Below are 101,045 nucleotides of genomic sequence, written 5' to 3'. Positions count from 1 at the left end.
CAAGGTGAGGGTTACAGCCCCTAATACATAAGGGAAGGGCCAGGCGAAGGAAGAAGTCCCTTCCCTCCTCAAGTGCGTGTCTCTCCTCAAGGAGGGGAAGACAGAACAAGACGAGGTCAGGGTACAGCTCCCAAACAGTAAACACTTGAAGGAGAAGAAAACAACCTGAAACCAGCAGCCTTGCTGGAGCCTCTGCCAAAAGGCATCAGCGAGGCCCCAGCCAGGCAGAGCAGGGACGATTTAAATGGGAGAAGGCGCCCAGGGAGGGCCGGCTCACCCGAGTCTGGGTAGATTTCCTTCAGCGGGTAGATCACCTGATAAAACAAAACCGCACGGGCCTAAGATGAGGGCCCGTGAGAGGGGGGTGCTGTACACAGCCTATCCTCCCCCGGCAACAGCCTCAGCAACTGCCAGGGGCCAGGCGCCTCTCCACCTGAGGATGGGGAGCGACACCCACGCCAAGGGCCAGCGGGGGAGTCTGGGGCAGCAGACAGCGGGGCAGGGTCACTGCAACCTTCAGATGTGTGTCTGAGGGGAAAGAGTCTGTGAGCCTCCGAAGGCCACGGCCTCCAGAATCCAGCATGGCGGTCAACAAATGTATGTGATATTTGGTTTTGGCCCCCACAGACTAACCTGCCCCCAGGAGCTGCTCTAACTACGGGGGCCCAATCCTCAGGGAGGAATAAAGCATTCTTAGAACCAGGGAGTTCCTGGGCAGGAGCCGTTCAATGCCCCACCTTCTGCCCTATAACTTTCTAGAGCTGAGACCTGTCACACTGCCAGAAGTCTCCATTAGGGTGGAGGTAGGAGTGGCCCCAGGCTGACCTGTTCCCGAAGGGTCCCGTCAGTGAAGAATGGCTTTTGTGGCAGGAACAGCACCCCATGGGGTCCGAAGTCCGTCAGCATCTGCACCGAGCCTGCAGAACCCACAGAAACCTCCACTCTGAGATCTCCCAGAGAAAGTAACTGTCTCTCATTTCCTTTCCCTAACAAAAAGGCCTGGATTTCGGGGTGCCTGGGTGGCTCAGTTGTTAAGCATCTGTCTTCAGCTCAGGTCACGGTCCCAGGGTCCTGGGATCGAGCCCCACATCAGGCTCCCTGCTCAGCGAGAAGCCTGCTTCTCCCTCTCCTACTCCCCCTGCTTGTGTTCCCTCTCTTCCTGTCTCTGTCAAATAAATAAAATCTTTAAAAAAAAAAAAAAAAAGGCCTAGAGGTCTATACACACGCAGCGCACACATACACCTGCATCCCACCAGGCCAAGGCTGGCTCTCACCCCTTGTGCTTGCCCAGAGGCCGCCGAGAACCCGGAGCAAGGAGGTCTTGCCCGTGCCCGTGTTGCCCGTGATGAGCAGGCTCTGCCCCTCGGAGATCTTCAGGCTCAGATCCTTGATTAAGGGCTTGTTAGAGGCCGGGGCGCAGATGGAGACCCGCTCAAGGAGGAAAGCTGTGTCCGCTGGCTCTGCGACTGGCCACTCCGGGGCCCTGCGGTCAGAAGACAAGGGGAGAGAAGTAGTCAGTCCTGCAGAGGGCAGGGTCTTCTCCTTGAGGGGGGGGCTTCACCTCTGGACAGAGGAGTTGTTATGGGCTAAACTGTGTTCTCAAAATCACGGGCTGAAGTCTCAACCCCCAGTACCCCAGAACATAACTGCAGCTGAAGAGAAGGTATTAAACAAATGATTACGTTAAAGTGAGGCCATCAGGGTAGGGCTCTAATCCAATATGCTGACGGCCTTCTAAGAAGAGACACACCAGGCATGCTCGTGCAGAGAAAGTGCCAGAAAAGGACACAGCGGAAAGACAGGAGAGAGGCCTCAGGAGAAACCAACCCAACCAGCACCTTGATCTTGGACTTGCAGCATCCAGAACTGTGAGAAAATAAATGTCTTGTGTGAGCCACCCAGCTTGGGGAATCTTGCTACGGCAGCCCGGGCACACGAACACAGAAGGAGGGCTGAGGGCGCCTAGTCTGTGCCAGGCTGCACAAAGCCCCGTCGCGACTGCTCTTAATCCGCTTTAACACCCATGGATCACAAACAACATCCCCACTTGGCAGATGAAGAAACCAAGTCAGGCGGCTAAGTAACTCACTCGGGGTCACGGAGCTGAAACTCTAGCTTTAACCCTGGGGGGTTTGCACAGCGCGTGTGACCAGTGGCTACGACAGGACGGGCGTGGTGGTCGTAAAGGGACCTGGAGTTTGGCTCTGCACAGACGCCCCTCTCCCCCGGAGAACAGCACCTCCGGTGTCACTGCGCCACCTCCTCAGCCCCAGGCTCACAGCCGCAGGAAGGCTGAATTCTAAACGGGGGCAAGAGTTCAGACTTTAGTCCCTCAGAAGGCAGTTGCGTGTAGGCCCTGGAACTCGGGCTGTTTCCGTTTTTTAAAGCTCACTTGGTGGCCACTGTCCAAACACTTTCCATGGACTGTGACAGTTATGCCTCACAATCACCTGAGAGGAAGGTTCCATTACTGTTCCCCTCACAGAGATGAAGAAACTGAGACACAGAACAGCTGAGTAATTAGTGAGCAAGAAAGTGAGGACATGAAACAACCTTCAGTGCCCAGGAAGGTCAGAAACCTCACAATGCATCAAGGAGGCACAAGTAGAGGGGCGCCTGGGTGGCTCAGTCAGTTGAGCGTCTGCCTTCGGCTCGGGTCATGATCTCAGGGTCCTGGGATTGAGCCCCCCATCGGGCTCCCTGCTCACCAAGCCTGCTTCTCCCTCTGCCTCTGCCACTCCCCTCCACTCATGTTCTCTCTCTATATATATCAAATAAATAAATAAATACAATCTCAAAAAAAAAAAAAAAAAAAAAAAAAGAAAGGAGACACAAGATACATGTGGAGGTGAGCGAGGCCTGGGGAACAGAGAACAGGCAGGCCCGGAGGAAAGGGGCAGGCGGCAGGGCTCAGTGGGAGGGAGACCACTCAGATTTCTGTTTTGTCATCTCGTGCCCAGGCAGGAGCGTGCACCGGGCTTCCCGCAGCTGGAGGAAGGCGTAAATGACCACAACAGATGCCAGAACAGCCCCACTGCCTGCAGACACCACAGCGTGACTGTCACCACACAGACACGCCTGGCAAGGGCTCCGCCGCCCGGCCAGGGAAGGGCAGGACTTCAGGCCGAAGCCAAGCTGGGCACACGCACCATGGCACCGCCCTGCCCGCCTGGCGCCCACCTGTCTGTGTCCCACTCGCTCTCGTCCGGGATCTCGCCAGCCCGCGACCTCAGGGACATGTCCAGCAGGGTCTCCTGAAGCTCCCCGATCCTGGACAAGTGAAAACCCGAGGTGGGTCTGGGGGCCCAGGGGAATGCGGTCTTCCTTCCCTCACATCCTCTGGCACATGGCCTTTCTGTCCCTTCTCTCATTCAGCTCTTCCTCCCAGGGGCGCCCGCTCTGCTCAGGACGCAGCCTCACCTGTGTGTGTAACCAGCCACATCGGAGAGCGTGCTGGAGAGGTCGATGAGCCCGCTGAAGCAGCTGATGAGGTAAATGCACACGAAGGCGTTCTGCACAGCACAGCGAGCCATGAGCGCCGGCCTGGACGCCGAGGCCCCGGGCGCTGGGCAGAGGGGACGGCGTGAGGGGTGCCCGGGAGGGAGCCTCACCTTGCTGACCAGAGTGCTGAGCTCGGTGGGGCTCAGGTCTCCGTAGACCCCACTGAAAATAGGGATGGCGATCACAACGTAACTCAGGATGCTGCCCAGATAGTCGAAGGTGTTGACGCCGACTGCAGGCGACAGAAACACCGAGGTTAGAGACCCGGGAACCACTTATGCACTCTGAGGGAAGACGCCACCAGACGGGACCAAGCTAGTCCCTGGGGCCTCGTTCTCCCGAGGACACTCCTGGCAAAGGCAGTGGCTCCCCGTGGTTAATCCCTTCATGCCAGCAAACTGCTTAGTGCAGAGAGAAAGCGGGGGAAGGGAAGGCTATCCCGTTCCTGGGGTTCCTGCCTCCCCGGGCTCTGTCCACCTACTGTACAGCCAGAGCTCCTTGGACATCAGCTCCCGCTGGGTCTGAAGGAGTCTCTGCAGCCTGCGGTCTGTCCTCATGTGCTCCACATGCCCAGCCCTGACGAGGAAGGCTGGGATGTCGATGGGGCCCGCAAAGCCTCATCCAGGCTCAGGGGGACCCTCCGGCCCTCACCACACTCTCCTCTGGGGACCAAGCCCATCCAAGTGGTCTTCATCTCAGACCCTTTCTGCCACGAGCCTCCATTCACTGCTTTACTTCCTCAGCACAGTATTGTCTGGGGAAAGAACATGAACTCTAGACTGGGCAGGCCCGGCTCAAACCCTGGCTCTGGCCAACTGCCAGCTGGGTGACACTGATTAGTGCCTTAAGCCTCGGAGTCTCAGTGTCTTGTTCTGTAAAATGGGGCTGATCATACCTACAAAATAAGTTAGAGAATTTCTTTTTTTAAGATTTTATTTATTTATTTGACAGAGATCACAAGTAGGCAGGGAGGAGGAAGCAGGCTCCCTGCTGAGCAGAGAGCCCGATGCGGGGCTCGATCCCAGGACCCTGGGATCATGACCTGAGCTGAAGGCAGAGGCTTTAACCCACTGAACCACCCAGGTGCCCCAGTTAGAGAATTTCTAAGTAGAAAGTTCCAGACAGAAGAGGGGCCCTTAGTAAGTAACAGCTGTTGTTACTCAGCAGCTACACCCGGTGCAGTTGCTCGGTGGCAGGCTCTGTGCTGGTTAGCCAGTGAGATAAACAAAGGGATGAAACAGTTCCTGTCCCTGAGCTACCAGGTTGGGGGACAGGCAGAAGCACTGCATTCTGTACCTGGCACCTGGAAAATGCCAGAGGGACAGAGAAGCCACAGAAGAACCCATCTGGACTCCAAGAGTCAACCTGCTTTCCCCAGAGCCCAGAACTTCATGAGAGGCTGCAAAAATCCAAAAGCACAGCCCCAGCCCTACGGCCACACAACCAAAGCCCACCTCAGAGTCCTAGTATGCTTGGCGCCCCCAAGTGGCGGCAGCTGCAAACTGCAGCAAAGACAGACCAGGGCAAAGGTCCCAGGGCTATTAGCTCCAGGTGATCCAACAGCCGCTTCCACTCTGGGGCCTAACGATGACTCCAGAGGCCTCACAGAAGGCAGGGCCCTGGGACCTACCCTGACACCCTGAGGGAAGGAATGAGATTTCACAAGGCTGCTGTTAGATTAGATACTTCGTTCTGCTCGGGGCGCCTGGGTGGCTCAGTGGGTTAAAGCCTCTGCTTTCGGCTCAGGTCATGATCCCAGGGTCCTGGGATCGAGCCCCGCATCGGGCTCCCTGCTCCACAGAGGAGCCTGCTTTCCTTCCTCTCTCTCTGCCTGCCTCTCTGCCTACTTGTGATCTTTGTCTGTCAAATAAATTAAAAAAAAAAAAAAAAAAAAAAAGAATTATTATAGATACTTCGTTCTGCTTGGACAGTGTTAGTGGGGAGCGAGTCTCCTGATCTCCTGAGGCCTCCTTTCCCTCCCATCCTGCAGAGACAAAGGAGCAGTCTTTGAGACTCTGACTGGCCATCAGGCACTGGCAGAAAGCCGTTTTACAGAAGGAAAAGTGAGGCAGAGGCAATGCCTTATAGTCATCACCAAGACAGGAAGCATTCACTCGTTTCATTCTTGGAACAAATTTACGCCCCCTCCTGGGCCACTAGAAGGAACAAGCAGCTTCAGAAGCAAATCCCTGGATCTAAGGATGAGGCAGACAAGGACAGGGAGAGACACGGGGTGGGGGTCACAGCCAAGTGCAAGGATGCTCAGCCCCACGGCTCTGGGACGGTGGGAGGGCCGGACAACGGGTCCTTCCTTTCCTGTCATCTCCACTATCAGCTCCGATGCGGCAGAAGGAAAGCCGACTCACCTGAAAAAGGCAGCAGGCTCAGCGTTCACCCGGATCTGCATGTGCTTGAACCTGGGCAGGCCAAAGGGAAACGTGTGCTGGTGACGGGCAGTGCTGGCCCCTCTCCTTTAGGAGGCCTGGACCACGACCTCCAGACCTGACTCCACCTCGAAAAGGCCCAGCCCTTCCCCGAGCTGTCGCAGGGCTGGAATCCCAGGGCCTGGGTGGGGTGGCAGGAGCTGTGCAGACAGGGGAACGCCTCACCTCCCCCGAGGACAGGTGCATTCCTGCCCACACCACCTCCTCCCAGGGCCCAACCTGAAGCAGGAGGCCAACAAGCACAGCGCAGGCGCTGGATCTATTGGCTGAGCCATGACAGGGAGATTGAAACAGAAGCACAGGAGAAGGCCAAGGGACGATAATGGCCAACCAGACACAGTTCTATCTCACCTAGAATCTCAGTAATGCTCCTCACAATCCCCTCTGTGGACAGTAGTACAACCCCCATTTTAAAGACGGGAAAACTAAAGTTAGTGAGGTTCAAGACCTCACCCAAGAGCACATGCCTAGCGATGAGCGCGGGCTGGGATTCGAATGAGGCAATTTTACTCCAGACCCCCATTCCTTAACCATGATGCTCAACCCAGAAACCTCAAGCAAGGGGAACATACCTAAAATCCCCCTCCAGCTTCTCCTGCTGCACCAGCTGTGCCACGATGGGCCCCATCAACATTTTGTTCACCAGGGTTCCCAGGATGAAATACCCGAAGATGCTCACAGGCCCGAGCCAGCCCGTGCTGGAAGGCAGAGAGGGGAGCGTGGGGGTGTCACACACGGTCGCAGGCCTCAGCCCTGATTCCTGTTCACTTTCAAGCAGTCCTCGTCCAATTTCAGGCAGCAGTCCTGTGGGACCTCTGCTCCTGTATGGGGGCAGCTGGCACCTGGTCTAGGTTGTCAGGGTCCCAGAACCCCTGTGACACTGAAATGCCCCATGTCCAAAGGGAGGGGAGCGGCCTGAGCACAGGACAGAGGAAGCCTTCCTGGGCTGCAGGTGGGAGGAAGAGAGACCAGCCTCTTCTGGACCCTGACCTGGGGGAGGGGAGTGGGTGGGTGAGGGACCTGGGGCCGGGTGCAGGGGAGAAACATCTGGCCGGGGTGGTGCAGGGGCGAGGGGAGAGGCTTCACCTTTGGAAGCACTGGTAGGTGTAGTAGATGAGAGTGAAGGGGGAGATGAGGAGCTTGCTCGCCATGCTGCTGAGCTGCCGGCAGAAGCGTTCCACGTCCTGGCTGATGCGCTGGTCCCTGCACACAACACAGAGCAACTGGACCGGCAGCGGGGCGGGGGGCGGCGAGAGCGGAGAGGTTACCTCTTACTCTGACCTTGCCTTTCGGTGCTGTTAGCTACGACCCCAGGGGGAGATGGACTCAGACAAGCACTGGTTTTCCTACAGGCACTAAGGCCTTCAGGAGCTTTAAACAACCCTTAAGAGTTGTTTCTTGGGGCACCTCAGTTTACCCTCAGGAAAAGTAGCAAATGAAAGGGCCAGTACCCAGGGGTCCCAAGCCTGTTCTGAGTAGCACCCGAGAAAGACCGGAGTTAAAGAGCAGAGTTTCTGGATGAGCAGGAAAGCCGTCCCTCTCTCCAGCTCCTCCCAATCTCTTCTGCGAGCCTGGGTCTGCCCCCGGTTTAGCTATCTGGCTGCAGAAGCTTCATAGGGGTTGAGTCATGGAGGAGCCCAGAAGAGAAAGATAAGAGGCAACAGGAATCCCCAGCATCTTTGCGGCAAAGCTCAGCTTAAGCTGACGAAAGGTCACGCCAGGCAAAAAAGGGCCTAGGGGTGGTGAGTGGAGAGGGAATGTCTGTGAGGAGAGACTCCCTTGTGTCCCACTGCACCACGGCACCACAGGGGCCACACTGACTCCCATTTCCAATGAGAGTCATGACCTTGGACAAGTCATTTGCATTTTCTGGCCCTTGGTTTCCTCGCCTGTAAAACACCCAGCGCTGACTGACACTGGGACACTCGCCACATGCCAGGCGCTGCGCAGGTGCACTGCGTGAATATCCTTTGAGGTATTCTTGAGATAGGAACCATCATCCCCATTTTCCAGAAAGGGAAACTGAGGCTCCATGAACGGAGGCCTATCAACCGGGAGGTGAAAGAATGAAGGTCTGAGTCTTACACTGAGCCCAGGGCAGCAATAATTTTGTACTGCTGCAAATCCAAGGGCTGGTTTGCTAGCAAGGACACTTTCTTTGGAGAGAAACCCGCAGCAGAGGTTGGGAAGCGCAGGATATAAAATGGACAAAAGGGAGCCGTCCTATCTTTTAATTCCCTATTCTCAGCCCTGCAGCTGCTCGGGGGTGCCTCCATCCGGCTGTAGGCCCCTTGAGATCATCCCCTATGGTGCTTATCAACATTTGCGGAGACCTGGGGATGATCTCAAGGGGCCTGTGGCAGGAACTCTCCAGGGCCGAACCAGACCCACAGAACCCTGCGGAGGGCCCGGAGGCCGGAGAGGGGCGCCTACGGGTTATCGACGTCATCCCGCAGCACGTTGAGGGTGTAGTACACGCGGCCTCGGAAGTAGAAGCGGTGAAGGTGCTCGGTGAGGTCCTTCCTCCAGCTCACATACAGCAGGTTGCAGGTGAACTGGTCAAAGCTCTTCAGCTGCGCAGTGGGGGAAGCGAGAGGAAGTGAGAGAGCAGGAGGGACGGCTTCTGCTCGTCTCAGCGAGGAGCCCGGGGCTCGCTAAGAGAGCATCTGCCGGCTGGCCCCGGCCCATCCCGATTAGTCTCTGTCCACTCAGCACTTCTGTCGTGTTAAAGTGTCAAGTCAGGGGATTCTCCCCTCCCCCCTCCGGCCCATGCTCTTTCCTTCACCAAGCACAGGCCTCTGGCCCCTTTCTATTGTACGGTCTCATCCTGAGAGCCAGTGAGCTTCTGGAAATTGGGGATGATATCTTTTGTTTTTTTTTTTTAAAGATTTTATTTATTTATTTGACAGACAGAGATCACAAGTAGGCAGAGAGGCAGGCGGGGCAGGGGGCAGGCTCTCGCCAAGCAGTGAGCCCGATGCAGGACTCGATCCCAGGACCCTGAGATCATGACCTGAGCCGAAGGCAGAGGCTTAACCCACTGAGCCACCCAGGCGCTCCGGGGATGATATCTTCTATGCCATCTATGTTCTCACTTTTCTTTTCCCCAAAACTTGGAAGGGAGCTCTGTATACTTAGGGGTTCACTGCCAGAAGACCCAGCCAGACTGTCTAAGTGTGATGAGAAGGGGCTTCCCCAAGAAAACGGGCAGCACAGGCAGACAGAGCATCAGGCTCGAGTCCAAGCGGAGACCTGACTCCTCGTTCAGCACTGATGAAGCGCCTACATGCTAAGTCTGAGGCAATGACAATGAGCTCAGCCTAGCAAGGAAACAATTACAGGGTGTGAGGAGTGTTACAGCAGAGGCTAACTCCAAGTATTAGCGAAGCAGAGAAGAGGGCAGGTGGAGGAGCCCGGGAGAACGTGAAGGAGGACTGGAAGGAGGTGACGACAGCAGAACCTGGACAAGTGAGCAGGCATTAACCGCGTGAATGAGGGTGGGGACGGAGGCCATGTTGCAGGAAAGCAGCGGGTGCCGAGGCTGGGAGGTATGACACAGCGCCAGGCTGAACCACGGCCTCGGCCCCATGGAGAAGCAATAGCCCCCTGGCTGCTGATCCTAGTTTTCAAATGCTCAGAGTTCCCTGAAGCAAGAATAATGGGACTGGAAGGGACAAGGTCATTTCTGCTAAATGCTGACCAGAACGTCATGGCCTAGTCCTGGGAGCTTGAAACATCCCAGGAATTGGGCCCAACAGCAAGATCAATGCTCTGCACAGGGTTTTGACCTTTAGTTCCCAGAAAGGGAGGGAACACACCCCACAGCCTGCTTCCTGCTTCCTGGTGGCTAAGTCCGAGTCGGCATCGTGCTCATGCTAGGTTGGAGAGGAAGACAAACGCAGGGAGAAGACCTTACCATGGAGTTGAGAACGATGAGCACCACAGCCAGGAAGGTCAGGCTCTTAAACCCATCCAAGTCTTTGTTTCCCAGGACCCCATAGTACTGACTGGGGATCAAGCCGACCTGGTAGATCACCAGTTGTTCTGGGGTGGGGAGAGGGGTTCGAAGTCAGTGACGAAGGGGGAGAAAACGAAGAGAGAGGCTTCCCCTTGAGTCCTCGCCTTATCAACTCCCCAGAAAGAAGGGATCCCAAACCAGGGCTGCCCTACCCTGATAGCCTGGGCTCGCTCACTCACTCAGTAGGGTGACGCACAACAGGGTCAGGAACATCAAGGCATTCTGTGATGACCAGGAGGGAAACAAAACCTTCTGTATTTGTAGGAACCGCTGGAGAAACTGCAGATCTAACCTGGGCCTGAAGAAGAGATGCGGGAGAAGCTGAGTGAGCCCTATGAGGGCAGTGAAGCCTTAGAGAGCAGTTAGCAGGTTGACCTACATCATTCTGGGGAGGGATCCAGCCCGTGCAGGATGCATGGCCTCCCGATGCTGAAGGCGGTAGGCCTGGAACAGACCCGGGAGAGAAGGGAATTTCTCTAAGCTGGTAAATGCTGTAAACGGTCATTTACCAAAAATCGACAGCAAAGAAGCATAGTTAATGAAGAAACTTTAGCCACATCCTCTTTATGGTCACAAATAGGACGAGAAAGCCCATCAAGGATTTTAAGGTCCTGGCTGAATCAATAAAGCAAGAAAAATAAATGAGGTAAAAGAATTAAAAGGGGAGAGATTAAATTGTCTTTATTTGCAGATAATGTGATCATTTACACAGCGAACAGCAGATCAATAGACAAATGATGGGAATAAAAGGAGTTCAGCCAGATATAAGGTTAACATAACAAATATCAATAGTGTTCTATATCAACAATAACCAACTTGAAAATACAAAGAAAATAAGATGATTAAAACAATGGTAAAATATCCAGGAATTAACTTTTAAAAATAATTTGCAAGACATTTTTTTAAGTAGGCCCCCACACCCACCATGGAGCCCAACGTGGGGCTTGAGCTCACAATCCTGAGATCAAGGGCCAGAGGCTTAACCCACTGAGCCAACTGGGTGCCCCACATTTTTTTTTAAGATTTTACTTTTAGGGGCCTTGGATGGCTAAGTCAGCTAAGCCTCCAACTCTTGATTTCAGCTCAGGTCATGAGATCCATCGATCTATCTATATATTTAGTATATGTATATTTTAAAGGTTTTATGTATTTATGAGAGAGAGTGAAAGAACAAGTGAGGGGATGGGCAGAGGGAGAGGCAGACTCCTCGTGCCCAGCAGGGGGCCTGACACAGGCTCTCTCCACCCATGATGCGGTTCGAACTCACAACCCCGAGATCCAGAGTTGCTAGCTCTACTGACTAAGCCAGCCAGTCGGCCCAGGATAACACATTTTAGAAGAAAAACAAAAGTTCTATTATAAGATGCAAAAGAAGACCTAAAAAGACAGAGCTGGCATGACTTAACATTATAAAGACCTCATTTCTAACAAAAATAGTCTATAAGAAAAAAGCAGAGCTTCTCTGAGGAACTTTATATGAAAATATAAAGTCCCATGAGTAGCTGAGGGCAACTGTAAAGAATGGGAAAGGAGGAATCGGAAACACAAACCCTCCATTAGTAAGACAAATCAGGGGCGCCTGGTGGCTCAGTCGGTTGGGCATCCAACTCTTGATTTCAGCTCAGGTCGTGACCTCAGGGTCATGAGACTGAATCCATTGTCAGGCTCCGTGCTGAGCATGGAGCCTGCTTAAGATTCTCTCTCGCCCTTTCCCTCTGCTCCCCACCTCATGTGTGCGCACATGCCCTTCTCTCTCTTTCTCTCCCCCCCAAAAAAGATAAATCATATTGCAGAGCTGTGGTTTAAATACAGAAACAAAAAGACCAAATGGAACAGAGACCAAAAGAAAAAACAGACCTATGTTTACATGGGCACATGAAAGAGGTTATATCACAAGATAGGTGACAGTAATAAGAATAGTTGTCAATACTTATTAAGCACATACTATGTGCCCAGTACTGTTCAACATGTGTTTTACATGTTTTAATTCATTTGGCTGTCACAACCCTAAGAGATGGAGACTATATCCTATTTTATGGATAAGGAACTGAAGCAAAAGAGGTTAAGTAACTTGCCCTGTCACCCACCTTGTAAGTGGGAGCCTCAGGGTTTGGACAAAGGCAGCCTAGCTCCAAGGATCTGAGCTCTTAATGATGCTTCACAGGCTCTCCAATTTTTAATTATTAGTTCATTAGTTTTTGGTTGAAAATGGTGAAGGAAAATTACCTCAAATCACTTAGAAAGATAAAATTTTAAAAACCCAAATGGATTAAAAATCTAAGTGTGAAATTCTATTTAGTTAATAGAAGGAAATGCAGGGGCGCCTGGGTGGCTCAGTGGGTTAAGCCTCTGCCTTTGGCTCAGGTCATGATCTCAGGATCCTGGGATCGAGCCCCGCATCGGGCTCTCTGCTCGGCAGGGAGCCTGCTTCCCTCTCTGTCTCTCTGCCTGCCTCTCTGCCTACTTGTGATCTCACTCTGTCAAATAAATAAATAAAATCTTTAAAATCTAGGGCATATGAAGAATTCCTGCAAGTCAGGAAGACAGGAAATCCACGGAGAGTGGTAAAAGAATACAAACAGGTAATTCAGAAAAGGGGAAACCCAAATGCTTAATACATGAAAACACAACGGGATGCTATCTTACAACTCATCAGACTGATAAAACAGCAGAAAACCGAACAATACCAAACATTCCTGGGATGTGGGGAAGCCAGAACCTTTATGCAATGCTGTTGGGAAGTATAAACTCAAGATGACCTTTCCAGAAAACAATTCCGCAGAATTAGGTACGACCTAGCATCCTACCTTGGGGTGGATAATCCAGAAAAATATTACTCATATTCACAAGGAGACAAGCGCCAGCATATTTGTGGTGGTTAAAAACTGGAAGCAACCTCAGTGTCCATCACTAGGGGAATGTATAAGTAAGTGCGATCCAAAGTACATAGGGTAGTACCAAGCAGCCCTCAGAAACAGAAACTAGATTACTACTGAATGCATGCTCTCAAAAACACAACGTTGAGTAATAAGGTTTTTTGTTTTTTTTTTTTAAATCACAGCATACTATCACTTATAGGTATTCAAAACCCACAATCTATCTTTCAAGGTAACAGACACGCAAACTTATGTAAACTGGGCTGTACACTCGTGGGAGTCTGAGAACGGGGGAGCAACGGGTTGAGAATAAGGAACGAAGAGAGGAAGACAATGATGTAGAGCACAAGAGGGGCCCTGCGCTGGATCACAGCGTGCCAAATGAGGACGATTAACTCAATTCTGTGCACTTGGAGGTTCTCCGGGGGGGATGGAAAAGCCACTTCCAAGGGAGAGGATCCCACAGCCAGAGTGCTGGGGGCGGCCTCGGGTCGCGCGGGAGGCTGGGCGCCCCTTCCCGAGCTCCTCTTTTCGCGGGGGCGGGGGCTCTTCAAGCCACACACCCCCAGGGAAGGCACCCAGGGACCCGGCTCGCCTCCCCAGCCGCCCTGCTCACCTGGCGCCAGCCCCGGTCGCCGTTCCCGGGACCGCCATGGGACAACTTCCACCCTCCTCCGGAGGACCGCTGCCCCGGACTCCGCTGCGGGAAGAGTCCAAAGAGCACTGGGTTGGCCGAAGAGGGGCGGGCCCACGACGACCACAGAGACGGGCGGCTAGAGAGGAAGGCGCCGGTCTACGAAGCCACTCCCGGAAGCGACCCACCCCTCGAAAAGAACCAGAGAGTGCTGAGTGTTACATTCTGTCGACCCTGCGCCTACAGCGCCCACTGCTGGATCGAGGAGGTTTCCTTTTTGACAAGAACAGCGGAGAAAAATGGGATTATTTTAGGACAAGTATTTCAGATGCGGAATGTAGATGTTTTATACATTCTCCCACAGAAGCCACCGTGATCTTTTACCAACATAAATCAGGCTTCCGGATTGCAGGTAGAATAAAGTCCAAATGTTTCCATGGCATAAGTGATGGCGCCTTTCCCTTAAATTTTCATGGAGTGGCCATTGTTTCCGTCTCAGGGTCTTTGCAAGTGCAGTAGTCTTGGCCGGGAGCTCTTCCATGGATGGCTTGTTCTCAAAATTAGTTCCAGTGTCACCTGGTCGCCCAACCTAGAAGATGCCATCCGGCCCGCATCATTCCCGATTGTATTACACTTTGTTTAAAAATAATCTGCACCCAGCGTGAAGCTCGAACTCAGGACCCCAAGATCAAGAGTTGCATGCTGGGGCACCTGGGTGCCTCGTTCGGTTAAGTGTCTGCCTTCGGCCCAGGTTATTATCCCAGGGCCCTGGGATGGAGTCTAGCATCTGGCTCCCTGCTCATCTGGGAGTTGCTTCTCCCTCTCCCTCTGTCCTCCCCCCTGCTCACGCGCCCTGGTGCTCTCCCTGTCTCAAATAAATAAATAAAATCTTAAAAAAGAAAAGAAAAGAAAAAAAAAAAAAAAAGAGTTGCATGCTCTACCAACCGAGCCAGCCAGGTGTCCCACTTTTATTTTCTCCATGATAATTATCACTGTCTGAATACATCTTGTTTCCTTGCGTATTGTTTGTCTTCCCCTCTGAGAATAAAATTTGAGCAGGGACTCTCTGTCTTGCTCATAGCTGTATTCCCAGTACCTAGAACACTGCAGTATTTCGTAAGTGCTTAGTAAATATTTGTTAAATGTTGGAGAATGCAATGCTTATCATCTGATTACTGTGCCCAAAGGGAGATGGGAAATAATTCGGAGAACAAGCAGCTTGCGAGAAATACCATGTGATTTCACTCATATGTGTAATTTAAGAAACAAAACAAAAGAGCAAAGAAAAAAAAAAGAGAGAGGCAAACCAAGAAACAGGTTCTTAACAATAGAGAACAAACTGATGGTTACTAGAGGGGAGGTGGGTGGGGGTTTGGGTTAAACAGGTGATGGGGATTGATTAAGGTGTGCACTTATCTGTCTGATGAGCAGTAGGTGATGTAGGGAATTGTTGAATCACTGTATTGTACACCTGAAACTAGTATAACACTGTAAACAGGGATGCCTGAGTGACTCAGTTGATTAAGCATCTGCCTTCTGCTCGGGTCATGATCCCAGAGTTATGGGATGGAGTTCCATATCAGGCTCCCTGCCCATCAGGGAGCCTGCTTCTCCCTCTGCCTGCCTTTCCTTGTGCTTGTGCTTGCTCTCTCTCTCCAACAAACAAATAAAATCTTTTAAAGAAAAATAACATTGTAAATAAACGCACACAAAGAAAGAAATCAAGCAGCATGTTCCCTCCCGGGCCCTAAGTTTGAATCTGGATGTACCTCTTTGCCTTCCTTTGATCCTTTTTTTTTTTTTTAAGATTTTATTTATTTAATTGACAGAGATCACAAGTAGGCAGAGAGGCAGGCAGAGAGGAAGGGAAGCAGGCTCCCTGCTGAGCAGAGAGCGCGATGCGGAGCTCAATCCCAGGACCCTGAGATCATGACCTGAGCCGAACCCACTGACCTAACCCACTGAGCCACCCAGGCACCCCTTTTTTAAAAGATTTTAAAAATTTATTTGAGAGAGAGAGCACAAGCAGGGGGCAGGGAGAAGGAGAAGCAGACTCCCCACTGAGCAAGGAGCCTGATGTAGTGCTCAGTCCCACGACCCTGGGATCATGACTTGGGCCAAAGGCAGAGGCTTAACTGACTGAGCCACCCAGGCGCCCCTCTTCCTTCAATTCTTATTAAGTGTCAACTATATGCCAAACACCGAACAAGACAGATGTATCACCTGTCTTCATGGAGCTACCCTCTAGCTGGGAAGGCCAACCTGTTGACAATTACAGTTGTCTTCATGAAGACAAAGGTACCTACATCAAGTTTTCACAACCATGACAGCATTGACTTTTGGGGCCTGATAATTCTTTGTTGGGGACTCGAGTAGGGAGGCTATTGTGTATTGTAGGATACCGAGTGGAATCCCCAGCTTCCATCCACTGGCTTCCAGCAGCACTCTCCCCGATCCAGCTGTGCAACCACTAATGTCTCCGGACATTGCCAAATATCCCTTGGTGGGTGGGTGTGGGGAGGAACAAATTCCCAGCGTTGCCCAGCCCCCACATTTTGAGAACCCCTGCCCCAGAGCCTCAGTGGGTGCCATCCAACTCAGGATGGGGGAGGGGAGTCCAAACTGTGCAGGAGATAACTGAACATTTCTCAGCGATGGCATGAGCTTAACTTACTCCCAAGTGTGACTTCCAGAGTATGTCTTTGTCACTCTGCAAATCAAATAAACATGTCAGGATGCAATCTCTGAAAAATTAATAAGTCAACCAAAATATTAAGGCAAGCAACCTCACCTGGCTAGGGCAATTCCGGTTTCCAGCTCTTGCCACCTTTTACACTCAGAAGTGTCTTGCTTTTTGGGACGCCTGGGTGGCTCAGTTGGTTAAGCAGCTGCCTTCGGCTCAGGTCATGATCCCAGCGTCTTGGGATCGAGTCCCACATCGGGCTCCTTGCTCGGCAGGGAGCCTGCTTCTCCCTCTGACTCTGCCTGCCACTCTCTCTGCCTGTGCTTGCTCTCCCTCTCTCTCTCTGTCAAATAAATAAATAAAATCTTAAAAAAAAAAAAAGTGTCTTGCTTTGGAGTATGATGGCATTACTGTCCCAGGGTCCCTCAACACTATGTGTTACTTTAAACTTTTAAAAAGTATTGTTACAATACCTACTGGATTTAAATATGATCTCAACTATGATCTATAGATACAGGTATTTTTATATCTATATGATATAGATATAAATATCTGCATAGGAAAAACTATAATGAAACATAACAAAATGCTATGTGAATCATGTCATTCATTAATATATTAGTTTACATTTCTGGGGCACTTGGGTGGCTCAGTGGGCTTTAGCCTCTGCCTTCGGCTCAGGTCATGGTCTCAGGGTCCTGGGATCGAGCCCCACATCGGGCTCTCTGCTCGGCGGGGAGCCTGCTTCCCTCCTCTCTCTCTGCCTGCCTCTCTGCCTACTTGTGATCTCTGTCTGTCAAATAAATAAATAAAATCTTAAAAAAAATATATATATTAGTTTACATTTCTAAATTATGTACCAGATAATTTCCAACTCTTTAAGCCGCCAGTGGGGATAGTGGAAAACCTGCCAGAATACAATAAAAACAGGGTCCAGGGCCGCATGGCTGGCACAGTCTGTTGAGTCTCCGACTCTTGGTTTCCGCTCAGGTCGCGATCTTAGGGTCATGGGCATGGCACCGCGTGGGGCTCTGTGCTCAGCCCGGAGTCTGCTTGGGATTCTTTCCCTCTGCCTCTCCCCCTCTTCTGCCCCTCCACCCTTAATGTGAGCACACTCACTCTCTCTCTATCTCAAATAAATAAATAAATAAATAAAATCTTTAAAAAACAAATCAGGATCCAAATGAAGTCCACACCTGGCATCTTGGGAGACTCTTTTAGTCCACAGGCTCCTCTCCGCCACCTTAGGCAAGCCTCCTAGCCCCTTTCCCTACTTAAATTCTTGTTCCTGCTCTGATCCCGTCCCTACATGGCAGATGAGAATCTGCAAAAATGTCAACGAGATCAACACCTCACTTAACCCTTCAGTACTTCAAAAGGCTCTAGGGCCCCCACCCCCCCACCCCCAAAAAGGCTCTCAGGCCTTGGCCCCACCTGCCACTCCAACTTCTTTAGGGGCCGGGAAACAGCCTTGCTCCCTTCAACTCTTCTGTTAATTTCGACTCTTCCTTCCGTCCCCAGTGCAATGTCTCTTCCCCAGAAGGACCTCCCCTGACCACCCTCTCGAAAGAAAGCCTCCATTATTCCCTCCCGCAGCACTCCATTTTCTCCCCCATAGCATTTCTTGCACACTGTTGTTATATTTTCACCCTGTGTTTACTTCATTACCATCTCTCTCCATAGACTGTCTGTCCCATGAAAGCATAGACCATGTCGGTGTGTGCCATGACTCTGTCTCCATTGTCCCAAAGCACTCAGGAAGGGCACAATAACTATTCGTTGAACAAAGATGAGCTAGTTGACCTCACAGAGCACACAGGTCAGTGTCTCTGCTCATTCTCTCTTCATCTAGGACCGAGCTTCCCCTTTTCTAGCTACTGGACTTCTGGGCTACTTCCTCATTCTCATACACAGACAAGGGGAGAACACATTAGTGAAATAAAACAATGGGATGTAATTTGGCAATAACTACCAAATTTTAGACAATGCAGTGGTTTCATTTCCCAGACTTCTCTTATAAATGTATTTACCCAAGAGCACAAAAGGTTAATCACAAGGGTGTTTCTGCAGCCTGGTAGGTAATAGTCAAGTCTGAGAAGCAACCAGAATGCATATCAAAGGAGGAGTGGTTAGATAAAGACTATGACTTGGTTGAATACACTTTGCAGCCCTTAACCTGGAGGAGAGCAGTGTCCTCACAGATGGTTAAAAGCAGGGACTTCAGACCCAGGTCCCATGGATTTAAATGCATGTTCCAGGGGCTCCTGGGTGGCTCAGTGGGTTAAAGCCTCTGCCTTTGGCTCAGGTCATGATCCCAGGGTCCTGGGATCAAGCCCCACATCGGGCTCTCTGCTCAGCAGGGAGCCTGCTTCCTCCTCTCTCTCTGTCTGCCTCTCTGCCTACTTGTGATCTCTGTCTGTCAAATAAATAAATAAAATCTTTTAAATAAATAAATAAATAAATGCATGTTCCACCACCTAATATCTGTGTGACCTTGGGAAAGTTGCCTCAGTTTCCTTATCTGTGAAATGGAATGATTGAGGGTTGTTGTGGGGCATAGTAAGTTAGTACATGTGAACTATCTACGTGGCAATGAGAGTTATACACAGGAAAACTGTGTATACACAGGAGAAATGCCCATGCTATGTTGTGTAGTTTATTTTTAATTAACTAGGTTTTTTTCTTTAAGTTTGTTTTTGTTAGTCATCTCTACACTCAGTGTGGGGCTCAAACTCACAACACTGAGATCAGGAGTCACATGCTCTACTGACTGAGCCAGCCAGATGCCCCAATTAACTATATTTATATATTTTTTTAATTTTTTTTTTTTTTGACAGAAAGAGAGATCATAGGCAGGCAGAGGGAGGCAGGCAGAGAGAGAGAGGGAAGCAGGCTCCCTGCCGAGCAGAGAGCCCGATTCGGGGCTCGATCCCAGGACCCCAGGATCATGACCTGAGCCGAAGGCAGAGGCTTAACCCACTGAGCCACCCAGGCGCCCCACTGATTAACTATATTTTTAACTGAAAAATTTAAACTGAACACCTCTATGTGCCAGGCACTAGTTAATAGGGGCACCTGGCTGGCTCAGTCAGTAGAGCATGTGACTCCTGATCTCAGTGTTGTGAGTTCGAGCTCCACAATGAGTGCAGAGATTATTAAAAGGAAAAAAAAAAAAGAAAAAAATTTTTAAACACCAGAAAAAAAAAAAAAATTCACACAGGATGACACGGTAAATGATGAAAAATAAGTCTGTCTCCCATCCCAGAGACAGCCACTGTTCATGGTTTCTTAGGAATTTTTCCAGAAATGTTTTATATATATATATATAAACTTATATGTGTGATTATTATTCTCTCTCTCACACACACATATACATATACCCATCTTTTCCTTTTAAAAACTCTGTCTTACAGCTTGCTTTTTACACTTTTAAAAAAGATTTTGTTTATTTATTGAGAGAGAGAGAGCACACACATGAGCAGGTGGAGGGGGAAAAGGAGAAAGAGAATCCCAGGGGCGCCTGGGTGGCTCAGTGTGTTCAGCCTCTGCCTTCGGCTCAGGTCATGGTCTCAGGGTCCTGAGATCAAGCTCCTCATCGGGCTCTCTGCTCATTGGGGAGTCTGCTTCCCCCCACCCCCCACCTGCTGCTCTGCCTACTTCTGATCTCTGTCAAATAAATAAGATCTTAAAAAAAAAAAGAGAGAGAGAGAGAGAGAGAAACAGTATTCATTATTTTTTCACCACACCCAGTGCTCCATGCAGTCCGTGCCCTCTATAATACCCACCCCCTGGTACCCCAACCTCCCACCCCCCCCCGCCACTTCAAACCCCTCAGATTGTTTTTCAGAGTCCATAGTCTCTCGTGATTCACCTCCCCTTCCAATTTCCCCCAACTCCCTTCTCCTCTTTAACACCCCTTGTCCTCCATGATATTTGTTAGGCTCCACAAATAAGTGAAACCATATGATAATTGATTCTCTCTGCTTGACTTATTTCATTCAGCATAATCTCTTCCAGTCCTGTCCATGTTGCTACAAAAGTTGGGTATTCATACTTTCTGATGGAGGCATAATACTCCATAGTGTATATGGACCACATCTTCCTTATCCATTTGTCCGTTGAAGGGCATCTTGGTTCTTTCCATGGTTTGGAAAAAACTATGTTTCCATAGTTTGCTGCTATAAACATTGGGGTACAGATGGCCCTTCTTTTCACGACATCTGTATCCTTGGGGTAAATACCCAGGAGTGCAATTGCAGGGTCATAGGGAAGCTCTATTTTTAATTTCTTGAGGAATCTCCACACTGTTCTCCAAAGAGGCTGCACGAACTTGCATTCCCACCAACAGTGTAAGAGGGTTCCCCTTTCTCCACATCCTCTCCAACACATGTTGTTTCCTATTTTGTTAATTTTGGCCATTCTAACTGGTGTGAGGTGATATCTCAATGTGGTTTTAATTTGAATCTCCCTGAGGGCTAATGATGATGAACATTTTTTCATGTGTCTGATAGCCATTTGTATATCTTGATTGGAGAAGTGTCTGTTCATATCTTCTGCCCATTTTTTTATATGTTTGCCTGTTTCGTGTGGGTTGAGTTTGAGGAGTTCATTATAGATCCTGGATATCAACCTTTTGTCTGTACTGTCATTTGCAAATATCTTTTCCCATTCCGTGGGTTGCTGCTAGAGATGCTGTGGCAGAGGGTGGGCCACACAGACCACAGTCCCAGGGCTCTGTTGTGCTGCCTGGCTGTGCAGGGATCCTTAATCTCTCGGAGCCCAAGCATGGAATGGGACTTGCTTTGCTTAAAGGCTTTGGTAAGGAGAGCTCCGGGTATGGAGCCCTCATCCAATGCTTTAGTGTGCTTCTTGAAGTCTTCTCATTACGCTCCAGTGAGCATCCTAGCCCATGTTTAAAAACAGAGCATATACTTGTCCTGGGGAACTCTAAGTTTCAAAACAGATAGGGACAGAAGACCACTGAGTGTGCTCCAAGACTCATTTCAGTGTTTCTTCCTTTTCATGCCTGTGAATGATGCATATTCCATTTCCTTTGCTTATAATCTATTTAAAATTCAGTATTACTCTTGTGATTTAAGCATTTCTTCTGTGCTTAAATCCAATAAACATTTTTTAATGGCTGTGAAAAAAAAAAAAAAGAGAGAGAGAATCCCCAGGAGACTCCCCGCTGAGCATGGACCTCGACACAGGGCTCCACCTCACGACCCTGAGATCCTGACCTGAGCCAAAATCAAGAGTCCCCCGATTAACTGACTGAGCCACCCAGGCACCTTAACTTTTTATGCTTTACAGTGTAGCTTGGAGACTGTTCCATACCATACATACCTATCTCATTTTTTCCCCCTGTAAAATACGCCACCTAAAGAGAACTATTTATTCAGTTCCCTACTGGTGGATATTTTAGTGGGCTTTAGGTCTTGTTAATACACAGACTCCAGCAATGAATATCCTTGGATATAGCCAAAATATGGTTAAGTTTAAAAGAAGTCAGAATCCATATTTTATTTTATTTTAAGATTTTATTTATTTGACAGACGGAGATCACATGTAGGCAGAAAGGCAGGAAGAGCGAGAGGAGGAAGCAGGTTCCCCACTGAGCAGAGAGCCCGACGCGGGGCTCGATCCAAGAACCCTAGGATCACAACCTGAGCCAAAGGCAGAGGCTTTAACCCACTGAGCCACCCAGGCAGCCCCATATTTTATTTTTATAATGCATGTTTGTGTGTGTCTAAGTATACACCCATTGATAATAATTGGAATCTGTAGGAATTAGGAATACAAGGAATAAAAAGAACAAAGCCAGCATGTTTAAAGTGGGTTTTAAAAAAAGTGTCACCCACACAATAAAACCTTCCCAAAAGTTGTCTCCCAATATAGAAACAATCTCATCACCTTCTCTCAACTCTTGGTTCACACCTCGGTTATAGACAGAATATTCCTGCCTCTCGCTCCTGCATGCCTGCCTAGTGATCCTCCTGTCCGGCATGACCCAGCCCAACACCTGGCACATAGAAGGTGTTCAGTAAACACTTTTAGAATGAAGTTAACCCTCTAACCCCCAGTTTCCCTGTATATTTGGGAAAGCGGAGCTGCAGTTCACAGCCATCACGAGAAATTACCGAGTGGTGTGAATGTTCTTGAAAAAGACAAAACAGGTGCCTGGGCGGCTCAGTGGGTTAAGTACCTGCCTTAAGCTCAGTTCATGATCTGAGTCCATGGGTCTCCCTGCTCCATGGGGGATCTGCTTTTCCCTTTCCCTCTGCTTCTGCCTGCTGCTCCCACTGCTTATGTGGGTTCACTCTCTGTCAAATAAATAAATAAAATCCTAAAAAAGACAAAGATGAAACAGTATATAAAAATACTCAAGAATAATCACTTAATCTGAAATGTATCCTATGGGCTGACAAGGTCAAAATACCTGCAGTGTAGCCGGTTCAAAGGCCTGACGCAGCTTCCCCGTATGACACCAGCATGTTCAATTTGCTTCCAGACAAAAGAGGACAGAGCAGGAGGAATAGAGTTGTTAGCTGAGCAGAGTCCTGCTGTCATGTCTTCTAGATTCGAAACCATCTGGGCTTGTTCCCAATCCAGAAATAAACCATTTTTGAAAGGTTCTGCCCCCTGAGTTCCACGTCTGTTAAAAAGTTGGAGCCTTGGGGTGCCTGAGTGGCTCAATCCTTAAGGGTCTGCTTTCAGCTCAGGTCATGATCCCAGGGTCCTGGGATCAAGCCCCACATCGGGCTCTTTGCTCAACAAGGAATCCTGCTTCTGTCTCTGCCTCTGCCCCTGCTCATGTGCTCTCTCTTGCTCACTCTGTGTCTCTCAAATAAATAAATAAAATCTTAAAAAAAAAAAAAAAAGAGTTAAAGGATAATTCATTCAGGGGTGCCTGGCTAACTCAGTCAGTAAAACATGCAATGCTTGGTGGGGTGCCTGGGTGGCTCAGTGGGTTAAGCCGCTGCCTTCGGCTTGGGTCATGATCTTGGGGTCCTGGGATCAAGTCCCGCATCGGGCTCTCTACTAAGCGGGGAGCCTGCTTCCCTCTCTCTCTGCCTGCCTCTCCGACTACTTGTGATTTCTCTCTGTCAAATAAATAAATAAAATCTTTAAAAAAAAAAAAACATGCAACGCTTGGTCTCAGGAATTATGAGTTCAAGTCCCACACTGGGCATGGAGCCTATTTTGAGTAAATTAAAAAAAAAAAAAAAAAAAAGATTACTCTGGTTGCTGCTATATGGAGAATGAGGAGCTAGAATGGAGGTAGGGAAATCAGTGAGGAGGTTATCTGGTAGGAGGAAATAATGGTTGAAACTAGGGAATGGTAGCTGTGGAGACATGGTTCTCAACCATGGTGATTTTGTCCCTCCCTGTCCTTCCCCTACTACCCAGGCCAGGGACATTTGGTGTCAGCTGGAGACATTTTTGGTTGTCACAACCAGGAAGATGCTACTAGCATCTATTGGGGAAAGACCACAGATGCAGCCGAGCATCCAGCAGCAAAGCACTGGCCAGCTCTCAGAACAAAGAGTTGCCTAATCCAGAATGTCCAAAGTATGGCAGCTAAGAAACCTTGCTTTGGAGGAAGTGAGAAGTATCCGATGTGGGATGCCCTTTGAAACTGGAATGCATAGGGCGCCTGGGTGGCTCAGTCGGTTGGGCGACTTCCTTCAGCTCTGGTCATGATCCTGGAGTCCCAGGATCGAGTCCCACCTCAGCTTTGTGGGGAGTCTGCTTCTCCCTCTGACTTTCTCCCCTCTCATGTTCTCTCTCTCACTCTCAAATAAATAAATAAAATATATTAAAAAAAAAAAAAAAACCAAAACAAAAAAAGAAAAGAAACTAGAATGGAAATAATTTGAGTTTGGGTGTGGGGAATGAGAGAAAGAGGAATCAAGAGTGATTCTAAGCCTTTGGCCTGGACAACCGAGTGAATGAGGGTACTATTTACTGGGATGGGAAACTCTGAAGGAAGAACAGATTCTGGGTAGGGACAGGTGGTAAGTCATGAGTCTGTTTACGGATGGGCTGAATCAAAGATGCCTACTGGACACCCAGTGGTGATGTTACACAGGCAATTGGCTGTTTAGGCTTGAGTTCAGGAGAGATATGAGTGGGTGCTATCAACGTGGGAATCATCAGAAATAAAGGTTGGATTTTAAATCAGTAGATTACAAGAGATCACCTAAGAAGTGACTATAGACAGAGAAGGACTGAGCCCTGTGGACTTTCACATCTAGGAGTACGACCAGGACAGGAGGAGGAAGAAGCAGCCCAGGAGATGGGGAAGCAGCAGCAGGGAAGGAAGGGGAGAAAACCAGGTGAGGGTGGTGCCTGGGAGCCGAGGGAAGCAGGCACTACCAGCTGCCTCAAATACTGCTATAGGGTTACGGAGACAGAAACAGAATTGCCCACTGGAACTGCACGGCGAAGGTTAGCAGCAGCTTTGCCAAAGGCAGGTTCCATGGAGAGAGTTTAGGAGAGAGGAGGTGAGCAGTAGAAATAGGCAATGAGGAAAAGATAATTCTGAGTTGTGCCATTAAAAAAAAAAAAGCAACAGACTATGTACCAATAGTCAGAGGAGGATCGGAGGTCAAGGATGGAAAAATACAAGGCATTTGTAGGCTGAAGGAAAGATCTAGAAGAGAAGGGGAAATTGTCAATGTGGACCTCCATTGTATCCTTACTACTTTTCAGGAGCTGTGGTAGGCATTTTATTTTTTATATGGATTCCTCAATTGTACACCAAACCAATGAGGAAGATAATGCGGTCATCCCCATTTCCCAGAAGACAAATTGAGGCACGGAGAGGAAGGGTTAGTACATGGCCACGGTTTCATGACCAGTAAGTGGTGGAACTTGTCTATAACCAAGAGGTCTGACTCTGGAGCCCTTGTTTTCATTTTCTCCTTCATCTGAATTTATCTCTTATGGCAAGATATAACCACTAGCTAAATTTTATATCTGTCATCCTGTGTTATATCCCTTCAGAGGAAAACAAAACTATGGACCCTTCATAAATTTTTTTTTAAGATTATATTTATTTAGTTGACACAGAGAAATGCAGCTAGAGAGGGAACACTAGCAGGGGGAGTGGGAGAGGGAGAAGAAAGCTTTCTGCCGAGCAGGGAGCCCAATGAGGGCCTTGATCCCAGGATCCTGGGATCATGACCTGAGCCTCCCATGTGCCCCACTATGGACCCTTCAAGACTTGGCTGAAGCGAATCTTCTGGAATTTGTATCTGACTTCTCCCACCCCGACCCCCTCTGTTTTGGACCAAATATCTATCACCCACCACCCACCTAATGGCATCTGTTTACTTACCTGTCTGTGCTCCTCAAGGGCAGTGGCTGCGTCTAATTCATCTTTTTATCTCTGGCTGGCAGGACAGGCCCTCCAGCTATAAATACCTGTCAAGGAGTTGAATGGATGAATGACTGAAGGAATGTGAAGTTACTAGGAATGTTGGCAACCGTAAGACCGCAGAATATGGGCATCTAAATTTGCAAGCTGGGTACATACCGAAGTGCTCTCAAAAATCAGAGCACAGGGACGCCTGGGTGGCTCGGTTGGTTGAGCAGCTGCCTTCGGCTCAGGTCGTGATCCCAGCGTCCTGGGATCGAGTCCCATATCGGGCTCCTTTGCTCTGCAGGGAGCCTGCTTCTCCCTCTGACTCTGCTTTCCACTCTGTCTGCCTGTGCTCGCTCTCACTCTCTCTCTCACAAATAAATAAATAAATAAAATCTTTAAAAAAAAAAAAAAAAAAAAAAAAAAAAATCAGAGCACAGGGGTGCCTGGGTGGCTCAGTGGGTTAAGCCTTTGCCTTCAGCTCAGGTCATGATCTCAGGGTCCTGGGATTGAGCCCGGCATCATCGGGCTCTCTGCTCAGCAGGGAGCCTGCTTCCTCCTCTCTTTCTGCCTGCCTCTCTGCCTACTTGTGATCTCTGTCAAATAAATAAATAAATAATCTTAAAAAAAAAAAAAAAAGACTTCTTAAAAAAAAAAATTCAGAGTGCAGAGGACTCCCTGAGGAGTGGAGGCTTGTGGCTGAGGTGCTTGCTAGGGATGTAACTGCCCCCAGACCCTTTACTCAGCATGTCTGAGGCGGAGCCCAAAACTTAGTTTAAGAAGGTGCTTCCCTTTTCAAAGAATCCCATGCGTGTACTCTGTGGTCTTACCACTGGAAGGCACCAGGCAATCAGGAGACTTGGATTCCAGTTCACATTCCCCACTTAACGTGCGTGTGGATAGAGTTGCCAGATAAAATACTGCATATGCAATCTCTGAGGTCTGCTATATTAAAAAAAATTACTCGTTTATATGAAATTCAAATTTCACTGGGCCCCTACACGTTTATTTGCCAATCTGGCAACATTCCAACTGGGTGACCTTGGCCAAGCTACCTAATAACCCCTTCGATCTTCAGGATCCTTATTTATAAAATGGAGACATTTTTGAGCTTTCCTCATGGTCATGAGGATTAAATAAGGTCTTTAAAGTGCTTCGTCAGCGGATGGCACATGCTAAGCGCCCAATAAATGAGTTAGAATTTACAACATTTAGGGTGCCAAGTGGCTCAGTGGTTAAGCCGCTGCCTTCGGCTCAGGTCATGATCTCAGGGTCCTGGGATCGAGTCCCGCATCGGGCTCTCTGCTCAGCAGGGAGCCTGCTTCCTCCCCTCTCTCTCTCTCTGCCTGCCTCTCTGCCTACTTGTGATTTCTCTCTGTCAAATAAATAAATAAATAAAATCTTTAAAAAAAAAAAAAAGAATTTACAACATTTATTTTAATTTCCTTTTCTCCCAGAGCATTAAAATACAATCTATCAAATTAGATTTACACACAACTTCTCAGAAACGCATCAGGTAAATGGTCAGTTAATGTGAGTCTGGGCAAATGGTGGGATGGGAACTATGGAGAGATCTAGTCAGCCCTGAGCCCCAAAGACAGGGTTAATGGAGGACTTCCACAGTCTCATTCAGCTGCTAATTTCTCAGTCAGATCTTGGAGTTTTCCCAAATCAGCCAGCCAGTAAAGATGTGATCCTTCCAGAAACCAGTAGGTGGGAGTGTGTACATTTGGGGACAGAAGTAGGATTCGGCAGGATCGGTCAAATGATACCGCAGCTTTTTCCCGTTTGTTTATAGAACAATGTTAGGTTTGAGAAAGCTCTGGGCCAGGCACTGTTCAAGAGGAGAGTCACTGCGGCCCACAAAACTGCCGACTACATCACCCTATAGAGGACCCCGCCCTTATAGGCAGATTTGGGCGTACACTGTGTAGAAAGAAAAACAGACTCTGTACGTTGAAAGACAGCAAAAAGCCCAAAGCGGGGCACCTGGCCGGTTAGTCAGTAAAAGACTCCCTCTTGGTCTCTGGGTTGTTGTGAGTTCAAGCCCCACGTGGGGTGTGGAGAGGACTTAAAAATAAAATCTTAGGGCGCCTGGGTGGCTCAGTGGGTTAAAGCCTCTGCCTTCGGCTCAGGTCATGATTCCAGGGTCCTGGAATCGAGGCCCGCATCGGGCTCTCTGCTCAGCAGGGAGCCTGCTTCCTCCTCTTTCTCTGCCTGCCTCTCTGCCTACTTGTGATCTCTCTCTGTCCAATAAATAAATAAAAATCTTTAAAAAAAAAAAAAAGGAAAAAAAATAAAATAAAATCTTAAAAAAAAAATTAAAAAAAAAAAAAAAAAAGCCAAAGCAAGTAACAGGCCAAAAGAAAAAAATCTGCAGACTGTATTAACAAAGAACTTCAGAATGTATAAAGGTGTTCCACCAATCATTAAACCAAAGACCCATAAAAAGCCCATAAAACCTTAAAAGAAAAGTGGGTGCCCCGGATGCCTGGGTGGCTCAGTCGCTAAGCATCTGCCTTTGGCTCAGTTCATGATCCCAAGGTTCTGGGATCGAGCCCCGCATAGGGCTCCTTGCTTTTCCCTCTCGCACTCCCTCTGCTTGTGTTCCCTCTCTAGCTGCATTTCTCTCTGTCAACTAAATAAATATAATCTTAAAAAAAGAAGAAGAAGAAGAAAAGAGAAAGACGGGTGGCCGATATGAAGAAACAACTCACATAAGATATGCAAATGGCCAATATACATACAAAAAAAGATTAATCTGTCTAGCAACAGGGAAATAGAAATCGAAACAAGACTGTAGGGAGGTTCCGCCTTATTTTCCTAGGACTATTATGGGGAATAACTTAGTATTCATTGAGCATCTATTCTGTGCCAAGAATTGTGCTAAGAGCTTTCTAAACATTAACTTAGCGTTTAATTTGTACAAGAACCTTGAGAGGGAAGAACAAAGGGAATTTCCATTCTACCTACAGAGCACTCAGGCTTGGGAAGGTTTGAGACTTGCCTTGAACACACTCAGCTGGGACGGTCAGAGCAGGGTTCGGACTCAGGTTTGTGTGGCTCCCAGTCCTTCCTCTCCCCACACTGCTTTTTCTAAGACTTCGGTCCAAGCAACATCTAAATGCTTGCATGTGGTGTTTTGGAGAAGGTGCTGGAAGCCAGAGAGGAGCAGACAAAGAAAAACAAACAAAAAGCTCCAAAAATCAAACGGGCTTGGGAGGAGGCCTGGCGAAGCAGCGTTCTTTGGCAGAGCGAGCAAAGCTGGGATTTGGGACCAGGCGAGAGGGAGAGGGGCGGCTGGAGGCCCACTGGGGGGCGGGGAACCAGTTCACGGCCGCATTCAAAGCAGGATGGAGTCTGGCTGGCCTGAAGGTTCACAGCCTTAGAGGGAGAACCTGAGGAATCTGTTTGTCAGTCCACTGCATGCTGAGTTGCAATTCTTATTTCTAAACCTTCCAGGCCAGAGTCCGCATCTCCCTCCCCCACCCTCGCACCTGCTGGCAGCAGGGGGGCTCCGATGAATGGACAAGTTCCACGGATTCTTGCCCCTTCCCCCACATTTTACATAGCCAAGACCAGGGACAAAAGGCGCCTGAGGTCTGGGCTCCCTCCTTGGGCTCTTGCCAGCTCCGGAGAGTGCTAGACAGCTGGAGCCATGCTCCGCGCCGCACCATTTACAGTTTTTACAGCTTCCCCATTGTCAACGCCACTCCCCTCTTTCCCACCCGGCCCTGGACTCTCGTCCACGAGACCCCCGGACCCTCGTCACAGTTGAGGGTACTTGTCTGGAGGTTCAGGGTACTTGCCGGGGAAACGGGGCCAAGGCAGGAATAGCAACGGGGACACCAGGCTCAAGTCCCCAGGCTAGAATGCGGCAGCGGCGGCGGAAGGAGCAGGCCCTTTGTCCTAGGACAGAACGTCCCACCCAGCAGCCGCCATGCTAGTAGCCTCCAGCATCTCGGTTCCAGGCCTCACGTGGGGACTGTCCTGGAGGATGTTGGTCCCTATCTTTTTGCTAGGCTTCCTAATCTGCTCATAAATGCAGCCACTATTTATTAAGAACTGAGAACGGCGCTGAGTGCCTTTATATCTGGTCCCTTAGGTGAATCTCAAAACAACCCAGGTGAGTATGAGCCACATTTTCCAGGTGAGGCAAGGGCTGAGAGGCGAGGCTTGCCCCAAGCCTCCACGCAGTCAGGGGCCGTCAGCTACCAGCAGCAGCGCAAGATATGAGCCCAGGTCTTTCCCCTCACTCCCTACTCCCTACTCCCTACCCCCTACCCCATACCTTGAGTGTAAGTCTGAGGACGCTCCCGGTAACCCCTACCTCACGTTCTCCTGCACAACTCCTCAGACTCTATTGTTTACATGTTTACCAACTAGCTCCAAAATCAGGCCATCACCCTGACCCTTCCTGGGGCATCAGGACTGACCCCACCTGAGCACCCCTTGCCCTCCCAAGATGGCCTCCTGAAGAGCCCACATTTTGTTTCAAACACTAGGTCTGCAGGGCAGGCCAGGAAAAGGGATAGTTCTTCCTCACCTCTGTGAGAAGCCCTGTCAAGATTCGACCATGGCTCTGGGATTTGCTGCCCCCTGACCCTCTTTCATTTCTTTCAGGCCCTGCCTCTGTGGACAGGGCCTAGCTTCAGTCAAAATGAGTGCTGATTGATTCTCACTGGCATGTTCCACCTCTTCTGATAGTTCACAAAGTGCCTCCAACTTCCTAGGTCACGGGCCAACACATCAAAAGGCACCCTGCGGGGAGAGGAAGGATGACTCTGCACCTTGGCCCCCTCCTGCCTCCCACGGAAGAGCTGAAGTCTAGTCCCGGATGTCGTGGCCAGCAGCAGCCCTGCCAGTCCTCAGGATCCTCAAGGATCCCGTCCTCAGAAGCCACTTCGTCACAATAAGTCCACGTATGCACAGAGCAAAAGACAACATGAGGTGCTTCCTTTGTTCATTGACCGAAACCCAGAAATAAATACGTAAGTGTATACTTACCTATATATTATGTTCTTTGACTAAGCAATTTCACCTCATGAATCTTATAGAAATGTTTGCACAATATGTGCAAATATGTCTCCTGCACATTGTGTATAATACAAAACTACTGGAAACAACCTAAATGTCCAGTTCCAAGGGATTGCTTAAATACATGAATATAATCCCTACGATGAAATATTCTGTAGCTGGCGCGCCTGCGTGGCTCAGATGGTTAAGAGCCTGACTCTTGGTTTGGACTCAGGTCAGGACCTCAGCGTCGTGGGACTGAGCCCTGCCTCCTCCTCTGGCTTGGGATCCTTTCCTTCTTCTTCTTCTTCCCCTTCTGCCTCTCCCTGACGCATGCTCGTGCTTGTGTGCACTCTCCCTCTCAAAAACAAACAAACAAAATATATGTATACACACACACACACACACACACACACATATATATATATTCTGCAGTTATTAAATGTGTGAAGTAATTGGGACACCTGGCCGGCTCAGTCAGTAGAGCATGTGTCTTTTTTTTTTTTTTTTTTTTAAAGATTCCATTTATTTATTTGAGAGAGAGAGAGAGAGAGAGTGGGCATGAGAAGGGGGAGGATCAGAGGGAGAAGCAGAAGCAGACTCCCTACCAAACAGGGAGAGACTCGATCCCGGGATTCCAGGATCATGATCTGAGCCAAAGGCAGTCGCTCAACCAACAGAGCCACCCAGGTGCCCGAGCATGTGACTCTTGATCTCAGGGTGGTCAATTAGAGCCCCATACTGGGTACAGAGATTACTAAATAAATAAAGTCTTTATATATATACACACACACACATACACGTATATATGTGTGTGTGTGTATGGAATACCTGGGAATTAAAAAAAAAAATCCCGAGGCCCAGGTTGTACTCCAGATTATATCACAATTTCTTGGGGTGGGAGGGTGGCACTTCTTTTTTTAACCTCTTCAGGTGATTCCTACGAGTGGCCAACTTGGGAAATACCACCTTAAAGAAACAGACGATAGGGGCGCCTGGGTGGCTCAGCCTGGGTGGCTCAGCAGGTTAAAGCCTCTGGGTTCTGGAATGGAGCCCAGCATTGGGCTCTCTGCTCAGCAGGGAGCCTGCTTCCTCCCCTCTCTCTCTGCCTGCTTCTCTGCCTACTTGTGATCTCTGTCTGTCAAATAAATAAATAAAATCTTAAAAAAAAAATCCAGAAGGAAGGAAAGATTGACAAAGGAAAATGAGGTTGTAAATGCTTCACATGGAATTGAAACCCATACTACCTGCCCTTCTTCTGGAAAAAGAAAGGGTCTGGGTCACCTGGAATTATTCCTGCACTTCTGTCAGCATAGCCCTTAGCGATACCAAACTTTCTGATGGCACCTGAAGTATTCTAGAAGTTGATCGCTTCACTTCTGGAGATCAAGTCGCCAGGGCAGAAATGAAAGAAAAAGTCCATGTTGCTGCCGTATTCCAGAGGCCATGAGCTGCCCCCTTGTTAGCACACTGGGAGCACAGATAAAGCGCTTTGCACAGGGCTTGACGCGGTAGAGGCACTCAGAAACCGGTAGCTTATTCATTTTCAGGAACGGAAGGAGAGATGAGCCCTGAGCACCCCGCAGTTGGACATTCTACCGCACAATCCACCCAAAGGAGCCCCAGCAGCAAACATTGACATCTCTCTCTCTCTCTCTTTTTTCAAGTAATCGCTCTACCCAACGAAGGGCTTGAACACAAGACCCTGAGATCAAGAGTCAGAGGCTCTACTAACTGAGCCAGCCAGGTGCCCCCACACCATCACTTCTTAGGGACATTTGGGGCTGGACGATAACTGTGATGAGCCCTCCCTGTCCCACCGGAGGAAGGGTCTGCGGGACCAAAGTCGTCCAGGATCACTCTGTTTGGAGGTGATAGAACACGTTAAGAGATTGTGCCAAAATGTGGTTCTGGAAGACCTGAAGTGGAGCCCACACCATGAAGGAAAAGGAAACTACCTCTGAGCCCAAGGGAAGTGTCAGAGGCTTTGGGCGTTTTCTGGGCACTGCAGATGGATCCGGCAGAGGACCCCTCCCATTTTCCACTCCCAAACCTTCCATTCCCTCCTCCCTCAAAACAAGTGCTGCTTAACCTGGTGTTCACAGCTGTTTCCCGGCCTGGCAGCCAAGTGGATCTTCCCACCTCACAGGATTGGGTTCGGGTCTTACTCTTTTTCCCTTCTCTTGAAAAAGGAAGGTGCCCTTGGGCATTGTCTGTTGTTTCTTCTTACCCTTTTCACACCCCTTGAATTGAACTGGCAAAAAACAGGGATTTACTGACCCCACCCCACCCCACCCCCCCTGCACCGTGAGATATAGCAGCGAGGGGGGATCACATCAGTCCCGGAGGGTCTGTCTTGGGTCATCCATGGCTCCTTCCACTTGGAATCCCTGCTCTGTCATCCGTGTCTCCTGGGCAGGGTGGCTCCCATGACACCTTCTCAGGAAGCCTCCACAGGTCTCAGCTTCTGGGTCCTCTTGGCGCTTGCACACCTTTACTGCATGGCTTACCGTAGTCTGTACTTGGGTTATAGCCATGGGTATGTGTGTCTCCCCGACTAGACCGAGCATTTCCTTGAAGACAGAAACAATCTTTTGCTTATCTTTGTATTCTTCAAGCACTGAACACAGTGACTGACATATTAAAAATATATTTATGTAGTTGTTTGCTTGTACTCTTTACAAAAAAAGATTTGAGGTCTCTTATTTAAAATACCTATACAATTGCAGAAATGGGGCTGAAGAAATATGAGGGTAAGGAAATCCTAGAATGAGAGCCAATAATAATCATAAAAATAATGACAATAGGGCGCCTGGGTGGCTCAGTGGTTAGGCCGCTGCCTTCGGCTCGGGTCATGATCTCAGGGTCCTGGGATCGAGTCCCGCATCGGGCTCTCTGCTCAGCGGGGAGCCTGCTTCCTCCTCTCTCTCTCTCTGCCTACTTGTGGTTTCTCTCTGTCAAATAAATAAATAAATAAATCTTAAAAAAAAAAAAAAAAAAAAATAATGACAATACCAGGGCACCTGGTTTGGTTGGTTGACTGAGTGTCCGACTCCTGATTTTGGCTCAGGTCATGATCTCAGGGTCGTGGGCTCTGCACTCTGCAGGGAGTCTGCTGCTTTCTCTCCACTCCCCCTCTGCCCCTCCCCTCACTCATGCTCTCTTTAAAAAAAAAAAAAAAAAAAAAAAACTTAAAAAAAAAAGAAATAATATTTGAGTGCTTAGTAGAAGCTGAGTACTGTTCTAATTGATTTATTATTTTTAATTTTTTTTAAAGATTTTATTTTATTTGACAGAGATCACAAGTAGGCAGAGAAGCAGGCAGAGAAAGAGGAGGAAGCAGGCTCCCTGCCAAGCAGAGAGCCAGATGGGGTCTGGATCCCAGGACCCTGGGATCATGACCTGAGCTGAAGGCAGAGGCTTAACCCACTGAGCCACCCAGGTGCCCTTGTAATAACTATTTTAAGGGCCAACTAAAACTGACTGAGCTTTTTCTCTGCGCTCACTGCTGTACTAAATGCTTTCTTTGCATTTCCTTATTTAATCCTTATCACAATCTGTGAGGTAATTATCATCATAATCACCATTTTACGGGTGAGGAAACTGAGCTTTGGAGAGGTGAATTTGTTCCTGGGGGTAGAGCTGGTTTTAAGCTCAGGCTTATTAGATTCTGAAGTCAGTACCTTTTTTTTTTTTTTAAGATTTATTTCTTTATTTTATTTTATTATTATTATTTTAAAAGATTTTATTCATTTATTTGACAGACAGAGATAACAAGTAGGCAGAGAAGCAGGCAGAGAGAGAGGAAGGGAAGCAGGCTCCCTGCTGAGGGGCTTGATCCAGGACCCTGGGATCATGACCTGAGCTGACGGCGGGGGCTTTAACGCACTGAGCCATCCAGGTGCCCCAAGATTTATTGATTTATTTATTTGAGAGAGAGAGAGAAAGAGAAAATGCGGGGGGGGGGGGGCAGAGGGAGAGGGAGAGAAGCAGACTCCCCGCTGAGCAGGGAGCTGGCCCAGGGCTGGATCTCAGGAATCTGAGATCATTACCTGACCCAACATGAAGAGTCAGAGACTCAACAACTGAGCCACCCACTAGCCCCTAAAGCCAGAACTTTTATTTATTTATTTATTTTTTTAAAGTTTTTATTTATTTATTTGACAGACAGAGATCAGAAGCAGGCAGAGAGAGAGGAGGAAGCAGGCTCCCCGCAGAGCAGAGAGCCCGATGCGGGGCTCGATCCCAGGACCCCGGGATCATGACCTGAGCCGAAGGCGGAGGCTTTAACCCGCTGAGCCACCCAGGCGCCCCAAAAGCCAGAACTTTTAATCTAAATCTCTACAGCCTCAGAAATTCTGAATACAGTGGCATCTGGCTGATTTGGTAGAGCATGAGACACTTGATCTTGGGTCATGAGTTGGAACCCCACAGTGGGCATGGAGTTTACTTAAATAAGAAAAAAAGAAAAATTCTTTTAAAAATTATTTATTTAGGGACGCCTGGGGTGGCTCAGTTGGTTAAGCAGCTGCCTTCGGCTCAGGTCATGATCCCAGCCTTCTGGGATCGAGTCCTGCATCCGGCTCCTTGCTCGGCAGGGAACCTGCTTCTCCCTCTGCCTCTGCCTGCCATTCTGTCTGCCTGTGCTTGCTCTCTCGCCCTCTCTCTCTGATAAATAAATTAAAAAAATTTATTTATTTATTTGAGAGAGACACACAGCAAGAGAGGGAACACAAGTGGGGAGAGCAAGAGAGGGAGAAGCAACCTTCCCACTGAGCAAGGAGCCCAATGTGGGGCTCATCCTGGGATCATGACCGAGCCGAAGGCAGATGCCCAATGACTGAGCAGAAATTCAGTCGCCCCAGAAAAATCTGACGCCCCAGAAATTCTGAATACAGATGGCTCTAACCAGTAGTTCTCTTCTTTTCCAAATCTTTTTATTTACAAAAAGAATGTGCTCTTGAGATGCCTGGGTGGCTCAGTGGGTTAAGCATCTGCCTTCAGCTCAGGTCATGATCCCAGGGTCCTGGAATCGAGTCCCACATCAGGCTCCTTGCTCAGCGGGGAGCCTGCTTCTCCCTCTGCCTGCCGCTCCTCTTGATTGTGTTCTGTCTCTCTCTGACAAATAAATAAATAAAGTCTTTTTTTTTTTTTTTAAATTTGACAGATCACAAGTAGGCAGAGAGGCAGGCAGAGAGAGAGAGAGGAGGAAGCAGGCTTCCCGCTGAGCAGAGAGCCTGATGTGGGGCTCGATCCCAGGACCCCGAGACCATGACCTGAGCCGAAAGCAGAGGCTTTTAACCCACTGAGCCACCCAGGTGCCCCTAAATAAATAAAGTCTTAAAAAAATAAAGGGATTGTGGTAAACAGTGCTTACTGAACTGAAGTGAGCAAATTAAAAAAGGCACCTCTTCCCACAAACATGCTCACCAGGATTTCTCCCTATTAGTTTCTCTTTAATGTTTTCCAGACTTTTCTTGTCCCTAAGACGTATAGACGCATATCGACTAGATAGATTTTTGCAAAAATGGGATCAGAAAATACATTTACTCTGGACTCCCTCTTTAACTTAGCTATCTTCCCAGGTGGGTTTATGCAGCTCTATTTACACATTAGAAGAAAGTATCACAACTGATAACTTACTCCTTTCTTCTTAAAATATTCTCTCTTGAGGGACACCTGGGGTGGCTCAGTAGGTTAAGCACCTGCCTTTGGTTCAGGTTATGATCCCAGGGTTTGGGGATCCAGCCCCCCATTCAGGCTCCCTGCTCAGCATAGAGCCTGCATCCGCCTCTCCTAATGCCGTTCCCCCTGCTAGTACTCTCTGTCAAATAAATAAAATCTTTAAAAATTTTTTTTTTCTCTCTTGATTTTTCCTTTGCGTCTTTGTTTCTCCGCTCCAGCAGACGCTGTGGGGGTGGTGCCTTTTCTTTCCTTCCTCCTGTTCCTCCTGTCTTCCTCCATTATCCGTTATCCCTTCCACTCCCTCGGCTTTAGATCTTATCTGAAAGCCAACAACTCCCAGACTTCACTCTTTACCTGGAACTTGGCAATTTTCCGTATTTTCAGTTTGCTTTGTTGTTAGTTTTAAGCCTGTTCAAAACACACTCGGAGGATGTGTGTTTGTATTTGCTTGCACTTACAAAAAGAAACTCAGGAAGGAAACTAATGAAAGTGCTTACCTGAGTGGCGGGTGGGTGGTGGGAGTGGAGGGAATTGGAAATAAGCTAACCAAAACCAAGGGCATGGGGTTTGAGATTAAGAACAGAATGGACACCTGGGTGGCTCAGTTGGTTAAGCAGCTGCCTTCGGCTCAGGTCATGATCCCAGCGTCCTGGGATCGAGTCCCACATCAGGCTCCTTGCTCAGCAGGGAGCCTGCTTCTCCCTCTGCCTCTGCCTGCCATTCTGTCTGCCTGTGCTCGCTCTCTCCCCCTCTCTCTCTCTGATAAATAAATAAAATCTTTAAAAAAAAAAAAAAAAAAAAAAAAAAAAAAGAACAGACTGATTGGGTGACCTTGGGTTCATCCTCTTTTCAGTTGAAACGGAGGCGATAGAAGAAATGCGTTGAACTCCTCTGGTAGAGGACTGCGGGGCCAGGCTGTTCTAGTTGGAAACCTGAGCTTTTCCCTTTGGAGTCAGGGGAGGGGCTGTTATATACCAGGCTTCTGTGCTCTCCTGGTAAATTCGTAAATTCGCTAAGGACCAGCTGCTGTGTGAAGCCTGTCACCAAGGGCACCTAGCAAAAGCCCTGCATACGAAGTAAGTGTCAACCCATGTGACCAGTGACCTTGCCCACCAGGCACCTTTCCAACACTGTCCTGTCTGCCCCGTGCCTAAATGGGAATGCTGCTTGTGGCTAAGTTTCCTTCCTCTCTGCTCCTATAAAGTGATGCTCCCACTTCCCAACTCTTAAATATTTCACTTTTTCTATTATAAAACTTATGAAATACACCAAAATTGAGAGAATAGCATAATGAATCACCCAGAATGAATGGTAAAACAAACCCGATTCAGTAATAATTATCAGTACTTTGACATTTGTAGCTCACCTTTTCTCTTCTTTCCCTCCAGTTTTTAAAAAGCAAATACCCGAGGTCCTATCATTTCCTGCCTCAGTTCTCACACATCTATCTGAAAATTTAGGACATATTTTACTCATCACTTTGTAAAAATTAACATTAATTCCTTCATATATGCTAAGCCACAGTCTATATTCAAACTTACTACCAAAATAAATGACCTTATTAATTAATTTTTAAAAAGATTTTATTTATTTCCCAGAAAGAGAGAACACAAGCAGGTAGAGTAGCAGGGTGAGGGAGAGGGAGAAGCAGGGGTAGCCTGACGCAGAGCTCGAACCCAGGACCCTGCGGTCATGACTTGAACCAAAGGCAGACACTTAACCAACTGAACCACCCAGGAGCCCCAGTAAATGTGACTTTAAAGCTACAGATAATTCCAGATTGGAGCTGCAAATGAAACCAGAGAAGCCAGCAACAACCTCACAGCCTGCTTGGCACAGGTCTCTGAGCAAGTCCAGTGTCCAGGAGTGAGGGGCTCAAAAAACACTTGTTCCTTTCCTTGGTAATAGCAATTAAGGGCCACTCTTCTGGAGCACTCTGTGTGTCCCCACCTGGACTGGGGCTTCTGACTGCAAGAGACCACCTTAGCCCTTTCTGTGTCTTCCACAGCACTGAGCATAATGTCTAAGAGCGTAGATGCTCTACCCGTTGTGATTTGAATTGATAATCATATCTCCCTGGTATTAAATGTTTCTTCACAGCCAAGAAGTGACATGACTGTTTAATTCAGTCATTGGACTAAAGTGGATATCGTCCCCATTTCACAGATGAGGAGACTGGGGGTCAGCCCTTAACTAGGAAGTAGAGGAGCTCAGAGTCAACTCAGGTTGGCCAGACTCCAGAGTCGGAGTTGTTATGTGAGTTTGGTAATGCCAAGGGACTCTGGGCAGAGGCAGAGAGGGGGTAGAAGGGAAGAGTGGTAGGGAGGAAGGGGGGAGAAGAGAAGGAACATAGAAAAAAAAGAAAGGACACCAGGAGATTATGATGTCATAGAGTAACTGTCAGCAGTTGGATGTAAGGTCTTCGTGTATGTACATATGAGTAAATGTACATATGTACATATGAGTAAATGAACAACAGAATAAAGAAATGATTGAATGAATGATGGACTAATATATAAGTTATTTAGTAAGGCACCAAGTGGATAAATTAATTGAATGGAGAGGGATGAATTCTTTAAATCTCTGTAGAGAATGAGTAGTACAGCTAAATGGAATAAGAGGGTTGTTGGCTGAGCCTTTATCATTGGACCTGTGCTAAGGATTTCATAAGCCGTTTTTCATGTAATCCTCGTAGTAAGCTCTCCAGTATTATTCTCATCATTTTTTAAGTGAGGAATTAGGCCTGGAGAGAGGAGAAAACTTGTTCAGCTGCGCACAAGGCAGCGCTGGAATTTCAACCGAACCGTCACACCACACAGCTCAGGCTGCTCACGGCCCAGCCAGCGCTCAACAGATGCTCAAATATTTTTTGTAAATGATGCAAATACAGGTGACACCCCCCCAAACACATTTATACAAGCCCTGGACAGCTATACATTTAAACCCAGTTAATTACTTATCTCAGTTCATTATTTAAAGGAAGCTTTTCTATTGTATGTCCCTTTATAAGTGAAGGATTACTCCCGACTCATCTACTTCCTAAATCAGTCTTCAGATTTTTGTTCCAAGCAAGGTACATATTAACTAAAGATGTCTACTTGTAGGCTTTGGTTTAATTATTGCTGGGAATCTGGGATTTTTGGTGTTCGGACATCTGATGACTAAGATTTCAATTCTGTAATACCTAATTTTAACAGTTTATTTTATTTATTTATTTTTTAAGATTTTAGTTATTTATTTGACAGACAGAGATCACAAGTAGGCAGAGAGGCAGGCAGAGAGAGAGAGAGAGAGAGAGAGAGAGAGAGAAAGGGAAGTAGGCTCCCTGCTGAGCAGAGCTGGGGCTGCTGATGGAGCGGGCTCCATCCCAGGACCCTGAGACCATGACCTGAGCCCAAGGCAGGGTCTTAACCCACTGAGCCACCCAGGCGCCCTAATTTTAACAGTTTAAATAAAGGTAAATTAAACTTTACCAAATCTAGAATCCATTAAAGAAAAGCAGGTATGGTCAGTATATGTAAACATAAAAAGATTTCTTCAGGATAAAAACTACCATAAGCAAAATCCAATTATGAACCACAAAATCAGAAGTAACATTTAAAAAAAATAATTTTATTTATTTATTTCACAGAGAGAAAGAGGGAGAGAGAGAGAACAAGCAGGGGGGAGTTGCAGGCAAAGGGAAAGGGAGAATCAGGCTATCTGCTGAGCAGAGAGCCCAACATAGGGCTCAAACCCAGGATGCTGGGACCATGACCTAGGCCGAAGGCAGACGTTTAACTGACTGAGCCACCCAGCTGTCCCTATTTTTTTTTGTTTTTAAATATTTTATTTTTAAGTCTCCCTAAATCCAATTTGGGGCTCGAACTCACAACCCCAAGATCAAGAGTCAAGTGCTTTACTGACTGAACAAATCAGGTGCTCCCAAAAAAGGCATTTTTGGTAATTCCTACCATGGACCAAAGGTGATCTTTATACAAAACTCTCATAAACAGTAAAAGAAAAAAAGGTTTGTAATCAATAGCAAAATGGGCAAAGGATAGTCATGGGGAACAAAACGTAAATTGTCCAAAAATATATGAAAAATGCCCTCTCTTACTCATAATGGAAAAATGTAAATTAAAAGCACATGGAGGAAGTAATTTTTCATCTATTAAAGTGGTAAAGATAAAAAAGTGCTAATGCATTGAGCTGGCTAAGCAGTAGGGAGACTGCCTCTCACACTTCGTTCTGGGGGCAATAAATTGGTATAACTTCTAGGGAGGGAATTTTTTAATAATTTTTTATTAACATATAATGTATTTTTATCCCCAGGGGTACAGGTCTGTGAATCGCCAGGTTTACACACTTCACAGCACTCACCATAGCACATACCCTCCCCAATGTCCATAACCCCACCACCCTCTCCCTATGCACCTCCAACCCTCAGTTTGTCTTGTGAGATTAAGAGTCTCTTAATGGTTTGTCTCCTTCCCAATCCCATCTTGTTTCATTTATTCTTTTCCTACCCCCAAACCCCCCACATTGCCTCTCAACTTCCTCATATCAGGGAGATCATATGATCATTGTCTTTCTCTGATTGACTTATTTCACTCAGCATAATACCCTCTAGTTCCATCCACGTCATCACAAATGGCAAGACTGCATATCTTTTGATGGCTGCATAGTATTTAGGGAGGGAAATTCGGAAAATCTATACAGATTACGACAGTACACTTTGGAAGGATAGCTATACCCACATACATGCAACATTTCCCATTGTAGCTTGGTTTAAGAGCAAAAGATAGAAATGACCTTAAGGTTCAATGGTAGAGGACTGGATAGGACATTATATTAATTCATAAAATGTAGTTCCTGCTCCATCTGCATATGTACTAGTGCATTTACTACTGGCCACACGTGGTTACAGAACATTTGAAACGTGGCCAGTCCTACATGAGATTTGCTTCAAGTGGAAAACACACTGACTTTTGAAGACTTGGTACAAAGAAAGAATGCAAAGTATTTCATTAATAAATCTTTATATCAAAAATAATTTTTATGTTGATTTCCTATCAAAATGGCAATATTTCAGATATGCTGGTTTAAATAAAATATATTGTTAAAATTCATTTCACCTGTCCAGTTCAATGATCCCTCTGTCCATTCAATTAAAGTCTTCTATCTTTAATGTGGCTACTAGAAAATGTAAAAGTATGATATGCCCCTCTCATTACATTTTACTGGACATTGGGGACTCTCTCGAAGAAAAAATAAAGGGAGAAAAGCAAGGTGTGTAAGAGGGTTTAGCATACAAACGTTTGTGCTTCAAAGAAAGGAAAAAAGCACTGTCTCAGAGATTTGCTTGTTTATGCATATTTCTGGAATGATACCCTAGAAACAACATTGGCTGCTTCTGGAGAGGGAAACTGTAGATAGGGCTGAAATTTGAATCCTGAATCCTTTTGTAAATTTCTGAACCAAAATTTACATGCACTTTGAATAATATGTTATTTTTTATGTATATAAAATAGAATATATATTAGTCAAAAGTAGTTTAAAAATGTTGAACATAGAACAAAAATATGCATCGAAAGATCAGAAATTTATGTGTTGTAAATGCACAGAAAAAGAACTGGCAGAGAAGCATAGTGAAGAGAATGTGTTAGGGACTGAAAGGGAAGACTTGCTCAATTTACTCTATTTTTTACTCTGTACCATTTGGATCTTTTGGAAAGAGAATATTTAATTTGTCTAAGTCTAAGGAAAAAAAAACTAGAAAGAAATATACCAAGACGTTCACAATGACTGTGTTTAGATAATGAGCTTATAGGTAACTTTTTCTTCTTTCTACTTTAAAAAGTTTCCCAATTATTCTAAATTTTCCCAATTAGTCTATAAAAAAAGACTCGTACCTTGGTGATGGAAGCACCAACAAACCTTTAGTTTCTTTATAAAAAAAATACTTTTAAAGATTCCATTAGCCTTTTAAAGGATTTAAAATTACTTTCATTGCTTTTTGAAATGATAGCAAGTAAGTTAGACTCCTTATAAAATGTCATCACAGAAGGATAATTTGGAAAAGTATCCAACTCCTTCTAAAAGATAACCACTATTCTCTGAAACTTTTAAAATGCTACATTTATCTTAAGAACTTAAAAATGATTTCAAATTAGCTGGAGAGGCTGAGGACTGCAACGGACTTGCTCTGTGCCAAGCACCGTCCTGAATGCTTTAAATTGATCACCCCGTTGATCCATGCCACCGCTCTGCGGGAAAGGTTGTGCCCCAATAACCTTTAAATCAGGGTTCCAAGGGTTGAAACAATTCGCCTAAGGCCATACTCTAGTAAAGGGGCAGGGTTGGCATTCAAATCCAAGCCCAGGGCACGTCTAAGCCGCTGCCTCAGGCGGCTGCCATCAAGATGGGTGGGGCTGGTGTGATTTTGATCCAGGGACTGGCCTTGAGCTCACATCGGGTGGCCCCCTCCTCCTCCTCCGGTGCTCCTGGGAACGGGGCGTTCAATAAAGGATTTTTGATCTAGGTGGTAAGTGTAGGGCTCATGATTGGCAGAGGAGGAAATGATCCTTGTGAGCCGGGGCATAAGCGACCCTGGGGACAAGGGGTCTGTGGGTGGTGGGTCTGCGGGTCCACTTGACAGCGGTAGCCAGGGGTCAGGCCACAGGAGGGAGGTGGGTGGAATGTAGCTCGGGAGGGCAGCAGCTAGCCCCAGCACTGCAAAGGGTTAAAGCCGGGCAGGAAAGCCCCTGGGGGGAGCTACCACCAAAGGCTGCAATCCCGCGGCCTTCACCTCCCCCACCAGCCCGGACTAGACGGGCGGATAGGACTGGTTCCTTTGGGATTATCTGAGGCCCCTGGGCTGAGATGAGCCGCAGGAGGGACGGAAGCCCAGGTATCGCACGCCCCCGCCTTCCTGTGGGGCTCGGTAAACTAGGTGTCTCGGGATATAGGCGCACTGGCCCGGGACAGAAGCAGTTTTGGCCCGGGCAGACTTGCAGAGTAAGAGGTGTTGAGTCCGGGCCTGGGGGATGCTCAGAGAAAGGTGGGAATGGAGCCCTTGGAGAAAAGTGGGGCCTTTCTGGAAGGAAAAGGGGCCTGCAGCAAGGTGGGGGAAGTGAGCTCTCCAGCCTCCCCGTCCAGCAGGACACCCCCCCCACCCCGCGGGATGGGGAGCTGCCCCAGGAAGAGAAGCATCTTGGAGGCTCATTAAGCCCCAAAGTCTACCCAGTCACCCAAGGCCAGTTTCTGGGCTCCAGCTCTGCTCCCCCCACCTCTACCCTCAAGCCAGGCCATTGACTTTCTTTCCCCCCGTCTTTCTATCGGAACCTCCCCAACCCCTCCCCCCCAACTCTTGGGAAATCTTCCCGTTTTCTTTCAAGTTTTCCCAGGGCAGTTTGGGGTCTGATTCAGAGCTAGGTCTGGGCGCTTTAACGCCCCCAGCTGGGTAGAGTGGACCAGACAATAGCCGCTATCACTTTACCATTGGAAGTGACCCCCGAATTTGCACTTCTTTCATCTTGGGACCAGAGCACTTGAGGGTGGGCGATTTCCTGGGGGGAGTGGCTTCAGCGGCTTCTCCACCGGCCAGTTGGCTGTAGACGGTCCATGCTCCATGGTCCACTACAGATACGAAGCCAGTTCTGGAGTGAGAGTGGCGCTCGGCTGGGGACGCTGACGCAGGGTCACTTAAATGTCCCAAGCTGGAAGCTGGAGAAAGAAGTGGACGCCCCCAGGGCTCTGGGCCACCCTCGAGGTCAGTAAACTAGGAAGTTTCCACCAAATTAGGAACGGTGGGTGCCCTGTGCGGCTTGGAGGCTCCAGGGGAGTGAGGACTAGCCTTGGGACAGTAAAGGGCCCAAGGGTCAAGGAGTGACTCCGCGAGGATGCTGCAGGCCTGTGTGTCTGCCGACCTCTGGGTGTGGGTGTGTGTGTGTGTGTGTGTGTGTGTGTGTGTGGAAGGGGGAAGTGAGGCATTGTTTCGAGTTCTTTCTCCCCACCCCCACCTCCAGCCCCATCCCCACCCCCACCCGCCTGCCTATCTCCCCTCCCCACCCTACTCAATTGTCCGTCCTCGGCCCCTCCCCAGCCTCTCTGCGCTTTGGGGGTTGGGTCCCTCGACTCAGAAGCCCCGGGCTGGCCAGCTCTCTTCTTCCCAGCCACCCGCTGGCCTTCCTGGCATCCTGAGGGGCGACCATTGGCCTGTGCTGCATTCCCTCGTGGGCCAGACTTACCCTTCTCCTACCCCTCCAGACACGTGGTCCACAAGAGCAACTAAACTTGGGAACTCCCGAACTCCCCAGGCGTGGTTGACCTGGTGGCTTCAGGCCCCACCCGGGATCCCCCAGGCACTCCTGTTACCCTTCCTTGGGAATTCACAGCTGAAGGACTCGCCTGCCACCCGTCAGCCCCCATGGCCGCCCCTGCCCTGCCGGGTCTCCTGGAAACCAGGGAGGGAGCCAAGATGGCTGGCGCTCCCTCGAGCCAGGGACCTAGCGTGGGCAGCTGGGAGGGCAGAACGGAGAGGCGCCGAGCCAGGCCAGGTGAGATACCAGCCGGTTTACCGTGGACTTACTGGGTCTTGCTGAGGGTTGAGGCCCCTGTGGCACCATGTCCTACTTGTTGGGCCTAGTTGAGAGATGGCAGAGCCTACCTAATGAGGGATGGGGAGAAGAGGGGGCATGGGGAGGACACGGGGTCCTTGGTGAGCAAATCCAGAGCCCTGGAGGAGGCTGGCAGAGAAGGAGTTTGTTCTAGAGGCCAGAGGAGACTTAAAGCAGTATTGTATTAGCAGGTTCATTGGCCTGCCCTTCCCTTGTCCTGCCTAGAACCTTGGCTGACCCCTTCTAAAATGGAAGGGCCGGAGTCCAGACCTGGGCTCGAGACCCCATCTGCTTGAAATAAGGAGACGGAGGAAGGAGGAAAGCTGGCTTTGGTGAAGGCAAGGCTTGGCGTCTTTTGGCAGAGTTGCCCTGTCCCTTCATTTATTCTTGGCTCCAGGGCCCTTCCTAAGTGCTAAGATAGTTGCTGGCTGGCTGCTTTTTGGATGCCCTGTTTTACCTCCTTCCAACCTCAAGCCAGGAGATCCTGTATAATCGGGGGTGGAGGTCTCGTCTCCTTGGTTTCTTGCCTTTTCCAATCCCTTTTAAGAGCTGTGGGGCCAGGGAGGCCAGCTGAACAAAGCCCATAGATGAGCTCTCGCTTTTTTGCACTTCTGCTATGAATGCACCTGGCAGTTGCCAGCTCTGCTTTGCATTGCACTTCCGGAGAGCTGCTGTTGAAAAAGACTGTTGCACCTGAACCGCATCAACCACTTGTCTACTTAAGGATGATTGGCTTCCCCGCACAGCCCCTGGCCTTTCCCCCACTGTCTGTTCTCCGGTAGTCCAGACCTCCTTGGATGGATGTGGGGTGTGGGGCTCCACGGAGCTGCTTTTTCTCCGTAAGCTTTCGAGAAAAGCAGAAGTGGGGTATTACTGCTCTTTGGGGGGAGATCTTGAAAGAATGAGATAAGGTAGAGTGGAGCTGGGTGGGACTGGGGCGAGGACCCGGAGCGGACCCGGAACGGACGGGAAGAGTAGGTGGGGTGGGGCAGGGGAGGGCAGGGTGGGGTGGGGTTTGTGCAGAAGGAAGTGCGGTATATCTGGACGTTTTGTTGGAAGATACCTGGATACTCCTGCTGGAAGTCAGGCAAGTCCTTTCTGGACCTCAATATTCCTTATCTTTGAAATGGCCAGGTTTGTTTCAATGCTCCAAGAATCCATGTGTTTCTGGATCCTTCAGCTGATAAGCATTTTGGGTGATGTATTCCCTGGGGTGGGGGAATTACAGTGTTTAGGAGGGGCAGTCTGGAGTCACAGTGCTTGATTTTACAGCTTTAATAGCTGTGTGGTCTTGGGAAAGTTATGTAATTTAACCCCCCAGCCTCCATTTCTCCAGGTGTGAACTCAGAATAGCCATCCTAGCCATGGTGCAGGTGTGATGGAGTTGTAGTTCACGTGGAGGGGAGATGAGAACCACATACAAACAAAATTACCTCTAAAAAGCCTGAAATCCAAGCACTCGACGATCCTGGTAAAGCCCAAAGGAGCTTGCCATCACCCGAGGGAACATGATGCTTTCTTTGCTCTCAGGAAAGAGATGGAAGTGGCAGGGCAGGAGGAATCACCCAACAGTTTAAATTCATTGTCCCCTCTTTTTTTTTCCTGAGATTTTGGTTGAATTACCTAATTAAATGCACAGAGTAAACAGTGAGTAAGGGGTGACTGTTTTCATAATTTTGTTGGCGAAGTATCTAGCAGTGGTACAGGTGATCTGCTGGAGACATGGAAGGAAAACCATCATCTTTGTTGGCTGCCAGAATGAAAAGGCTGTTCTGTGAGCTTGGTGTGTTTTTCAGGGCTCAACTTTTTTTTTTTTTAAGATTTTATTTATTTTTTTGACACTGTTTAGAAAGATGGAGGGAGAGATCAGAAGCAGAGGGAGTGGCAGAGGGAGAAGGAGCTCCCAGATCATGACCCAAGCGGAAGGCAGACACGCTACTGACTGAGCCACCCAGACGCCCCAGGGCTCTATGTTTAAATCGAATGTGGAAGCGTGCTCTCTTCACCAAGGACTGCTGTGGCGCTGTTTATCTCCTGAGTCCATTGAAGTTGAATCGTTTTTGTTTTTTTTTTTTTTAAAGTGAACATAAACATTCAAGAAGAATAGATTAAAAGCCCAACTCCAGGGTCAAATGATCTGGTAAAAATAGAAAAATCAGGGCAAGGTAAGATCAGATTTGTCACAGCATGTGAGTTAAAAAATCTGCAGCCAAGAAGTTTTACCCAAAGGTGATTCTAGTTTTTAAGAAATTTATTTATTTATTTAAAAGGTTTTATTTATTTGAGAGAGAGTGAGAGATTTGAGAGGGGAGAAGGTCAGAGGGAGAAGCAGACTCGCCGCAGAGATGGGAGCCCACTGTGGGACTCGATCCTGGGACTTCAGGATCACAACCCAAGCCGAAAGCAGTGGTTTAACCAATTGAGCCACCCAGGTGCCCAAGAAATTATTATTATTATTTTAAGATTTTATTTATTTATTTGACAGAGAGATCACAAGTAGGCAGAGAGAGAACTCGAGAGAGCAGCATCTCTGCCAAGCAGAGTACCCAAAGCGGGGCTCGATCCCAGGACCTGAGATCATGACCTGAGCCGCAGGCAGAGGCTTTATAAACCACCGAGCCACCCAGGCCCCCCAAAATAATTTTTTTAAAGTAGTCTCTCTGACCAGCATGGGGGCTCAGGTTCACAACTCCTGAGATCACGAGTCTCCAGCTCTACTGATTGAGCCAGCCAGGTGCCCCTGATTACTAATTTTTGAAAAGCTTTCTTTTTTGTAATTATCGGGTAAAATTCTGCTGGTTCTCTTAGTGCTTTATAAACCTTTTTTTTCAAAACTTTACTGAACCCTGATTTATACTTCAGCATGTCCCCTGTAAGTGTGCAGTTAGGTTGTTGAGCTGACAAATACCTACACCCAAACACAGTATTTAAACCTCAGGCTCATCTCAAACAATTTATTGAATCCTGAAAACAAAGGTCTGAGAGAGGACAACGGTCTTCTTTTTAACTTCTGCTTTGCAGTGCAACACTGAAAATGTACCAGTAATTAGGATCATTCATTTATGTTGGTTTAAACAGGAGGTAAATCACAGATCCTAAAGTGACTGGGTTCAGGCATTGGTACTGGCCCCACCACTTGTGTGACCTGGGTCAAATTAGCCTACAATGGCTTTTTCTCAGTTTTCTTACCTTTCAACTGGGGATGAGGGTGGTGCCTACTTTATTGGCTGTCAGGCTTAAGACCGTGTCTAGCAAATACTGAATGCTCAGTACATCTACTTACTAGATCTATGTTAGCTCAGGGACTAGTCTTCTGCCACCTCCTTTGAAAGGACCCTTTGTACTAGAGCATTGGGGACGCCTGGGTGGCTCAGTTGGTTAAGCAGCTGCCTTTGGCTCAGGTCATGATCTCAGCGTTCTGGGATTGAGTCCCCACATCGGGCTCCTTGCTCAGCAGGAAGCCTGCTTCTCTCTCTGCCTCTGCCTGCCTCCGCCTGCCACTCTGTCTGCCTGAGCTCACTCTCTGACCAAAAAAAAAAAAAAAAAAAAAAAAAAAAAAAAAAAAAGAGAGAGAGAGAGAGAGAGATGTACTAGGGCATTGGTTCTCAAACTTTTTGGTCTCAGGACCCTGGTGGAGCTTTTATTTATATGGGTTACATCTATTATATTCAAAATGAAAATGGAGACATTTAGAAAGTATTTTTTATTTATTTTAAAAAGATTTTATTTATTTATTTATTTGACAGACAGAGATCACAAGTAGGCAGAGAGGCAGGCAGAGAGAGAGGAGGAAGCGGGCTCCCTGCTGAGCAGAGAGCCAGATGAAGGACTTGATCCTAGGACCCTGGGATCATGACCTGAGCCAAAGGCAGAGGCTTTAACCCCCTGAGCTACCCAGGCGCCCCTAGGAAGTATTTATTAAAAAACAAGTCAGAACAAAAAAGATGTAGTGAGAAGAATGCACTCTTATACACCGTTTAATTCTCTGCAGTATCGTGTTTGAAAGGTATTCTCCCGTCTCTGCATTTCAGTCTGTTGTGATACATTGTTTTGATTGAAAATCCAGCTTTGTCCAGATAGGTAGGTGGGAAAAGGAAGTGTTTGCATAGCTTGTTCAGTGGCTGTCCTTTGATCAGTAAGTACACTAACACTTGACAAGTAGTTTGTTAAAGCTTAGTTACAGTGTAGAAACTGAAACAATATTCGTGATTTTTTTTGTACCGCATTATAGTCAAAGCCATTGCTTTCTTTTATACTTGAGGTGGATCTTTTACCTGTGTGTGGCTTCGCAACATCACCCATTGGTTTCTTTGGGAAACTTAGTTCATTGATTGATCTTCAGATGTCGACAGTTCCTTTAAGTGGTATAGTAAGTTACATTTGTTAGTGTCACTATTGATTCCATCAGAAAAGTCTTTAGGTATTGGAAGAAACTGTCAGGCTCCCTGTAGTAGATACAGGTTTTCCACAACTTTAGTTTTCCAGTGAAAGCTCAAAGTGTCACTGGCAGTCAATAGTCCACAATTTTCTTTGAGGTGACAGGCTCACCTTATTCCTTTTTGAGGAAATGCCCAGTATACCCCAGTCTAAATGAGTAATGTTTCAATTTTTCTTTTAAGTAAAAGTGATATTCCATGATAAGAGTCTAGTTCACCATAAAAAACAACGGTCACGTGAGACATTCAGAATGCAGCAGAAATGAATACTCCCTTTTGCCCCTCTCAAAACGGAAAAGTCATGTATTTAAGGGCTGTGATTAAATTAAAAAAAATAATAAAAACAAAAAACTGAAAAACTTTACTGCTTCATCGTGGACATTTTTTTTTTTTTAAGATTTTATTTATTTATTTGACGCAGAGAGAGATCACAAGTAGGCAGAGAGGCAGGTGTAGAGAGAGAGAGGGAAGCAGGCTCCCTGCTGAGCAGAGAGCCTGATGTGAGGCTCGATCCCAGGACCCTGAGACCATCCCCTGAATCAAAGGCAGAGGTTTTAACCCACTGAGCCACCCAGGCGCCCCTATCACGGACATTCCTGAGTGAAACTAGCGTTTCTCCCCACCCCCAACCGCGAGTACATGGTGGTTAAGAATATGATGACCTCCAGCATAGTTTGAGTCATGCTAAGTTACCACATTTCTACTCACACATTAATATAATGAAAAAGACAAATAATATCTTAGTGTTACATTATCTTAGTATATCTTAGAAAAATAATTTAACTTGCAGACCCCCCTGAGAAAGTCTCAGGGAACCTCCACCTCCTATGGCTCCACGGACCATACTTTGAGAATCACTGTTCTAGGGAAAGGCAGACCAGTTTTAGCTCTAGGAGTTTGTAAGTCTTTTGACAGATGCGGAGTTACAGGCTTTATGGCTGTGTTGTGGAATGTGTCCTAGCTAACTAATCCTTTTTCATTCCTTCCCTGTGCGTTAGGTACTGATCGAAGGATGAGAGAGAGAGTGTGTGTGTGTGTGTGTGTGTGTGTGTGTATACCTGTATATCTCCATGCTTTCATTGTCTCATGCTCAAATTAACAGTATAACGGAATACTTCCGTCATCCACTTTACAGAAAAGGAACCAGAAGCCTGGAGAGCTGAGGTGGTTTGTCTCAGAACCAGCATTTCAAAGCCAGGTTCCAGAGACCAGGCTCGTCCTCTCTACCCCTAAGGGGTTAAACCTGGGGAGGTCCTTAGCCAGTCTGCCCTCAGTGGGGGAACGGGAGTGAGTGGGTATTATCTTTGGGGGAGAAGGTGCGAGTCCCCGTTGCTGGGTATCTGGGTGCCTTGTCCTGACTGTGCCCTCTGCCCTCTGCCCTTGGCCCTGGCAGGATGACCTCTCGGAGGCAGCTGGTACAGCAGGTGCTGCAGGAGCTGCAGGAGGCCGTGGAGTCCGAGGGCTTCGAGGGTCTGGTCGGCGCTGCTCTGGAGGCCAAGCGGGTGCTGTCCACCTTCACCCTCCCCACCTGCCGGGAGGGGGGCTCCAGCCCCCAGGTGCTGGAGGTGGACTCCGTGGCCTTGAGCTTGTACCCGGAGGACGCTCCCCGGAACATGCTGCCGCTGGTGTGCCGAGGCGAGGGCAGCCTGCTGTTCGAGGCGGCCAGCGTGCTGCTGTGGGGGGACGTGGGCTTCAGCCTGGAGCTGCGGGCGCGCACGGTGGTGGAGATGCTCCTGCACCGGCACTACTACCTGCAGGGCATGATCGACTCCAAGGTGATGCTGCAGGCCGTGCGCTATTCTCTGTGCTCCGAGGAGTCCCCTGAGATGACCAGCCTGCCATCCGCCACGCTGGAGGCCATCTTCGACGCAGACGTCAAGGCCACGTGCTTCCCCAGCAGCTTCTCCAACGTGTGGCACCTGTACGCGCTTGCCTCCGTCCTTCAGCGCAACATCTACTCCATCTACCCCATGCGAAACCTCAAGATCCGGCCCTACTTCAACCGGGTCATCCGGCCTCGCCGCTGCGACCACGTTCCCGCCACGCTGCACATCATGTGGGCCGGCCAGCCCCTCACCAGCCACCTCTTCCGCCACCAGTACTTTGCCCCTGTGGTGGGGCTGGAGGAGGTAGAGGCCGAAGGTGCCCCGGCCCCTGCCCCCAGCCCCGCAGCCCCACTGCTGCCACCGGCCAAGACGCTGGAGCTGCTCAGCCAGGAGCCCGGCCTCAGCTACTCCCACCTCTGTGAGCGCTACAGCGTCACCAAGAGCACCTTCTACCGCTGGCGGCGCCAGTCGCAGGAGCACCGGCAGAAGGTGGCTGCCCGCTTCTCGGCCAAGCACTTCCTGCAGGACAGCTTCCACCGCGGGGGCGTCGTGCCGCTGCAGCAGTTCCTCCAGAGGTTCCCCGAGATCTCCCGCTCCACCTACTATGCCTGGAAGCAGGAGCTGCTGGGCTCCGGCGCCTGCCAGGCCCAGGCCCCCAAAGAGGTGCCGGTGACGGAGGGGCTGGAGAAGCTGCCGGAGGAGCAGGCGGCCAAGGGGCTGGGGTGTTCCGCGCTGGCGGCGGTCAGCCCGGGAATGGTCCTGATGCAGCGGGCCAAGCTGTACCTGGAGCACTGCATCTCCCTGAACACGCTGGTGCCCTACCGTTGCTTCAAACGCAGGTTCCCCGGCATCTCGCGGTCCACCTACTACAACTGGCGCCGGAAGGCCCTCCGGAGGAACCCCGGCTTCAAGCCGGCACCTGCCCTCCCCACCACCGTGGTTCCCCAGCCAGTGTCCGTTCTGGAAGAGGCCCTGCTCCCTTGGAAGGAAGCAGGGGGAGAGGGGACGGGCCAAGCCACGGCAGGGGGACCACCCGCTGCCCACGCGTTCCTGCCCCCCAAGGTGCCCCTGTCCCATTGGCAGAGGCGCCTGCGCAGGGCTGCCCGCAAGCAAGTGCTGAGCGGGCATCTCCCCTTCTGTCGCTTCCGCCTTCGCTACCCAAGCCTGTCGCCCTCCACCTTCTGGGTGTGGAAGAGTCTTGCCCGGGGTTGGCCCAGAGGCCTGTCCAGATTCCAGATGCAGGACCCCGCCTTGGGCAAAGGAGGGCTGCGGGAAGCTGAGGAGAAGCAGGAGAAGGAAGCTGTCAGGGATGGGCCTGCTGCGATGACCCCTCCTGGTGGGACCCCCGCGCCGGTGGGGGCTTCTGCAGGAGAGGATCCAGGAAAGGCCCGGGGGGTTCCTTCTGGAGAGGGGGCCATGGCCCAGGGCCAGCCCCACAGCCAGTCCCTGTCCAGCCACCCCGGGGCAGAGGCAGCCGTGGGGGGCAGGGATGGCCAGGTGCTGGTGATGGACATGCTCGGCACCACGAAGTTCAAGGCCCAGGCCAAGCTGTTCTTGCAGAAGCGCTTCCAGTCTAAGAGCTTCCCCTCCTTCAAGGAGTTCAGCGCCCTGTTTCCCCTCACTGCCCGCTCTACCTACTACATGTGGAAGCGAGCGCTCTATGACGGCCTCACCCTGGTGGATGGCTGAGGGGGTGGTGTGAAGAGGGTAGGGAGGAAAGGGGACCTGCTTGGACAGGCTCAGGGACCTAAGTTGACCCCTGGCTTTGGCCAGCGTGCCCTTTGCTCTGGCTCCCACAGCGTCCACCTTGAATCCCAGGGCAGCTCCGCGCTGCTGCTTCCTGGCTCGAAGGCCGTTGGAGCCAGAGATGAGCCGTCTGGTCTTCCCAGAGAGCTGCAGGACCAGCGTTGTTCTTTTCGGTTGTTTGCCATTTTTGCTTTTTCTTGTCTTGGTTTTAATTTTTTGTTTTGATTTAAGTGCGTTGGCTGGGCCCTCTGACTGATGTTGGGAAGCAAATGCATGAGGGTTGTGAGGGGGTTTGATGGCTAAAGCTGCTTTCAACTTCTCGTGAGGACGAAGACCGTACTGCAACGTGGCTGGCTGTCCCATTAGGCGGAGTGTATGTCTTCAGTTTATTTGGGGGTTGGTACCCTGCTTACTCAAATATGTTTCCCAAAGGAACATTAGAAATCAATTATGGAGGTGGTCCGTGGCTTCTGCCTGGTGCCCTCAAGGGAGAGGGTGCCAGGCTTAGCATGACAAGTGAAGGTATATAGGAAGGACCTCTGAGGGGGGGCCCTGAGCTGGGTCACTGAGGTGCCGGCCTGTCCCTTGCAAGGAGTGTGGTAAAGGGCTTGGGGGAGGGGGCTTCGAGCTTCTGCTGGTGCTTGGTCCATCTGCTGTAGACCTTTCAGTCCTCTCCCAGCCTGGTTGGCTCTTGGGGATCCCATCTTCTTGAGCCTCTCCTCTGAGCCTGTGCCCCATCAGCGAGGGACCTTACGGTGGCCAGAAAAGCGACTAACTGAATTCCCATTGTCCAAGAGTCAAGTTGGAAAACCAAGAAAATAAAGTGATATGGTACCCACAGCCCTTGGTCTCTGGTATTTGTTTAGCTAGGATGTGCCTGCTCACTCCTTCAGTCCCTTTGGTGTTGGGACGCTTGCTCCCAGGTCCAGGGCTTGGGGGAGGGTGGGGATGACTCTGGGATTCTGTTTAGCATTGGATCTAGAGGTGACCACATTGGGTGCACTTCCAGCTGGGGGTAGGGCTCTGGCGGCCTGGAAGGATCCTCCCACTATGGAAGAAAACCAGCTCACGACGGGTCCTCACAGGCCAGGTCAGGCTTTCTTGATGCTGGTTGTGTACCCAAGCAGGCTCTGCCCAGGCCCAGGTAAGGACACACCGCCATCCTCATAGTGGCTAACTTGCAAACCCCCTCCAGTGGGCTGAGCTTTAAGGCCAGAACTCAGCTTATTGGGGTATGGCATCAGCAGGGAACTGTTGGTTTCCTGCAATGGCTGTCATTTTGGGGAGTCTTTCTTGATTCTGTTTTATTTTCATCCCCATAGCCTATCAGCAAGTCCTGTTGGCTAACTCCAAAGTGTACCCAGAACCCTCCCCTTCATGCTGCTGGTGCCATCCCCACTGGCGCATGTCCCCACTTCCCCATCTCTCTCCCTTCTCTCCTTGCCCTGCACAATCCACGCTCCACAGAACAGCCAGAGAGCGCTTTAAGTGAAATTGTGTTCTTTCACTTTCCTGTCTAACCTGTGTCTGTGGCTTCCCTTCACTCTTAAGAGTTCCTCACACCGCCTGACCGTAGCCTTCATAATCTGGCCCCTGACTGGCTCTCCCTGCTTGTCCCACTCATGCCCTCACCCACCACGCTCCAGCCACACTGGCTGCCTTGGGTCTTGAACATGCTACACTTGCTTTGAGGGCATTTGTTCCTTTGGAACAGCTTTACAGGGCAGACTCCTTACCATTCAGATCGGAGTCCCTATTGCATTGTGCTTTGAAAATCTCCATGTGGTCTTTATTCCCATCTAATAATTTGCTTGCTTGTTTGCATATTTGATTACCTCCAGCCCCTAGTCCATTAGAGCACAAGCGCCATGCAAAGTGGGGCTTTTTCCTGACTTGCTTACAGCCCTGTACTCCCAGCAGGAAGATCAGTTGCTGGCACATAGTAGGTGCTTCAACTTGTTGAAAGGGGGAATGAATAATGGGGCCACTATGCTTTTCCTGCTATTGTCCTTTGGGGTTGGTGTTGTCAAATTGAATCAATCCTACTTCCTAAATATCTCTCATTGGCCATTTTTATTCATCCCACAGCAACCCCCTTATCTAGGTCAGTGCTGCTCTCATCTCTGATACAGACTTTGCTTTCAAACTCTCCCATCCTGAGAAATGCCAGAATGATCTTGCTAAGTCTGGTCTGCGGTGACCACCTATAGCCAGCAGGTGGCGATCTGGTGCAGCAAGAGACTAGTCTGGGTTCCTGGTAGGCACCCAGACCTATTGATGATAGTCTTAGACATTGGAGAGGCAACATTTGCACATGGGTGAGCTAAACCTTGCTGGACCTCACTTTTTCTATCTGTAAAATGGGAGTACATAGTAAGTCCTGGATGAGCATTTGCTATTGGTAATAATGACGTCCAGTTTGAGAGCCCCTGGGAATCTAATTCCTGTTTTCTAGGAGGAAGCTAATGGCCAGGCAGATTCTTACTCAAGATTGCCCTTAAAGTAAAGATACTTCTGTCTCCGAACTGAAAGGTCCTTTTGTCCAAGCCCAGCTCTAAGTCCCCAAGCCACAGGGAGATCCTTTAGCTTCTGCTGGAAAAAAAATAAGATAAAAATAATATGTCAGTATTTATTGATTTGGGAAATATTTTACCAGTATGATAAAATTATTCTGGTGTAGAAAAACCATTTCCTTTATAATTGCTTAGAAAGGCAGATTATACCTAAGCAGTGAACTACCTTTGCTAAGAATGCTTCATGCTGATTTCAAGGTTGACATTTGTTGAAATTAGTTGTATGTTTTGCACCACTTTCACTTGCAGATGTAGAGAGAAATTCTAGTGACACAAACAATGGGAGTGAAGGAAGCAAACAGTGTTGTGAGGTTGACTCCATGTCCTCCAACATTCCGTGCCATTGTAGAGTAGTGACTGGGTGTACAAATTTTGAATATAAAAACTATCCTAAAAAGCAATCAGGTGAAACGTGAATAATTAAACTTTAAAAAAAAAATACATGCATCCCCTGGGGGTAGGGGTCCTGTATCTCGGTGGAGAGTATCTTGTCTACCTTGGTGCATGAGGTTGCTCAAATATTTCTCTGGAGGCCAACACTCAGGCTCTTGGGGTGGCTCTTAGGCCCCGAGCAACCAGCTCACACTCCACCTGTACCCCCTTCCCGGCAGGGGGAGCAACACCTCATTCTTACTGCCAGTCTGGGCTCATCCCCCACCAATGCCTTCTCTGAGTCTTTTTTAGCCTGGTTGCCGCCAGCATCAGCTTAGCCATTGAGCTGGCCAGAAAGCCAGAAATCCTAGAATTTTCTCTCTCACATCTCCGTCTCGGCAGGACCCTATGTACACTGCAGGCTTCATGTGGTTCCACACTGCGAGGGCATCACAGGCAAGGGAATTGGACTGGTCCAAGCCATCCTGAGCACAGCTCTCCTGCTGGTTCACCTCCGAGGCAAGTCACCGCCCAAGTCTGGTCCAGTTGTCTAACCAAGGGGCTAGATCAGACCTGCTCACATGGGTCTGGCCTATGTGATAGACTCCCCTGTGCCGGGAGCTGACGGTACAGAGCCAACCCTTGCCCTCGCAAAGGCCTCCGCTTAAAGGCAGCAATGTGATGGAAGCTTCTATACAGGATGCACCACAAAGTGCAGTGAGTTTCCAGGGAGGCACATGCTGGCTTTGGCATCTTCTAGCTCATTCTGACCCCTCCCACTCCCAGGGTTAGCTTTGCTCAAATGTTGGCTCCCTGGGGGTCTCTGGGAAATGCCTCAGGGGCTTCTCAGATGACTGCCGTAGCTGCTTGTAAACCACTCAGCCTAGTGTGGTGTGTCCCGGGAAGATGGGGGACAGGTATCCAGACAAGGCTGTTATCAGGATCCGGTCGGAGGGCGGAGAGGCAAAGCCCAGGAGTGTGTGTGAGTGCAGGGGGAACCTGCACCGGCCTCCGTGCCATCTGCCCCTCTCCCTGGCCTGACTCCTAACTGAGGTTTTAGTGTGACTTCTTCCCGGCCTTGGCGAGTGACACCCCAGGACACCGTAGAGGGTCACTAGCAGGTTCCCAAATGTTCCTGTTATTGGTTTATCTCATGGAAGAGGAGGAGGAAGCTTTCAGGCAGGTGACAAGAGCAGCAGAAAGTAGGTTTTCATCGTAGAGAAAAATTTTCCATGGAAGATGACTTTGAAAATACCATGAAATCCTCTTAACTCAAGCGATTCCTCCCTGCCAGCCAGAGAAAGCTGGAGGGAGGCACAGGGGCCCTAGCTAGGAGGGCAGGCAGGAGGAGACTGGATGGGTAGCTGCTCACCTATCACCTGCCTGAGGACACCAGAGGCCTGCAGGGGACCCTCCCCACACCTACCTATTCCAGACCGCAGCCCCCACAGCGCCGGTAGGAGGCCAGAGTCTGGGAGGAGGGAGGCACAGGCTGTTGGAATATTCCGAGAGCACCTGAGGGGCTTTGCCTTCCCTCCTCACCCCAGACCAGCTCTGCTCAGAAGGGGTCCCAGTGTAGTGCTGTGGCTTGTGGGTGTTGCTGGCTAAGCTTAGCGTCTAGGCTCCCTGGCTTTGGGTTCGGTTATCTGTAGTCATCTCCCTGTTGTTGAACAGGACAATCACCTGGGTGTTTTCTTTTTTTCTTTTTTTTTTTTTTAAGTACCTCCACCCCCAATGTGAAACTCAAACTCACAACCTGAAGATCAAGAGTCTTAGGCCCCTACCGACTGAGCTCGCCAGGTGCCCCAGCACTGGGTGCTTTTAAAACTAGGTTGATCCAAACCCAGTTGCAAACCAATTAAATAAAAAATTCTGCATGATCTCATGAACTGCCCTAGGATTTAACCTTCTAAATCTCTAAAAAAAAATCTACCCGCTCCTCCTCACTTCCATCACCGCCGACTGGGCTACGGAAACGCCAAACAGATCTTCCCCAGGTTCATGCCACTGTCAGGGACCATGGTTGAAATGCACATCTAAATGAGTCACCTGCTTAAAATCCTTCAATGCCATCCCTTTTCTTCTTAGGAAAAGGACCAAAATAGTAACTTTTTATAGTGGAGAAACCTGACAGACACCAATGGAATCGAGAGATCGAGCTTAACAATACCGGTAACAAGGCATATAACTTCTGCTGAATTCTTGCCAGAAATGTAGAACCTCGAACCAATCCCAAGAAGACACCAGACAAGCTAAAATCGAGAGGCATCCTACGTACAGGACTCTCCAGAAGTCTGAAGGTCACGGAGGATAAGACTGAGGAACTGTTAGGGGTTGGAGGAGACGAAGGGGACACTGCAAAGGAACCCAGTGTGGACCAGGATTGGATCCGGGAACAGAAAAAGGATATTAGGGGGAAATGGGTGAGATCTGGATAAGCCCTGTAGGGAGTGGCATTGTAACCATCGTGATCAGTACACATGCTCATGTGAGTTGTTAGTCTTAGGGGAAGTTGGGTGAAATGAGACACCCAGATTAGAAAGGAAGAAGTAAAACTATATTTGCAGATGACACTTTATATATAGAAAATGCTGAAGAATCCACCAGAAAACCGACCGGGGCCGTGACAAACTCTGCCAAGTTGCAGGGCACAGAAACCGGTCGTGTTCCTATATACCAACGATGAACAATCTGAAAAGGCAATTAAGAGAAACAATTCCATCTACAATAGCATCTAAAAGAATAAAATACCATGGAATGAGTTTAACCAAGAAGTGAAAGACTAGCACACTGGAAACTATAAAATATTGCTGAAAGACATTTAAAAAAGACTTAAATGGAAAGATATCTTGCATTCATGGGTGGAAAACCTTAGTATTGTTAAGATGGGAATATTCCCCAAAGCCATCTACGAATTCAATGCAATCCCTGTTAAAACCCCATAGGCCTTCCCCTGCCTCCACAGAAATGGAACAGCTGATTCTCACACTCGTATGGAATTTCAAGGGACCCTGAATAGCCAAAACAATAATTGAGAAAGAAAAAGTTGGAAGACTCACATTTTTGGATTTCAAAACTTATCACACAGCAACAGTCATTAAAACAGTGTGGTACCGGGATACGGACAGACACAGAGAATGATGGAACAGAATTGAGATTCCAGAAATAAATCCAAAATACCCATAATTGGTCGACTTTCAACAGGGGTGCCCAGACCACTCAATGGGGGAAAGAATGGCCTCTGCAACGAATGGTGTCCTTATTCCATGTAAAACATCAACGTAAAAAGGATCAACAACATAAATATAAGAGCTAAAACCGTGCAACGATTAGAAGAAGAAGATATATGGGCAAATCTTGATGACTTCAGATTTGGAAGTGGCTTCTTTAACATCAAAAGCATAAGCAATGTGAAACACTGGGTTTTGTAAAAAGTAAAAACTTTTTTCCATCAGAGAACATTACTAAGAAAGTAAAAAGACAACCTACAGGGGCGCCTGGGTGGCTCAGTGGGTTAAGCACCAGCCTTCAGCTCAGGTCATGATCTCAGGTCCAGCGATCGAGTCCCGAGTCAGGCTCCCGGGTCAGCAGGGAGCCTCCTTCTCCCTCTCACTATGACCTTCCCCCCTGCTCGTGCTTTCTCTCAAATAAAATCCTTGAAAAATAAAAATAAAAAATTAAAGACAATCTACAGAATGGGAGAATCTATTTTCAAATCATATATCTGATAAGAGTTTAATATCCAGGGCGCCAGGGCGGCTCAGGTGGTTAAGGGTCTGACTCTTGATTTTGGCTGAGATCATGATCTTGGGGTGTGAGATAGAGCCCCCCACATCGGGCTCCCTGCTCGGTGAGGAGTCTGCTTGAGATTCTCTCGCTTCCCTCTCCCTTTGCCCTTCCCCAACCCTGAATGCTCTCTCTGTCTCAATAAATAAATAAATCTTAAAAAAAGGAATTTAGGGGCGCCTGGGTGGCTCAGTGGATTTAAGCCTCTGCCTTCCGCTCAGGTCATGGTCTCAGGGTCCTGGGATCGAGCCCTGCATCAGACTTTCTGCTCAGCAGGGAGCCTGCTTCCCTCTCTTTCTCTGCCTGTCTCTTTGCCTACTTGTGATCTCTCTCTCTGTCAAAAAAAAAAAAAAAAAAAAAATCTTTAAAAAAAGTTTAATATCCAGAATATATTAAAAAGCTCTTACAACTCAACAACAAAGAGACAACATAATTTTTTTAAATAAAAAAGATTTATTTATTCCAGAGAGAGAGCATGTGCACGCACGTGTGCATGAGTGTGGGTTGGGGAGAGGCAGAGGGAGGGGAGAGAAAATCTCAAGCAGACTCTGTGCCGAGGTTGAAGCCCCATGTGGGGCCCAACCCCACAACCCGCCTGAGCAGAAACCAAGAGTCAGATAATCATCAACTGTGTCACCCAGTGGCCCCCGAACAAAGTAATTTTTAAAAATGAGCATTTGAATAGACAGTTCTCCAATTAAGAGACAAAAATGGCCAATAAGCACGTGAAGACATCTTCACCCTCATTAGTCATTCAGGAAATGTGGGTCAGAGTCACAATGAGATGCCACTGCACATTCACTAGAATGCCTATTAAAAAAAAAAAAAAGGAGGGGCACCTGGGTGGCTCAGTGGATTAAGCCTCTGCCTTTGGCTCGGGTCATGATTTCAGGGTCCTGGGATCAAGTCCTGCATTGGGCTCTCTGCTCAATGGGGAGCCTGCTTTCCCCCATCTCTCTCTGCCTGCTTGTGATCTCTCTGTCTGTCAAATAAATAAATAAAATCTTTAAAAAAACACAACAACAATAAACCTCTGGTTAAAAAAAAAAAAAAAAAAAGGAAACAAACAGCAAATACCAAGTGTTTTTGAGGCTGTGAAGAAATCGGAATCGTCTTACACTGCTGGTGGGAATGCGAAGTGGTGTGGCCACTGTGGAAAACGGTTTGGTGCTTCCTCCAAAGGTTACTAGCACTGCCACGTCTCAGTGCAGGCTGCTGTAACAATTTACTATAGACTGAGTGACTTAGACAACAAACACTTACTCTCACACTTCTGGAGGCTGGGAAGTCTGAGATCAGGGTGCAAACATGCTCGGGGGCTGGCGAGAGCACTTTTTCTGGCTTGCAGTGGGCTGCCTTCCTGTTGCTTGCTCCTGTGGCAGAGAGCGCAGAGCCGTCTCGGGTTCTTACAGGAGCCCTAATCCCATCACCAGGGCTCCACTCCTCAGACCTACTATTTCCCAAAATGTCCCCCATCCAAACGTCATCATAGTAGGGGAAAGGGCTTCTGCATAGGACTTTTGAGGGACACCATTCAGTCCATAGCACTGACTGACCCAGATATCCAAAAAATATGAAAACATACCCAAACATGCTTGTATTCTAGTTTTCAGAGCAGTATTATTCACGATAGCCAAAAGGTAGAAAAGATCCACATGTGATCATCAACAGATGAATGGATAAACAAAATGTATATTTCATATAATGGAATATTATTTATCCATGAGAAAGAATGAAGTTCTGATATTTGCTACGACATGGATGAACTTTAAAAACATGGTCCAATATCCAACCACAGCCCCTAAAAACCCTTCTCTGGGTCCTCAACGGCTCCTAGGATTTCTTTCCTGATTCAGTGACATTTGAATTCATTCATTGATCAGGTCACCGGCTATAGATCAGATTAGATCCTGGCCCTCAGGCTGCATAAAACTTGCGTGGGCGAGAAGATGGAACAGATCAAATACACAAACAAACCATAAAGACATGCAACACTTACCTGGAGGTCTGTGCGAATTGGAAGGGGTCATTAAATGTGCCTGGGGGAGAGAGGCAGCCTCTGAATGGCGAGGAAGAGGAGGGAGAGTTCCTGATAGGGAGAGGGTATCCTGGCATCAGTGCCAAAGGGCTGCGGCAAGTGGCTCTGGGGGATGGGGAGGAGGTGGGCAGAGGTTGAGACCAGGGCAGATGGTGAGGCCAGGTTGTGCGTGGCAGGTGAGGACTCCGGGCCACGTCTTGGAGGTCACAGTGGATTGGTTACAGCAGGTTTCGTGATCTGGAGTGGCCTTCAGAGGCTCTGGGCATGGCTTGAAGCCGTGTGCAATAAAACTGTGTGTGCAAATGTGCCTTCTGCTGGGGAGGATCCTCAGATGTCATCACATTCTCCAAGGGGTCGGTCCCCAACGAGGTTACGAAGTTGACTCTTAGCCAAGCTCATATGATTGTTCTCCCCTAGCATCCCCGGTTCCAGCCAGGCTGGGCTCCTCTCCACTCCCCAGCACGAGGCTGGTGCCAGGCCCAGGCTTACTGCCTGAAACACCTGTCCTCTCCTGGCCTCCTGGCACAAACTTCCCACTCAGGGGGCCGTCCCCAGCAGCCTTTAGCCCCTAAGCCACCGCTGAGTCACTGCTGTTGGGCTCCCACGTTTGAGTCTGTCTGTCTCCTCTGCAGAGAGGGCCACACCTCCCTGCCTCCGTGTCTAAACCCGCTCCAGTCTCGTCCAGCTCCGTTCACTCCTGATACAGCCCTCAAATGTCACCTGTGCGTGATGAGTGGCTTCCCCGCAGCCAGATCTGAAGTCCCCTTTGGGCACTGCCTCTTCCACTTCCTCCTCCTCATCTTCTGGAAAGCTCTCCTCTTTCGAGCTCCCTGACATTGCATCTGCGTGTTTGGGGTCTCTTCCTGCTTCCTGCTTCTGCGATCACTGCTTTTTCTGTGTTTTTTTTTTTCCCCCCTAACTTTTCAGTGTTTTTCTTTAAAGATTATAGGTCTAAAAAAATAGGTAATTCATGCACCTGGGAAAAAGGTCAAACAGAACAAAAGAACAGGGGCGCCTGGGTGGCTCAGTTGGTTAAATGTCTGCCTTTGGCTCAGGTCAGGATCCCGGGGTCCTGGGATCGAGCCCCACATTGGGTTCCCTGCTCAGCAGAGAGCCTGCTTCTCCTTCTCACTCTCCTTCTGTGCTCTCTTTCTCTCTCGCTGTCTCTCAAATAAATAAATAAAAATCTTTTCTTTAAAAGATTTTATTTATTCATTTGACAGAGAGAGAGATCATAAGTAGGCAGAGAGGCAGGCAGAGAGAGAGGGGGAAGCAGGCTCCCCACTGAACAGTGAGCCCGATGTGGGGCTCAATCCCATGACCCTGAGATCATGGCCTGAGCTGAAGGTAGAGACTTTACCAACTGAGCCACCCAGATGCCCCATAAATAAAAATCTTAAAACAACAACAACAACAACAACAAAAGGGGTGCCTGGGTGGGAAATAAATAAATAAAATCTTTAAAAAAACAAACAAACAAATAAACAACAACAACAAAAGGACATATAATGAAAGTTACTTCTTCCTTCTATGGTTTTAAGTTCCCCAAAATCTTCTCCCAGGGGCAACTCTTATTACTACCTTTTGAAGTCCCAGCTACTTGCTATACATGACTACTAAGCACATCAAATGTGGCTATTTGAATTGTTATACACACACACACACGCACGCACGCACACACATATATGTATGTGTATATATATATATATATATATATATAAAATTTTATTTTATTTATTTTTTAAAAATATTTTATTTATTTATCTGACAGACACAGATCACAAGTAGGCAGAGAGGCAGGCAGAGAGAGAGGAGGAAGCAGGCTCCCTGCCGAGCAGAAAGCCCGACGCAGGGCTCAATCCCAGGACCTTGGGGTTATGACCCAAGCTGAAGGCAGAGGCTTTAACCCACTGAGCCACCCAGGCGCCCCTATAATTTTATTTTTTAAAAATATTTTAAAATTTATTTGTCAGAGAGAGAGAGCGAGAGAGAGAGAGCGAGCACATAAGCAGGGGGAACAGGCAGAGGGAGAAGCAGGCTCCCCACTGAGCAGAGCTCAATCCTAGGACCCAGGAGTCATGACCTGAGCTGAAAGCAGGCTTTTTTAAAAAAAATTTTATTTATTTATTTGAGAGAGAGAGAGAACATGACGGAGAAAGGTCAGCGGGAGAAGCTGACTCCCTGCCAAGCAGGGAGTCTAATGTGGGACTCAATTCCGGGACTCCAGGATTGCGACCTGAACTGAAGGCAGTCGCTTAGCCAACTGAGCCATCCAGGAACCCTGAAAGCAGACTCTTAATGACTGAGCCACCCAGATGTCCCTGAAATATCAATATAAATATAAATATGTATATATATATATATATATATATATATATATATATATATATATATTAAAGGTTTTAGATTTAAAGATTTTAGAGAGAGAGAGAGCAAGCAAGCTGGGGAGGGGCAGACAGAGAGGGATAGAGAATCTTACATGGACTCTTTGCTGAGTATGGAGTTGGAAGCAGGGCTTCTCCTCATGATCCTGAGATCATGACCTGAGATCAGGATCTGAACCTGAACCAAAGCCAAGGGTCGGATGCTTAACTGACTGTGCCACCCAGGTGCCCCTGAAGTCTGTTTTAAGTGTAAGATACATGCCAGATTTCGAAGACTTAGTACAAAAAAAAAAAAAAAGAATATAAAATATCTTTTTAATTATCTTAAAATACACAATTATAATGCAATCAACCTGGAAAAAGTAATTTCAAACATTGATTAAATGTTAAAATGATGCTATTTTAGATATATTGGGTTGAATAAAATATATTTAAATTAATTTCACTTGTTTCTTTTAATCTTTTAATGGGTATGTTGAGAAAAGTTAAGTTACATAGTTTGCTTCCATTTGTGGCTAACATAATTTATCCGCCTCCACTGTTCTAGAGCTAGACTCTGCACTTACAAGCATGGATGTATTTCTTTAAAAACACAGTACATATGGGACCCCCTGGGTGGCTCAGTCGGTTTGGCTCAGGTCGTGATCCCAGGGTCCTGGGATCGAGCCCCATGTCAGGTTCCCTGTTCCTCAGGGAATCTGCTTCTCTTTCTCTCCCTCCCTCCCTGTCCCACAGGCTGTTGTGCTCTCTCTCTCAAATAAATAAATAAAATCCTTTTTTTTTAAATTTAAAAAAAAGGATTTTATTTATTTATTTGACAGAGAAAGAGACCACAAGCAGGCAGGCAGAGAGAGAGAGGGAAGCAGGCTCCCAGAAGAGCAGAGATCCCGATGTGGGGCTCAATCCCAGGACCCTGAGATCATGACCCGAGTTGAAGGCCAGAGGCTTAACCCACTGAACCGCCCAGGTACCCCATCAAAATCTTTAAAAAAAGATTTAAAACCCCACAAAACCATAATACACAAATAGCAAGATAAGTAGACTTCTGTAAATTTCTTTTTGTACTCAAGAATCTTTCTCAGAGATTATTTATTGGTTTATCTTAGCCTACCTCATTTTTGTAATGTCTGCATAGCATTCCCTTAGATGACCATGCTAGCATTTCTGTAACCAGGTCTCTCTTGATGGGCACCTAGACTATTCCTGATCTCTGAATGCTACCGCAGCACCATGAGTTCACGAGTATACTGGAACCTACCTCTTTAGGCACGTGGGCGAGGATATCTGGGGGGTGAATTCCTGAAAGTCGATTTTCTACCAGTGGGTGTTCTTGGAGTCCTGGGGATGGCATATCTCTGGGGGTCCTGCAGGACGGACCAGTCCATGGTGGATTATTTGTTGAACAGGAATCTCAGATATGAAGTTCGGGACTGGAAGGAACCTCATAGTTCACTATGTATTTGTTTACCTTACAAACATTTCCTGAACTCCCTTGGGGTTGGAGGGTTGGTTCACAGATAAGCAGATGGCGTCTCTGTCTTAAAGAGGGCCTGGTAGAATGAGGACACATGCACAGACAGAAACAGATGATTAAAGTCAGGGGCTTTCAGAGGGCACATGTGAGACGCAGAGGGAGCATTTTATAGAGGATAAAACCAAAGCCCACACACCAAAGTGACTTTACTGGGGTCACTGGAGTGGACCTCTTCTCCTCTTTAGAGCAGAAGCTTTTTGAGAATCAGGAGCTTAGGTGTTTTCCGTCTGCTGCGAACTTGACTTCTCCTTCCTCTGAATCAATATGTATTAGTCATTATGAATGCAATGGGCACCGAGACTGGTAGTTTCATACCTGATCTCATGTAAATGTCTCAACAGCCCTTGAGGTGGGTGGTTGTCCCTGACATCAGCGCCCCTTCCACTCTCCACTCAGAATCTGCTCCACTCCTTTAGCTCCTTGCTGGCATTCCTTGCTGGTGAGGTGTGACCAAGAGGTCATCCGAGGGCTCCAGGCAGAGAGCACACTGGGGATCGAGGATTCATCCTCTAGATTCAGGATCCAGGCTCTGGTGTCAACTCCAGGACCACTCTTGCCTGCACGACCTCGAGCAGTAAGTATCTCCGTTTCCTTACCTGCATAAGTTGTAACGATAGTCTCTACCTCGGCAAGCTTGAGGGTGAGGAGTGAAAAGATGAAGCATGTACCATGCCTCCACTGGGTCCTGGGCTGCTCTAAGTGTCCCCAGAGGAGTCTGTGTCTGTGGGGCCGGTTACAGAATTGTGGAGTCAGGCCCTGGAAACCTCAAGCATTGCTTTTGTTATATTGTCCCTGTTTCATTGTATTTATTTATTTATTAAGATTTTCCTTATTTATTTAAAAGAGAGAGAGAGAGAGAGACAGTGTGGTAGAGTTGGGGGGAGGAGCAGAGGAAGAGGGAGAAGCAGAGCCCGACACGGGGCTCGACCTCATGACCATGAGATCAGGACCTGAGCCAAAACCAACAGTAGGAGCCTTAACCAACTAAGTCACACAGGTGCCCCGTCCCTGTTTTATAAGCTTTTGTCTATGAAATGTTATTTTAGTTAGCTGGTATGGTCTTTGGAAGAGCTTTTCAAAGTAGCTCATGGGTCCAACAGATAAACGAGTTCTGGTGTGTCCATACAACAGAATATTGTTCAGCCATAAAACAAGTTAAGTACTGATGCGTACTACTATGTGGATGAACCTTAGAAACATTATGTTAAGTGAGAGAAGCCGGACACAGAAGGTCACACACAGTACGATTTCATATGTGAAATATTCCCAATACAGAAATCCATAGAGACAGAGCTCACATTGGAGGGGGCTGAGGTGGGGAGCAGCAGCCGAATGGGCATGGGATTTCATTTTGGGGTGATAACAGTGTTTTGGAACTGGACAGAGGAGGTGGTTGGGCAACACTGTCCATGCACTAAATGCCTGAATTGTTCGCTTTAAAATGGTTAATTTCACGTTAGGAGAATTTCACTTCAATTAAAAAAAATAGCTTGTGGGCCCTCCTTCCCCCGGGACTTAGGGACTCCAATTAAGACTGTATTAGAAACCACTAATCCTTTCGCATTTTAAAGGGGCAGCCTAGGGAGATGGAGGGGAAAGCCTCTCCTGGGGACACAGAGCTGGTCCCAGCTAGAATAGAGCGAGAACGCAGATCCCATTCGCAGAACAGATCTTGACTGAGATCGAGTCCCTGTTCTAAGTACTGAGGATTCAGCCACTATGAGCAAGACTCAGGAGTCCTTATGGAGTTTGCATGGCAATGGAGGAAGGCTGACAAACACAGGTAATAAAATGTCAGGCAGGGATAAGCAGGGTAGGTAAATGGTTAGGTGTGAGGTGGCTAGGGAAGGTCTCTAAGAGGAGGCGACATTTGTGCGAGCCAAGCAGAGCAGATATCAGGTGGAAGGACCAGGACCAGCAGGTGCAAAGGCCCCACCAGTCAAGAGCACGCTTGGTGTGGTAAAAGGACCAGTGGGCAGGCTGTCTCCAGTTGCTTCCTTTCTGCCCTGGAGACCGTAGTAGACTGTTCCCTGCTTAATAGATGCTGAGTCAGTATTTAACTGATGTTCACTGATGGAGGGTGATTGGGAGGCTGAGCAGAGTCTGGGGAGGGAGTGGGAGCGACACAGGCTTCCTGGCTGATGGGGACGGCAGCACAACTCCCAGCTCACCAGCTTGGCTCCTGGCCCCCGACCCTTGAGTGGGGAGGTCCTGGCAGGCAGCTCCCTGAGGCTTCCTGGGCAGACCGCTAAGGTAGAGGGGGTGCTTTAAGTGGCACGGAGCCCAGCAGCTCCCCCAGGATGCTTGTCTTTAATTGATGCCTCTGAGGGGGGCATCGTCCCTAGGCCACCCCGGGGAGGCCACCCGCTCATCATTTCTCCCTTGCAGTCTTCGGGCGCAGGGAAAGAGGGGGTCTGGAGCTGTGAGGGGGTGCTGGGTAGAGGGCTGGTGAGTTCTGAGATGTTTCTCTGCTCAGATAATGAGAGGCAGCCCCTGCCCACATTTGGGTAAAGGAGAGAATGAAGAATTGTCACAGCCTCTTGGAGTGGAGTGGAGGCTGCTCTCTGCTCCTGTGTATTTATTTTACTTTCCTACCCACCCTTGCTGGGTTGTTGGGATTTGAGGCACAGAGGGTGAACGACTGAAGCCTTGACAGTTAGTTTTAAGGTCCCCCAACTTCCCAGCTGGTGGGGTGATTTGCCTTCTCTCTCTGAGCCTCACTTTTCCTGTCTATAAAATATAAATTAATACAAGAAAGCGTAGGCCCAGTAGCTGGGCCTGTGAGGGCATTCAACAATCCGAGTCTGAAACCTGAGGTCGCCTTTCATTTCTTGTCTGTGGTTGAGCAGAGCCCCATTTCGTCCCACCTAAGCAGGCAGCCCTCCTTGGGGACCTCTGCTCCAGCACCATCTCTCCCAACTTCCTTTGGTGACACGCAGTTCCCCTGCATGGGCAGGGTGGCCGCTGACCGGCCCCCTGGGCATGGGGCCACATTTTGGGGAACAGAGTGGAAGCCTCATGCTTTCCTGTGTCTCTGGTGCTACCACCAGCCCTGTCCATGACCACTTGCTCTACCTCTCAGGCCCTGGCCATTTTGTTTCCCAAGATTCCTGCTCCCTTTCTGGGCATCTGTTCTGGATCGCACCTAAGTGGGCTATCGGGTCCTCTGGCTCTGTCCTCCCTGCCTCTCACTGGCCACGCAGAAGGGGCCAGAAGCTTGTTCTTGGTCTTCATCCACCAAGTGGCTTGACAGGTCCTGGGCAGGTTTACTGCGTTTCTTGAACTACAGGGAGTAAATAGTCCCTAAAATGCATGGTGGGTAAACACGTGGTTCTCTCTCCATGATCCTAACCCCTGACCAGTGTCATTTAGGGAAGGGAAGAGGAAAGAAACAATGGGAGAAGACAAGGGGGGGAATGGGTGAGAGAGATGTATATCTGACTCTTGTGGCATCAGACTTGGGCAGGATGGGGTAATGGCCAAGGCACATGGACAGTCGAGCCAGACCGCCTGAGATCTAGCTTCCCAGCTGCTAGCTTGTGACCAAGGGCAGTTTCTTTATCTTCTTGGACATCCATTTCTTTTATTTCTTTTTTCTTTTTTTAAAAATATATATATTTAAATATTTTATTTATTTGTCAGAGAGAGAGAGAGAGCGAGAGCGAGAGAGAGTATACAAGCAGGGGGTAGGCAGAGGGAGAAGCAGCTCCCCGCTGACCAAAAAGCCAATGTGGGACTCGATCCCAGGACCCTGGGATTGTGACCTGAGCCAAAGGCAGACGCTTCACTGACTGAGCCAGCCAGGTGCCCCTAGTACTATGTTTCAATTTATGTAGTTTAATTTGTTTTTGTTCGTGTAAACTGTCCTCTATCTGGGCATCAAAACAAACTCTCAAAAGAGATTGAACAGATTTCTAACAGTATTAGAGTATTCCTTTACAATAATAGTTATTACTGGCTCTAGGCTTTTAAAAATTAGGGTACAAAACACATAATATAAAATCTATCATTTTGTCCACTTTGAAGCAGGCAGTTCATTCGTGTTAAGTCTATTTACAACATTGTGCCACTGGTCTCTGGAACTTTTTCATCTTGCAAAACTGAAACTCCATGCGCGTTAGACAACTCGCCATTTCCTCTCCCGGCAGCCCTTGGCAAACCAATGTCACTTACTGTTTCTGGGAGTCGGACCACTCTGGGAGACTCTATAAGTAGCATCTTGGAGTACTTGTCTTTCTGTAACTGGCTTATTTCACTGAGCGTGATGTCCTCAAGCCCCTTTCACGTTGTAGCAAATGTCACAACATCTGGGAAGTTTTGCGGGACCCTGCGTGAGAGCTGATGGGGGATCTTGGACTGGGGTTTGGCCACAGAGATGGGGAGAAGTAGACAGATCAGGGAGATTTGGGGGAGGTCCAGTGGCAGGATCTGGTGAAGGTGAGGTCTCCAGCCTTGACCTTCAAAGGTGACACTTCAAAGGTGACACAGTGGCCCTGTGACATGTGTGCTCCTTCGGAGGATGGGTGGAAGTGACCCAGGGCCTGATTTGGGAGCACAGGAAATTGAGAAAGAACCTCTTCTCTCTTCTCTGCCCAGAGCTTTGAGGAAACCAGAAGGGGTGAAAGCAAGCAGCTGCTCTGGCTTCTTTACCCCTTGCTTATATCTTCCTGCAGAGCGCAGACCTCGCCACGGTCTTTGGGGCATCCCCGATGACAGGCAGGAGGAGTGTGACAGTCCTATGCTCTGTTCCTATTCACCCCCAGAGGTCTACTCTGCTGCCTCTGTTCTGTGTTATCCTCCACCCGCCCACCTAGAGACACCCCCCTTACCCCGCCCCGGCTCCTGTCTCCTCCAAAAAATGGTTGGTTCTCCCCTCTGAGAAAGAAACTGCAGCGCAGAGAATCCTGACCCAGACCCTCTTTGGTTGGGTGGCATCTACTGAAAGCAGGAGGCCCCGTGCCTCACCCAGGGATGCTGGGATCCGACGTGAACCCCACCGTCCGAGGAGCAAACAGCTCCACGGATGTGGCCGTCTGAATGGGTGCCGTGGTGGTTCATGAGAGGCGGAGAGTTCTGTTTGGTTTGGGTGTGGGTGTGTGCGTGGGAGGAGGGGTAGTTGCCAGAAAGGGGTAGTTGCCATCTTCCTACAGGGAAGATGGGATTTTCTAGAACCGAGTCTTGGCAGATTTTCATCAACTTGAAGGAAAAGGTCAGGGGGCAGAGGCAGATCAGGGAACCCAGGAGGTAGACCCGGGTCCTCAGCCTGCTACCAGCCAAGATAGGCTCAGGGGTCTGCAAGGTCCAGGAACACCAGGATGATTGTGGGACAATATTTCCCACAGAGAACTGACTGGAAAGCCAAGGCTGCTGTAGGAGGCCAGTGTGCATTCGCACAGCAGACCCAGAGACCCTGTGGGGCGCTCACCACCAGGAGCCCAATTTTCCCCGAGGGGAGAACGCCCCAGGGGGCCCGGAAGTAAGGCTGTGAGCTGGGCAGCCTGGCTCCAGATCCGGCGACTGTCATCCCCTCTGTGTCCCAGGTGTCTGGGACAGGGCTGGAGGGAAGAAGAAGGGAACATGGCCAGGAGTCAGCCTCAGGAGTTGGGACGGGGAAGAAGTGGGGGCACGGGGGGCTGACGAGGGAGGGTGTGGGGCAGTAGGCGATGGGCAGGTGAGGGTGGGCCCCGCGGTCTCCCAGAGGCCCAGGTCGCCCTCTTGGAGCTGTGGCACTGGGAGGAAAGGGGGCCTGGCCAGCCTCAGTCTCTCCCCCCGGAAGGGACAGGAGTGTCACGGCCTCGTGCCCTGAAGATGCTCTGTCAGCACAGCCCGGCCCTGCTGCTTCCCTCCGGGCTCTGCCCACCGCTGTACACATGTCCGCTGTCCTCTCCGTCCCCTTCCTGGCCGCTGCTCAGGCAAACTGCGCTCTGGCAATTTCTTTCTTTGTTATTTCCTCATGGAGCTAGAAGTGGCTTTGAAGCCTGCCTGGTTCTTTAGAGGGAGAGAGGTAAAAGCAGTTCAAGGGATGTAGGTTGGAAATGCAGATGGGCGGCAGGAGTGCCTCCCAGCCACCCCCCAGCACCTGCTCAGAACATCTGAGCGTCTTTGTGGGGCACCCCTGCCCCGAGAGTATGGCCTCCCCTGCTTGCAGAGAGGATGTGAGAGCACCCGGGGGAGGGGTGTCTGCTGTGAGCTTGGGTCAGGCAGGGCGAGGAGAGACTGTCATCCTCCGGCCCCACCCCTGTCATTCCACCAAAATAGAAGGACCCAAGTGTCAGCCCCAGGGAGGGAAGCCTTTGAAGCAGGAAACAGCCCGGGAGGGAAGGCTGAAGGAAGCAGTGTGTTCATATTCACAGGGCAGCATCGGTCATCCGCAGGTTTTCTGTGTTTTCGCGGCAGGCGGACAATCACAAGGCCTGCACTTGGCTTAACAAATTGTTGGGTGACCTTGGGCCACTCACCTCCCTCTCTGGGCCTCGGTTTTCTCGTTTGTAGCATGGAGGACTGTGACTGGGTGCTTTCCTACTGTGACTTTCAGGATTTGCATCTGTGACAATTTGGGTCACAGATCCGTGTCTCAGCACGCTTTCACCCCTCACCCCCTCTCGTCTGGGTGGCCTGGGAGGTGCGCAGAGATGCTGCAGAGCAGCAGGGACAGGAGCGTAATGCTGGGGGGGTGGGGGGTTTGCCTAAAGCCCCCTTTCTGGGAGGCGGTCAGGGCAGCCCAGGTGTGGACCAGTGCATTTGGGGTAGGGGGGCTGCTAACCCTTTACTCCTGGGGCGCCAGCTGGGGAGTACTGTTGGAAGGGCTCAGGGGTCGGGAAAGGGAAACATTTCAGGGGCTTGGGGCAGGGCCTATTTATTGACTAGTTCGGAAATGTTTCAAGGTTTTGACAAGCCGTGGGAGCGTATGGGAGACCTGTGGACTGCCAGCCCTGCGGTATGGATGGACTGACTGACAGGAAAGGCTGCCTGTCCCCAGTGGCAACTTTCTTGCCATTTCCACCATCAGAAAAATTCCTTTTCCTGGGAACTGGTGGCAGGTCACTGTTTCCACTTGGCCCAACCTCCCAAGGCCTGTGGCCACAAGGGAGGCTTCCCCGGCAACCCCGTGCTTCGTGGCCTGGCCACTGCACGAACTTGCCCAGCAGTGGCCCGCAACACAGGCAGGGCAGCCTGGCGCTGGATCTGCTGTGGGCGCCTCCCTCAGCCATCTTCCCTCCCCCTGGGGGCCTGCTTGGCACCCCCCTTCCTCCTGGCCCCCAGGCCGCAGATGAGGACTTCCCCCTATGCTCTTCCTGCTAGCGGAGGAGAAAGCTGGGGTGGAGTTGCAGGGCGGTGGGGAGGGGGTGCGGTGCAGCCAGGAGCAGGGGCAGCTGGCAGGGGCTGGGGGGGAGACCCCGGACTCTTCGTGCCGGGCTCCTTCTCTGCCTGCTGCCCCGACTTCCCTGCGCAGCAATTTCACTTTCTATTTTAAACAGTTTGGGTTGGTTGCTTCCCTGCCTTCCTGCTGGGTGTTTATAGTGAGGAAAATAATTGGTAATATTTGCACAGATGTGCTGGCGCTGCAGCTCGTCACGGGCACCTTTACCCAGGGGACCCTCCCTGCCCCCCCCCCCTGCCAGCCTGAGAAGTCAGTCTTGGTGGGGTGGTGGTGACAGTAAGCTCCCCCTCCTCCCGGGAGCCTCAGGCAGAGCTGGGAAGCAGGAGGCCGACAGTGCCCTAGGCGCGCCCAGAGGCAGGCCTCAGCAGGATGGGGAGGGGGCCCTGCCCCTGCTGCTGGGACTGATCCTGGACCCCAGGCTCCACAGGATGCGCCCTTCCTAGGGGGCTGTGTGGGAGGGAAGCCCCTGGGGGCTGTGTTTCTGATTTCATTTTCTCCTGCGGAGCCTGCCTTTGCTCCTGGGGTAAAGGAGGGGGTACAAAGGCGGGGGAGCAGGATGGAGGTGAACACAGGAAATCATCTGGCTTCTTCTTCGAACCATTCTGGAGGGCAGGGAAGGAGGCAGGTATCACAGGGGCCATGAGGCAGGGCCTGGACCGCTGTGTGTGCCGCACACTGCCCGTTCTGGGGCCCAGCCAGACTGACCATGGGGTGAGACCGCACTGCGGGCAGGGCCAGGGGACACGCCTCAGCCACCGGGTCTCCTTCACCCCTTGCACGCGTGTGTGCTGCGTGTGTGGGTGCTTCTGTGAGTGTGGGTCTGCAGTATTTGTGTGCCTGTGGGCCGTACCGGTGTGTGTGTGCGGGGCTGCCTGCCTGGGTCTGCAGGGGTGTATGTGCATGTGTGTGGGCACATGGGTGGGCACATGTGTGCTACATATATGTGCCCACGTACATGCACGCATGTGCCTGGGTTCGGGTGCCCCCAGAAACCCACGCGGAGACAAGGATTCAATTGCAGGTAGAGAACCCCAGATAGCATGGTAAGGGGAGTGAGGAAGAAGGTCCGGGGAGGAAGGCAGCCAGGGAGGGCCATGGTCTCCAGCAAACCCCTGCCATGGGCATCTGACAGTCAACCTGCGGGGGAGTCACGGGAGCCAGAGGGCTCCCTTCCAGAGGGCAGAAAGCCCACCAACTCCCATCTGTCACCGGTTGACGCCTCTTGACTCGGCTGTTGGCTCTCTGGCACTTTGGCTTGTCCTCGGCCTAGTGTCACAGAGTTCCCCGGGAGCAGCCTCCCGTGTGTGGAGCTAAGTGCTGAGGGGATCTCTGTAACACCACCGGGTCCGCAGCTCTGTGGTGGGTGTGGCAGGTGCTGTGATGGGCCCCCCCTCAGGGCCCCTGCAGGAATGATGGGCTGGGTCCTCCAGCCCCTGCAGGTGTCTGGTAAACAGCCTCAGGGCAAGCCCCCCCAGGGGGCTGCCCCAGCTGAAGAAAGCCTCCTTGCTCAGGCTGTTCTCTTTTTCTGGGTGGCCCATATCCGATGACCATTTGCTGAGGGGGGATAAAGGCCTGGCTCTTTGTCAACCCTGAAGGGTATCCTGGCTCCAGACCCCACTGCATTCAGGACTGCCTTGCAGCCTGACCTCCTCTTGCCCAGATCTGCCTCCTTCTCCCTTCTCTAGGTGATCTCCCAAAGGCAGCCCATCATACGTGACTGGCACCGATCTCTGTCTCACGGGCCTCCAGCCCACACAGCACACGTGTGTGTAAGCAAGCAACGCTGCATCTCGCCAGCAGGCACGTGCAGGTGCGGGGTGAGCCTCTCCTACCTCCCCCAGGACCCTCGTGCACAGTCATTTAGGAACCATCTAGAGCTGGTCCCTCTGCCGGTCCAGGCCGGCTCCTGGGGAAGTGAGACGATGCTGGAGATCGGGTGTGGAGCCTGGGGCCCGAGGTGGAGGTGGCTTCCTCCCCGCACTATCCTGGAGCAGTGCTCAGGAGGTATGCAGGTATGTTGAGAGGGGGTACAGGGGGTACATGATGGGACTTAAGAATGGGCACCAGGGGACTGGGGCTCCTTGGGGCCCCCCTAGGCCCTGCATCCCCTCCTGATAGCTGCAGGCAGCTCAGTGAAGCCTCACTCACCCCTCCCCTGACCTCTCTAGCCTAGAAGGGATTTTTGCTTAGGCATGGATGCTGTCTTGTCTCGAATGGAATCTGGTGCCAACTACTACGCTGCATCCGGACTACTCTGAGCAGAGAGGTCCTGGGATAGGGGACTGCGGGGGGTACCCTGACCACCCATCCTGCTATGGCCTTCTGGAGAAGACTGCCAGGGCCCAGAGCAGCCACGATGGGGTTGGAGGTCAGTCTTGGAGGTCAGTGGGCTGTGGGTAAAGGTGGAGGCAGGCGGGGACACTACGAGGCCCAGAAGGCACCCGGTGTTACAGAAATGTTTATTACAAGGATAAATATATACAACAATGGGATATTAAAACTGCTGATCCTGGGCCTGTGGGACTTCAGGGGATGCAGGGAGTGGGAGGGGGGTAGTGGGTCAGTGGTGGATTCACAGGTCTGGGCTCTGGATGCAACCTGGGAACGACCGGGTCCCCAGATCCTGCACAGTTGGGTCTTTTGCTTGAGCCTACATAGTCCTACCCTCCTGGCTGCCTGGATGCTTCTAAAGTTCTGGATGTTCCCTATTGGCTGGGGACGTTGAGAGTAGCTCTGGGTAGGGATGTCGGTGAAGGAAGCTGGCCAGGGGCCACCACTGACCCCCAGCATCACTGGTCTTTGAGACACATGCTGCCCAACCTCTTTCTCTGAGTGGGTGGAGCCCTCAGAAATGGCTGTAGTTTGGCTCTAGCCCAGATGCTCAAGGCAAAATCGAAACAGCTTGGAAGATTCCTGCCATGTTCCTGTTCATGAATACCAAAGGTTATGGGAAAATGAATTCCCTGCTAACATTTTCCTCATCTCTCTAGACCTTGCTCAAGGGACAGCTCCTCCAGGAAGCCTTCCGAGCACTGCTGGCTGCTCAGCAGCCATGTTCATCCTGTATCCCTCCCCTCATTTATACTATGTCTCTCCTCATTGCTTTCTCTGAGGGCCGGATCCGGGGCCCTCTGCTTCTTGGCTGGTGGGCCGACGACACTCTCTGTCTGGGATGGCATTAGCTCAGGGCCACCCAGGAGGAGCCCAGAAGAGGATGATGGGGGTGGGGACTAGGGTTGGAGTGGAGAGGCCCATGTGGCCTGGCAATGTTTCAGGACTTTGTCATCACTTCTGCCTTTTGTTCCTATGCAAGGAAGTTCAGAGAACCTGCCTTGCTTGCACTTTACATGGCTGGGACGCTTCTTTATCTACAATCTATGATGTCTCATAAACCCGTAAGGGAGAGCCAGAAAGAGCTAGGGGGCCCCTGTGTGTCTGTATATTTCCCTCTTGGTTGGCTGGGGTGTTGGCCTCAGGGGGCCAGAGAGTGGAGTTGGGGAAGCTCAGATTGTCCCCAGAGTGGAGACGCCCATTAGTGGAAAGAACTGAGTCAGATCCCCTGCCCCCAGGTGTCCTTTTCTCTTCAGGTTACCTCCAGTTTTTTCTCTGCAGAGAGGCTGGCCGAGCAGGGGAAGGGGCTGCTGGCAGGACGGGCGACCCTCCCGGGTGGGCAGAAGAGGCTGAGCTCCCGGCTAGCCTCAAGCCAGAGGTAGGTTCTGCCTGGATGGCTTGGTGGGCAGCCCTACCCTCTCCTGCTTCCTGACAGCCTGGGCTAACGGGTGGTGGCCCTGGCTTTGCTCTGGGGCCGGGGGGCCAGGGACGAGAAGGGACAGCGGAGCCCTGCAGCCTGCAGCCTGGGAGGCCTCCCTCACAAGCTGGGGTGGCAGGTGGTCTTGAGGGGCCCGGGTGCTCCTGAAGTTCTGTGACCCCAAGCCCCATTGTCTCTTCAGGCAGAGCCAGGGCGTCAGGATGCCAGGCCCTCCTGGCCACTAGCCATGGCCGTTCTGGGACATGTAAGCCGCCAGCGCCACCACCACGGCCACATAGAGACCAGCGCCCACGGCGATGGAGAGTGTGGCCAGGAAGAGGGCCCTGCGGGAGGTGGTGCTGGCCAGGCGGAAGTCTCCCTTGGAGATGGCCTTGCTGGTCTAGGGAGAGAGAGGTGCTGGTGAAAGGGGGGTCTCCACCTCGGGCAATGTAGGGCTCCAACCCCCTCCTGCACAAAGGCCTCCCCATCCTCCCCCACCTTTGGTCAAGCCCTCCGGTGGAGGGAAGGGGCTGGAGCAGATGCCCTGTGCCCCTCGTGCTCTTACCCCCTGGGAGAAGTAGAAGGCAGCGATGCCCAGGGGCCAGAAGCAGCAGAGCATGGAGAAGATAGTAAGACCCAGGTGGTCCCTGGGGGGCAGCGCCACGAAGTTGTCTTCGCTTTCACTGTCCGTCGAGGTCACATCACTCTGCAAAACACAAGTGGGTTTTTGCGACCATAGCCAGGATCACGGATGACAAGCCTGTGGGGCCATGGGTAGTGTCGTCTGCTGCGGCTGAGGAGTGACCGGGCTCCGTGCTTTCTACCCGAAGCCTTAACTGTGACCCACTGATTCCCTTCTTAGGAATTGGCACAAGCATACAGAGAAAGAGTGCAAGTGTGTACGTATAGGCACGTGCATCATCGGATAGTAATTGTGAAAGAAGGGGAGAGTCTCAGTGCCCAGTGACCAGGAGGTCAAGTTATGAGTGATGGGACACCCTGGAACCCTTAAAGATTGCCTTGTAGACAAATGTTAAATGACACGGAACCACACTGAAATATGTCGTCTAGAGAGAAGAGTCTGGTGATAAAACAGTGTACAGCAAGATCTTTTGGGCAGAGTAGGGTGGGAGAGAGACATTGAATGGAAAATGACGAGAACATCATCTACTCAAATACGAGTATTCTCTTCCAGGGGTTTTCTGTATTTTTAAATTACTTATATAATTAAGCAAACAAGATCAATAAATGCTATTAAAAAAATTCAGTCGCCAACCCAAGTATATGTTTCTCAAACCTGTGCCAAAGTACTTTTTCTTTGGTAACATACAGATTCTTGGGCCCCAAGCCAGGTTCACCGAATCTCAACCCTTAGAGCTTGGCCAGAGGATCTGCATTTTAAACACAGGCACTCACCTCCTCCTCCTCCTGGTCGTTCTCCTGGCCCTGCAGCTCCTCCTGAACCCCGTAGGACACCGTCTGGATGGTGATACCCTCTTCCTCTTGGTCCGCTTCTGCGGACCGCTCTGCAGGCCCAGCCTGGAGCTCCCTGTTCTCTGTGAAGCTGGTCTCACAGCTGCTTGCCCTGGGTTCCTTGACCTTGTCCCTCCCCAGGAGGCAGCTGGGCCTGTACCAGGCCTCCACAGCCAGCTGCAGGGACCCCGGGTCCAGGAGCTGGTGGGGGCGAGTGGAGCCAGCAGCACCCAGGAGGTAGGAGTAAAGCTTCTCTTGGCACGACCAGCTGGGCGAAGCCTCACGGTAGGGGTAGGGGCCATGGAGCGGGGCGGGGCTCTGAGGCAGCAGAGGATTCTGCAGTTCGCTCAGACTCTCCATGGTTCTGGGGCAGCTCCAGGGAAGGGAGCCTGGGCCAGCGGAGCCGTCCTCAGAGAGCCTGCTGGGTGAGCAAGACAGACAGACGCAGAGACCTGGGTGCCCGGTGTGCGGCCGGGAACGTTTAAGAACACAGGCTTCCAGACCCTGCCTGTGGCACCAGCCAGCTGTGCGACCTTGAGCTGGCTCCTTCTCTTCTCAGGTGTCCTTTTCTTTGTCCACACAGTGGGCGCAGCAGCAGGACTTACCCCACAGAGCTGGCTCATTCGTCTAGCCTGCGAACACATAATGGTTGGCATCAGCTCCCTGCCAGGCACTATGCAGGTGTTGGGGACATGGAGGTGAGAAAGCCAGGGAGCAGGGAGAGGCAGGAGGAGGCACACTGTCTCCACAGAGCTCACAGCGCTGAGGAAACCTGCCCTGAAGGACAGCAGGGGTATACGAACGAGCAAGGGACAGATGGATGCAAAGGCACAGGAAAGGGTCTGGCCCCGATGGCCGGAGAAAGAGGCCCAGCCGGCAAGGCAAAGGGAGGGGGAACACGTGTCCTGCAGAGGCCAGAGCAAGGACGGTCGCTCCGAGAGCCTGGGAGAAGGCTGGTGCCTCTCAGGGTGGAGAGGGAGGGGTAAGCTGGGTGTGGGGTCAGAGCACATAGCCCTGTTTAGTCCTAAGGGGGCTTCAGGGGTCTTGGCAGGAGTGACAGGATGCGATTTGAGTCTGGAAGTCTTCCTGTGGCTGTGGGTGGGGAGTGGCTTGGAGAGGCCTGGGCTCACTGTGACATCTGTAGGGGGCTTTGCCACGGCTTCAGGTCAGCTGAGGACAGCAGGAACTCAGTAGTGGGGAGATGTTGACAAACTGCTAGCAGGTGGGAGATTGGGTTGAGGGAAGATTTGTTTGGGGGTTGGACGGGACGGTGCTTAGCTCAGAGTCAGCACAGGGCAAGGGCTCACAGCCTTCCATTCCTCCCAGGGGAGGAGGCTTCTCCCCAGTTATAGTCATAGGGGGGATGAACCTTAGAATTATCTTCCCTCGAAGCAAACTGTGGCTTTGGGAAATCCTGGAGGTCTAAGGCAGGGCTTCCTGGGCCCTGAAGTCTAGGCTTGTACACCCCAGCTGGAAGCACAGATACGGTCATAGACTAGCGTGTGGACGCCCTGTGGGGCTACCTCGTTCTCTTCAGCCAGTCCTGAGGACTTGGGAAGGGCACACAGTAGGTGCTCAGGGCTGGCTAAAGGAGGGAAAGGCAGCCTGTGAGTGTGTGTACCACAGAGCTACACACACTCTGCAGTGTGGCAGGTAGAGAAGGGATGTGGAGAGAGGAAAGGAGCAGGCCAGGTGGTCCCAGGCACCCTGCACTCTCCCTCCCAGGTCCATAGTAGTTGAAGGGTGACAGAGTCATGTCTTGCCCTGGATTGGTAATCTGAAGATCGGAGTCCTGCCTGTGATACTTTGGGAAAATAATCATGGCCAGCTGTGAAATACAGACGATAATCCCAGCCCAACAAGGTTGTTCTGAGGATCAGGAGAGGGCCGAGAGGCCGTTGCAGATTATAAGTGGGGGGGGGGGCAGCTGTGCTTACTTTTGGGCTTCAGTCTCTACTTGTCCAGAGTCATTTCTGGCCCGATGGCGAAGAAAAAGCATGGGGAGGGGTTTCGGCCCCTCGGGAATGGGTTTGTCTCAGCCCTCTCCCCAGCCCCACACCCCATCAAGAATCCACAGCCAGAGGCTGGCCATTTCTCTTTCTGCCCCAAGAGAAGTGGCTGGATTCCAGAAAGCTGGTTTTTGGGAACCTTGCAGACAGAGGAGGGCCCCAGGAATAATGCGGAGGGGGACCGAGGGAAGGGTTGGGAGGACCAGGCAAGACTGGAGAGGCCCATTGAGGGTGAGTCCATGGGGCAGGGTCCCCTGGCTGGCCTGCTAGGAGGGAGGATGGAGCCAAAGGATCAAGAGGAGGCTGCCCAGGCCTCAGAGACTCGGAGCCCTGACAGCAGTGGCCTCCAGGGCTGGGGCTCCAAGAATGTCTAACAGAATCATGGAGGGACCCAAAGAAAGGCGTGAGGCCCAAATGCCTAACTCTTCACCCAGGGGGGCACAGATGGGGCTGGAGACGTTGGGGCTGTGCTGCACCTGGAGGCTCCGCTGCACCTGGGGGCTCCGCGTGTGAAGCAGTGACACCTCCTTCCCAGGCTGTCACCAAGCTGTGGCAGGAGTTTCTCCGCAGGCGCAGACTGGACATCCGTTCTCGGGAGGGGTGGAGCTCACACACGCAATGACTTCACTCCTTCTCCCTCCTGCTTCCTCTTGGCAGGGGGTCAAACATGCAGGGAGCCCCAGGGACCACAGTGATGTGCCTGAGCTCCTCTGGGCAGATTCCCAGGAGGCCTGGTCTCTTCTGACCCCCGAGGGCAGCTTTTGAGTTCCTGTCCCAGCCTCCCCCATCCCTACCAGCGGATGTGACTCAAAGATATGCTGTCGAAGGGCCTGTGACCCTAAGGGTCATGGGTCTGGGAGTCAGGTATATGGGGTTCCATCCCTCACCCATCCCCATGAGCTCTCTGATCTGGCACCTCCATTTCCGTATCAGGAATAAGAGGGGTCAGACGAAATGGTCACCGATGTCGATGGTGGCGCTAGCACTCCGTGATCCCACAGCCGCAAGGAGCCCTGCAGAAGTCAACTCCCCCCCACTGCCTGCTGCCATCCAGACTCAGGGATAGAAGAGCCTGCTCAGAACCCACTGAGGAATGACTTTCCTGTCATGGCACCTCGAGGACCCTGAGCGAGGCAAAGGGAAGGCAAGGCATCTCCTCGTCCGAGGGACCATGGAGCCATGACATCATCCCCTGGCTTCCCAACTCCCCCGTGGCTGCCACAGTCCGGCCCTGCCCTCCACCTCACCCCCGCTACGGGATTCTAGGACAGGGTTCCCAAAGCCTCCCTAGCCGCTCCTCCAATTGGTCTTAATTAATGTCCCCTCTGCTGAGAGACCCAAGGGTCCTTGTCACCATCTCTGTAGCCAGAGGTATGTAGGGGCCTTTCAGCAGGGTGCGGTGGGAAAGATCAGCCATAGGGCCCTCTAAGCAGACTAATGCATCAAAGTCACCCCTGCCCTATGCCTTGAAAAAGGGATAGGAGGCCTTGGCCAGTCTCCTGTCCAATTCTCTAGAAGGAAAAGAGGGGTACTCCTGGCCAGGAAACTGGAAGCTCATTTGCAGGGCAGCTGTCCAGGGCAGGTGGGGGCAGCCGGGTCCCCGCTCGTCCCCCTGCTCTTGCCAGCCATCCTCTCTTGGTCAAAGTGGACTCAGCCGAGCTCCTGAAACCCGGCTTCCCAGCCTTTCCCGGATTACACTCCCCTCCACCGCGCTCCGATTGTGCCTTCGGGCAGGGCTTCCCAGCTTCCCGCACAAAGACATACGATCCCGGGTTTCCACAGTAGGGACAAACTGAAAGCCACCTGAATGCCCAACAATGAGGGGCAAGTAAAATAAATTATGGTACAGCAATCTGGTGGTACAATGCCTTCGAACGAGTTTACAAAGAGGAATGACACGAGAAAAATGCTCATGGCAGCTTGAGTGAGAGGGAAGAAAAGAAAGCGGTTCGCGCACGTAATCTAACTCTGCCAAAACGTCCACAGTGATTATCACCAGTGGTGGCTGCACAGGTGCTTTTCATTTTCCTTTTTATACTGTGTCCCCCTCCCCCCGCCCATTTCCCATATTTATTTTTGCATTGAGCATGTACTTCTTCTAAAGCAGAAAAAAAATTAAGTGCATAGATTTCTTCTGAGCCAAATTATCTAAAATTGGTTTTAAGCCTTTCCAGGCTTGGGGGTTCCTTCTGGGTTTAAAGGCTGAGCATCAAAGCCCACCGTGACACTGACAGACAGGCACACACACACATGCTCACATGTCCCTCCACTTCAATAAATCAACCAAGTTCCGGGATCCAGTCCCTCCCCACAGTCCAGCCAAGGGTCACAGTTCTCGAGCAGGTCACGTTCGAGAGCACACCATGCCCCATAACCGGCTAAAGCTGCATGAGAGTCCACCAGGCTGATCCTGGGGATCCAGCCCTGAGTGCTGGCCAGAAGGAAGGGGTAGCAGGTCCTCCCTGGCCCAGGCTCCTCTGCCCTTAGCCTGGCCTGACATTTTGGCCTGTTGGTTAAGGCTGCCTCTCCCTGTTCCCTGAAGTAAGAGACCAGAGTTCAAAGCAGAGACATTTTCATCTCCACCGCTGCCTGGTCTCACCTGGGCTGTGAGTGTCTGCTGTCTGTGCTGTACTGGGCACCTGCCTCCTTGCTGGTGAGCGTGTGTGTGTGTGTGTGTGTGTGTGTGTGCACCCACACGTGCACATACGTGCACACTGCTCCAGAGGGAAGACAAGAGATGGGATTCTGAAGCCCAGGAGATTGCTCCAGATCGTGCCGCTGGAGAGGGAGGAGAGGAGAGGTAGATCTGGGAGACCACAGCCCCTGCCTGTTTCCTTTTGAGCTGAGAACTGAGCCTGGCCCAGAGGTTTCCTACTTCCTGATTTAGAGATGGAGAGCACACTGCCACCTCCAGAGCCTGGACGGGAAGCCGTCCGGGAATTAGAGCCTCCCACCGGAGTCTGACTCTTCTGGAGTCCAGTCACATAGTATCATATCAGTTTGCTTATCCATAAAGTGTATGAAGGGTAGAAGGGGTTGATTTTTAACAGCTCAGCTCCACATGACCCTGGGATTCTCCTGGGAGAAGAAGAACAATAATTTAACATTTATTGAGCCAGGCGCTGCCCAGCTCTACACGCTCATCTGACCCTGTAGTTTCTTGTGGGGGAGTCACAGGAGAGAGGGGCTTCCTCTTCTAGCCACGGCAGACTAACCCGTGTCGCACTAAACTGCCTAGAACAGTTAGAAAAACTAGGGAACGATAGGAAGGCATTAAAAAAATCACCATGGAAGCAAAATCCCAGAGGAAAGAGAAACCCTCTAAGGTGAGTCTGACCCTTGGCATCACTTTAGCTGTATCAGAGGCTGGGGAGGAAAATGGGAGTTCGGGGCCTATTAAGGAGGGCCCCCAGGAAACACCTCTGGTTTTCAACGGGGACCTCTTCAGGGATATCCCCAAGGAGCAGGAGCCAACCAGCAACAGTCCAGTCCTCGCAGGCACAGAAACCAGGCTTCGAATCAGCTCCATCTTAATGGGATTAAGGTGATCTGCCCGAAGCCTCACTGCCGGCCAGAAGCACAACTTGTCCGGGGCCTCGGGGCTCCGTCATTAGCCTGTGCTGACAGCACCTGCATTGTTAGCCCAGACTGCTGGGTTCCATCCTCACAGCAGATGGCTCTGAGATGACCCTGAGAATTTACATCTCCAACAAGTTCCTGGGTGGTGGTGATGCCGCTGGTCCAGGGACCACACTTTAAGAACTAATCATCACTGAAATGCTCTAATCATCACTAAAAGAAGAGTTAAAAAAAAAAAAAAAAAGTAACCAGTAAGCTAAAAGATGCAGAATATGAAATAATAAGAATACCTGTTTTATCCAAAATGGGGCAAGATTTTAAAAGGAATATAGAACCGGAGAGACAAATAAAAAACAAATAGTAGGATCTAAGACTTACATGCAACTATATCAGTAATCATATTGAATGTAAATGGAATAAAATTGCCATAAAGAACAGAGATAGTCCACTGTGTATTACTCTATTTAGATGAAATTCTAGAAGACACAGTGGCTGCTAAGGGCTGGGAATAGGGGAAGGGATTGGCTGCTAAGGGCCCCGAGGAGTTTTTTCGGAGAGACAGAGCGGTTCTCTATCTTGATTGTGGTAGTGGTTACGTGACTGCGAGCGTTTCACAGAACGCACTAAATTGTGTACTTAAAATTAATGCCTTTCGTTATGTGCCAAAGTGGATATTTTGAAAAACAAAGCTTGGATCTTTAAAACAACAGAAGCCAATTACATGCTGCTTATAAGCAATTCACCTTCGTTATAAAAATACACAAAAGCTCAAAGTGAATGAATGAGGGGCACATGGCTGGCTCAGCTGGTACAGCCTGAGACTCTTGATCTCAGGGTTGTGAGTTTAAGCCCCACTTATAGAGATTGCTTAAAAATAAAATCTTAAAAAAAAAAATTCTTATCACTTAAAAAAAAATACCCAAAGTAAAATAATGAAATAATAAGAGCTCCTCACATGAATTAAGTTCTTACTATGCTCCAGGCATGATTCTCCTTGTGAAAAGTTCTCTCATTTGATTCTTACAGTAGCCTACAGTATCCCTATGAAGTCTATGTCCCCATTTTACAGATAATGACACTGTGGCATGAGAAAGTTACAAGCGCCCAAAGGCACCCAGCTGGTGAATGGTGAGCTGGACACATACTCTAGAAGCAAGACTCCAGAGTCACTGGGAGCTAGGGTCCCTATGTGTCCACTCCCATTTATTGAGTGCTTACTTTGTCCTGACCATCGTGTCAACTGCTCTAAATGCAGTATCTCACTCAAGCCAACCTCTTTCACATGGCAGTGGGCACGGGAGGGGTCTACAGCTTAGAGAGGTTGAATAGGTTTCCTGAGGTCACACAGCTGGAGAGTGGCAGAGCCCCATTGGACCCAGGTCTGTCTGACCACAGCTCCTCCTGGCTGGAACGGCATGGCACTAGGTTCTTAGGCTGGCTGCAGGGGTGGCGGCCTGGAGTTGGTTTGTTGCATGTGCTACCAGTGTGCTCTGAAGTGCTAGGGAAGATGCCTTGTAAACCCTTAAAAAGAGGTCAAAGGGACAATGCGGTGTGTGGCCCGGAGTTTGAGCACATCCTTGGGATGGGACCCCATGGACTAATAAAAGCGCCGATTTACTGCGGCCCCATGTGAACAAACCAGGTGCTTCATCGGCTTCATCTCAAAACTCTACGATGACCGGTGGAGCTGGCTGGTGATGATTATTTCCCATTTTTTAGATGAAGAAACTGAGGCTCAGAAAGGTCAAGTAACTTGTTCAAGATTCAACCGTGATGGGGACTGAAATTGAACCCAAGTTTAATTGAATCCATAGCTGGGGCTCACACTACACATTTCAGAGCCTACCTGCGTGCGGAGAGGGGAGTGATGAGCGGCGTGGGAGTGACAATCCAAGGATCGGGTCTTGAGTAGGTTGAGATCGAGGCCTCAGTGAAGCGAACAAGAAATGGAAGCTTTACGAAAAGATAAGGAGATTTGGGGTGGTTTAGCAACCCAGGGGGGGCTGCCCAGAAAACCTCCGGGTCTGGATTCATAGAAATGCAGAGCCATGGCAAGGACGCTCAGCTCCTGACCACTATCTCTCAGTGAGCAAGAATGATGGCTTCTAAACCGGAAAGATGAAAGCAAGATCTTCTCGGTAAGGCAGAGGATTAAATATAAATGATTAAAAGCCAGGGAAAAGGTGAAATCTTTAAAACTAGGCACCAGGTCATCCCCTCGTCAGATACTAAGTAAACCATTCTGCAAACAGGGGAGCGCTGTGACTATGGTGGCTGTTTGTAGACGGCTTGAGGCTGGATTTGATGATCTCTGGTCCAGCGTCATGGCCGCGGCTTATGGCACATCTGACAGTGAAGAGAGGAAGCCAGGGGTCAGGGGCAGGGAGCTGGGAGAGCCTGGCAGAGTCAGAGTCGAGGGAAAAATGAGAACTTGGCCTTAGTTTCAGTTTGCCTCTTCAGGAAGCTAACACAATTGATTCTCTTTTCTCCTCTGCCTTCCACTGCTCCTAACCCCCGATCTTTCCTAATGGCACTTAAATGTATCATAGTCTTTCTCGGTTAAAAAAAGAAATCAGTTGTGATGATTCTGAAACCCAGTTATAAGTACTTTGATGCTTCTCCCTTCGAGAGGTGGTGGTGGGGGGCGTCTATGTGCCTCCTCTCTAATCTGAGTGGGCTGGGCTTGTGACAGTTGCTTCAACCACAGAGCGTAGCAGAAGAGATGCTGGGTGACTTCAGAGGCCAGTTTATAAAAGGCCACGCAGCTTTCCCCTTGCTCGCTGACACACTCACTCTCCGAACCCCAAGCCACCCTGAATGTAGCTGGACTTTTCTGAAGTTGTCACACTGGAGAGGCCATGTGCGTAGAAGCTCTGGGTGATGAAACCTACGATCCTAGCCTTCCAGTCATGCCAAGATGTCAGAGATGAGAGTGAAGCCGTCTTGGACTCTTGAAACCAGCCCATCTGTCAGCTGGATACCACCAGGGGACCTCTGTCCGTGCCGCACAGAGTGCAGTAATCACACTGCTCAACCCTGCATGAATTGCTGACCCTCAAGGTCATGAAGTATAATAAAATGTCTTTAGTTAAAAAAAAAAAATTGTCCTGGGGTGCCTGGGTGGCTCAGTGGGTTAAAGCCTCTGCCTTCGGCTCAGGTCATGATCCCAGGGTCCTGGGATTGAGTCCCATATCGGGCTCTCTGCTCAGCAGGGAGCCTGCTTCTCCATCTCTCTCTGCCTGCTGCTCTGCCTGCTTGTGATCTCTGTCAAATAAATAAATAAAATCTTAAAAAAAAATTGTCTTTAGTTTCAGCCACTAACTGTGGGAGGCAGTTAGGCAGCAACAGATACCTGGAACATCTTTCCTTAGCGCCATTTCCCTCCTACGGCTCCTGCCCTCTCTCTCCTTCACCTCACAGCGGCGTTTCTCAGAAGCATCGTCTCCACTCACATCGGAAACCTTTGGCTCTCAGCTCAGAAGTCAGTTCCCCAGGATTTCGGCTCCTTGGTTATCTGCTCTCCAGGCTCCAGCTCCTCCTCTCGGCGAGTTTATCACAGTCACTATTTCTGTTTGTGAGATTTGTTGATAAGAGCCTATCTCCCTCTCCAGACTGGGAGCTTCCAGAGGGTGGGGACTGTTGTCTTCCTCATCCCTGCCGCCCCTGACGTGGCATATAGTAGGCACTCAGGAAACTGTGGATCTCATGAATAAATGAGTGAGTTAGTGCATGAGGGGGGCTAGGTGTGCTAAGGTTCCCCCATGAGGAAGTACTTTCTAGGATCTGCGATGGATGGAGCGTTTCTGCACAATTTCTGGAGCAGTTACCTCAGACCAATTCTTGGGATGCAAGAATAAATAAGAAATGGTACCTGCTTTGAGGAGGAATATAGAGTAGGAAAAATGAAATTTCAGTACAATGGGGTAAGGTGTGCTACAAGCGCAACGGGGAGCTGGGGGTGCCCCAGTAAAGGGCTCCTATCCTGGGACTGGAGTGCAGGCGATGTCAGGAACTAAGAAGAGGCTCGCAGAGCAGGTGACATCTGAATTGAATCTTGAAGGACGGATCTGAGCTATCCAGGTAAGACAGCGCAGGGAGGACATTTCCAGGTGAGGAAGCATCGTGGAAACAATGAATGAGGTGGCGGAATGGAGGGGAAACCAGGATGGTCTGGTATTGATGGAAGGAGGCAGGTGAGGTGGGAAGGCCTTCTATTTCATGCAAAGAAGCTTTCTTCTGCGGGAAGTGAGGGAAATGAGAGCTGTAGCCAGGCATTGATATGGCCACACCTGGGTTTTAGAGCGCTCTGGCTGGCCGCGATGAAGAGGAAGGATTTGAGGTGAGTGAGAATGGAGGCTAGGAGTCCTGTGAAGAGACCACTATAAAAGTTCAGGCAGGAGGGGCACCTGGGTGGCTCAGTGGGTTAGGCCTCTGCCTTCGGCTCAGGTCATGATCTCAGAGACCTGGGATCGAGCCCCGCGTCGGGCTCTCTGCTCAGCGGGGAGCCTGCTTTGCCCCCTCTCTCTCTGCCTGCCTCTCTGTCTACTTGTGATCTCTGTTTGTCAAATAAATAAATAAAATCTTAAAAAAAAAAAAATTTCAGGCAGGAGAACATGAGGACCTGACCTGATCTGGGGCAAAATGGATGGAGAGGAAGAGTCATATCTGAGGAGGAGTCAGGAAGCTGAACGAACAGGACTTTGTGGCTAACCGGAAGTGAGGGAGAGAGAGGAGCCGGAAGTGAAGGAGAGAGAGGAGCCGAGATTGACTCCCAGGCTTCTGGCTTTGTCAGCTAAATAGAAGGTGATGCCGCCAGTTGAGACAGAAAATTCAGGGGGAAGGCTGCTGGTTCAGGAACACAACCTGAGCACAGATGACCTAACCACTTCTTTTCCATTTTAAGGGTTTAATAAAATGGTGGGCATATATTTTTTTAAAGAATGAAATCATAACAGAATTGGAAAACAACTAAGAATGTTATCAGTGGACGAGAAGCACAAGGAATTTCTGGGAGATAAAGAGCAAATGAAATTCCTTGGCGAAGAAATCAACACAGAGGCACCTGCGGCTCCGAACAGAATAAGAAGTAAGAATGAGTCTCATTCAAGGAGGAGGTCTGTTAGGGAAACAAACCCCCCCAACTTCAGAAGAAGGCCACACCAGCTGCCTGTGCTAGTCGATACCTTCCGTTATTTGTAAGTCTGATGGGACATTACAGGACAGGGAAGAACAAGTGTATGAAAACAGAAGAGAAGGATTAAATATACAAATAGAGCAAGCGACTCAGTAAGATCTAAATCATTCAAGGTATAGAAAAGATCTTTAAAATTTTTTCAACTTATGTCTCTGAGAGGGAAAAAAGAGGACCTCACATCCATAAAATGAGAACAGGCTTCTGTGAAAAAGGAACAAAGAACATGACAGTATTTTGGAAAATGGAAACAACTGCCTAAATTTTAGAAAATTTAACTGAGTGGGACGCCTCTTTGCTCAGTCGGAAAAGCATGTGACTCTTGATCGTGGGGCTGTGAGTTCGAGCTCCATGTTGAGTGTAGAGATTACTTAAGTAAATGTAACTTAAAAAAATTTAATGGAGAGACTGGATAACAGAACGGACAGACTTAAAGACTAACTTTTTCATGTGAAAGAAAAAGTTAATGAAATTCCCCAAGAAACAAAGCAGAAAGACACAAAGATGGAGCATAGGCCAGAAAGGTGAGAGGGAGGGGGGCCCTATAAGTCCAACAATCACCTAAGAGGAATTTCAGAAAGACACAACAGAGAGACTGGATAAGAATAACAATGAAAGGAATAGAAAGAGGAAGTGTTTCCTGAGCTGGGGAAAAAAAAAAAAAAAGAATATTTAGATTGAAAAGGCCCACCAAGCACCAACCTAGTAAAATGAAACACACACCCTCCAGAAGGAAGAGCAGGATGGGAAGGCAAAGTGGAAGGGGGTCTTAGAGTGCCCTTGGGATGTTGGAGCGGAAACTCTACCTGGCAATTCGATGTATGCAGTTGAAACCCTGGGTCATGGTCAGGGCTGGAAGGAGACTTGAGAATTGTCAAAGGACCTACGAAGAAGAACAGAGGAGAGAAGAGGGTGAAGGAGAGATAAAAGAGCCAGGACACTTCTCAGCTCCTAGGGGAGGCTTCCCAAGGCACTTCCAGGGAACATCAGTCTGCCTTTTTTAGTATCTGCTGCCACCCTGGGCTCCCATGGGCTGAACCAGCCTCTCCCTTAGTGTAATCCATTGGGCTGGGGATGGGTTTGTAGCTGACAAAGGTGAAAATTGCTGGGAGGATTGGGAGAGTGGCACCACTCCTCAAATTAGTCCATTTTCAGACAGAAATTGAATCTTTATTCTTGCTGAAACAACCTGTCTCTTCACCGAAGCAGCTCGTTCCCAACCACTTAGAAGCAAACAGTGTATCTAATGGCAGAAGATAACACACCTAATGGAGAGGTAGAGCCTCAGATCCATGCTCCCTGCTCCGTTTGCTTGGGGGAGGGGGTGGTGGGTGCTGGTGGCAGCGGCAGGCAGGAGGGAGAGGAGAGAATAAGGGAGGAGTAAAGAGAAGAGAGAACCCGAGTACAAAGAATGGGGATGAGATCAGTCCCCACCTTGTAGCAGAGGGGACCCTGCTGCAGGCAAGATGCCCTCCAAGCCCCTGAGAAGAAAAGGGGGTTAGAAAATGCCACCGGTTTAGGGAACTGGGATGTTTCTTCTACTTGCTCCCGGGAATGGTGTTACTTCGGGACTGCATGTCCCTCTAGGACACAAAGATGAATTGGCCTTTGAACTTGAAGGTAATTAATACTGTGCAGATGTCTCTAGATATTATCTTATTCTCTGCCTCTGTCATTTTCTGTGTGAAGGGGAAGGGACTTTCACGTGTGTTTTTCAGTGTTTCAGGCTCACGCGCGTGCGCACACACACGCACACAGAGATGTCATTTCTTAATGACCATGTGACAGGTATCTCTTCCTCTTCCTTAGATTCCCCCTTACCCCTAGCCCCAGATGACCAAGATCACCTAATCACATGCCAGGGTTGAATCTCTTCTTCCCTTCAAGGCATTGCAGAGGGGGTCAGAGTAGGAGACTCAGCAGGGAGTCAACAGTAGGGGAACACAAGGAGTCAGTGGGTAGTTCTCCCTGGTTGAGAGAGGAGCCAGATGTGTGTGCCTGGCTTACCAGAGACCTTCTGTATTCTGACAGCTCAGGGGGTGGGGTATCTACCCAAATAGCTTCGGAAGGTGGGGTGGTGCTTTGTTCTAGCCCCAGCAGGAGGCCAGCACCCCCACAGACCAATCTTGCAGAAAATAAAGCCCCTTTCTATGCTTGCTGCGATGTGGCTGCTCTCACTTTGTTATAAGGGTTAGTGATTGTCCATTAACTCTGGAGGGCTGATTTTTGCCAGTGCTGCACCAACAGCTGGGAGCCGGAAAGTGCTGACATGGGGAAGGGGGGACGTGGCAGTCGATCCCCCCACCCTGGTTGGGCGCTTGCAGGGTAAGTCAGGGAGGTCAGCAGCATGGCTTACTCAGCTCTAACCAAGTGCCAATTAGCTAAGGTTTTCCTGAATATTGGCTGGGCCTGCCACAGTTGAGGAAAATTATTGTCAGGGAAGCTCATTTTGTTTTTCTATAAAAAAAGCTCTCCCCAGAGATGGATCTTTCCTGACTGTCCCCTCCTCCAGTCTTCTTAGGAGAGGGGATCTAGCCAGGCAGGGTCCCTGGGAGGAGATGGCCACGATTTGGGTGTCTGGTCTTTGGCTACTCATAAGGGATGTTGGGAGGGGGGTGTGCTTTCCTGGCCTCTTGGCCTGGACGTATCGGCCCTCTGGCCCAGCAACTCTATACACATTCATAGCTTTCCCAGGGAAATAAGAGGGGGAGGATCTTAAGGAAACATCAGAAATAGAGAAGGCTTTTTCAGATTCCTATCGCACCCTTCCACTCCATTCATAAAATCCAGTTCTTTGCTGAAAGGACATTAACTTACTCTGAAAACAGGTTAATGAAGCTGGTATGCTGTGTTCAAGAACCGAGGGATCTGTGGTCTCAGAATGGCCCTCAGAGAGCCTCATGGAACATCAGGAATATTAGAACTTGTCTAGTCCAACCCTCTTTTACAGATGAGAAAACGGAAGCCTATAGAGGGGAAGGGGTCTGTCTGAGTCAGTAGCGGATCTGGGGTTGGAATATGGGGCTCCCGACTTCCAGTCAAATGCTTTTATTTGGAGATATTTTAACACTCTATTCTCTTATTTTACACCCAATAGCTGGGTTCTTACTATCTTCCAGGTGCTATGGGGGAGGGGAGGTGTGCAAGGAGGCAAAGAGATGAAAACAACACAATCCTTGCCTTCAAGGATCTGTTCCCCTAGATCTGTGATTCTTGGAGAAAAAAAAAAAATAAAACCAAACCAACAACAAAACACCAGAATTGTGAGTCAGACTCTCACCCTATATTATCTTCTATAGGTGATGATGAAAGAGAAGCGGGGAGGGAAACCTTTTGGCTCCAAGATTTATAAGTTGGGTTTAACTGGCTGTGACCCTAGGGAGGCCAAAGACAAAGGAAGACACTGCTTGCCTGGGAGAAAAGGGGGTAGGGGTTACAATGATCAGGTCACTGCCAGCAGGTCTGGCTGGTGATGGGAACAGTGACAACAGCTCACACTGGCATGGCGACGTACAGATGACAAGTCTTCGATAGGTACATTCTTTCATTGAGTGCCGAGATAGTACCCGGAGAGGAGCACAGCAGCTACATTAACCCCATTTTACGGATGAGGAAACTAAGACTCAGAGGCTCAGAGAGTTCATTCAGGTAACAGGCCTCAAGCTGATACATGACAGCGCCCAGCCAAGGACTCCTAGTCTAATGCTCTTTCTATCACCAGGGGTGGTGGGGTGGTGGGGAAGTTGTGCTGGGTTGAAAAGATGGGGAGAAAGCAGTGGTCAGCACACTGATAGGCCAATCTTCCTCTACGCAGTTTTATTTTGATCACTACGTTCTGCCACTCAGAGAACTCTGCTCTGAAGAATTGGAAGCACTTTGCAGGCCTGAATGAGCTCATTCAGCACACTCTTGCCAGAAAGAGGGAGGACTTCAAATGGAGGCTCTGTCTAGGGTGACCAGCATTTAGGCACAGAATAGAAAACAAAGCTCAGATTCCCCCACTCTTTGCCCTCATGCACCAAGCAGTATAATGCAAAACCAGCCTCCTTCCATTAGAGTCAAGAGGGCCACGGAAAAAAATGAAGGTATTTTCTGGTATCTCCTTCCTTCCCTGGAGAAATGGGTTCATCGGTCCTAGGGGCCTGGATCATCCTTGGCCCAAGGGCCATTTCCAGGGTGAAGAAATCTTGAGGGTGGATCAGGGGTAGGAGGAGGACCACAGCCACTCCAGTCACCCTAAATGAGCAGGTTGGGGAAGAGAGGGATGCTTAGCGCAGCTGGCTCAGATTTCCCTAGTGAGCAAAACCATGGTAGGGACAGGGGCACGGGAGTCCCGGATACTCTTCTTTGTGGGCAGAGTGTCTAAGAGCTCCCTCAGGTTGGGGTCAAGGCCTGGTGGTGTGGGGTCAGGGTGCCCAGGTGCCTACCTGGGCCCCAGTCCCTCAGGTCACTCCCAGCATCCCCAGCGTGTAGGGTGAGGGGTAGGGACAGACTTGGCGCGATCTCTGCGGGAGCGCAAGGTGCAGTCAGCAGCGAGGCTGAACCCCCTTCCCTGGGAGAGGTCCCACTACCATCCCCAGCTCTATCCAGCCTCAGCGCCTAGCTCTGGGTTCCCGCTGCGCCCCCAGACGGCCCCTTACCTGTCCCGCCGAGGACGGTCCCGCCTCCTCCGCGGGGCTCGGGGGGCCCAGCATGGGCCGGTGAACGACGGCGCCCCCGCCTTGCGGCCGCGATGGAAATCCCAGGAGGGTGCCTCTGCTCCCGGCCCCGGGTCCCTGCCGCCGCCGCAGCCGCCGCCGCTTCAGCACCGCGGACAGCTCCCGCCCGCCGCCCGCCGCCGCCTGCCCCGCCCGGCGCGGTCCCGGGAGCCCCGCATCCTGGCCCGGCCCCGCAGCCGCCACGCAACCCTCAGCCCGGCCCGAGGCGGCTCCGCTCCGACTTGGGAGAGCAGCGAGGAGGATCCCCCTCCTCCCTGCCTCCCGCCGCCGCCGCCTCTTTCTCCCCTCCGTGCTCCCTTCCACGCTCCGGAATCAGCCCACCAGGCACTCCGGACCCAGCTCCGGGGCGGGGCGGGGCGGGGCTGGAAGTCAGGGGAGCCCAGAGGAGGCGGTGGAGCGAGGGGCGCGCAGTTGGAAGGGCTCTCTGGTTCCAGGAGCCGAGCTCCCTTTCCCAGCCCTTCTTCTTACCCGACTTCCCCCATCTCCCAGAAGCAATGGGCGGCCCTCGGGCTTCTTGAAGTATTTTGAAGCCCCTAGGTGCCCAAGCCCTGAGTTTTAATATTAAGCTAAAAAGAAAAAAAAAAAAAAAAAAAAAAAAAAAAAAACAACCAAGCAAACAAAAAGCACTTATTGAGCGCCTACTATATACCAGACCCCCTGCCAGGTTTTTATGTTTTCAAGCAATACGATCTCGTTTAATTTTCTTAACAGTTCTATGAGGCAATATAATCCGCCCCCTCACTCCCTCACCAACCCCCTCCATTTTACACATGAAGATGCTGGGTTCACAGAGATTTAAATCTCCTGATTTGGAGACAACCGTGCTCTGCTGGCAAGTGCACAGGCTTTAAAGACCATGGGCCCAAGATTTGGTCCTAGTGTCCCACTTACTAACTGTATAACCCTGAACAAGTGAACCTCTGGAAACCTTGGGTTTTTCTCATCTGCAAAATGGGGGAGCTGTATCCACAGAGGGGTCATATGAGGACAAAGTGAGATGACATATGTGACACACTGGTCCCAAATACACCCTCGGTTGGTGTGCATTCCCCTCTGGGAGAACTGAGATCTGAGCCCGGGGCTTCTGTCAGCTTTGTCTTCCCACTGTGCCGCTTTTTCTCTGCCCCACCCCCCCGCCCTCCATCCTGGTTTCCTTTCTTTTCTTCTTCTTCTTCTTTAATCATAAGGATACTCTCATCTTGCGTGTTATAAATGGATGAGGCTGTTTTCCAAGCCCCCTATCAGGTCTTGAGTCTCACCGTAGTACCAGGACCTTGGGAGGGGGGGAGAGTATCTTCATTTTCTGAAGGCAAATAGGGGCAAAGTAAACCCCAGAGCGGCCTGAAGCTGGGGCTGGTGGTGGAAGGAGGTACTGGGGACCAGGATCTTGCAGTGAGAGTTGTCTCTTCCCCAATACAAGGATGTCATAGCACACTGAATGGTAAGCTCCAGGACCCTCCACTCCTACCTGACATGGGGCACCTGGAGCAGTTCCCTTCAGTGCCCAGCATGTACTGCAGGAGCCAGGAGCCTTTATCATGGAGCTGGGGTCTTCTTCTCTCCACTGGACAGAGAACTCCCTAAGCCTTGTGCTGGGTCTCAGGGCTGGGCTGATATTGTTGTTTTAACCTGTTGGGTATCAAAATGTATTCTTGCTCTTCTTGCCCCTGCCACATTAGTGTGGAGAACCTGAGGCTAGGAAGGCTCTTGGGCCATGTATCTTGGGCCCACAAAGCATCTGCACAGCCCCTCTTCCCCCCACCCAAGACATTGTCCCTTGAGTCTATGCACCCTCTTGCACCTTTGCCTCCCCGCTGGCCTTCCTCTCACAGGGTCTCATGGCCTCCTACTTGGCCTTGGCTTCTCTTTGCTCCTTCCCTCCCTACCCTGGCTTTGCTCCATGCCTGGGCTGCATACCGAATTACTAATCAACAGGATAATAAAAAAGCCAGTGAAGCAAAAGCTGCATATAAATTCTAAATACTAATGTTGATAATTATATGCTGTTGCCCAAAGGGAAAAACTCTCAGAGGGGCCATTGGTGTCATGTCAAGGACCTTGGGCTTGGGCACTAAAAGACCTAGGTTCTAGGCTGATTCTTGTCATGAACTGGCACAGCCCAATCTCCATGGACTTTTTGCTTCCTCAGGATTCTGAGCCTCCTCAGCAGCTTGGAAGACGCTGAGGGGCAATCAGCACCATGTGAAATTTGTGACAGAACACTGGCTCATGCAGCGGTTAAGTGCTTCTTTTAGGGAGATTACTCTTGCAAAATATAGGGAGTGGTTCAGGAACTGAAGAATCTACAATTATGCAAAGTTTCCATTCCATGTTCCACTCCCTCCTTTTCTCCATCAGGCATGTCCTGCTATGTAACGAAGGTCTGCTCCCTAGCTAGACCCTGATAATATAAAATATAAACCATAGTCTGGGTCTTTAAAGGAGCTGCCATGAAGGGTGGTGAGGTAGATAAACATGTTAACCAGCAATGCCAGCCCAGTGAAATAAATGCCATCATAGGGTGAGTGAAAAGTATATAGAGAAAGAAACCATTAACTCTGCCTGGGGGAAGTCCCAGTAGTCTTCCTGGAGGAGGTGACATTTGCGCTGAGTTTTATTAAACAATGAAATATTCATCAGGAGGGCCAAGAGAGGAAGAAATTCTGGAGAGAAAGTCTGAAGAGAAGAGATGAGGCTGGAGGACTGGCGAGGAAGCTACAGCGAAGTCCTAGAAAGAGATGGTGAGAACTTGAACAAGACAGAGTCAGTGCATTGGGGAACAGGGAATGGGTGTGAGACACTTTTGGGGTAGAATAGAGAAGAGGGATTGGTTGTGAGGGTGAGGCATCAGGGGCAATACTGGGGCCTCCTTCTTCTGGGTATCTGATGCTACTACCTAGAATTGGGCATTGGGAAGGGAACAAACTCTGCTTATCCTGGGTAGTGCTGTGGGGTGCCATGAAGTCCTTGCTTTCTAGGCTTTTATTTCTATTTTTTATTGAAAAATTTTTTTAATTTAAGAATTTTTAAAAAACACTTTATTTATTTATTTGACAGACAGAGATCACAAGCAGGCCGAGAGGCAGACAGAGAGAGAGGGGGGAAACATACTCCCCACTGAGCAGAGAGCCAGATACGGGGCTCGATCCCAGGACCCTGGAATCATGACCTGAGCCGAAGGCAGAAGCTTTAACCCACTGAGCCACCCAGGCACCCCTAATTTAAGAATTTTTTAAAAAGATTATTTATTTGTCAGAGAGAGAGCAGAAGCAGGTGGAGTGGCAGGCAGAGGAAGAGGGAGAAGCAGTCGCCCCATTGAGCAGAAAGCCCAAAGCCAGATTCCATTCATGGACCCTGGGATCATGACCTGAGCCAAAGGCAGATGCTTAACAGACTGAGCCACCCAGGTGCCCCAGTTTCTAGGCTTTTACACTTTCAATTTTATTCTCCCTTTAGTTCCTAGGAAATGTTCTTAAGCCAAAAAGTCTTCCATCTGATTGTTTTAGTAGGAAAGGGAATGGCCCAGACTTAGGCAGGAGAGCTCAGTGAGACAGAGCAACTCAGGAAGTCTTCTTGAAGGAGGGAGCAGTTATCCTAGTGGGAACTAAAGTGAGGTTCATAGAAAAGGAAAGAAGTAGGCATTGGGTGAAAGCTTGGGAGGAAATGCCTTCATGTCCTGTTCTGCTTCCACCTCTCTGACATTCCCTAAGCAGAATCCGACACAGTGGATTTATGTTGGTATCAGCTCTGGTTGCTAATTTCTTTCCACTTGGGGATTTCTTTTCATAAGCTCGTTTATGAACAAACTCTTCATTCTTATACAAGGAGTTGATCTGCTCACAGCATTCCCTAGGGAATGTAAATCAGCACCAAGAGTGGGGAGAGCACCTTCATTCGCTCTATCAGTAGGCCACGTGGGGGCAGAGACTCTCCCCATAGAGGGGAAGGCAAATCTCACTCCCAGCACAGTGGGTTCAGTACCTCTGAGTCAAACTCATTGTCAAAGCCACATAGCTAGACACACAAAACCCTGGGTAATGGGGTGGGTGGGGAGACAGACTGGCAGAGTACAGGGACAAGTGAGTCTTTGGGTCCATCAACCAAAACCTGTTCCCATGGACATGGTTCCAGGATGACATGGTTCCAAGAAGGAGTTCATTTCTGGGCATAAGCAGGTGGTGGGAGTGAATTCTTAACTCCATACTCAAGAGAGAACCCTAGAGATCCTCACTGCTTCTGAGTCAGGCCCTTTGGTTAGAAGCATACCTCCACCCCTCCAACAATGATGTCTGTAGTCTCTCTCTCTCTTTAAAAGATTTTATTTATTTGACAGAGAGAACACAAGTAGAAGGAGTAGCAGGCAGTGGGAGAGGGAGAAGCAGGCTCCCTGCTGAGCAGGGAGCCCGATGCTGGGCTCCATCCCAGGACCTCGGGATCATGACCTGAGCCAAAGGAAGACCCTTAACTGAATGAGCCATCCAGGCGCCCCCATAGTCTCTCTCTTAAACTTCTTTGGGGGCTTTGGAAATACCACAACTACCCACCTCTCTCCATGGGAGACTGTAAAACTTAAGATGAGGCAATGTCTTTAGCAGCATTCATTCAGGGAAAGAAGACAGGAAAGTTTCCAGCCCCAGTCCTGCCCAACCTCTTGCTCTCCCACCTGGCACAGGCTCACTCAAGCCTGGGAAGGAGAATGGGTGTTCCTGCAGCTTTGAGAGGCAAAGCCAGAGCATAAGGTGGAGGAAAGCAGCAACCTCAGCTCGCCCAGCTCAGAACATCATCAGCACCAACGCTGGCATCCACAGGCTGCCTCAGGGGCATGTGAGCATTTGCTTGCTGGCAGAGGAACCCGCACTGTTGGCACTTTCCCACTCTGCCAGGCAGGATGTGTGACTGTGTCTGTGTAAGGGGGGTGGGGGAGGGGCGTGGGGGGGTGAGGTTTATCAGACCCACCAGGTCTTTCTTCTGACGCAGGAATGAAAATGGAAATGAATGGAAGAGTAAGAAAGCTTTATGTCTGCCCTTCCTTTACGGTTTTGGAAGCGTCTGCTCAGCCATGATCTCATTTGACTCTCATAAATGTGGGTCATTCCCAGGTGACAGATGAGGAATGTGAGTCCCAGAGAAGTTAAGTAACTTCCAACTTGGAAGGAAAAGGCAGAGATTAGTCCTAAGGTGAAGGAAAAAGAAATGAAACTGATACGTGATTCTGCCTTTTCCCTGCTCTTGAAGCTATAGCCAGTGAGGTGAGGTCCGCATAGGGAGGCTTTCTTTGCCTTGACCCCAAAATCAGACTGCGCAGAGTGGGTCCCAAACTCTTGCAAGGCCCTGCTGGGGAGCCCTGTGAATAGCTATAGTCCCAGACCCAGGACGGCTCCCATCTGGGAGCAAGTGTGGGGGATGTGGTGTGTGTGTAGGCTGGTGTGTGTCTGCCCAGGTAATTTTCTTTTCTTTTCTTTTTTAAGGTTTGTTTATTTCTTTGAGTAATGGCTATCCAATGTAGGGCTCAGAATCACGACCCAAGATCCAGAGCTGCATGCTTCTCCCACTGAGCCACGCCAGTGCCCTGACCCCAGGGGTCAACTTTCTGAACTAGGAAGGACTTTCCTGCCTTTGTGTGTAGGAAGACACTTTTCCTCATGCCTCCCTGTCTCATGGGTCTGTGTGTTCAATGTATGGATGAGAGAGATGACCCTTCACTCCTTCCCTGATCAGGGTTTAGGGAGGCAGGGAGCTGGAAGGCGAAAATGTTCCCAGAGAAGCTGGAGTCCTTTTTTTAATCTTCAGCTCAGGATAAGCAGGAGAGACCCATCCTGGATGCCTACTCTGTGTCAAACACTTGCATTGTAATCCTCAAAACAATTCAGTTAGGTTGTTTTTAATCAAGGCTCATGAAGGTTAAGTTAATGCGCCAGATGCCTACGCCCAGCAAATACAGATTTGAAGCCAGGTCTGTCTGATGCCAAAGCTGAGTCTTCTTCACTCTCTTCCCCAGCAACTCTGCTCATCTCCATCATTGTCCATGCAACTGGGACATTTCATGAGGAAGGAGAAAAAGGAACCTGGGGAAACAACCTCCAAATGTAAGAAAGAGCCCTTCTGGGTGTCCATTTCCCCCCAGGTGGAATTGGAATGGCATAAGGTCCCCAGTTCTCCGGTAGGTCAAGAACTGATACTTGCTAAGCTCTATGGCTGAGGATTTTCATGTGCTCATTTCTTTATTTCCCTTTTGTTCTTCCTTAATTTTTCTGTTGTTCCTTTTGAAGGTCCTGGACTGACTCAGCTGGGCTAAGGGGACCCAACGGTGAGTGGGTGTGGAGGAAGAAGGACCAGTGGTAATGCAGCCCTGGGGGTGGGCAGGGAGGCCAGCAGAGAGGAAAATGACAAAATTTCAGGGGGAGATGAAACACTCAGTCTGCTGATTGTCTCTTATGGAACACCCCTCCCAAGAGCCCTTCTTTTCTTCTGCCTTGGAAGGGACATGTGCTTGTGTGTGTGTGTGCACGTGTGTGCGTGTGAGAAAGGGACAAGAGAGAAGTCCTCAGACCCCAGGTTACTTGCAGTTACCAGCTCCTCAATGCCTGGCCCCCATGGTCTGGTAGCACTTGGGGCACCCACAAAAAGCTCTGCCCCATGGTGAGCACACATTTGGTTCCACTGTAGTCTATGTCCCAGCTGTCATCCACATCCCAGGATTTAGTCCTCTCCCTTCAGCTCCCAAGCCTGTTATTTCAAGCACAAACCTTGGGTTCCGGTTCCATCAATATGGCAGGGTTCTGCTGTGTCAACAAGAATGTTAACAATGGAGGTGGTGAAGGCACCCTGTGCCAGCTTGGGCACTGGAGAGCTAGTGAGAGAGAAATACAGTAGATGACAGAGAGTTGGACAGATGGATGGATAGATACACAGATAATAGACTATCTGAGTGCCTGCCATGTGCCAGCAACTGGGCTAAGAGCTTTATATGCATTATCTCAATGGTTATCTATTAAATATATTAAAGAGGCATTCATTTCACCATATAATTTGTATTTATTCTCAAATAAATTAACAGGTGCCAGGCATTGTGCTAGATGCTTTCTATGGTCTTTTTTTTTTTTCCCCTTAAAGATTTTTATTTATTTATTTGACAGAGAGAGATCACAAGTAGTCAGAGAGGCAGGCAGAGAGAGAGGGGGAAGCAGGCTCCCTGCTGAGTGGAGAGCCCGATGCAGGGCTCGATCCCAGGACCCTGAGATCATGACCTGAGCCGAAGGCAGAGGCTTTAACCTACTGAGACACCCAGGCACCCCAGATGCTTTCTATGGTCTTAATGATAATCCTTTTCTTAGGCAGTAAGAGAACAACTACTGCAGGGATTTCTAGCACTTGCCCAAAGAGGTACTGTGGAGAGTCTAGTAGGAAGAGCGGGAGCCTTGGCGTCA

General features: G+C 49.8%; 3 protein-coding genes and 2 long non-coding RNA genes across 9 annotated transcripts in view; 3 read left to right on the top strand and 2 right to left on the bottom strand.

The window, feature by feature from the left end:
• Positions 1 to 13,610, bottom strand: part of ABCD4 (ATP binding cassette subfamily D member 4) — a 16,248-nt gene extending 2,638 nt beyond the window's left edge. For 2 of the 3 annotated variants that reach the window (XR_009355837.1, XM_059182817.1), the window contains exons 1-14: positions 13,456 to 13,610; positions 10,143 to 10,261; positions 9,862 to 9,989; positions 8,379 to 8,518; positions 7,032 to 7,148; positions 6,518 to 6,643; positions 5,868 to 5,918; positions 3,983 to 4,077; positions 3,612 to 3,733; positions 3,421 to 3,512; positions 3,181 to 3,270; positions 1,275 to 1,483; positions 826 to 917; positions 278 to 314 (exon numbers count right to left, since the gene is read on the bottom strand). Coding sequence is in view for 2 of the 3 variants with exons in the window: in XM_059182817.1 (XP_059038800.1) it covers positions 278 to 314; positions 826 to 917; positions 1,275 to 1,483; positions 3,181 to 3,270; positions 3,421 to 3,512; positions 3,612 to 3,733; positions 3,983 to 4,077; positions 5,868 to 5,918; positions 6,518 to 6,643; positions 7,032 to 7,148; positions 8,379 to 8,518; positions 9,862 to 9,989; positions 10,143 to 10,261; positions 13,456 to 13,493 (1,456 nt within the window). In the remaining variant the exon portion in view is untranslated. The remainder of the gene's footprint in view (positions 1 to 277; positions 315 to 825; positions 918 to 1,274; positions 1,484 to 3,180; positions 3,271 to 3,420; positions 3,513 to 3,611; positions 3,734 to 3,982; positions 4,078 to 5,867; positions 5,919 to 6,517; positions 6,644 to 7,031; positions 7,149 to 8,378; positions 8,519 to 9,861; positions 9,990 to 10,142; positions 10,262 to 13,455) is intronic. The other variant, XM_059182818.1, reaches the window with a different exon arrangement.
• A 14,892-nt stretch (positions 13,611 to 28,502) lies between these two features.
• On the top strand, positions 28,503 to 30,529 carry LOC131835383 (uncharacterized). The gene is made up of 2 exons (XR_009355169.1): positions 28,503 to 28,576; positions 30,257 to 30,529. It is a non-coding gene; the product is annotated as an uncharacterized LOC131835383 (long non-coding RNA).
• A 20,125-nt stretch (positions 30,530 to 50,654) lies between these two features.
• On the top strand, positions 50,655 to 53,641 carry VRTN (vertebrae development associated). Its single transcript, XM_059179707.1, has one exon. It carries the CDS (start codon positions 50,655 to 50,657, stop codon positions 52,773 to 52,775), a length of 2,121 nt encoding a protein of 706 aa, XP_059035690.1. The 3' UTR covers positions 52,776 to 53,641.
• Positions 53,642 to 74,502: 20,861 nt separating this feature from the next.
• LOC131836878 (uncharacterized) lies at positions 74,503 to 76,985 on the top strand. Of its 3 annotated transcripts, none has more exons than XR_009355835.1 (3): positions 74,503 to 74,904; positions 76,513 to 76,609; positions 76,851 to 76,985. It is a non-coding gene; the product is annotated as an uncharacterized LOC131836878 (long non-coding RNA). The 3 variants fall into 3 exon arrangements; XR_009355834.1 differs by having other exon boundaries at positions 74,504 to 74,912; XR_009355836.1 differs by lacking the exon at positions 74,503 to 74,904 and adding an exon at positions 76,238 to 76,295.
• On the bottom strand, positions 76,890 to 93,721 carry SYNDIG1L (synapse differentiation inducing 1 like). Its single transcript, XM_059182816.1, has 4 exons — positions 93,541 to 93,721; positions 78,065 to 78,753; positions 77,214 to 77,354; positions 76,890 to 77,048 (listed from the first exon to the last, which is right to left on the bottom strand). Exons 2-4 carry the CDS (start codon positions 78,479 to 78,481, stop codon positions 76,890 to 76,892), a joined length of 717 nt encoding a protein of 238 aa, XP_059038799.1. The 5' UTR covers positions 78,482 to 78,753; positions 93,541 to 93,721.
• Positions 93,722 to 101,045: the final 7,324 nt, after the last annotated feature.

Source organism: Mustela lutreola, chromosome 7 (assembly GCF_030435805.1).
Source record: "Mustela lutreola isolate mMusLut2 chromosome 7, mMusLut2.pri, whole genome shotgun sequence".
In the NCBI taxonomy this organism is placed as follows: domain Eukaryota; kingdom Metazoa; phylum Chordata; class Mammalia; order Carnivora; family Mustelidae; genus Mustela; species Mustela lutreola.
This window is presented reverse-complemented; position numbering and strand designations above follow the sequence as displayed.

Coding starts and splice junctions, on each gene's coding strand:
- VRTN (XM_059179707.1), top strand. CDS start 50,655: ATGACCTCTCGGAGGCAGCTGGTACAGCAGGTGCTGCAGGAGCTGCAG.
- SYNDIG1L (XM_059182816.1), bottom strand. CDS start 78,481: ATGGAGAGTCTGAGCGAACTGCAGAATCCTCTGCTGCCTCAGAGCCCC. Junction 77,355..78,064: donor ACGACCAGGAGGAGGAGGAG/GTGAGTGCCTGT, acceptor TGTGTTTTGCAG/AGTGATGTGACCTCGACGGA. Junction 77,049..77,213: donor CCTTCTACTTCTCCCAGGGG/GTAAGAGCACGA, acceptor CTCTCTCCCTAG/ACCAGCAAGGCCATCTCCAA.